Genomic DNA, 144,179 nt, shown 5'->3' on the forward strand with positions numbered 1-144,179 from the left:
TATCATATTGCAATGGACACTATTCAAACAAATGCACTGCTTGTAACAGGTGAGAGGATGCTACATTCAGCATTACAGCCAAACAGTGTGATGGATTAGGATTCAGAATAACACAACACAACAATATGCAGACCATCCTGTCTCTGAAATATTCCTTTTTTACATTATCATTTACCTGTACTAACTGACATAAATAATGTCAATAAAGTGTTTATAAGCATATAATTTTGTGTATGTAAATATATCACAATTGAATGAGTTACAACTGATTGAGTGCTTTTCCAAACATCAAATTGTTGCTGGCACTGCCTATTACTGCAATGTCAGTAAAGGTTCATAGGTGATTACTAGGCTTGCAAGCTCAATGGGCCTTTCTAAACCTGGCAATGCTTTCCAAATGTATCTGAAAAGTTTTGATGCCCTAGGGTTATTTTAAGGGGTATATTTAGGCTTGGGCATGAGTGGTCAAGCATTTATAGGCCGCCTCTGTGTAATAGAGACATAGGTGCCTGACCAGGAGTAAATTGTTACCCTTGAATTGGGTTAGAGAATATGTCTGCTTCAGGAAGTCTGCTCCAGAGAACGGGTAGTCTCTGAGACATACCTGTTCCTCCAACATGTCCCATTTATGTTACAGATGAGGTTAAGGTCCCTAGGTCAGATAATTCTGATGCTATTTGTTTTGCAGATGTACAACAGGGCCGTCAGAGTGGGATCAGAAGATGCTTTGTAGGCCATGCATAAATCACCTCTCAGCTGACTGCAGGAGTCCTAGTAATTGGTTAAGGCTTTGAGGTAGTTCTTGTAGGACATGGTGTTTACACCCTGTATTTATTGTGGCTGCCCCATTTTTCTTTATGCGCTTGGACAGGTACATACAGAAGGAGTCACAGTACTCAATAATAGGTCTGATGAGGGCCGAGTACACCAAAACAATATCATCCTTGGACCTAGATGCCATACCCCTGCTTATAAGTTATGCAACATAGAATCATTTCCTTACTTAGCCGCCACTAAATAACATTCTACACAACTGTGTTCCTAATTGGTCACTGCAATCCAATGACCAAAAACACCTGTCTGTCCTATCATATCTGCTGGGTATTGTCTGTATTCATACCATGTTGCTAATGCCTGAACTCTTTATCTCTATCCATGAGGTCGGGTCTACATCACTTTATTGAAGACCAAGTTTAGAGAACCACTATTTGTCGACTCAGTTAATCGAAAGCCAAATTCACCAAAGGATATTTTCAGCAATTTTTTTCCATGGGAAAGAAACTAGTTGCACCCCTACCAACTGTCACACCCCCCCAACTAAATATACCAACTCCAAGATTGCACTTCAGTGGGGAAAAAGGCAAATTCCCGATGATGAGAAATAGCAGTTTGTTAAATTGGGTCTTTGATAAAGTGATATACACCTCATCAGGTCAATATCTGTATATATTTGCTCAATTAATCTTGTCTGGACTTCAGGACTTAGTTCTTTTAAATCTACCCTCCTGCTCTGATGCCGGCTCTCAGGTTCTAGGGCAAAGGGCATTTTCCCTGACCAGGTATTATGCTGATCTTGCATCGTTTTGCTGACAAGCATTTATGTGTGTGCGTGTGATGAGTATACATACATATACGAATGCAGATACATATAATATATGTAAGTTTATATATATAAATGTGTATGTGTTTGTATGTAGACACATAAATTGTGAAGTAAATAAGCTATTACAATGGATTACAGTATTAAAGCTGCTATGCATTTTTTCTTAATTATTTTATTTATCTTATTTAATTAAGGAGGTAAGCACACTGATGTTGATGACATTTTCAGAGTCTACTGGGAATACAAAATTAAGGTAATTTTTCAGCAAGTAGAACATGCTGGACCATATTCAGTTATATAACTTACATTATTTTGAGCAGGTAAACGGACTTGTCATGTTTTTGAAACACTGATGTCAAGAAATTCACTTTAAAACACATAACAAGCATGGTTATGAGCAGAGAGACCACCTTTAATTTTTTGTAGTAAATGGAGTTTTGACTGCTTCTGGGAACTACAATAGTTAGAGAGAATAGTGTAGAATAGGAGTGTAGAAAAGGAGGCAGCTCTACTGAATTCTCCAATTATAGGCCAATAGCTATACTCTCTCCACTTGCAAAGATTATGGAAAAATGTATTCACAGACAATTCATGCACCACCTAATCCAAAATCGCCTTATGGCAGACACTCAGCATGGCTTCCGTCCTCATCACAGCACTACTTCAGCCCTCCTAGCCTTTACTAACACCATAAACCATAATCGCAACAATAATTATATATCCTCAGCCCTCTTTTTGGATCTTTCCAAGGCATTCGATATGGTTGATCACCAACTTTTAATCCACATCCTGCAAACATTCTGTCTAGATACTGGAGCCCTCCAATGGTTTAAATCCTACCTGAATGGACGACGGCAGGCTGTCCTCTGGCAGAACAAACTTTCTAACCTTCTACCTAACACCCTCGGAGTACCACAAGGCTCTATACTAGGGCCCTTGCTGTTCTCCATCTTCATTAACGACTTTTATACTGTCATCCCAAAAGTCAGCTGTATCCAATATGCTGATGACTCTACTCTGATTTGCTCAGCCACATCTCCAGTAGAGTTATGGTCAGCTACCCAGACCACCTTTAATACAATAGAAAACTGGCTTTCTGAACATCGTCTGATCCTAAATCCCAAAAAAACTAAAATGCTGTTATTTTCACCAACACATAGGTCTACCGCTTTCACCTTTACCATTAAATCAAATGATGACACAATAATCTCCCCTGACCCATCTACAAAACTATTAGGTGTCATCATAGACAATAAACTCAAATTTGACCTACATGTTAACCAAACTATCAAAACCATCAGTAAAAAACTAGGGTCACTTTACAGAATAAAAGCCTTCCTAACCCCTCCAGGTAAAATTGCCATAGCTCGCTCTCACCTTCTTTCAACCCTTCTGTATGCATCCCCTCTACTCTCGAATTTGAACAAGACTGTCCTTAACAAACTCTCAATTTGCTACAACCACATTGCCAGGTTTGCCACTGGGCTGCCTTTTAGGACACATCATTGCATCAATCTAAATCAGCTTGGTTGGCTTGAACTACCTAGCCTAATCCAGTATAACCAACTGATTATGGCCTATAAAATCCTCTATAATCCGGACAATACTCCTGCACTTAAAAATATTATCACCTCCTATAACAATCCTAGACCGCTTCGATCCTCTAACAAACTACTAATTCAGACTAGCAAATTTAATAACACAGCCGGTGATTCTCTCTTTGCAAACTCTGTAAGTAGATCCTGGAACTCACTTCCAGCTGATATTACCTTACTTTCCACCTTAGGTCAATTTAACACTAGACTCAAACAACATTTGTCACTTAACTTGCTATGTCAATGTATCAAGCCTGGCTAACTCGAATGTGTAAAAATCTGTTAACCAGTTTACTGTGTAATTTAATTTAATCCTGACTTGTGCTCAGGACTAACTTTAACCTGTGGAACTTGTTTAACTTGCTTACTTATGTAATCTCTGTAAATAATCTGTTTGTAATATGTAATGCTGGTATTATGTAATGCTGTATCTGCTTACCCTTGGAGCTTTTCTCCCTGGGCCTCTGCTGAAAATGGACATGCATCCAGTCGGACTATCCCGGTCAACAAATGTAAAATAAATAAATAAATAAAAATAAAATAGCTAATTGTTTAACACTTACCAAATGGAAAACAACCCCCACATATGAGTGAAAAGCTTTAAACATGTCAAATGCTTCATCCCAGGTTAGATGATGTTTTTAACATTTTAAAGCTTTATAGGCTTTACAGTGCTGTTCTGTGATGTTGCTGACTGCATGACAACAGAGGATGTTATGTGATCCTATCTCGCCTACATTCTGACTGATGGGTTCGGAGCCGATCCCTCGGCTCCGACTCGGCACGCTTATGCCAAAGAGCGAAGTCTCTTATTGGCTGAGCTTACTATATCCCAGGATGCACCACTACCAGTCCCCCAGATCTCGTTTGCCGCTAATCTGCGAAGACGTGGTCTCGAGCTGGCTGAGCTGAGTAGTAAATTTACTAACTTTTTTCTGTCAGAATTTTGCTGTTCTTGTCTTAAAAAGCTGTTTTAACGGCTATTCTTCACTTTGTGTGTGTTTGGAGTTTGTAAAAAGAACTTTGTTGTGTGATTGGGTTGAGTTTGGTTTGGGCCTCCTTCATCTTAGGGCCTTCGGTCATTCAACCTTACAGGGTTTCAAAGTACCCTTAGTATTTGGTGATGCTTTCTTTATCTAGCGATAACTGTAAACCTATTAGTAAACAGAAAGTAAGTGTATTTTTCTGTCAAGGTTACTGATTTTTTGCCATAATGTCTCAAAATCCTAGGCCTTGGGCTTTAAAAAATGCACCAAATGCAATTTCAAAATGTCTATCACAGGCGATCACTCGCTCTGTGTGTATTGTTTGGGTGCAAAACACTTACAGGAGTCATGCAGTGTATGTCACGCTTTTTCCTCAAGGGTCCTCCAGGAGAGGAAAAATAAACTGATTCTTAAAGGGTTAATAAAACCTTCCTTTGAAGAAGCCTTGGCATCCTCTCCTTCTCCGGCTAAAAAGAAAAAGGCGTCGGCTCCGACCAGTCCGTCGGATCCGACCGCCAAAAGACATAGGCGGGCTTCTCCTTCGGCTCCAAGGACTTGGGCCGAGGGCAACGGTCTGCCTCGATGCCACCAGTCTCGACTCCTATGGTTTCGGAGCCGATGGCTGGGGCATCGAGAGGCGGGTCACCTTCGTCGGCTCCACTGGTCTCGGAGCCGACAAGGGTTGCCCGCTCAGACACTTCCTCCTCGGCGCCGAAGTCCACCTCGGCACCGATGGAATCTAGTGTGGGTATTCCTTGGCGCCGATAGTCATCGGGTCTCCTCGGGCGGTCCCCTAGCCCTTTGGGGCCATTGGAGAGGCCATCTCGAACCCGTTCAGTATCCTCTCGGTCTTGAGGATGTCGGATTCAGATATAGACAGGGTGCTCCAAAGACTGTTCCAGTCCCCAGTCTTCCAAAATTTGTTTGGCTCCGACCCAGTTGGCCGAGCCGATAGCCCAGGCCCATCCGATTGCTATTCCTCCTCCCACCACTTCGGCTCCGTCGGAGCAGGTGCTGTTGGAGCCGGTGGAGATCTTAGGGTCGGCTCCGACCCTTACTCCAACCAGCCTTCGGGTCCGAGTTTGGTACACGGACTTCTTCGGCTGGACCCGGGGTGATGTTTGGGACCTATGCTTTCGGTTCGAGCCTCCCTCTCGGTGCTTGGCTGCGGGACTTCCGTCGGCTATCATGGCTCGGGGACGGACACTCCCAGGATTCTGGGGTCCGGCTTTCAGAGCTATGAGGAGTGCCTTGGCCAAGTCTTCTTGACCATCTCTCCGGCTTTACCGGCACCTTCCTGGGCGTGGAGACTGGGTCTTTGGCAGTTCCCCTGTCCGTAGGCAGCGGAGCCCCTGGGCCTGAGGTTACCCCCATTGGGGGTTCCCCTCCTCCTGAGGGTTCTTCGGAGTTGTCTTCGGAGGAACCCCAAGGAAGAGATCGTGCAAGAGGAAGCACGTGGACTCCCCCGAGTCTATTACATCAGACACTGATCTTGATGATGCAGAGGGGTCCCCGAAGTCGTCCTCGGATGATGTCTCATTTGCAGACATCTTAGAGATCCTCAAACAACGAGGCGGCTGGATATCCAAACCCCCCTCTGCTGATGAGTCAGTGCTCCTCAAGGCCTTTGGGGCTCAGCCCTCCGCCTCCTGGGTGTCTCCGCCCTTCGATGAGCTTCTGGATTTAGTTTGTCGAAGGGCGTGGGAACATCCAGATACCGTGGAACCAGTCCCTTCTCGTCCTAATAAATTTCCCGCTGTGAGCAAGAGGGAAAAACTTTATCTGCCGTAGGTGCCCGTTATTCCACTCCCTTTCGGCCTTATCCCAAGGCTAAAGGAGGGGGGAAGATGTGGTTCCGTAAATCACGTAAGTTTTTCCCCCAACAGCAGGAAGATTCCCCTTCCAGAGGCAGAGGACGGGGAAATTTTTCTGGGAGACGCCGTCCCAGAGGCGGCAGAGGGCCCCGCAATTCTGGAGACCGCGAGTCCTTTCGTGGCTCTTCAGCCTCCCACACATCATGAGGGATTGCCCGGCTGTGCTGCTCCGGAGCCAGTCGGGTGTCGTTGCCAAGCACCTAAAAGCCTGGGAGTCAATCACTCAGGACAGATGGGTGCCGGATCATTGCCGGAGGTTACACCATCCCATTCACATACTCACCCCACCGTCCAAAAATCCCGGACCCACCACCCCAGTCAAAGGGAAATTGCAGCCGCAGAAGCTTTAAAGCTGCTAGAAAAAGGAGTCATCCAACCGGTCCCCACAGACCAGATCGGATCCGGAAATTACTCCAGGTTCTTTTAGTGCCAAAAAGACAGGGGACCTGAGACCAATATTGGATCTCAGCAGACTGAACCAATCCGTCCACGAAATCCAAATTCGAATGGTCACGTTACAATCCATTCTCCCATTGTTGGAGAAGGATGTTTGGATGTGCTCCATAGACCTCAAGGACGCCTATTATCACATACCGATACATCAGGCGTCCAGGAGGTATCTGCGCTTCAGCCTGGGAGTCAGTCATTACCAATTTTGTGCACTGCCCTTTGGTCTCACCACAGCCCCCAGGGTGTTCACCAAGTGTTTGGCAGTAGTGACGGCTCATCTGAGAAGTCTTGGATTCCAAGTGTTTCCCTATCTGGACGACTGGCTCCTGACTGCCACCACCAGGCATCTACTAATGGACAACCTCAAAGCCACCATCTCCCTGGGTGCTACCCTGGGGATTACATTCAATTGGTCAAAGTCTGTCTTGCTGCCCTCTCAGCGCATAAGGTTCATAGGAGCAGAGATAGACTCAAAATTGATGCGCGTTTTTCTTCCTGCCGAAAGGATCCAAACTTTACAGGGCCAAGTTCAAGCTCTGATTTCAAAATCCAAAGCCCCAGCCAGGATGGTTCTACAAGTTTTAGGTTCAATGTCTGCCACAGTTCTTTTAGTTCCTCTGGCAAGATTGCACATGAGGATTCTTCAGTGGCTATTGTCAACTCAATGGTCCTTTCAGGACCTTCCCCTCAATCATCCCATCATGATTACAGAAACATGCAAACGGGACCTTCGCTAGTGGCTTCAGACATCCAATCTAAATCAAGGAAGTCCTTTTGTTATTCCCTCTCCAGTGGTCACCCTGACGACAGATGCCTCCCAGACAGGGTGGGGGGGGGCATTGTCTGGGCAGGTTAGTTCAGGGATCCTGGCTTCCAGACGAAACTCTTCTCCACATCAATGTATTGGAGATGAGGGCGGTACTTCTATCCCTACAGGCCTTACACAGCTTTCTCCCTCAGGGCATAATCGCCATCCACACAGACAACATGTCGGTGGTCTGGTACCTAAACAAGCAAGGAGGGACCAGATCTTACCCCCTGTGCAGAGAGGCCATGAGGGTGTGGGAATGGGCGGTAGCTACCAGCCGTTTCTTGGTAGCGACCCACATTCCGGGAAAATCGAATATACTGGCAGACAGATTAAGCAGGACAATTCTCTCTCCTCACGAGTGGTCCTTAAACAAAACAGTAGCAGATCAGGTTTTCCGGAGATGGGGGACACCGTGCTGCGACCTATTTGCAACTCCACTAAACACCAAGTGCAAAAGGTTCTTCTCCTTGACTCCACATCAAGGAGTACCAGCTATGGATGCTCTAGCACAACCTTGGCCAACAGGGCTACTTTATGCCTTTCCTCCGATTCCACTTCTCTCCAAAGTCATTCAAAAAGCTTCTCAATTGGGGTCCGCAATGATACTGATTGCCCCATACTGGCCTCGTCAGGTATGGTTTCCTTATCTGAAGAAACATGCGGTGGACGATCCGTGGACTTTAGACCTAATTCGGACCTGTTAATTCATCAGTCGGGACAACAGCACCAGTCCCTTCACTCCTTGAAGTTGACAGCTTGGTTCCTCCACTTCCGACTTTAGTCAGAAGTCACACATTAGACGTTATTCACATTTTATCTTCGGCCCACAAACCCACCACTAAGAAATTGTACCTCAGTAAGTGGAAGAGGTTTGCTATCTGGGCTCAACTCAGGGGCTTAGACCCTATCACTGCTCCTATCCCAGAGGTTTTGAAATTCTTAACATCCCTGTTTAATCAAGGATCTTCTGTCTCTACTATTAAAGTCCAACTAGCGGCTATTTCTAAATTTCACGAGTCCATGGATCCTCCATTGATGAGCAGCAGACTATGCAAAACTTTCATTAAAGGTGCGGGTCTGTTAAGACCCCCAGTTTTTCATCCTGCCCCTCCGTGGGATCTAGATTTAGTGCTTCGTGCATTGACATCTTCCCCTTTCGAACCGGCTGCTACATGTGAGTTAAAATATCTGTCTTGGAAAACTGCCTTTTTGGTTGCAATTACTTCTGCAAGAAGAGTTTCAGAGCTTCAAGCCCTGTCTATTAAACCACCGTACTTGATTTTCCACAAGGATAGAGTATCACTCAGGCCTAATCCATCCTTTGTCCCTAAGGTCTGTTCTAATCTCTGTCTCCAACAGTCTCTAGAGCTACCAGTTTTCTTCCCAAAATTCTCCAATGAAGCAGAATACACTCTCCATAAATTGGATGTTCACAGGCAATTGCGCTTCTATTTAGACAGGACTCAGCAACTTCGTAAGTCAGACCAGTTGTTTGTGTCCTTCTCAGACAATAAATTGGGTAAAACCATCACAAAAGCTACTATCTCCAAATGGATTAGAGATTGCATAACTCAGGCTTATTCTTCTTCGAATAAGCAACTTACAACATCTATCAAAGCTCACTCTACTAGAGCTATGGCTACTTCTATAGCTTTTCATTCCAAGCTCGCTATATCGGAGATTTGTGCTGCGGCTACTTGGTCCAATCCGCACACTTTCATTTCCCACTATAAATTGGATGTGGCATCTAAAGGACGAGCATCATTTGGTTCCACGGTACTCAGGAGTGTTTTCCAGTGAGCCACCCAGGATTCAGGTGCTAGGGACGCTGTCCCATCAGTCAGAATGTAGGCGAGATAGGATCACATAACATCTTTTAGTTATGTACTCACCATAACTTCAGATGTTTGGGATCCATCTCGCCTACATTCCTAATACCCACCCTCCTTCCCCCTGCCTTGGAGATCAGAAGAGATTGAACGGTTTTGAGTTCTACTGTTTTATCTTGTTTCATCTGACGATGTTATATAAGCAGTGCGTGCATGTGTGCATGTATGCGGACAAACTAGATCTGGGGGACTGGTAGTGGTGCATCCTGGGATATAGTAAGCTCAGCCAATAAGAGACTTCGCTCTTTGGCATAAGCGTGCCGAGTCGGAGCCGAGGGATCGGCTCCGAACCCATCAGTCAGAATGTAGGCGAGATGGATCCCAAACATCTGAAGTTATGGTGAGTACATAACTAAAAGTTATTAACAGTGAGGGGTGCTTAACAGAAGCTGGTTAAACACCTTTCAGAAAAAAAAGTGCTTAACCTGCATGCCTTTTCCATGCTTTTTGAGTATAATTGATGTGCTCTGTGCAGTGCATAAAAAAATTATAAAACATTTTGCACACAGAAGGGTAATTAATACTTTATGAGTTAACATAAGGAATTGTGTAGTTTAAGTTGCAGTCATTACTAATCAATTTTTATTGCAGACAGTTAGATGTTTAGAATGATGTTGTCATGCAAAACAAATAGAACACAGCAGATAATATATATTTACCTGTGAAAAACAGTTAGGACACAGCTAAAAAGAACATTCCAACCAGCCCTGCAAAACTATATGAGAGAACAGGGACATGAAGTGTCCAAAGTGATACAGATTAAAGGCCTGTGATAATTTCAAATAGTGAGGTATACCAGTGAGTGGAAAAGGCAGAATGTTGTCTTTTAATGTGGAAGTGGGCCTTTCTGTGGTGGTAATTCATAAGGGGAATAAATGGAGAATGAAAGAGAGGAATGTTTTTGTGCGCTTTTGCGTGATTTAGCGCAGAGTTGCCCATAGAGCACCATCGGGCAGCGCCGATTAAACAAGGTTAAACTATTTCTGGCTCCGTAAAGTCTGCTCTTCAATTTTTCCCTTAGAACTTCTCTACTTGCAATCTAAACAGTCTATTCTCTATCTCAAAAGCTCAGCACTTGCTCCTAAAGCATTTTTATATAGGTAAAGTACTTATATACTAAACAAAGTACTACATTAGCCTAGAATCCCCTTGAGTACCCATTTCCCTATAGGTCCCTTCTGACTCAGTTACACAGCAAACTTTTTCACTTTTTCTAGCATGTCGAAGGGTCAGTTGCTAGCATCCTCTCCTGTTCAGCTGGTGAATCTGGGCATCTTGAGGCAATGTTACAATTGCCTCATGTACACAGACAACCCACTCCTTCTCCCACAAAACACAAATACATGTGAGAGATGCAACTATATAGCCAAACTGAAGGCTAAGCTCTCTCAACTCAGGACTGGCAAGACCAGACAGGAGGAGAAGGAAACCACGCACACCACAAACCCAGTTTCACATAGAACTATCACAACTGCAAAACAAACACATAAACACACAAAGACATACTCGGAGGCACTGATCAAAAATCTACCAAAACTACAGAGGCCTCCAAAGCAGACACCCAAGCAACTGCCACCTCAAGACATAAGACATGCAACACATAGTTCTCAAAGTCAGTGTGCTAAACAGTCACAGCCCTTAAGGCCAAACACAATGCTAGACACACTTGTTATAGGTGACTCCATAGTCAGACACACTGACATCCCACTCACCAGACTGAACAAGGAAAAGATCACAGTAAGCTGCCTGTCGGGTGCTAGAATCCGCCACATAACACAAGTACTCAGGTCACTCCACAGCAAGTTCAAGTATGACTCAGTCATTGTCCATGCCGGTGTGAACGACCTGAGACGTACCTCCCTGGACTACATGAAAAGAGACATAGAGGAGCTCTCAGATTATGTAGCCCAGGCCGGTATGAACCTGACCCTGAGCAGTATCCTACCCTCACCAAGAATGATGCCACAATATAGAGACAAAATGATCAGCTTTAATAATTGGCTTAATTACTGGTGTCATTCTAAGGGGATCCAATGTCTGTCTGCCTGGGATGACATGCTTGACAAGCCACGCTGCTTCGCAAGGGACGGCTTGCACCTGTCACCACTGGGCTTCCGGATATTGGCAAAGGCTCTTGCCACCCCCATAGTGCCTTTTTTGGCAAGGCTCAAATGATAAACCTACCACCCTAGAAAACAAAAATGGAAAAAAACTAAGGGTAATACTGCTCAATGCCAGAAGTCTAAACCTCAAGATGCATGCCCTCGAAGCCCTCCTCAGTATGGAGAACATCGATGTCTGTGCTGTGACTGAAACCTGGTTCAAGGCTCCTGAGAGCACCCCAGCACTATCAGGTTATACCTCATATCATGCGTTCCGCCCCAAAATCTGGACCGAACCACAAAAGGAGGGAGTATCCATATTCATAAAGGATACCCACACCTCCAGGTTAGTGGCAACGCATCAAGCATCGGAGACCATCCAGGTGCAATTAACCATAGGTAAAACTGCCCTACAGTTTGTAGCATGCTACAGACCACCCTCTCAAACTCAGGAAACCCACACAGCCTTCCTGAAGACACTGGAGAGTATGAATGTCTCTCCAAACACCATCATATTGGGTGACTTCAGCTACCCAAACATAGACTGGGAACATTACTCAAGCCCCAACACCCTAGCCCAAAGGTTCCTGGAGTTCATAAACTCAAATGCTATGGAACAACTAGTCACCATTCCCACAAGAGGAGAAAATATACTAGACCTGATCATCACAAACATGGGGACAAAATGCTCCACACCGGAAGTATATCCCTCATTGGTGAGATCAGACCATAAATTAATCTCACTGGAGATCCACATCCCGCCCCCAACCCAAGCAAAAAAGACCACAGTGAAGAACTTCTCAAAAGCAAACTTCATACTTCTTAAGACTGGAGTGGTATCCTTAAAGGCCCTCGAGCCAGTGGAAACCACAACCCACACTGTTGAAACCCTTACAAATGCTTTCTACGAGCACCTCCAGGAATGTATGGATCAAGCAATCCCTAATAAAATCAAGACCCTTTCCACCAAAGGCAGGCGCCCGGTCTGGTGGACCCCAGCCATAAACAAACTCTACAACAAGAGGAGAAAGCTACTACATGACAGAGCAAAATCCCTAAAAGGGAAGGCATCTCTGATCAATACTAGCAAAAAACTACGATCACTCATAAAATCATCCAAGGCCAACTTTGAGAGAAAAATCGCTAAAGACACAAAAGACAATCATAAGGCCTTCTTTAGCTATGTTAGAAACCTGGGTGAAAACTCCCAGATATGCTCAGAATTAGTCCAAAATGATACAAAAATCACTGAACCCACAGACATTGCCAACATACTGGCAGACAGGTTCAGTGCAAATTTCTCCCCTCCCTCCCCCCCAAAAGGAGAAATATCTATCCCACCAGAGTCTAGCCTCCCAAACATCTCAGATGCCCAGGTCAGAGCTGCTCTCTCTAAAGCAAAAAACACAGCATCAATGGGACCGGACGGTGTCCCCAGCTGTGTGCTACACGAACTCAATGAGGAACTAAACCCACACATAAGACTGCTGTTTAATCTTAGCCTTACTACAGGATACGTACCCAAAGAATGGCGTACGGCAACTGTGGTCCCACTCCACAAAGGCGGTGCTTCTACGGACCCTGGAAATTACCGCCCCATAAGCTTGATGAGCCTTGTCTGCAAGGCTATGGAGAGGATCATAATGGAACTCATAAATAAAGACATTGGGGACCTACAGACACTGGATCCTACCCAATTTGGCTTTGTCAAGGGCAGATCCTGCCTCTTGAACTTGGTCGACTTTTTCGAAACAGTCACTAAGGCCATTGATGAGGGTAAGGCAGTTCACACAGCCTACCTTGACCTAGGAAAAGCGTTCGACACAATACCCCACTCGGGCATCATAGAAAAGCTCACCAGCTTAGATGTAAACCTATATGTCACAAGATGGATTGCAAACTGGCTCAAGGACAGAACCCACAGGGTTAGAGTTGCTGGTGCCATGTCAGACTCTAAGCCGGTCACGAGCGGTGTCCCACAGGGCACAGTCCTGGGCCCCCTCTTGTTCGGCATTTATTTTTCTGAAGTGCAGGTAAACATAGGGCGATTGTGGCTGACAAAATTTGCAGATGACTGCAAACTGGGCACTATAATTGACACTCCATCAGACACAGACATCCTCCAGAGAGGTCTCATAGAAATGGATAACTGGTGCCAGAGCCATGGCCTTAAGCTAAATGCCAAAAAATGTATAGTCATACCCTTTGGGAAAAACAAGGTAACCCCTAATTACCACATAGGTGGTAATCCATTAAACACGGAAGAAGTTATCAGGGACCTGGGGACCCAAGTTGACAGTAACCTCTCTTTTGACACTCACATTGCCAAAGTGGTTAGGAAGACCTTCTACATTGCCCACCTGATCATGAAGGGATTCACATCCAGATCAGGAGAGGTCATTGTACCCCTGTACTCTTCACTTATCAGACCAATGATTGAGTACAACGCCCCATTCGGAATGTACCTTACCCGACACCTGCAGCAGTTGGAAAGACCCCAAAAGTTCCTCACCAAAAGGATAAAGGGGCTCAAACATATGTCATACGCTGCCGGACTGAAGAAACTCCAGCTCTATTCAGTCGCATACCGTCTGCTCAGAGGTGATCTGTGCCTGACATACAAAGCCATATCCAACCCGGAATTAATGGACATGCTCCACCTCAAAAAATCCAAATCCACCAGAGCCATGAGAGCAAGAGACTTAAACCTCAACACGGATATAAATAGGACTTGCTGGAGGGACAGATTCATCACCCAGAGACTCCCTACACAATGGAACAGAATCCCAGTCCATGTGAGGCAGAGCCCCTCACTGACTCTGTTCAAGAGAAATCTTGACGAGTGGATGGAAGATCGTAGGTTTACCCCGGGAATCATCTCTGTGTCACTGCTGGACAGAGGCACAGCAAACTAATGGGTATAGTATTCTCATCCTAAGGGGTGGTGAAAGCCACACACACTCTGGCTAGGCTTATAAATGCCCTAGGGCAGATAGCCTAGTATGAACCTATGAACCTAATATATAAGATATCTGTAGTTGATCATTTTATGAGTCACTGAAAAATAAAGCATCATCAAATCAAAATTTGGTTAATATTAGCCCTCAGTGGACTTAAAATGTAAGTTGTTCACATCTCAAGATGTGTCAAGCATGGCGTAGCACTTGGAATGGGTCACATTTGAAATGAAAATGTGATATGGTGGACTACTTACTGATATACTTGAATTCCATGCCTAAGACGTGTCATTTATACATCAGCCATTGTATTTGACCTTCTCTTTCTGTCTGTGAAGCAGGAGTTCTGACTTAAAAGGAACACATTATTTAATTCATTCTAGAGGGACTCTCCATTTCTAGGGTAATGTTAACCTGATGGGTTATACAGAGAGCAATGAATTATATGCATATGAGAGTGCTTGTGGCGTTATGTTATCATTTACCTGAATGATGTGCCCTCCTGTCAAATGCAGTATGTTACTAAGGAGATGTGATCTGCTGTGACTCTTAGTGTGTCTCCTTGGTTTGACTGTAAAAAGACAGTTGTCTCTGAAAGATGCTTCTAATTTTCAGATATTCTGCAGAGGTTTCCTATCACTTGAGCATCAATTCATCTGAACTTCTATTTTATCTGACATTGCTAGCCAGTTATTTCACTTGCACTGTAGTGATCTCTGCTGTAATTAAATGCATTTAGAAGATATCTGTCAGCTTACAGGGAACATGTGCCTGTAACAGAGCATCTGGACAATGTTATTCTCAAATTAAATGTACAAAAATCATGCTAAATTGCTTTACTTTTCTCATATTAGTTAACATTTTCCCCATTTCTGTATCATTGCCCACCACCTGAGTTCCCCATGTTAAGCTTCGGTGTAATTGTGGAGTTTTTACTTATCTTTTTTTTCCCTTTTATCTTTGAAATATACACTTCTCTCACTGTCTTTTTCTTCCTTAATAAAAACTTTTATAAAATACCACTGAAAAAAGCAATATGTTTTCCCAGTCACTAATATCTGGCAGCAAACATTATTGCAGCAGCTGTCTTGACATTCCTGTATGAGACCTACTTCTATTTTTCCAGAAGTAACATAAAATTAATATCACTCTCAGACTACGTTGCCCTTGAAAATAAAGTAATATGTGGTTCTAACACTCTGTCTCAGTTGCATGACTGCTGTCTTCAGAGCTATGTGCGTACTGAAAACCTGAAAACAAAAACAGGACTCTTAAAGATTCTGACATTACTGTTAAATATCTTGCATTTCTGTACCACAGAAACGAAGTCCTGCCTCACTGTTCACGGCCCCTTCTCTTCTGAGGTTTGCATAAAAGCAATCTTCAATTGTATCAAATCTGAATAAAGTATTAATATTTTTTTTAAAACATATTAACTTATAGGATACTACATTTACTTGCAAATTAACCTACAGGACAATGCATAAAGATCTAGGTTCAGCAATACAATCACTAGATCAGGTGAAATACTTTTTGATTGCATGAGGAACCAGCTCAGGAAAGGTGAGCTACCCATCTATGTTTTACATAGAAAATTACTGCAAGTGTGCACTGGAAGTGATTCTGTCCTTCTGGAAGATTTCTCCCATCTTAATGTTTATGTGACAGTAGAGTTGGTATACGTAAGGTATAGGGGAGTGATTTTTTTTATTCACTGTGTTGATTTCTTGACTACTTGTGTTCAGTGAACATGTCATTGACACATTGCAACTCAATGAGTCATTGCGGAAGGACTTTTGTTGAAGAAACTGAATCCAAAACCTTTTTTTTTTTTTTTTTACAGCTGAACACTGTATGAAGGATAGATGAAATCAAACCCTGCACCATGGGCAAAGGAAGCAGATCATTAGCTCAGAGCTTTAGTCCTGTGGATTAACTGCCAGTGGTGGGAGGTTGGCAGAATGGCTAAGGTGTTTACCTTACAGACACAAGGTGCAGAGTTTGAGTCTCACATGGGTTAATTGCCTAAGCTTAAAATGTCCCACAAAGGCAGTTAGCCTAGTACTAATCTATAAGCCTAGGCAGTCCTCTGTATTTGCTGTCCTATATCACAGTTGCTTATTGAGGTGTTTCTTTCACTAACTTCTGTAATATATTACATTTTTTTCCATTTGATGTACTATTTATTATTCAGACCATGCCCAGTAAAACATGATTTATTCTTTTTCATGGAAGTGGCATGGAAATACATTTTTCTGGTCAGTAATATTGGTATGCTATCAAAAAAGAACAGGTACACAGATGTGTCCTGATACCAGTTGCATTTTAATTCACCTGTGTTCATCATATGTCTATTCCTGATGTTTGCTGTGGAAGTCATGTATTTAGTCAGATAGAGCACATGTAAGACCTGGTGTAGAAATTAATTTTAATGGGGAAACATTTTGTCCAGCATGGAGCTACCATAAACTCCTGGTTTTAAACATGTTAATAGAATTAAAGGACTCAAATGAGTCGGCAGTGAAGATAACAACCCAGAGCAACTAATACTTGTTATATTGCTATACATTACTACACTTTTACTTATCTTAAGGTTTCTAACATGGAGGAATATGTCTTGGTCTCCACTTCAAACTAGACTTGTTTTCAGGTTTGAAAGCATGGTATTTCTCTTCAATGTGGGCTGATGGAAGTCATGGTGGCTCTGAAATCAGTTGATTGATGTATCTGCCACTATTTAATATCTATATTATTTTTTCTGATAATTAGCATCATTGTGGCTTTGTGGCATAGTCTGTGTTCACTGCAGGATCTACATAGCTGAGCTTTGAGTATACCATCAGTTTGTGAATTCAAAAGTCCTGTTATGTAGTCCAGAAGAACTGACATCTAAGGATCATTGATGCAGCCCAGACAACATGGTTCATCTCAGAACAATAAGGCAAGCGCTGCAGACTTTACAATTTGTGCAGTGAGTTTTCTGGAGGCATTACTAATTGTGCATGTCCATACACTTTATATAATACCACTTAGTTCTTCAATTAGGGTTGAGTTCAATAAAGGTGGTATAGAACCATAAACCTGGAAACCTATATCTTGTGTTCTTTTGCACCTTATAGCATGTGAAAATGAGTTGAAGGAATTTTGACTGTGGCTGCTATGTTTACTAAAAGATCCATCCCACAACAATCTGTAGTATCATATGTATTGTCTTAGAGAGGGGTTATAGAATGGGTCTGAATGGAGAGGTGATAACTCATCAAGCAAAGGAGAGTAGAATTGAATTCATCCTCAAATCTTGGTGAGTACCTAAATGAGGTGGACCCTGTTTTTCACAAAATCTCACCATGATGACACTGATATATAGACTGTATTTTATATAGCATATATCATGGACAGAACGTCTGTTTAAAAAATAAAAAAAGCTAGCTGAGTGCACAAGACCCAGGAAAAAAAGGGACAATCCTGGTAGATGCACTGGTGGCAGGACTGGAAAAGAAATGACAGTATAGAATCCTCACGATGCAGGAACAGTCCTACAATGGGGTTAGGCCACTCAGGGTTGAGTTAAATAAAGGTTGTATAGAACCATAAACCTGGAAACCTATATCTTGTGTTTTTTTGCACCTTATAGCATGTGAAAATGAGTTGAAGGAATTTTGACTGTGGCTGCTATGTTTACTAAAAGATCCATCCCACAACAATCTGTAGTATCATATGTAAGGTGCAGGAACAGTCCTACAATGGGGCTAGGCCACGCCCAGGGGACGATGGCCCCCATTGTAGAAGGAAGTAGTAATCCACAAAAATCACAAAAACTGATAAGCCAAAAAAAGAGCCATAAAGACGATAGAGTGGACTATTGAGAAAGAAAAAAAAATTATGTATTGTTACTATTATGCAAGAAACCCAGAATTTCTATACAGACGATATACTAACTGTGAGCTTTGGCTGGCTAAGACCTGTATACTATCAATTGAACGCATAAGTGAAGCTAAGTAACTTTTATCTGCACTTTTATCAAATAATACACGATTTAAAGTAATTTGTTTGTGTTGCATTGAGGAATATCTAGCTGGAAGCTGTGACTCTGTTTTTCAGTAGGTTCCCATCCACCCTCCCTGTTTTTGTCTTGTTGTTGATCTTGGTGGCTTTGAAACTGCCCGCCTCTCTTGTAAATTTGCACTTGGATACTCCTCCTGGGCCCATCTCATTTGCTCACTCAAAAAAAAAAAAAAATGTATCTGCTTTTACTGTATTTGTGTTTCTTCCTACTTTATTTTGCTTTTGCGTCATCTTAAAAGTACTCAATTGTATTATTACTGCTTGGTGTAACTCACTCTAAGCTTTTTAGTTTAAGCACTTGGACTTCAGACCAGTTATTTTACATTAAGAAGGTTTGTGGTCTGCGCTGTAGTAGCAGGACAGGTAGCTTACATCCTTCTAAGTTGGAAACTGCTGATTGAGGGTTCAGTGTTTGTTATTCTAAAAGTGTATTAATTCTGGTTTAAGCACTTGGGCTTCAGGCCAGTTATTTTACATTAAGAGGGTTCGTGGACTGCACTCTTGTGGGAGGAGAGGCTGGACTCTGCCCTTCTGAGCTGGGAATTTCTGGTTAAAGGCTTATAGTGCCTGCATATTTGAACTGCTTCTTACTGAAATTGGTGCACCTTGTTTGCTGTAGCATAGACTAGATCCAGGCCTGCTGAATCTAGCTTTGTTTGTATAACTTGAACACTAATCCAGGCATTCTTTAAAGTACTCGATTGTATTTATTACTGCTTGGTAGTAACTTGATTAAAGTGTAGCTATCATTCTAAGTCTTTTGGATTAAGCACTTGGGCTCAGACCAGTTGTTTTACATTAGGAAGGTTTGTGGCCTGCACTGTGGTGGCAGGACAGGTAGCTTACATCCTTCTAAGTTAGGAACTGCTGATTGAGGGCTCAATGTCTATTATTCTACAAGTGTATTAGTTCTGGTTTAAGCACTTGGGCTTCAGGCCAGTTATTTTACGTTAAGAAGGTTTGTGGTCTGCACTCTTGTGGGAGGAGAGGCTGGACTCTGCCCTTCTGAGCTGGGAATTTCTGTTTAAAGGCTTATAGTGCCTGCATATTTGAACTGTTTCTTACTGAAATTGGTACACCTTGTTTGCTGTAGCATAGACTAGACCCAGGCCTGCTGAATCTAGCTTTGTTTGTATGCTTGTTTGTTTGTTATTTCCCTGAAAAGCTAATTCCACCTAAAACGCGGCTTTTCAGTGCTTCTGTGGATCCCTAGTGATATCTGCATTGCTAACTGTACTTATTTCCTTGTTTCACTTGAAAGAAAGTTACTGTTTGCCATATTTGCATTTAAGTTACCTGTAACACATTGCATTTAAGTTACCTGGCACTTGCTCAGTAAAGCAATTATATAAGTCAGCACTAAAAAATTAAAAGCACTACACCCTCACAAACTCCCCTTGAGTACCTTGTTCCCCATTGGCCCTTTTTTTCAATTATAAAGGAATTCCCAATACTATTCTAGCATGTCCAAAGGTCAGCTGTCAATCTCCTCTCCGGTTCAGCTGGTGAATCTGGGAATCTTGAGGCAATGTTACAACTGCCTCAGGTACACAGACAGCCCTCTCCTCCTCCCAACAAATTCCAACACATGTGAGAGATGCAACCATATAGCCAAACTGGAGGCTAAGCTCTCCCAACTCAGTAGCGACGTAACCAGTCAGGAGGGGAAGGAAACCACACTCAGTACAATTCCAGTCTCACATAGACCTACCACGACAGCAAACCAAACACATAAACACACAAAAACATACTCAGAGGCTCTAAATAAAATTCTGCCTAAGCAGCAGAGACCTCCAAAGCAGACACCCAAGCAACCGCTACCCCAAAACAAAACACGTGCAACACATAGCTCACAAAGCCAGTGTGCTGAACAGTCACAGCCCTTAAGGCTAAACAACACACCTGATACACTTGTAATAAGTGACTCTATCGTCAGGCACACTGACGTCCCGCTCACCAGGCTGAACAAGGAGAAGGTCACGGTGAGCTGCCTGTCGGGCACTAGGATCCGCCACATAACACAAGCACTCAGGTCACTTCAAGGCAAGTACAAATATGACTCCATCATTGTCCATGCTGGTGTGAATGACCTGAGACATACCTCCCTGGACTACATGAAAAGAGACATAGAGGAGCTCTCTGAGCATGTAGCCCAGGCCGGTATGACCTTGACCTTGAGTAGCATCTTACCCTCACCAAGAATGATGCCGCAATATGAAGACAAGATGATTAATTTCAACAATTGGCTTAAGTATTGGTGTCAATCAAAGGGGATCCAATGCCTGTCAGCCTGGGATGACATGCTCGACAAGCCACGATGCTTCGCTAGGGACGGCTTGCACCTGTCACCCCTGGGCTTTCGGATATTGGCAAAGGCTCTTGCTACCCCCATAGTGCCTTTTTTAGGCAAGGCTCAAAAGACAAACCCACCTCCATAGGTATCACAAGGGATAAGAAACTAAGAGTAATGCTACTCAATGCCAGAAGTCTTAACCTCAAGATGCACGCACTCGAAACTCTCCTTAGCATGGAGAACATTGATATCTGTGCAGTAACAGAAACCTGGTTCAAGGCTCCTGAGAGCACCCCAGCACTACCAGGTTATACCTCATACCATGCTTTTCGTCCCCAAAACTTGGACCGAACCACAAAAGGAGGGGGAGTATCAATATTTGTCAAAGATACCCACACTTCCAGGTTGGTGGCACAGCACGAAGCATCAGAGACTATCCATGTGCAACTAACAGTGGGTAAAACTGCCTTCCAGTTTATAGCCTGCTACAGACCACCCATCCAAACCCAGGAACCCCACTCGGCCTTCCTGAGAACACTTTAAAATATGAAGGTCTCTCCAAACACCATTATATTGGGCGACTTCAACTACCCAAACATAGACTGGGAGCATTACTCTAGCTCCAATACCCTAGCTCAAAGGTTCCTAGAATTTATAAACTCAAATGCTATGGAACAACTTGTTACCACTCCCACAAGAGGGGAAAACATACTGGACCTGATCATCACCAACATGGGGACTCTATGCTCCAGACCAGAAGTGTATCCCTCACTGGTAAGATCAGACCATAAACTAATCTCACTGGATATTCACATCCCGACCCCACCCCCTGCCCAGAAAACCACAGTGAAAAACTTCTCTAAAGCAAATTTCACACTCCTCAAAACCGAGGTGGAATCCTTCAAAGCCCCCGGGCCTGTGGAAAATACGGCCCAGACCACAGAATCCTTTATAAACACATTCTATGAACACCTTCAGGAATGCATGGATCATGCAATCCCAAATAAAACCAAGACCCAATCCTCCAAAGGCAGACATCCTGTCTGGTGGACCCCAGCCATAAACAAACTATACAATAGAAGGAGGAAGCTTCTACTTGATAGAGCAAAATCCCAAAAAGGGAAGGCATCTCTGATCAGTGTTAGCAAAAAACTACGGGCACTCATAAAATCGTCTAAGGCCAGCTTCGACAGAAAAATTGCACAGGACACTAAGGATAATCACAAGGCTTTCTTTAGTTATGTTAGGAACCTGGGTGGAAATTCCCAGATATGCTCAGAATTAGTCCAAAATGACAAAATATACACCAAACCCACAGACATTGCCAACATCCTAGGTGACAAGTTCAGCGCAAACTTCTCCCCCCCCTCCCCACCAAAAGGGCAAATATCTATCCCAGCAGAGTGCTGCCTCCCTGACATCTCAGATGCTCAGGTAAGAGCTACCCTCTCCAAAGCAAAAAACACCGCATCAATGGGACCAGACGGTGTCCCAGCTGCGTCCTACATGAACTCCAAGAAGAGCTAAACCCAATCATAAAACTACTGTTCAATCTCAGCCTTACCACAGGATATGTACCCAAAGAGTGGCATACAGCAACAGTGGTCCCTCTCCACAAAGGTGGTGCCTCAACGGATCCTGGAAACTATCGCCCCATAAGCCTGACTAGCATAGCTATAGAAAGGATCATCATGGACCTCATAAATAAAGATATTGGGGACCTACAGACACTGGATCCTACCCAGTTCGGCTTTGTTAAGGGCAGATCCTGCCTCTTAAACCTGGTCAATTTCTTTGAAACAGTCACCAAGGCCATTGACGAGGGGAAGGTGGTCCACACAGCCTACCTGGACCTCGCAAATGCCTTCGATACAATACCCCACTAGGGCATTATAGATAAGCTCACCAGCTTAAATATAAACCCCTATGTCACTAGATGGGTTGCAAACTGGCTCAAGGACAGAGCCCACATGGTTAGAATTGCTGGAGCCATGTCAGACTCCAAACCAGTTATAAGTGGCGTCCCACAAGGCTCAGTTCTGGGACCTCTCTTCTTTGGTATATATTTCTCGGACGTACAGGCCAACACGGAAGGATTGTGGCTGACCAAGTTCACAGATGACTGCAAACTGGGCGCCATAATCGACTCTCCAGCTGACACAAGCATCCTCCAAAAGGGCCTCATAGAAACAGACAACTGGTGCCAGAGCCACGGCCTCAAGCTAAACGCCAAAAAGTGTATAGTCATCCCCTTTGGCAAAAACAAAGTGCCCACAAATTACCACATAGGTGGTAATCCATTAAGTATGGAAGAACTAATTAGGGACCTGGGGACCCAAGTTGATAGCAATCTCTCATTTGACAACCACGTGGCCAAAGTGGTTAGAAAACCATTTTATATAGCCCACCTAATCATGAAGGGATTCACATCTAGATCAGGGGAGGTCATCGTGCCTCTTTACTCATCCCTCATCAGGCCCATAATTGAGTACAATGCCCCTTTTGGGATGTACCTTACCAGACACCTGCAGCAACTGGAAAGTCCCCAAAAGTACCTCACCAAGAGGATCAAAGGGCTCAAACAGATGCCATATGCTGCCCGGTTAAAGAAACTCCAGCTCTACTCAGTGGCATACCGCCTGCTCAGAGGCGATCTGTGCCTGATGTATAAAGCCATGTCCAATCCAGAATTAATGGACATGTTGCACCTCAGAAAATCCAAATCCCATCGAGCTACGTGCTCGAGAGACTTGAACCTCAGCACTGAAATAAATAGGACATGCTGGAGGACAGATTCATAACCCAGAGGATCCCTTCACTCTGGAATAAAATCCCAGTCCAGGTTAGGCAGAGTCCCTCATTGACTCTCTTCAAGAGGAATCTTGATGAGTGGATGGGGGATTGTAGGTTTACCCCGGGTATCACTTCTGTGTTACTGTTAGACAGAGGCACAGTATACTAAACTCGAAAAAGGGCATAGCAAAATTAATTTAAAATGGGTGGCGAAAGCCAAACACACTCTGGCTAGGCTTATAAATGCCCTAGGGCAGATAGCCTAGTATGAACCTATGAACCTATGAACCTATGAATAGAGAAATTAGAGGAAAGAAAAATATTTCCACAAGAAAACCTGTCAGAAGCTTGAAATAAAAAATTGTGTTCATTAATACAACAGATTTATGAAACACATTATATAGGCCAGGAAACCTTCAGCCATTTGGAAAAAAAGAAAGGAATAAGGAAGTATAAAAATATAAAGAACAAAATATAGGGACTTTTGAATGGTACCAAAAAGAAATATGGACATGGGAAAGAAAAAGAGATCTGATATGGTGCAATACTTATGGAAACTTTTACAACACAAAAAATAAGAAAACAAAGAGGAACATTAGAAAAGAGGATTAGTAATGCAGAAGTTAAAGAAATAGACACTGAAGTTATGGATTACCTGTAAAGTGAAGGTTTCTGTGTAGAAAATCTAACTCTGTTATCACAGTATGATAGAGCAAATTAAGGACAAACCAGTGGAGCAGGAAACATCTAATTGGTTGCGATATGAAGATACTTTGGAGCCTCACATAGGAAAGCAGAGACTTTCAGTGTCTGTAGGTCCCCAATATCTTTATTTATGAGGTCCATGATGATCCTTTCTATAGCTTTGCAGACCAAGCTAGTTGCATAGTAACTGAAGGAACAGGAAACTGTGACAATTCTGATGCAGTCAATGTTGTGGAATGATAGGCCAGTGAGATCACATATGAAAAAGCAACAGATGACACAGGATGAAACTGAAGTGAATGTGGCAGAGGAAAATTCTCTGGAACCTTCTACAGAATGCTGTCAGGAAATGGAGAACAAACAGTGTACCTTCAGTCTAGCAGAAAATGAATTAAGAGAAGAGTTGCTTGATGTAATAGATATGGGCAGACATATTAAGATCAATGAAAGAAATAGACGACAGAAAGTCAATAAAACCCCAAAAGTTAGAAGTTTGATAAAACAATGAATACGGTAATTAGGACTGTTCATAAATATCCATGTGATATAACAGAACTAAATAGGATATATTACTCTGCATCTAAATTAATAACAGATAAAGTCTTACCACAAAAACACAGGGTAGCAAGGGAAAGCAAGGGGAGAAATTAAATGCCATAATGGAAGTATCAAATAGAGAAAACTATAAAGCAATTAAGACAAGAAATGTAACTGTTAAAAAGAGTATAGAAGAAGGAATGGATCAACAAAAAAACTCAGAAAGCTAAATGTGATAAAAGCAATGTGCATTACCAGACAGATCAGGTTCTATCATGCACTATCACAAATAATAAATTAAAAATATCAGCACAGGCAGGAAAACCCCAACAAGTTAAAAGTTTGATAAAACAAATGAACACAGTAATTGGGACTGTTCATAGAGATTCATACGATATAACAGAAGCAAATAGGATATATTATTGTGCAGCTAAATTAATAACAGATAAAGTCTTATCACAAAAACACAGGGAAGGAAGGGGAGAAATCAAATGCCATCATGGAAGTATCAAATAGAGTCTGTTTGGAGTCTGCATGTCCTCCCCGCGGTTGGGTGGGCATTCGAAAGGCATGCGTAAATGGGCGTGCCTTAGTTGAAGGTTGAACATTGAGCTGGCACTTTGGCCTTCGTGAAAATCTACTGCCAATCATTAGCAAACCGGAGTTCCGCTGTGGTGACCCCTAACTGGGAAAAGCCGAAAGACAACAACAACAACTTAGATATGTTACCAATACATGTAACTCCATACGAAATGCAGAAGGAGTCAATACTGAGCACATTGTGGGTGCTACAAAGGGCACTTCTGGCTATGATTAAAGTTTAAAACAATACTAATTTCAAGAACTTTAATCATACTTTGACTTAGGAATGAGGTCCATTCCCATCATGGTAATAGAAACCAAAAAGACTTGGAGAAATTAAAGAAAAAAAAAAGTTGATGGAATACCCTGGTCTACTTGAAGTTGAGTGAAATCCTACTATGCAGATGTTCTAAGCTGACATTAAAGCTTGCAGTTGTGACATAGCTTGATACTCAAATGGCAACATTTGAAGCTGGACTGTCACATTAAGAAGCAGTGAGCATCCCTACCACATTTTTTGTGCTACCTAGTCACTCAGAAAGATTATACTATTATTACTTTGTTGTAAAGTTTATGAAGCCCTCTCAGTATTTAAAGCTGTAAGAAAATTAGTATTAAAACTAAAATTAGGCTGAAAAAGGTATGAGTTATGTCTGTGTTGTCTGTTCACTCAGAATGATGTACACTTAGTGTAGGCTTTATTGAGTCCTGGGATGTATTTTAAGCTTAGAATATAACTGGTATGTGTTGCACCCATCCTTTCATGTCAACACTATGGCTGGATTTTTTTCCTTGATTATATTAGTTTTAATGTACAAATCCAATGTGTAGCCACTGGCCAAACCCAAATATTTATTTTTGCTGCCCTCCCACCTCTGATGTTTCTTACTTGTGTATCAATAGATGGAAGAGAGGTGTACATGTCTGATGACTAACTGTCATACCTAGACACCACATGGAAATACTTCATGTGAAGACACAAAATGCTAAGTATTCTTGTTTTGCATAAAGTGGCAAAACCAAGAAAGATTCCTGCATGTGAATTAGTAAAGGTGAAAACATGGAATAAGGCAAGAAGTAAGAAGCACTATTTACCATTATAGATTTAGTTCAAATCAGGACATGGAGTTTTAAGTCAGAAACTATATAATTAAGTGGCAATAAGTGTAATTTTGTACACATTAAAATTTTTCATACTGTGATTATATAATAATTTACATTCTGGGCAAGAGTAATTTGTTTCTGCAATGCATGCTGGTCTACATTCAGTAAACATTCTACCCCACTGCTTTTCACATTGTACTAATTATAATACATCTAGCTGATAAATGCTGCCATTCAGCAACTGCTTGCGTTCCAGGAAAAAAGAAATCTTAATGTACTTCTGAAATTGTTAATTAATCCATTATGACCAGTGTGAATCAACCTGCACAGACAATGATCTATTGCAAATTCTAATCTATCAAGATCAGAGTAGTATGATTTTTATATTGCATTTTATTTTCTAGGTGTTTTTTCTGTCTCCATGCATGCCAGCCATCAAAATTCTGCCAGGGCTGCTCATTTACTCTAAGTGAAGTGAGAGCTCCATCGCCAAATCATTCCCCTCTGAAGTGAGAACCACTGGAACCCATTTGTTCCTCTGCCTGGTCTGTGACACAGCTGTCAACCAGACAGCCTTGAGTGGACTTTTTACATAAGTCCATAATTCTGCCCTCTTGATTATGATGTAGGCACCTGCATCACGATGGTAGCTACCACTGCTCTACCCTCAAGAATTCACATGCTCTCACATATATCCTGCAACAGCTGCCAGCATCCTGGCTTTTACAGCCATGCTCAGATCCTTCTCAACATCCATGATGATGCTTTTTATGGTAACTGGCCTCATTTTACTCCTACTGCAGCATATTGGAATAGAGAAAGAGACAATAAATCCTTCCCATGAACAGGCGTACCAATAAAAACACAGTTTTCTGACCCCCACCCACCCAGATCTTCCAATGCTCACAATGTCAGTAGAATCTGATGCACAATGGGGGCTTTATCCTGCTATCCCACAGACATGGGTGATTTTTCCTTTATTTGATATTCTTCCCATTAATGTTGCTCAACCTTAGCATAGCTAAAGTCACTGGAAAAGTGTTCATTATTTAAGCAATAACCCACGCCTGGGTGTGGGTAATGCTGGATTTACCCACGGTTGGTGTGGTTTGGTCAAGAGGGTGAAGCCCGAGTGGCCAAACAAAGACAACCGTGGGTAAATCCAGCATTACCCACACCCAGAAGTGGTTATTATTATCTAATGACATTATTTAAGAAATAAAATACTTACTTTTCTTAAATAATGGCATTGTATAATGCCTCCTTGCTGCCCTTCCGCAGCTGTCCAGTATTCTGCGGCAGTTCTGATGTACTGCACATGCGTATGGTTACACAGTACATCAGAACTATGTGTGTGGAAACAACAGATAAAGGAAGATCTCCATTGCTTTTAAAAACGTGTCTCGCTATGTTAAAAGAGTTTAACATAGCAAGATAGCTTTAAAAAAAGCAACAGAGATTTTCCTTTCTCCTTTGCTTTTTTTAAAGCTGTTTCGCTATGTTAAATGAGTTTAACATAGCAAGACAGCTTTCGAAAAAGCAACAGAGAAAGGAAGATCTCCTTTACTTTTTTTTAAGATATCTCGCTATGTTAAACTCATTTAACATAGCGAGATAACAGCAACAGAGCTCTTCCGTTCTCCATTGCTGTCCAAAAAACAAAAGACTTATACTAATGGAAAAAGTCTGGGCAACCGGACATGTTTCCATTAGTATAAGTCTTTGATTTACAACATGCATGCTGACCAATCAGTGTGCACGTTTTGGAATATTAATGGGGGGTCGTTGCATAATTAAGCAATAACCCATGCCTGGGTGTGGGTAATGCTGGATTTACCCACGGTTGGTGTGGTTGGGTCATGAGGGCGAAGCCCGAGTGGCCAGACAAAGACAACAGTGGGTAAATCCAACATTACCCACACCCAGAAGTGGGTTATTGCTATTATACAATGACATTATTTAAGAAAAAAAAATACTTACTTTTCCTAAATCCTTATACTAATGGAAAAAGTCTGGGCAACCGGACATGTTTCCATTAGTATAAGTCTTTGATTTACAACATGCATGCTGACCAATCAGTGTGCACGTTTTGGAATATTAATGGGGGGTCGTTGCATAATTAAGCAATAACCCATGCCTGGGTGTGGGTAATGCTGGATTTACCCAGGGTTGGTGTGGTTGGGTCATGAGGGCGAAGCCCGAGTGGCCAAACAAAGACAACAGTGGGTAAATCCAACATTACCCACACCCAGAAGTGGGTTATTGCTATTATACAATGACATTATTTAAGAAAAAAAAATACTTACTTTTCCTAAATAATGGCATTGTATAATGCCTCCGTGCTGCCCTTCCGTAGCTGCCTGGTATTCTGCGGCAGTTCTTTTGTACTGCGCATGCATACGCTTACGCAGTACATCAGAGCTGTGGGTGTAAGCAATAGAGAAAGCAAGATCTCCGCTGCTTCTTAGAGACTGTCTCGCTATGCTAAAGGAGTTTAACATAGTGAGACAGCTTTAAAAAAAGCAACGGAGATCTTCCTTTCTCTGTTGCTTTTTTTAAGCTGTCTCGCTATGTTAAACTCCTTTAACATAGCGAGTCAGTTTCTAAAAAGCAACAGAGATCTTGCGTTCTCCATTGCTGTAAAAAAAAAAAAAGACTTGTACTAAAGGAAAAATTCCGGGCGACCGGATCTTTTTCCATTAGTATAAGTCTAATTTACAACGTGCATGCTGACCAATCAGTGTGCACGTTTTGGAATATTAATGGGGGGGGGGGGTCATTGTATAATTGTCATTTTGCAAGTTTTTCTTTTCCTTTTCTCCTAGCCTCTCAAAAATCGTCAGCATGTTTTTTCCACTTTTAAAGTGTATTCTACCTTAAGCATCTTTGGGATAATTTAATTCCTCCTTCTAGTCCTTCTTTTAAATATTTTTGATTGTCTCCTTGGTTCTAATCTTAGCACTGTAAGTATTTCAGGATGCAGACCATTTTCCCTGTTTTAGTCATTTACCACTTGCATGGCATTTACTTACAAAAACATAAAATGAATGAGTCAATGTGAGAAAAAAACTTATTTTATTAGGAGATCAGTAAGGTTGGACTGAAGGAGAGACAATTATGCATAAAAGAGCATTGGATGTTAGATTCATGAGCCTCTGACTAATGTTATTTATAGTGCACATCCAGAAACATTCACTGTCCAACAATGCAAGAATAATGCACATCTATGTGTACTCCTTTGCAAATCTTCAGAAAGCAGCCGATCTTTTGGACCAGGGAGTTAATAGGCATGTTTTGGTGTATGTTTTGAGCAGTTTGTGTTTCAAGTGTGTGTATATGTGTGTGTGTGTGTGTGTGTGTATAATGGAGTACACTTTCAACTTGTCACATGGAACTAGTCACCAAGTTTTCCTTTGTCTTGCAGTGGATGCAAACAGTGCATTCCTCTGACAGTGGCATTTTATTTGCATGTTATTTATAATTCCATAACCATATTTTTTCTTAGCAAGGTACTTGTCAAATACAAATAAACCTTTATTGTAGAATATAAATTGAGATGCACATACTATTGTGTTTGTATATGGTTTGTAAATGATTTCATTTGTGTTTACAAACATATTTACATTTGATTACAGGGAACACTAAACTGGGTGAAAAATATATTCAGGCAAGGCTTTCTTAGATTTTTATTTGATATAATAATAAAAGACAGGTAAACCAGGCAAGTGGAAATCAAAGCAACTTTCTCATGTATCCAACTGGTATTGCTGAGTAAGTGAATAAGATATAGGTATAATAATGCTATTTACCTATCACTTTTTATAATTTTTAATTCACTTCCGTTTATACTTCCATATTTAAAACTGTATGTATGTGAGTCGAGCCTGAAAAAATGCCCTATTGAGATCAGTTAACAAATTATTAATAACTTAACAAATAAATAATTAATAACATATTAACAAATATACATAAATAAATTAAAATATATAATCTTCCAACTAAACATTGCAACAATTTCCAATGTGTTACTATTATTATTATTATAATAATAATATGGTTTGCAACTAAAATACTTTACTGCAGTAATTTCAGATGGACAGAGAAATTAAATACACATTCTGTCAAAGTACTTACCATTTTCCCAAACATTTAGAAATGTTTTTTGCCTTTTTTACACATTTGTGCAACTTCTCAGTAAACCGTTTCACTTTGGCGTTGACATGATTTCTCTATTAAGTATTGTTCTTAGCTGCGTAGCACTTAACCAAGAAAGCAATGATTTAGTTTAATATTGCCTTCGGTCTCTTTTGTTGGTAAAATACTGAAAATAGCATGTGACCGTCCATATAATATGTGCTAAAATAATCTTGCATTTTAGTAGGTTATCAGAAATCTTTATCAGAAGTGACTCATACTTTTTAACTTCTAGAACATCTGTCTACCTGAGCTGACTTATACACTGTGCAACAAGAGAAAATACTGCATGAGAAAAGTGCTAACATACCTGGCACCTTATGGGAATTATATCAATTTGTGTATGAACGAATTTGGTAAATGATAAGTGTACAAGCAAAGTATCATACTGATGAGCAATATGGTAATCTGTTTTCTTTCATGAACATCTCTTCACAATATTAAGAAATGTAATATTTAGATAATGTATAATGTATCTGACTTGGATATTTTATTATATAGGAACACACTGTACTTAACATTTGGTTGAGTAATTACCCATGACAAACTTTCTTATCCAAAACAGAAACAAACTCTGAACTGTATACTTTATTGTTAGGTTGTAGACTCATAACCTATTATGAACTTCAAATTATATCACCTCCAGCGTTTCCAAGAATTCATACTGATTTAGACTGCTGAGTATAGTTTTAATTTGAAGATCGTTCCTTTTAGTTAACTAACAGAGGAATGTTTGGGCTATCTTCAGACTTGATTACAGGTATCAAAAACTTAATGGAATTAGTAAATCAATCTAAGCAATTTCAAGTATGTCAGCCTTTATTTAAAAATCCAAATATAAAATTGCTAATAATATGCGGAACTTTGTTGTTATTAGTAATGCAATTTTACTTGATTTTATGGTTGATAAGACATTTGCCCTGGTCTCCTTCAAAAAACACACCTCACCAAATGCAATTTGATGACCTTTATTAAACTTTTATAAATATAACTTTATTGAACAATATTTAAATTTGTTGATCACAGCATGAACAGGGTAGTGTAACCTTGCAAACAGTAACCAAATAAGCAGCATCCTCACCTCTGCTTCCTTACTTTTACTTATCAAGCAGCATACCCTGACTCACTTTCATTCCCCAACTCATTGAATTAAGCATCCAACATCAAAGGGGAACAGAAGATAGACAAACATGCCCCTCTTCTCCACCTAAACACCAAACTTATATAAAATAACCACACAATCTTCAATGTTCCTAAAAGGGAGAGGGAGTTCAGGTAGTAAGTTCACACCAAAATCTGATCCCTTACCCAGTAACACTCACACAAAACCAGTTAAGCCCCTCCTTTCACTTACCTCATTTCCTCTCATCCCTCCTACTTTCCCAATTTAACCTTTTCATCCCTACCACTCTAACTTTCTTCCACTACCATCTTAACCCCCAATACTATTCCTACCCGACAATCACCTGAAGATGTTCCTTGATAAATTGGTTTGTTCCCAAACCTCATTTGTATTAACATAATTAATGCACATGTATTATGCTCTTTCAGACCAAGTTACTTATATAATTATTCCCATGATGGTATTATCTAAGGTTTTATTAGTTGCAATTTTAAAAGTTTTGATCAATGGAAATAAAATATGCAGTGAAATGTTAATGATTTCTGTGGAGAGGTGATCCAGAAACAAGTGTTTGATAGACTTACATATAATGAAAATTAAGCATACATTATTAATCAGTTAATGAACATGCATGCCAATTATAAGCCTAATTAAAAAAATATTCATAAATAGACTAAGAGATTAGGCATAAAGAGTATGAATCAAGTTTAGTTTATCTCACCAAGTAGACTTAAAGATGAGATTCAAACACAAAAAAAACCAAAACAAAACAAAACAAACAAAAAAATGGAAATGCATATATAGTAGGCAAGCAGGGTGGGCCTAAAACAATAATTACTAGTATATATCATTGAGTTCAGCATTATTATCATATAATGCACGCAGATAAAAACTGGGCTAATTTAAAGGGCATATATCTTCACAAGCATAATTTTAATCATGTATGATAACAGTGTTTAGCTGTAAACAGACATTTTTAAGTAACTCCACTGTAACATCTATCTATACTGAAGACAGTCTTTCTGTCATTTTTTTTAGTACATATGTTGTAGATTTTTTTTTCTTCCCTACATCTTCTGGTCAATTGCCCACAGTGCCCCATGTCCATTGTTGGCTCTACTAATCTACCCCTGGACTAACACCAATATTTTTGCTGGGGTCAGCACAGAACCTAAAGGTATCCTGGAGGTGTCATTATGTTTATCCATCATCCACTTTTTTGTCTTAATTATGACCTACACTGGTTACTGTCTCCTCCCATTTGCAGTGACTGTTATATGTTGGTGGGGTGGCAATATAGTTAGACCATGTGGTGTTTCATCTCACCTCCATGGCAAATGGAGTGCCCACCACCATTTCCCCTCTTTGGACCATGCCCGTCATTGTGACATCCCCAGTCTCCACTAGCAATCATCACAGGGGACACTCATGTAAATACACTCATCCTTTTCTGCCTCCCCATCGGTCACTAATCAAACCCAGGACAGCTGGATCATACACCACAAAGGCCTTATGTTGAAGAAGTCTGATCTAGCATGAATGAAATGTGTTCTAGAACTTACCAAGATAGAGAAGCAGGAATAACTAAATATATTTCTGGATTTAAGCATTAGTAGGGCAAGTCTCTGAACTATCCTAAGGCCACAGTATGGTTTCTTATCATTTCAGAATACAAGTTAGTGGTAATGAAGAACTTTATTTGTTTACGGATAATGTTTGATTGAATTATGGGTCAGGTTTGGCTGAAATAAAGCCATTTCAAATTTAAGATTGAGGGACAGTGGTGCCCAATCTGCACATCTAGCAGTCCTATTATATTCTGGTTTGTGGAGAAGGAGAAACTGACTGAAAGTTAGTTATGTATAATGGAAATTTCTTTCAACTGAACTTTTAACTGATGTTTTATGTTTAATATACATATACAATACTTTTTTATTATTTAATATTTATTATTAATGGTTTTAACATTCAAGGTTTCAAGGAAACATCTTTTTTAATTTTAATTGGGTAGTTAGATTATAATGGCAAGTAAAACATTTATTGTACTATCAAGATGGTTCTCCTCCATTCACTAAACATATAAATGGGCGTGTGTTTTTAAACTTTTAAATGGTTAAATGAACTATTGGTTGATTGATTTACAATTTAAATATTACTATATAAATAAGTGATTTGATTGTATGGCATTTTATCTGAGGAAGTCTATGTAAGAAGACGAAAACGCTGTGGTTAAATTTTAACGCGTTTATGTTTTAAACTGCATGTGGATTTTGTCCAAATAAAGTGGATTTTAATACAGTTGGTCTCAGATGGTAACTGGATTCCTTACTTTGCTTTTTGCACCTTGGTTTATGCTTTTGGTTGGTTTATGTGCAAATACCACCTTCAATTTGATTGTTGCATACTCGTGGAAGAAGATGGATTCGTGTTTGCCATCCGAAGTAAGGGGGTTGGACGAAACAGGTCAAACTCGTAAACTCATTGGTCAACTTTCAGAATTGATTGACCTGTTGACCCCCCTTACACAATCTCTATTAATTACGGCTAAGCGTCAAAGAACCAGAAATGTTGTTCATTCAGAGGAGGACGAACAAGCGAGGGAGCTTATGGGCGTCCAGAAAGACATCGGCGAACCTCAGGAGTTCTATGGTCCTACCTTTGATCCAGGGAACACACCGACCATATTTCGGAGAGCGGGTTATGAAAACAACCAAAACAATGGTAATGAAACTGTTGGAAAGGGACAGCGAAAAACGGACTCTAAAGCTCATTCCTCAGGTACTGTGCATTTCAACAATACCAGTAACGTTAAAGAAATTAAGGACTGGTTATATACCAAATACTCCTTTAAAACTAAAATGAATGTGAACAAACAGGATGGGACAGGTGTATCCTACCATTCCAAACTTGACAGTTTGTATAAAATGTTGTACAAATATAGAACTTATACCATTGAAAATGAATACCTGAAAGAATGTATTTTAAGGGAAATTGTACCAAAGGGCCTGCGGGTCTACAAATTTCCAAACAATGTGGAATATGATTCTGATTTTTACAAGGAATTGATTGAACTTTTTAACAAGTGTGGGGTGGATATGTTACGCTTGATGGTTAGAGAGAATGTAAAATGTCAGGAATTGATGCAAAAAGAAATAGAACAATTAGATCAACAGATTAAGTCTGATTTAATTTTTAGTATTGAGGAAGACAAAGCTAAATATTTTAATATGAGGGAAGAGATAGATAAAAAAAGTAATGAGTTAGTCAGTAGGAAAATGAATAAATTAGAAAGGGACCTTAGGGACTATGATAACAAAAACTGTTACCCCAAGCCTAGGTTTTCACCCCAAAAACACCCAGGACACAATCAGGTATTTTCCTTTGGAGAAAAGGAAAACAATACCGAAGAAATTTCCTATGGTGATTGCGATGAATAAGAAAGGGAGTATCCACTCCTGCGTAGGTCGGAGAGACTAAACAACAAAAGGGGGCAACAGAATATAAATTTTCAGATGAGAGGGGGGAGAAGGGGGAGGGGGAGGGGGAGGTATTAAATGAACACCCTCCAGCCCACCCTCCTGATAGTCAGATTCTGGTTGATGGAATTAAGAACATATACAATAATTTCACCATATACAATTTTAGTAGTACAATATTAAAGAAAGAATTATTTTCCTTGCTTTCAAAAGGTTTTAAATATATTCCCCATTATAAAGGTGATGTCACCAGGAGTCTGCTGGACATTAAGACGTTTTTAAGAAAAGTTAATTTAAATATTATATTACCTAAAAACCAAGACCCACCCACTAATGATCTAAAACGAAAAAGTGTGTTCAATCCCCCATTACATCCCCAATTGAGAAACCTAGAAAAAGTTCTAGAAACAGAAATAAAAAAAAAACAAAATAATATGTTTTTTAAGGGGAACCTTAACAAGGATGAGAAAGAAATTTTGATGCAATTGAAAGGGGATAAAAATCTAAGGGTGATGAAACCTGATAAGGGTGGGGGAGTGGTTTTAATGGAGAACATTTTATATGAAAGTAAAATGTATACTATATTATGTGATGACTTGAAATATTCTAGGGTTTCAATAAATGAGATTAATATTGCTTACAATAAAATAGATCTAAGTTTGAAAGAAATATTATTTGAAGGATTAATAGACAACAATACATTTCATTTTTTGAAGGTAGAGAAACCCACATTACCAGCTATTTTTGGAATACCCAAAATTCACAAATGTGAATGGGACCCACCTCTTAGACCGATTGTGGCAGCAGAGGGGTCCAAAACGCATAGTTTGGCTAAATATGTGGATCATAAACTTAAAAAACTTTGGGTTAACAAAAATACAATACTAAGAGACTCCTGGGATCTATTAAGGGAAATAACGGACGATTTGTACCAAGATAATCTAATGTTCATAACCATAGACATTGTTGATCTATTTTCATCTATTCCCTATAAAGAAGGACTAGAAATGTTGGAAGATATAGTATATGAAGACATTACACTGTCACAAAATGAGAAATTAACATATCTATGGCTAATGGACCTAATTTTAAAGAATAATTTTATCTTCTTTAATGGAGAGTTTTATAAACAAATACAGGGGGTAGCGATGGGAGCAGCCTGTGCTCCCACCTACGCCAACCTGGTCCTTATGAAATGGGAGGAAAAATATATATTTAATTTGGATTTTAAGGATTGTTGGAATTTATACCGTAGGTTTTTGGATGATATAGTCATTTTTTGGACCGCAGGTATAGAAAGATTTGATAAATTCATGGCCTACTTAAATAATACAACAACATTTTTGAAGTTTACCTATAATATTTCTGAAAATAAACTTTTGTATTTGGATATAGAAATATATAAAACAGGGACACAATTTGAAAGTAAAATATACAGAAAAACTACTTTTTGTAATTCCTACCTGTACTACGACAGTTCCCACCCACCACATTGTAAGAAGAATATTGTCAAATGACAATTCGTGAGGGGAAGTAGAATGACTAGTGCAGAAAATGATTTTTACAATGAATGTGAGCTACTTCAAAAAATGTTTTTGGAGAGGGGGTACCCACCTGATTTTATAGTGGGGGTAAGAGAAGAAGTAGTCAATGGAAGATCAAACAAGTTTAAACCTATTAAGAGTAATAGGGAAAATGTAGCTTTGGAAAAACAAGTTGAGCAAAGCAAAAAATATGAGCAGGCCCTAGTTTTAGAATATAATGGGGTAAACAAATTTGTAAAGCAGATTTTTTTAAAAGAATGGGAAAGATTTGTTTCAATTACTGATTTAGAAAATCTTAAAGACATACCACAAAAGATTATCTACAAAAATTCCAAAAGTATTAAGAACATTTTGGAAGATAAAAAAGGAGGGAGCACCAAAAACAAAGTAAAAGTGGGCACCTACAAGTGTGGTCGGTGCAAACAATGTAAATATATCCTTGGTGTGGAAAAATATTTCTTAGAGAGTAGAAGCAGATGGATAACCAGTGGTGAATATTTTAATTGTGAAACTAAAGGTATTATTTATCTGGCCATTTGCAAAATATGTACCTCTTTTTATGTGGGTAAATCCGAAAGGAAGTTGAAAAAGAGGATTTATGAACACATCTATGAAATATCAATTGGTAAAGAAACTAATGCATTATTCAAACATACCAAGCAATGTAAAAGTGCTACTTTTGGTTTTTTGGTGTTAGAAAATGTTAAACACAATATTAGAGGTGGTCCATGGGAAGATACCCTAGAATATAGGGAATTGTGGTGGCAAGTGACATTACAGGCAGACTATACACCAGGTCTGAATGATTTTGTATCCATTAAGCCATTGCTAAAATTAAGAGCAGCTAAACTTTGAAGTAATTTTTAAAATTGGCCACTAGATGGCAATGGATGCTGTCCTAAAACCTTATGTATAATGGAAATTTCTTTCAACTGAACTTTTAACTGATGTTTTATGTTTAATATACATGTACAATACTTTTTTTATTATTTAATATTTATTATTAATGGTTTTAACATTCAAGGTTTCAAGGAAACATCTTTTTTAATTTTAATTGGGTAGTTAGATTATAATGGCAAGTTAAACATTTATTGTACTATCAAGATGGTTCTCCTCCATTCACTAAACATATAAATGGGCGTGTGTTTTTAAACTTTTAAATGGTTAAATGAACTATTGGTTGATTGATTTACAATTTAAATATTACTATATAAATAAGTGATTTGATTGTATGGCATTTTATCTGAGGAAGTCTATGTAAGAAGACGAAAACGCTGTGGTTAAATTTTAACGCGTTTATGTTTTAAACTGCATGTGGATTTTGTCCAAATAAAGTGGATTTTAATACAGTTGGTCTCGGATGGTAACTGGATTCCTTACTTTGCTTTTTGCATCAGTACAATTAATGTCATTCTGTTGTAGCTCAGAGCAGATCTGAGCATTGCCATTTATATTCTTGACATAGTTATAGAATGTCTTGCGATTGTCTTTGGAATCTTTGGCAATTTTATTTTTGTAACTAGCTTTGGAGGATTTTATGAAAGATCTCAGCTTCTTACTGAGGCTGGTAGGGGAGTTTTTTGCATCCTGGGATTTTCATCTTTTCTGCAACAGTTTCTTCCTTTTATTGTAAAGTTTGTTTATGGCAGGGGACCAACCAATTGGCTTCCTTTTTTGGAGGAGAACATCTTGGTTCTATTTTGGATAGCATGATTCATGCATGAGTGGATGTGCTCGTACAGTGCCTTAGTGTAGGATTCAGCAGTCGAACTTCCAGTTCCTGTCTGTATGGGTGTCATGACGTTTGTCACCTCTGACTTGAGTAGCATGGAGCTGGCTTTGGAAAAGTTTTTTTACAGAGGTTTCTTAAAAAGGGAGTGGGGGAGGGATGTGGCTGTCAAGGGTGATTAGCTTATGGTCCGACCTGACCAACAAGGGGGTGACCATAGGTGTGGTGCATCAATTTCCCATGTTGGTAATAACCAGGTCTAGGATATTTGAGCCCCTGGTGGGACTATGGATTAGTTGATCCAGGGCACTGGAATTTATGAATTCCAAGAACCGATGGGCAAAGGTGTTGGTACACGTGTAATTTTCCCAGTTAATGGCAGGATAGTCGAAATCACCCAGTATTAGGGTGTTTGGTTGTATCTTAATATTTTCCACTATGTTTAGAAAGGTGTAGTGAGAATCTTGGGGCATGGTGGGGGATCTGTAGCAAGGTACAATTTGGATTGCAGTCTTAGCTAGTGTTAGTTGCACCTGGAGAATTTCAGATGCATTGTGTTGGGCAACTAGCCTGGTGGTGTGAATATCCTTGGTGAATATGGGCACTGCTCCACCTTTAGTGTTTCGGTCCTGGTTTGGTGGCTGAAAAGTTTCAGTTATCATGGGATATAAAAACGTATGAACACGCAATAAACTGAAAAGTGGAACTCAAACCAAAAGCTGTAGATGGAATGAAGGAGCGAACACAATTCTTTAGTACTTTCATTCAAATTTATTCTTCATGAACTTCTTCAGAAAAAAGAAACATTCTGTTGTAGCTCAGTGCAGATCTGAGCATTGCCATTTAGATTCTTGACATAGCTACAGAATGCCTTGTGATTATCTTTGGAATCTTTGGCAATTTTATTTTCGTAACTAGCTTTGGAGGATTTTATGAGGGATCTCAGCTTCTTACTGAGGCTTGTAAGGGTTTTTTTTAGCATCCTGGGATTTTCATCTTTTCTGCAACAGTTTCTTCCTTTTGTTGTAAAGTTTGTTTATGGCAGGGGGCCACCAGACTGGCTTTCTTATTTTGCAGGAGAGCATCTTGGTTCTATTTTGGATGGCATGATTCATGCATGAGTGGATGTGCTCGTACAGTGCCTTAGTGTAGGATTCAGCAGTCGAACTTTCAGTTCCCGTCTGCATGGGTGTCATGAAGTTTGTCGCTTCTGACTTGAGTAGCATGAAGTTGGCTTTGGAGAAGTTTTTTACAGAGGTTTCCTTACTGGGGGTGGGGGAGGGATGTGGATGTCAAGGGTGATTAGCTTATGGTCAGACCTGACCAACGAGATGGTGACCATAGGTGTGGAGCATTGATTTCCCATGTTGGTAATGACCAGGTCTAGGATATTTGAGCCCCTGGTGGGACTATGGATTAGTTGATCCAGGGCATTGGAATTTATGAATTCCAAGAACCATTGGACAAAGGTATTGGTACACAAGTAGTTTTCCCAGTTAATGGCATGGTAGTTGAAATCACCCAGTATTAGGGTGTTTGGTTGTATCTTAATATTTTCCAGTATGTTTAGAAAGGTGTAGTGAGATTCTTGGGGCATGGTGGGGGATCTGTAGCAAGCTACAATTTGGATTGCAGTCTTAGCTAGTGTTATTTGCACCTGGAGAATTTCAGACACATTGTGCTGGGCAACTAGCCTGGTGGTGTGAATATCCTTGGTGAATATGGACACTCCTCTACCTTTAGTGTTTCGGTCCTGGTTTGGTGGCCAAAAAGTGTCAATTATCATAGGATATGTTGTATATAGTTTCAAACATATTAATACCTAGGTGAGAAAGTTTTTATCATGTGGTACATGTCTTTCTAGAAGTGTAGTAAAGACCTCATGTAGGCAGGAAGAACATTCATCTTGTTACAAAACAACCTGATAAAGCTGAGCATCCATGTTATATGGTGCAAAAAATGAAGAAATATTTTTGTAAGTGAGAGCTCACAAGTTTAATATCATAAAAGTATAATTTGTAGTTAGAAAAAGTGCATAATTGAAAGAACCAGAAATTCTCTAAATGCAAGGGCATTCTGAAAAAAATAGAAGCTTTAGTTAAAGAAATTAAATTTGTTCCTCACTGAGAGCAGAAATGTCAAGAAGCCTAAAAAGGGACTGTGTGCCACAGTTCTGCATGTTACTGGAAAAGAAGAAAGTATTTCATATTTTTACCTTTTAGACAGATCAAAAGTACAAAATAGCAGCAATTTGACAGAAGTTAATGAATTATATTAAAACTCAACTTGCCATTTACTAACCATTTGCTTTGTTGTGAGGTACAACGTCTTGCACAGACTATAGATATTTATGTTACCATGCAAAGAATCAAGGTAACTGTGAACTTGGTGATGGCTGTAATTCATTAATAAGGAAAGTAATCTGTGGCATACAAAGTAAATAAATAAGAGGCAGGTTATTTACATAGAAACATACGCTATCTTATCAAAGACGTGGATGTATGCAAAGTGAGTCAAAATATAAGTACACTACTAAAATAATTAACTGCAGAAGGGGAAGTGTATAAGATAAACTTGTGAGCAAGTAAAAAGGCAAAGGTGGGAAACAGGGTGAGATTGCATTAACACTGTTTTAACAGCAGTGACAAGAAAGAGACTTATGGTACACAGAAGTATGATGCAGTTGAAATTCATGTCTCCTGTACTAGACATGATGGTATGCATAAAAAAGAGGTGATGTGTGTTTAATCATTTTTTTTTTTTAGATATGATGATAGAAAGACTCTTTTTGCAAAGATGAGTAAAATAAAAGTCAGGTATTTTTAAAATGCTATGCAAGTTGTTAAACACAGCCATTTCTTGTAAATGTTTCCTCCTAGCAAGCTTATTTAGCATAGAAGCCTACAGCAGGATCTTTTTTTCCTACACTTTTTATTACTTATTTGTTGTATATTCCTTAACCGATCGTATTTTTTGTATTCAGAATAACACCACTCTTTGCCCTGACTTGCTTTGGAATTCCCGGTGCTAATCCCATGCTGCAAAATCCTTCTTTATTATGCAATAATACCCCCTATATAACAGCCCTCATTGTGTAGTGATGCCCCTTGTGACAATATGAGGTATTGCCCGCAACACAAGGAGAAGTAGGGCAGTGGATGTGTAACATATGTCAGCACAGCTAGCTGGAATTTAGTAAAGAATTATATGTTATTTGAATATCAAACTGATTTGTACAGATGCTTATGCTGATAATCGATTTGTAAAGTTGCTTGTGTTAAAAATGTACCAATAGTGGTTTCTGACTGTATTGCAACTGAATTGAACAGGTGGATTATATCCTATGTAGGAGGGTCAGTCTGAAGGAGATTGGAGACTGTAAAGTGGTGGCAGGGGAAAGTGTAGTTAAGCAGCATAGAATGGTGGTCTGTAGGATGACATTGGTGATCAAGAAGAGGAGGAGGAGTGTGAAAGCAGTGCCAAGGATTAAATGGTGGAAGTTAAAAAAGGGTGATTGTGAAGTGGAGTTTACGGAAGAGTTAAGACAGGCACTGGAGAGTTACCGAATAGCTGGGTAACTACAGCAGAACTAGTAAGGGAGACTGCTAGAAAGGTGCTTGGTGTGACATCTGGACAGAGGAAGGAGGACAAGGAGACCTGGTGGTGGAATGACGAAGTACAGGAGAGTATACAGAGGAAGAGGCTGGCAAAGAAGAAGTGGGATTGTCAAAGAGATGAAGAAAGTAGACATGAGTATAAGGAGATGAGGCGCATGGCAAAGAGAGAGGTGGCGAAAGCTAAGGATAAGGTGTATGGAGAGTTGTATGAGAGATTGGACACTAAAGAGGGAGAAAAGGACCTGTACCGATTGGCTAGACAGAGGGACAGAGCTGGGAAAGATGTGCAGCAAGTAAGGGTGATAAAGGTTAGTGAGGGAAAGGTACTCACAAGAGAGGAGAGTGTGTTGAGTAGATGGAAAGAGTACTTTGAGGGGCTGATGAAAGAAGAGAATGAGAGAGTGAGAAGGTTGGATGATGTGGGGATAGTGAATCAGGAAGTGAAACAGATTAGCAAGGAGGAAGTAAGGACAGCTATGAAGAGGATGAAGAATGGAAAGGCTGTTGGCCCAGATGACATCCCAATGGAAGCATGAAGGTGCTTAGGAGAAATGGCAGTGGAATTTTTAACTAGACTGTTAAATGAAATTTTGGAAAGTCAGAGGATGCCTGAGGAGTGGAGAAAAAGTGTTTTGGTACCTATCTTTAAGAATAAGGGTGATGTGCAGAGCTGCTGTAACTACAGAGGGATAAAATTGATCAGTCACAGCTTGAAGTTATGGGAGAGAGTAGTAGAAGCTGGTTAAGAAGGGAGGTGATGATTAGTGATCAGCAGTATGGTTTCATGCCAGGAAAGAGCACTACAGATGCAATGTTTGCTCTGAGAGTGTTATTGGAGAAATACAGAGAAGGTCAGAAGGAGTTGCATTGTGTCTTTGTAGACTTGGAGAAAGCATATGACAGGGTGCCTAGAGAAGAGTTGTGGTATTGTATGAGGAAGTTGGGAGTGACAGAGAAGTACGGAAGAGTGGTACAAGATATGTACGAGGGTAGTGTGACAGTGGTGAGGACTGCAGCGGGAGTGACAGATCCATTTAAGGTGGAGGTGGGATTACATCAAGGATCAGCTCTGAGTCCTTTCTTATTTGCAGTGGTGATGGACAGGTTGACGGATGAGATCAGACAGGAGGCCCCATGGACTATGATGTTTGCAGATGACATTGTGATCTGTAGTGAGAGTAGGAATCAGGTTGAGGAGACTCTGGAGAGGTGGAGATATGCTCTAGAGAGCAGAGTAATGAAGGCCAGCAAGGCTAAGACAGAATATATGTGTGTAAATGAGAGGGAGGGTAGAGCAATGGTGAGGATGCAGGGAGTAGAGTTGGTAAAGGTGGACGAGTTTAAGTACTTGGGATCAACAGTTCAGAGTAATGGTGAATGCGGAAGAGAGGTGAAGAAGAGAGTACAGGCAGGGTGGAATGGGTGGAGAAGAGTGTCAGGAGTGATTTGTGACACACGTTTACCAGTAAGAGTGAAAGGGAAGGTCTACAAGAGGGTAGTGAGACCAGCTATGTTATATGGGTTGGAGACAGTGGCATTGACAAAAAGGCAGGAGTCAGGGCTGGATGTGGCAGAGTTAAAGATGTTAAGATTTGCACTCAGTGTGACCAGGATGGATGGGATTAGCAATCAGTAAATTAGAGGGTCAGCTCATGTTGGACAGTTTGGAGACAAACAAGAGAGACAAGATTGCGTTGGTTTGGACATGTGCTGAGGAGGGATGATGGATATATTGGGAAAAAGATGCTAAGGATGGAGCTGCCAGGTAAGAGGAAAAGAGGAAGGCCTAAGATAAGGTTTATGGACAAGGTGAGAGAGGACATGCAGGCAGTTGGTGTGACAGAGCAAGATGCAGAGGATAGGAAGAAATGGAAAGAGATGATCCACTGTGGCGACCCCTAACGGGAAAAGCCGAAAGATGATATATATATATATATATATATATATATATATATATATATATATATATATGAGTGTGTGTATTAACAGAGGATACTGCAAGAGTAGATGTTAAGCTGAGCTCCAGCTAACTCTGGAAAATACTAAGAAATTAAATTAGTGGGCCTAGGACATAAAGATGTTATCTCACAATTTTGAAAGCAGACAGAAATGCAATGTCTGTAATAAGCATGGCTTGTTAGTCTCTGTAGGAGGAGTAGACGTTTGTAATTGTTTTATAATTTCCAGAAGCTGTACCAGATCTGAGCAATACTCTTGTGTGTATATTATTCACATGTAGGTGCTAAATCTTGGCAGTTTCTAACAATTGGGGGTTGCATGGGAACCAACAGTCAGATGACCAGATGCATGTGATGTCATTAGCCTCAACAAACAAATTAGATCACTAGTGAAAACCTCCAAAGCCAATTATGCATTAAAACTAGTCTCCGAAAGAAAGGGAAACCACAAAGCCTTTTTCAGTTATGTCAGGAACCTCCATGGCAAAGCCCAGGTTTGTTCTGAATTTGTACTTAATAGTATCACTTACACTAATCTTGTTGACTTAGCCTGTTAGCAGATAGGTTGAACGCAAACTTCACCCGCTGTCCCCCCCCAAAGGCCCTTTCAACATCCCCAGTACTTATCCTGCATCTCACATCTCCGTAGATCAAGTGTTAAAGGCACTATCCAAGCAAAGAACAAAGCTTCCATGGGACCTGATAGTATCCCAGACTGTATTCTGCACCATCCTCAGCAAGAACTGGTTTTGCCATTGAGCATCCTATTCACACAAAGCCTAAGTACAGGCTTCATTCCAGCAGAGTTGACAACTGCCATTGCCATCCACTTGCACAAAGGTGGTGCCATTACTGACCCTGGAAACTATCGCCCCATTAGCTTGACAAGTCTGATCTGTAAAGCCATGGAGCATATTATTATGGATCTCAAACAAGGACATAGGCAATCTCCAAGCACTTGAACCTACCCAGTTTGGATTTGTAAAGGGGAGATCTTGCCTGTTGAACCTGGTTGACTTCTTTGCCACCAAGGTCCTGGATGAGGGAAAGTCAGTACATACAGCTTATCTTGACTTGACCAAGGCCTTTGACACAATCCTCCGTTTGGGCATCATTGAAAAGCTAACACAACTTGGCGTAAATCCTTATCTCATCAGGTGGGTGGCCAATTGGCTCATTGACAAGACCCTCAAGGTCAAAATAGGCATCTCCACCTCTGATAGCGGACCTGTCACTAGTGGAGCTGTCCTGGGACCCCTACTATTTGACATCTACTTCTCAGAGGTCCAGACAAAGACAAAAGGCCTGTGGCTTACCAAGTTTGCGGAAGACTGTAAGTTGGATGCTGTCATTGACTCCCCAAATAATGTTAACATACTGCAAGAGGGTCTTACAGCAACTAATGACTGGTGCCAAAGTCATTGCCTCAAGCTAAATGCAAAAAAAAATGTATCATCATACCATTCAGCAGAAACACATCCCCTACTGATTACCACATCAACGGCAACCCCCTAAACATACAACCTGTGGTGAGAGACTGGGGTACTCAGGTTGATAACAATATCACATTCAACCATCATGTAACGTCAGTGGTCAGAAAAGCCTTTTACTTGGTTCATCTCATAAATAAAGGATTGCATCCAGAAAAAAGGAGGTTATTACCTCTCTATACTCCTCTCTCATTAGACCAGTAATTGAGTATATCATCCCATTTGGTATGTACCTCTCCAAACATCTGTACCAACTAGAAAGGCCACAGAAATACCTCACAAAGAGAATCCATGGCCTCCATTATCTGTCCTATGAGGACAGGCTTAAACCACTATCCTTCTACTCGGTATCATACAGATTGCTCAGTGGTGATCTGTGTCTTGCCTACAAGGCAATCTTGGACCCTGCCCTACTAGAGTTGCTTCATATCCGTAAGTCTAACTCCTCGCGCATTACTAGCTTGAAAGGCTTGAATCTAATATGCGACATCAACAAAACCTGCTGGAAAGACAGGTTTGTCTCCCAGAGGATACCCCTTCTCTGGATTAGACTTCCCATACATGTCAAACAGAGTACCTCACTGACCTCTTCAAGCACACTTGATGATTGGATGGGAAACCACAAATTTGTCCCAGGGGTTCCACCTGTGTCCCTCATTGACAGGGGCAACAAGTGCTGACTGAGGCTTTTTTTTTGGGATAAACTCTTGGCTAGGCTTGCAAGGGCCCCAGGGCCGTTAGCCTAGTAACCTCCTATGATCCTATGACTCTGTACAGAAATAATGTTTTAATATTAGGTGAGAAAGAAGTCTCAGGGCAATCTGCATTTTGGAACTTGACATAGAAGGATCCCTGCCCTACTTCATCTTGCCTTACTCTATTAAGTAAGTAGGAAAAGTAATTCTCTAGATCAGTCAGGAAAATATAGCGAGAATAGTTAAGTATTGTTTTTCTGTAAATTTGTGAATCTTTTCAGCGGTGTTATTTTTAATATTTCCTGTGATTGAAACTCTGGTGTTTACTATAAATAGATATTTCATATTTTTGTGTTCTTTTATTATTTATTATTAAATGTATTTAAATTGTTCATTGTGGCTGGTCCTTTGGAGAATATTTTAACCTTTGAGAGTACATAAATCTATTGGTGACATTGTGGCTACTCCTGAAGCCTGGCTGTTTGGTCAGCATTACCATTTCTATTAATATTAATTTCACTCAGTATAACTGGGTACCCTTGCAAGAGCCTTAGATAGCGGGCTCTGTAGTGTCTGATGGCAGTGATAACTACCTTATAGTGTGGGCAGAAGGGGGCACAATGGATAAATATGTGCCAGAATTTCCCAGGTGTGTGTGTGTGTGTGTGTGTGTGTGTGTGTGTGTGTGTGTGTGTGTGTGTGCTACTTAGAGCAGGGACACAAAGCAATGGTTTCACAGAGAGAGTGTTGGACGACTTGAGTTGGACACTCAGCTGAGGACTTTATCCTGTAGCTGTGCTAGTGAGGAGGCTTACTGGGTTCCTGGAGGGAGACAGATGTAAAGAAATCCAGAACCTGGCTGACTGTATTCCTTTTGTGCTCTAAAGGGGAATTGTGTTTGATGCAGAGAGGACTGCATTTGAAAATACTGAGTGTATCCATTTGTATTCCAAGTGGACATCCCTCTGTAGTGTCAGTGGTGAGAATTCAGGCTCCTTGATTACTGGCCCAGAGTGGGGATGTCACATATTGGTGGCAGTGGTGGGATATTAATTGAATTTTTGTAGCCTGTAGGCACTTGTGACCATAGGTGTGTCCTCTCCGCATCCATAAGTTAAACATTCAGAGTTTCATTTCACAACAGTTTATTTATTTTTTGTTAGTTTAGTTTAATCAGGGAAAGCAGGCAAAGATATCAGTAGAGGATTATAACAAGCTGACAAAGAACCAGTTGGCCGAGGTGTGTGAAGCCAACGCACTGGTGTATTCCAACCTGACTAAAGAGGAAATGATTTTAGCCTTAATAATAGCTCAGACCAGCAATCAGGAGGATAACCAGTCTGGTGATGGGAATTTGCAGCCCCCAGAAACAGGACAGTTCACCTATTCCTCACAGGACTTAAAACCCCATCTGGAGTTAAAGAGACTTGAACTGGAGGTGAAATGTTTGGAATTAGAATCAGCAGAGAGACTGTGGCATTTGGAGGCTAAAGAAAATGCAAAGTGACTCTTTGCCAGCATCATGGACGTAATGGAAAAGGGAATAACTGAACCCGAGAAGCAATAAAGGTCAATACATTTCTTCAATAATTTACAGAGGGTGATAATTTTGGTATTTTTATACATATATTTGAAAGAGTATATAAACAGTATAATGTTGACCAAGGGCTTTGGGTATGGTTCCTGACCCCTTTACTCCACGGTAAAGCTGTAACTACTGTTTCAAAATTGTCTGATATTGATTGTTTAAACTATGAAAAAGTAAAGAAATGTTTACTTGAAAGCTTTACGTTAACACCTGAAGCTTACAAAAAAAAAGTTTTGTGAACATAGACACAAGGCAGTTGAAAGTGTGTGTGATTATATTGCTGAGTTAAGCATTTATTTTTATAGGTGGGTGAGTGGGTACCAGGACATCACTTTTGAAGGACTGGCAGACCTTTTTTTGAGGGAGTAAGCCCTTAGCACTTTACCTGAGGACATGAGAATCTGGATGCCAGACCGAGAGTGTAACTCTGCAGGTGAGCTGGAGAAAAAAAAGGGGGTCCCTCCTTATCTAGGAGGGCATCACTGCACAGGAAAGTGAATCAAATTGCTCTACATGGCTGTAAGGGAACCCATGATGGGCAGCCTAAACTACCCCAGCAGAGTCCACCAGTAACAAAGGAAGCCACTAGTTCATGTACACGGCCAGGACCAAGGGTTAAATATTTTAAATGTAACCAGTGGGGACATATATCATGCAGATGTCCATGGAGGCAAGGTGGGGAATAAAAGGAGGGGGAGCCAGCAAGTGGGAATAACAGTATGCCAGTGGTAAGCTGTCTGGAGGCAACAGGGGTACCAAACTATAAGAGTTTATATCTTATCTTAGTGGATGGAAAACAGACCACTGCTAAGAGGGACACATCCTCTGGCATAACCATTGTAAAGCCTGCACTGGTTAAACAGGAGCAGTACTTGCTTGGGCAGTCCACTCCAGTTTGATTTTTAGGAGGGACCCCATTCCAAATGCCTTTGGCCAGGTTTCACCTTGACTGGGAGGATGGAAAAGGAAGCAAGTGAGTAGGTGTGTTTGAGGATATCCCTGCAGATGTCCTGATACAGAATGATTTTGATAATGCAGTACATTGTGTGCATGCAGTTACATGCAGTCATGCTTGGAGACAGGCATGTGGGTCTGGTAGCCTGGAGGAGACCCAGACAGACACCAGTCCTGAGGTCAGGGCTGGTGAGGTGGCTATTTCAGGGAGGGAGCTACCCTGTAGCAGTAAGCCTGAAACTGAGCATAGCTGCTGGTAGGTACTAATGTTCCCTTGGACAGAGTGACTGCAAGGGCAGAGGTGAGTGGTAGTACCTAGGCTGACAGTGAGGCACTGCTGTCAGAAGATATTAGACTTCCTGTGGAAGGGGATCTGGGAAGAGTCACAAAAGTAGAACTGTGACAGGCTGAACTCTCAGACCCTACATTACAAGGCATGAGGGATGTAGCTAAGGAAGCACCTGACTGTCAAGGAAAGAGTGAATCTGTATACTGGAACAAAGGGTTATTGTATAGAGAGTGGACCCCTGAGGGAGGGCTAGAGGTTGTGGTAATACAGCAGCTGGTAGTGCCTAGAGCCTACATCTGGAAGCTCTAGCCATAGCCCATGACATTCCTTTTGTAGGTCATATGGGCATAAAGCATACCAATAGACATACCATGCAGAACTTTTATTGGCCTGGGATTGCAAGAAATGTAATAGGTTACTGGTACTGCAGGACCTGAGAGCAGTGCCAAAAAGTAAGCAAGGCAGGAGACAAGGTCAGAGCTCCTTTGATGGCTTTGTCTGTGACTGAGGAGCCATTTCAGAGGGTGGTTATGGATATTGTGGAGCCTCTGAGTACCCAAAGTTCCACAAAGAAGAAGTATATCCAGGCATTAGTAGATTATGCTACTAGATTCCCTGAAGTGGTGGCTTTGTCTACCATTGAGGCAGAGAAGGTGGCAAATGTTTTGTTACCGACTTTCAGCAGGGTGGGTTTCCAGAGAGAAATACTGACTAATAGAGGCGGTAACTTCATGTCAGCCCTGCCAGCTTGTCTGTGGAAATGCTGTGGGGTGAAGCACCTAAAGACCACCTTCTACCATCCCAACATTAATGGTCTTGTGGAGAGGTTAAACTCTAAACTGCAGACCATGCTACAGGCATTTGCAGACCAGTTTAAGAGAGAGCTGGACAAATATTTGCCCTATCTGCTGTTTGCTTACAGAGAGGTACCCCAGCAATTCACAGTTTTTTCACCCTTTGAGTTGGTGTATGTGCATAGGGTGAGGGAGCCTTTAGATTTGATTTGTGATTAGTGGGAGAGTGAGTGTGAATCCCACAAGGAGTCTTTTGTGGCATATGTCCTACACCTCAGGACAAGGCTTAGGGATCTCATGGGCTTGGCCTAGGAAAACCTGTCAGGAGCCCAACAGCAGAAAAAGGTCTGGTATGACAGGAATGCTCAAGACAGTATGCTGTGGGACAGTAGGTGATGATTCTCATTCCTGTCAGACTCAGTAAGCTGCAGGCAGCTTGGCAGGGGCCTTTCAAAGTAGTAAGAAAGGCCAGAGATTTTTAACTACATGGTAGAACTGCTTGGCAGGAGGCAGGCACACAAATTGTACCATGCTAACATGATGAAACCTTACCATGATAGGGAGGCTGTTGTGCTAAGTATTTTCAGTGGGAGGCAGGAGGAGTCTGAGGGGGATCTATGGCTACAGCGAGCCAGCCAGCAAAATGCCAAGTTACTGTGGTGGAGCCTAGGATTGTAGGGATATGTCATGACAGTGCAGCACTGTAGTGGGATCAGCAATGCCAGTGCAGATGGGTTCTCAAGACAGGGCATGAGTTAATATATTCCCAAACAAGCTCATTCCTCTCAAGCAACATTTCTCAAGGTTCAGTTAAAAATTAGATCGGGTGTTCAAAGGGGGGAGAGAGATGCGATAACGTGAGGTAATACCAGCTATGCAAGGAGAAGTAGGGCAGTGGATGTGTGACATATGCCAGTACAGCTAGCTGGAATTTAGTAAACAATTATATGTTATTTGAATATCAAACTGAGTTGTACAGATGCTTGTGTTGAAAATGGATTTGTAAAGTTGCTTGTGTTAAAATGTAAGAACAGTGGGTCCTGATTGTATTGTAACTGAATTAAATATAAATATATATATATATATATATATATATATATATATATATATATATATATATATATATATATATATATATATATGTTAACAGAGGATACTGGAAGAGAAGTGGTTAAGCTCAGCTCCAGCTAACTTTGGGAAATAGTAAGAAATGAAATTACTGGGCCTAGGACATAAATATGTTTTCTCACAGTTTTGAATGAAGCCAGAGACACAATGCATGTAAGAAGTATGGTTTGTTAGTCTGTGTAGGAAGAGTAGAAGTTTGTAATTGCTTTGTGACTTCCAGAAGCTGTACCAGATCTGAGCTATGCACTTGTGTGTGTATTATTGACATGTAGGTGCTAAGTCCTGGCAGTTTCTAGCAATAGGGGTTTGCATGGGAACCAGACGTCAGATGACCAGATGCATATGATGTCATTCTGTACAGAAATAAGGTTTTAATATTAGGTGATACAGAAGTCTCAGGTAAGTCTGTTTCTTGGAACCTGAAACAGAAGGTTCCCTGTCCTACTTCATCTTGCCTTGCTCAATTAAGTAAGTAGGAACAGTAATTATCTAGATCAGTCAGGAAAATATAATGAGAATAGTTAACTATTGTTTTTCTGTAACTCTGTCAATCTTTCCAGCTGTGTTATTTTTAATATTTCCTGTGATTGAAACCCTGGTGTTTACTGTAAATAGATATTTTGTTTTTTCTTGTTCTTTTATTATTTATTATTCAATGCATTTACACTTCTCACTGTGGCTTGACATTTCGAGAATATTTTAACCTTTGAGAGTACTTATATCTATTGGTGACACTGTGGCCACTCCTGAAGCCTGGATGTTTGGTCAACACTACCATTTGTATTAATATTAATTTCACTCAGTATAATTGGATACCCTTGCAAGAGCCTTAGGTAGCTGGCTTTGCAGTGTCTGGTGGTAGTGATAACTACCTTATAATGTGGGCAGAAGGGGGCACAATGGGTAAATATGTGCCAGCCTTTCACAGCTGTGTGTGTGTGTGTGTGTGTGTGTGTGTGTGTGTGTGTGTGTGTAAAATCAAATCTCACAGTGTTTGCATCAGCTACTTGGAGCAGGGACACAAAGCACTGGTTTCACAGAGAGGCTGCTGGAGGACTTGGCTTGGACACTTAGCTGAGGGCTTAACCCTACTGGTGTGCTAGTGGGAGGTCTTACTGAGGCCTTGAAGGGAGATAGATATAAAGAAATCCAGACCCCGAGCTGCCTGTGTTCCCTGTGTGCTCTTACGGGAATGGTGCATGATGCAGAGAGATCTGCATCTGGAAATACTGAGTGTACCCATTTGTATTCCAAGTGAATGTCCCTCTCCAGTGTCAGTGGTGAGGATTCAGGCTCCTTGATTACTCACCCAGAGTGAGGCCATCACACCTCTAACTTTACCAACTTCCAGGGTACATTATCTTGATCTGATCTCCCATGCAGTTCTCTAGGAAAAAATATTTAGCATCTCTGTATTTTGCCTAATCAAGACTATATCTGTCACATTATCCTGTTTTGTATTAATATTAGCACACTGGATGTACCCCCGTTGTTGCAGTATAAGAGAGGTCCTTGATTATCATGTTTAGTTGAAATAAATGTGCCCGACTGTGACATTCCCAGCCTCCACCAATAATCATCATGTATTTGATCTTACATATGGCATGTTAAGGTCCCCAGCTGTCATAATTCTGTCACTGATTACTATCTTGACAATACAGGAATACTAAATTGCAGGGACTTAATCTTTCACCATACCATTTGTTCATGGACAGAAGTTTGAAAAGCAAATTACCTATTTTCTCATTGTTACACTTTGTCAAAATCACTACATCTTAAAAAAATGCAGCAAAAAATCAGCAGAGACATACGAGAAAAACTCCAGAAAACAACATGAGTTGAAGGTAGAAAACAAAATAAAAACACAAAAGCCAAATAAAGCAAGTATTATTGAATCACGTGTCTAAAAACATATCACCTGCCAGTTCCTAACAAGATGTGAACATAGTTCAAAATAAAAATAGCAGTATAACTAGAACCCAGGAAGAGGGACAGAGCAAGACATCAGGTAACCTTTTATTAGACCTTTAGTAATTGCAGACACCTAATACATGCTGATCTAAGAACTAGCAGGGACATTTTGCATATATTAGAAACAGGGGGGAGGGACTGAACAAAAGATGCATCAAATTACAGTAAAATACAATTGCCCTTTTGCTAGACAAAACAAAGAAAATAAAACTAGTACTATTAAGCACAAAGTTAAGGTTTTAGAACTGATAAAAGACCAAAAACAACTGAACTATTGTTACACATACTTGATTCTTTTAGAGAATTGAAAAAAAATCACAATAAAGAACAAACTCAGTCCATTAGTTCACAGACAAATACAGTACAGACAATGAGAATGTATTACTTTTAGAAAGAATAACTGCCGAAAGCATTTCAATCATTGTATAACAGCAGTAATATATGGTTAAAGTATGAGTTATGGTTTGATATACACTTCGTCTATATATGATCACTCAGGTTTCACTCTTGTAACCAGAAGCCAACAGACATGGGTGTGTCACATTATAACCCCCTCGCTAACCACATAGCAATGCTATAACAAGATGTTTACATTTTACCATCTACTGGAAAGTCACCAGTATCCACATAAGCATATCTGAAAAGGGAATAAGTACATCACTATTGTTAGTATTCCTTGAAATCATTAAGTTGGAATAAAGTTATTTCTGAAAAACAAATTTTAGTAATATTTTTAAGAAGATATTCAAGATGTTGCCTCTTAGAAAGGCAATTTAACTGGTATTTTATAATTTCCTGTAATGGAAACTGGGAGGAAGTAGCATTCATTGGCTCCATTTGAAGTGAAATAATATTTGAGATAATACATATCAAATTTAGTTTGAGAAGAATATATTACTTTCTGACTGAATCATAGTCTTACATGCAATAAAAGAGATGCCTCTTTACAATGAAACCTAGAAAGTGCTCTCTTAATATTTTAGTCTTTTATTGGACAGAGACAAACTCAAATACTGTCAAAGAAAATATTAAGTGGGAGAATATGCATTTAAAATTTTGCTTTTCCTAGTAAAGCTAGCTAGACTGAAAAATATTTCTTTAAACTTTCTACTCTTAATTGCAATAGTTATATGTGTATGTGTGTGTGTGTGTGCGCGCATGCGTGTGTGTGTGCGTGTACATGTGTGTGAGAGACAGGCAAAAATAAAACATAAGAATTTAATAGCTTCTATAATTGGTGCATCATCCTTATAATAGGGATTGTAGTGAAAAAAATCAAGCAAGATAATTTTATTATTCATTTACCTTATCAAATTATCAGATTTCATAAGAATATGAGCATTAGAGATGCTGCTGTTTAACATGTTTCAGATATTTTGAATAAATGCTCACATCTGTAATAAATATAATAGAAGGAATGATTAATCTTTTTTACATATTAACTAATCAGATAAGCTCACGGGACCCAAGTTGATAGCAATCTCTCCTTTGACAACCACATTGCCAAAGTGGTTAGAAAGACCTTCTACATAGCCCACCTCATCATGAAAGGATTCACATCTAGATCAAGAGAGGTAATCGTGCCCCTTTATTCATCCCTCATCAGGCCCATCATAGAATACAATGCCCCTTCTGGTATGTACCTTACCCGACACCTGCAGCAATTAGAAAGACCCCAAAAGTACCTCACCAAGAGGATCAAGGGACTCAAGCAGATGCCACATGCTGCTCGGTTAAAAAAACTCCAGCTCTACTCAGTTGCATACCGCCTACTTCGAGGCGATCTATGCTTGACATATAAAGGTATGTCCAATCCAGAATTAATGGACATGCTCCACCTCAGTAAATCTAAATCCCTTAGAGCCACACGCTCGAGGGACTTGAACCTCAGCACAGAAATAAATAGAACTTGCTGGAGGGACAGATTCATAACCCAGAGGCTCCCTTCACTCTGGAATAGAATTCCAATTCATGTTAGGCAGAGCACCTCACTGAATCTCTTCAAGAAGAATCTTGATGAGTGGATGGGGGATCATAGGTTTGTCCCGGGGATTACTTCCTTGTCACTATTAGACAGAGGCACAGTAAACTAAACCTTAAAAAGGGCACAGTATACTCAAATCAAGGAGTAGCGTAAGCCAAACAAAATCGGGCTAGGCTTGTAATTGCCCCAGGGCAGATAGCCTAGTATGAACCTATGAACCTATGACACAGCTTTCACTTTTGGGAGTGCTGTCTGGCTAAATGACTTGCTTAGAGTCCCACAGGAGGCAATTACAAGTGGAAGGAATCTAACCCTTGACTACAGGAAGCAGACTGTAAATAACCCAAAATTTTAATACTCTGCACTAACTGTCTAAACAAAACTATCACTTTCTTGGACAATATAGTTTCAATAGTACAATGTGTTGTGTCCTGAAGAGTAGATATCCCTGGTTTATTTATTTATTTTTTATTTTTATTTATTTATTTTATTTAACATTTGTTAACCGGGAATGTCCGACTAGGTTCCACAGAGCCTGTTTTCAGCAGAGGCCCGGGGAGAAATGCTCCAGATGCATGTCTTTGGAATTTTAATTCTTTAATAATAATAATAATAATTTTAATTCTTTAATAATTTCAATTTTTAATTTGGTTTATATCTGTAATTATCTCAACAGAAAAGGGTAGAATTTGTTATGCTGAGAATAGCTACAATGTTTGTATACACAGGTTGTCAAATGCATGTGTAAGGGGAGAAAATGTATACTGCTTCTGAACTTGAACGAGAAAGATCATGTTTTATGTAGCAGAATGATTTTGTCACTTTGTGATTTTAGTGAGGAGGAAAAATTTATGAATATTATTGTCAAGAAATATCAAACAGAATGAATGGCATGTTGGCTGTCTTTCCCATACTTTGTATCCAAATTTATGTTGCAAAAATATATTGTAAAGTTTAAGAAAGAGTCTCTCATATAATATTTTAGCTAGTATTGTGTGATAGATGTTTAAAATATAAAGTGGGTGATGATAAGGAACTATATTTCCCTGCTTTTTGCTTGCTTCGTGGAATCTAAAAAATATATTTGAATTAATATTGGGCTGAGTAGCTGCAAAAGGTATGGAAATAACTGTGAAGACAGTGCTTCGTAAAATTCTACTATATGTGTGTGCTAGGCCTAGAGCACTTTATTTCTTTAGCTAATGCAGTAATATGGTTAATTCACAAAATTCCAACAGGGTTCTGTGGTAATGATGAAACTCCTTAAAGGTAAATTATTTAGCCATGAGTCATTTACAATAATAGTCGCTATTAAGTTATTATTATTATATATTTCTGTAAAATAATTTTGAATTAAATTTATTAGTCATTCATTGCAGGACTTCCTAACTTATATTTACAAAGTGTAATTAAGATTACAGGTCTAGCAATTGTTTAGAAACAGTTTATTACTATTTATCCATTTGATACGCTTAGTAATAATTGTCATTTTTCTGTGTTGTTCTCTTTATGGTTTTTGCCATTGCGCTGATTGCATTATTCACTGCATTACTCCATGTAAGTACTTTACCACTGTAGTCTGTGCGTTGCACTTTTCATTGTTCTCAGGTTGGAATGGAAAAAAATCATAGGACCAGCCCCCTTACCCAGTAATCAAAATAATGAACAAATTAGTACAGAAATGTATGAATGAATGAACAAACAAATAAATAAATACATAAAATGTTTAAGCATCTGGCATATTTCACATTTATCAGTTTGTAGGTTCATAGGTTCATAGGAAGTTGCTAGGTTAATGACCGTAGAGCCCTTACAAGCCTAGCCATATTTATCCCATGTTGACCCAATTGCCGGTAGTTAGGTGAATGAAGGTCACAGAGATAAGAGTGTATGATAGTTAATACTGACTTCCTCTATCCAGGATGGACATGGGCATCAAGGTCATCCATCCATTGATCAAGTTGTGTTTGAAGAGGGTCAGGGAGGGGCTCTGTTTCACTTGAAATGAAAGCTTGTTCAGGAGAAGTGGCTGTCTCTGGGAGATGCATGTATCTCTCCATTATGCCCTGTTCATGTCAGAGGCTAGGTTAAGATCCCTGGAGTGAGAGACCCTCCTGCACTTTGATTTATGAATGTATAGCATTTCCATCAGGGCCAGGTCAGAGATTGCCCTGTAAGCCAAGCACAGGTCACCGCTTAGGAACCTGTAGGAGACAAAATACAGTGACAGGGCCATCAGGCTTTCCATGTAGGAAATGTTTTGTGTACCCTGCAATTTATTGGTGAGAAACCTCTGTGGTCTCTCCAATTGTTGCATGTGTCTGGTGAGGTACATACAAAAGGGAGCATTGTACTTAATTATTGGTCTGATGAGGGCCAAGTATAATGGAATTATAACAGCATTAGATCTAGATGTGATGCTTTTACTTAGAAGATGTGTCACATAGAAGGATTTCCTTACTACTGTGGATACATGGATGTCAAAGTTCAGACTGCTATCAACCCGAGTACCTAGCTCAGGTACCACTGGGTCTACACTTGGGGGGGGGGGATGCTGTCTATAATGTAATTAACCATGATGTCAGCTTTCCCAAAGGGAATAATAATGCATTTGAAATCAGTCATTTGTCTGCATTAACTCTGTCTGCAGTATATTAACATTATTGAAGGAGTCAATAATTGCTCCGAGTTTGCAATCATCAGTGAACTTGGTCAGCCACAGGCCGAATTCTGAATAGTAAGTGACTTATCACAGAACCATGCGGTATGCCACTGGTGACTGGTCTTTTTCTAGAGGTGATGTCACCCACGTTGACAGTATGTGTCCTGTAGGTGAGCCATTTGGCTACCCATCTCATAATGTAGGGGTTAATTCTCAATTGGGAGAATTACTCTAGAACACCTGAATGAGGGATTGTGTCAAATGCCTTGACTAGGTCAAGATAGGTGGTATGCACTGTCTTTCCCTCATTCAAGGCCTTGGTGACTTTCTTGAAGAAGTCAACCACATTTAACAGGCATAATCTACCTTTATCAAATCTGAACTGGGTTGGGTCCAGAGTTTGGAGATTACTTATGTCCTTGTTAATAAGGTCCGGAATGATTCTTTCCATGGCCTTGCAGATTAGTCTAGTCAAGCTTATGGGCCTATAATTTCCAGGGTTAGTTGATGGTCCCCTTTGTGCAGAAGGATTACTGTTGCTGTCCTCCATTCCACCAGAACATAAACAGTTTGCAGGCTGTGTCTAAACAGGGATTCAAGTGGGTCTGATAGGTCATGTTTTAAGTTGTTTAAAAGGCAACCTGGTATGTTGATTGGTCCCATTGATACCATGTTTTTGGCCTTGGAAAGCACAGAGATGACCTGCTGTCTTGAGATATAGCCTGAAGAATGGTGGCAGGTATACTTTGGGGATGACTGGAAGAGACAGGGGAGTGAAGTTTGTTCCAAATCTGTCAACTAGCAGGTTGACCATTATGTCCGGTTTAGTATGGGTGGTGGCATCCACAAGCTGTTCAATGCATAGCTGGGTATTCCCTTTTAGATTATGGATGTAGAATATCTTGTGATTAGTCTTATCTAGGGAGGCTATTTTTGCTTTGCAGTTAACTATGGAGTTCAGTTTATATGAGGAGACTTCTGGAATATAACTGAGAATTTCACAGCAGTATATCAAATGTGGCTATCAGTGCAATACAATCCATATCCATTTAGTTACAGACAAAAGGAAATGTTTTCTTCTGTACCAATTATTTTCTTGGTGTGTGTGTGCGTGTGTGTGTGTGTGTGTGTGTGTGTGTGTGTGTGTGTGTGTGTGTGTGTGTGTGTGTGTGTGTGTGTGTGTGTGTGAGAGAGAGTGCCTTCTTTATTATGCAGGTGAAATGTTTGGAGTAAAAGAGTCTTTGTCAAACCACAAAAAACAGAAAGGGAGAGCACAGGATTTAGGCATTGCGTTTACTTTGCAAACAATCAGCTAGGATGTTTTCAGATAATATTTTATTTCACTTATTATTTCTGTACAGTTGTTAACTAGTAATGTCCAACTATGAAGTCCCTATTTTCAATGGAGGCTCATAGAGAAAAGCTCCAGAAACATTTGAGTATATGAATATAATACATAACAAAAACAACTCTGAAATGAAACAGCATTACATTATAATTCTGAACAGTGTAAGAACAGGCAATAATATACATTGTGTGTACATACTGTACACTAAATCGATAAGTATTGGTTATAAAGTTTGTTGAAAGCAGGAGAACAATGCACAACAACTATTGCTTTTCCCAGGAAGAATAAACATCTGCATGACATTAATGTCTAATATGGGTGCTGCAGAGAGTTCCCAAAATGTCCAAAGAACAAATATGAACATGGCTGATACAGCTAGAGTGATCTAGAAGTACTAAAAAGAAAATACTCTTAGTAAACTACTACAATATGCAATTTCAAAACAATATGCTATCGGCAATTTGCACGTTGATACACTGTTAATAATTATTCCTGGAACAATTTTCATAAACTAATTAATAGCATAGTGGCAGTCTCATTACACTGCTAAATTTTTTTCCAAAAAGCTATTTTTTTTATTTATGTGTTTTAAAACATGCATTGGCTTGATCCTAAATGTGGTCGTCATCCTCTCTTCTTGGTATATGTACTAGCTGTCGTTCAGAAGTCTTAAATACTTTGTATCACACTACTGAAGTGTTAGCCTAATGAGGACATCTGAGTGTGTATTGGAGTTTATGAGTAAACATCAGATAATTTAGGCATAGGTACTAATAAAACTCCAACTGTCTGTGAGTATGAAGGGCTAATTTAAAGCTTGAGTAAACTTACAATAGGATAGCTAGACTTGGTGCAGGACATCACTGTACACTTTGCCACTGTACTAAATATGTATGATGTCAAGAGAGCTGGCCAGTATTGTTCAGTAGAGCATATGCTGTTTGATCTGGAGGAAAGATCAGGTAGTAACTGACGTATCATGTAAGCTAAGGAGTCCAGAATTTGCAGGGAACCTGGAAGATTATATGTTGTAGAGGAAAACAGGATGTGGACTAAAGAATGCTGACCAGATCAAGTAGGAATTCTTGAGATAGGTGACAGGTAAACAACACAGCAGCTTGTTCTGACCTTCAATGGAGATAGATCTGACCCTTTGGTGCCTTCAGTGGTAGCCCATCCTACAAATGTACCCAAGACTTCAGTTAATGTACATATTTATTAACAGATACACAGCACTACAGTCACCGTATCATTTTTTCCCTTGACTCTGTGTATGGAAACACAGATGAAGAGTAATGGATACTGAAGAGATGTGCTGTTTGTGAGGCATGCATGCATTCTGACAAGTCTCACAGACCTACAGTGTAAACAAAATAAATTTAGCAGCCATTTGTAGCAATTAGTCCAGGGCCAAGGAAACATGCACAATATTTCACGTAATACACACTGTGTACAGTTATGAGTTAAGCAATGCAGATTTAATGTGTGAACAAGAGGCAATTAAAATTCAAGGGGTGTCTACCAGGTTAATTCTCAGAGAATAAGAACTTGTCCAAAAAGATCTCCTTTCTATTTATACATCACCTAGAGCTTTTAGCCAATTCTTTCAAACTGACTCTGTTTGGGTTGTAATTTGTATGAGACAGCTATGTTAATATTTATATTAGTATACATGTACACCAGTTCAATTAAATATAATTTCATCTGCAACCTAATAATAAGCATTTTGACCAGTGTTTACAGACTTGTATACCTAATGTCAGAACACTGATTTTCATGTACAGTATTAATCATAAATACAACAAATTTCTTTTCCTGCAGAATCATTCTTGCACTTAACCTGGTGTATGGTTCTAATCTTCCTAATGCTATTTTATGTTTTATGCTATACTGAAGTTGAAGCAGACACTGCTGCTAAAATGTAGATGTTACTTTTCCATTAATTAGCATGTTGTTCCAAGGATCTAGCATGTGACAAAGCAAAGGTGACACCACAATACTACATCACTTTTAAGATATGCTGGAATACTGCAGTTAACAAATACAAAGGGTGCAGACAACAGCTAGACTTTGTGTTCTCCAGTCATGCACTAGAAGGCTTCAGAGAAATTTGTCTCCAAAGACTAAATGAGTATGGCATGCCTAATAATAATAAGTTAAAAATCCCTGTTCCAGTTGACCAAAAGCTTCACTGGAGTAAAGGATTTCACAGGTGGGGCATATGAAAAGGTTTTAGCTGTGGACTTGCATGAAAAAAACACAAAGCCACTCTAGACAGTTGGAAGCAAGAGAAATGTGCAGCAGACCTTTAGTCTCACATGCAGTATGACATAAGGTGGATTTTATTCACACTCTAGACGATTGTTGACACAGCAGTGCAGCATTGGTGCCTACTGCACTTCTGAGTGTGTTGTCTTTTGGATGGGAGTTTAATCTGAGGCCCCATCTGCTTGAGTGGGTGGTACCTCAGGTGAATATAAAAAATCCCACAGCACCTATCGAAAAGAGGATTGGTCCTTCATTTAACACAACATAATACTTTATTTACATATTAACATATTTACAAAACGTACATATTTACAGGCACATGTATACACATTTCTATTGTTAATATTAAACATTTCACAGCCTTATCATTACCCTTTCTTAATTGATCACCTCTCCATCATCCACAACTATAACGTGATTTTTCACATTATATCTGACAAAATCAATTTTCCATTAAACAAAATTTCATTCAGCCTTTCATTCTAAATAACCTATATTATGTAGAATGAATTCTTATCTATTCTTTTTGCGTATTCTTTATTTTTATTCTTTTAATATCCATACTTAATCATGTTTGTATTGATATTGTTTATGTCATTAATATTCTCAAAAAAAGTTCTTCACATAATTTTTCCAGAGTTTCTCCAGTCTTTTACATTTCAAAAGTACATGCTCCATTGTCTCTTCCTCCCCACAAAATAAAGACAGTCTTTCAACTTTCCTGTCTGGTAACTTATTTCTTGCCAGTCTCCATAGGAAATCCTGATACTCTGTGCTCTGTTACCCCACTTTTCCTTAGTTTAATGGCTTTAATCACTTCCTCTGTTAATTTTCACATGGATTTTTCATAGTAATATTGTTTCACCACATTATCTCTTTCTTTGTATCATCAATTGTTATTTACCTTGTTAGCATTTCTTTCTTGATAATTTTTAATTTCTTCATTTACATATTCTTTTTCTCTTTTTCTTATTTCATCGTCTCACAGAACCTTTTTGCATTTATATGTAAACATTGTCATTATTATAGGTTCATAGGTTCATACTAGGCTATCTGCCCTAGGGCATTTATAAGCCTATCCAGAGTGTGTTTGGCTTTCACCACCCATTTTAAATTAATTTTGCTATGCCCTTTTTCGAGGTTAGTATACTGTGCCTCTGTCTAACAGTGACACAGAAGTGATACCCGGGATAAACATACGATCTCCTATCCACTCATCAAGATTCCTCTTGAAGAGAGTCAATGAGGGACTCTGCCTAACCTGGATTGTCTTCCTTTACCCACTTTAATATCATATACAAGTTTAAAGAAGCACAATAAACAACTAGAGTTAGTAACCCAAATTCTCCCTTCATCCTCAATTATATACAATAAGTAAAGCAAAAATCCTACAGTTACCTGGAAGGGCTGTGGGAGCCAGTCACGTCTTGGATTAAACGAATCCCTGCGGAACCCTTTTATTTTGAGCAGTTCTAGTTACTGATGCCATGTTAGTTTCCATGGTGATGCAAAGGCATTCTTCTTGTCTGGCTGCTAGGGAGCAAAGTTACTTGCTACAGAATTTTCCAGGAGGTTAGGCTTGGTCAAAAAAAGAAAAAAAAACCTGGAGGCAATTCATTCCTGATCAGTCCTTTATTCATTGCAGTTAGGCAGATGAGCGCTTCTGAGACAGTGTTCAACTGAGCTGAAATTTATCATGAACAATGTAAGGCAGCCTGCCTTAGGCAGGCAGTAATCTGAACTATGCCCAGTAGGCATGCCTCAGTTATGGGAGGGGCTGAAGGGTGTACCTTTTGGGAGTATAGGACTGCCCTTCCTCCTTAACCCTTAAGGTGCTGGTATTATGCACAAAATACATAAATACATAAAGAAAATCATGCCTTGTTTTATTAAACCTATCAGACCTAGTAGATTTGGCCATTATTATTAAGTATGAATCGTTTATAAGACTTAAGCAGTAGAATATAATATTCATCAGTTTTTCAGTCCATCTGGATACTTGGAATATCTAATGAAGGCATAATATGCATATTAACAAACACATTTGTCAAAATTTCAAAAATGTACATTCTCTTTCAACAAATAATTAAGTTGTCAAAGCATCATGTTTTTTATGAGGCCCACAGTTAATGTTAAAATGCGCTTTAGCTACAGAGGTGCTTCATCAGCTATGCCTATCTGGATAAGAGGGTATATTCCAGAAGATGAAAGCAAACCCATCCAAAAGCAAAATAAAAATTAAAAAGCAAAAAAATAAAAAAACAAATACTTAGGAACAAAACATTATATTGGAGGTGGTCTTTTAAGTCTACCAAAATGGCATTCTAATGCTGTATCTGGGTTGCATTTGCTATGTCCATGAATGTATCTATCTAGTTGTTAAAATGCCTGGCCGTGACAACATTTAAATTGTAGGTGCCCAGTGCCAAGATTGAAGTGGGAGGGCTATTGGGACAGAGATACAACAAGTCAGCTGTGTCTTATAAGTAAGTTGTTTAACGTTAGATGGTAGAAATGGGTCCAAATATAACCCTTTGACAAGAAGACTACTTTTGCTTTACCATGGACGCTAACATGGCACCGGTAACTAGGACTACTCAAAAGAAAAGGGTTCCACAGAGATACTTTTAATCTAAGACTTGACTAGCTCCCACAGCCCTTACAGGTAACTGTAGGTCAGGGATACTTTTAATCCAAGACATGACCCCCCCCCCCTCCCATGGCCCTTACAGGTAACTGTAGGAAGTTTTGCTTTACTTATCTACTGTTACCTCCTCTGCCTACAAGCAAGGAGGGTGCCAGCATGTCAGTTATTAACATCCTTATGAGAGCATGGTATCTTGGCTTATTACTCATATACAACACATTTCTTTGCACTAGATTTAATCATGGACCACATATAAAAGAAAACTCCAATTGCACAATTTCCTTTCTGTATTTTACTGGGATCTGTAAACATTGGAGAAGTGGTGCAGGGGTTAATGTTGTTGCCTCACAGTAAGAGGTCCACTGGTTTGATTCTTGTCTGGGGTATCCACCTTCAGTATTTTATCCAAATGTTCCTTCTCCCTTGTAAATAATACCTCCGCCTAAATAGTAATGCCTTAATTTTTTTCTCAAATTGTTTTTGTATTTCATTTTTATGTTATAATACTCTCTTGTATCATTCATTAAATTTTCTAATACATTTTTTTATAATTTCCCCATACTTCACTTTTTACATCATCCTGTTACTGAAAAAACACTATTTATCCTTCTTTTTATATTTAATTCACCACTCAGACAAGTGTTTATAGAAGTCCTTAATGGTTATATGATCCTTCCATAACTACAATACTTCTACCCCATAATTTCATATTTATTCTTTGTATTCCCTTTCCTGTTTTAATACACTTACCTCCATCCATCTTGCTAAATGTTTTGAAAATCCCATCACAATTGTATCACCATCTGCTAGCTGTAGCCTTCTGATAATAATACATATTCAGTTTCAAATCAAAGTGCCCCTTTCTATAAGTTCATTAACTTTTGTACCACATAGCTTTACTTTTACACCTTCCCCTTAAATCACAAAGTCACCTAAAATTATAATTTTCATGTTAACCTCCATTTAGTCTAATACTTGATGAATAGTTTCTTTCCTTGTTTCCTTGCTAGCTGTATATGCATGTGATGCTATAATTCTATAAGCATGTTCTCTCCATCTCACATTTACGACAGCTAACCTTCCCACCCTTACCAATGTTACACCTAATATTTTCACTGTGTTTTACACAGCACAGCCACTCCAGAACAACTTTCACTTCCTTAATTCCATATTGTATTTTAACCCTATGATTTTTCTGTTTGCAGTCTTTCTTTACTTGTCAGGAATCTTATATCTTCTAATATAATCACATCCATATCACATTTAGCGGTTCCCATTCAGAAGCCTGAAACATCATAAGCCTGAAAATCAAAATCCTGAAACCAAAAGCCTGAAAATTCAGAATCCTGAAAACTCAAAATCCTGAAAGCCCAAAATCCTGAAAGCCCAAAATCCTGAAACTCAAAATCCTGAAAACACAAAATAGACATACTGATGTCATTGTGGCTTTACTATTGTTAGCCCTGTGGTGTTAGGTCATGCGTTGGGGTCAGAGGTAAGTGTGCGGCTGGTTTTATTTTAGGGTTAGGGGCGGTTTAAGTGAGTTAGGGTTAGGGCGCAGGTTAGGCATGTATGCAATAGTGACAAATATTGGGGTTAGGGGTGGTTTAAGTGAGTTAGGGTTAGGGCGCGGGTCAGGTGAGTGTGCGATAGTGACGGACCTTAGGGTTAGGGTTAGGGTCAGGGTCAGTTGGTAGATATTAGTGTCTTTATAGTGACATATTAGCATTATTTGTGTTTTCAGGATTTTGAGTTTCAGGATTTTGGTCTTTCAGGATTTTGGGCTTTCAGGATTTTGAGTTTTCAGGATTCTGAATTTTCAGGCTTTTGGTTTCAGGATTTTGATTTTCAGGCTTATGATGTTTCAGGCTTCTGAATGGGAACCCATTTAGCACATCATTCAAGTACCACTATCCTTCTTAGATTATTAACGATACTTGCTACATTTATTGAAAGTACTCTAAAATTGTTGCTTTACATTTTTTTAAGTTTAAGGGAAATATTTTTATGTATATTTTTTTTCTTTTAGCTATCGCCTTTTTGAATATATTTTCTGGGTTTATGTACAAATAATCCTTTATTCACAGAATCAGATTTTTCGCTGGCTTTAACTTTAAAATGAATTCTTAGTGTTAATCCCTTCTCCTGACATTTGTTCCTGAATGCAAACTTTCTCCTTCTTTCACCCCCTGCATTTTCATCTTCTTCTTCTTCTTCTCCACTTAGTTCACCTTTTTCCTCAGCTGCTTGTTGTCCTTCCTTGTGTATGTTTTCTTCCCTCTCCCATTCTTTTCCATTATTAACTGCTTGCTCTTGACAGTCCATCCAAAAGTGACCCATTTTTACACAACCTGCATTCAGGCACACACCGTCCTGCTTGTCCCCTCTTCCCACACTGTTCACATTGTAGCTGTTTTGGTCCTCTCTGACCTCATGTTTACCTGCCTACAGTACCCAATGTCCACACTGAGTCTTCCAGCTACTCTACAACCCCCCTGGACTTACTCCATTTTCACTAGGGCTGGCTAAAGCTGTACTTCCATCTGGGAGATATTTTTTTATGACCCACCCAAGCCATAAAGCAAACCTGGGTCAGCTGGGCCATAGTCACGGCTTTATCTGCCTATGCTACTGGAGTGGCTTAGTTACATTGTGTCTTGTCACAATCATTACTTAAATGAGAGAAGTCCCCACAAAAGAAACATGATTTAGGGTGACCAGTTTATCTTAATGTCTGCCTATGTCTAGCCCACAAAATAACATTTGGCAAGTTTTTCACCATTTTTTTTTCACATTTCAAAACAGCTTCCTTTCTCCACCTTCCATTCCATAAGGTTCTGTCATCTCTAACCTTTACAGTGATATCCACAATTTAACACACACCCTGTATGCTTTTTGTAACACCTTCCACTTCATTTTTTTTCTAATCTGCAAAGTAACATTTTTTTTAACATTTAAGTTACTACCAGAAAAATACTTGTTTTATGGATAAATGAGGTTTGGTAACAAACCAAGTTGTCCTGGGACATCTTCAGTAGGGGTCAGGCTGATATATTAATGGAAGTTAAGTGGGTGGGGGAAGTGAAAGGGTTAAATGGAGGGAGGGATGATTGGGAGGAAATGAGATAAGGGTGGACAGGGGCTTAAGGGGTTTAGACAAGTGTAGCCGGGTAAGTAATCACATTTTGGCGTGAACTTGCTAAGGCAAGCCACGTCCAAGACGACCTGTGGGTGTGATGGGGTAGGTAGGCCCGGGTCATTGTGATTAGGGGTAGAGTTGGTAAGTAGCTACGATCGGTGTGTGGTGGAGGTGGATGGCAGGTTGCTGGGTTAGTATTGCATTATTTTGGCTATATTTACCAGGGTTGTTTATGTATGTGTGTTACTTTGGTGGGGGAAGTCATTGGTGGAGCCTTTTTTGTATAAAGTTGGTTGTTTGTGTTGTGTTATGAAACTGGTTGCTCGGGTTTGGGGTTGCGAGGTTAAAGGTGTGCGATGTTATGATTTATATCAGCCCTCCATCTTGGGAATAATGGGTCACTGTATTTAGCATCTTGCTGTACATACTCTCCATCACCAACATTCACGTGGTTGGTTTGAAATGCCTGGTACTCCGGCTTAGACAATTTTGGGAGAGGACTTGAACTGTCATGGTGCCAGCATGTTCATGGTTAGATTCATTGGTGGTTAGTGTTTCGCAGGTGGGGTAGAGCTGATGTTTCTTTGTTCAGGGTTGTGGAGGAGGGGAGGGAGACACATGCGTAATAGTATGCTCGATTCAGCCATTAAAGTTAGTGTGTCAGATAGGGGATATATCGTTGTGGGGGTATATAATTTTTAAAGTTTGCTAATGCAACCCCTTATTCTGGCTTCATTCTAAGGCTGTCTGTTCATGGCATGTGTTTTGTATCAGCTGCAGTTGTTCCCAGACTAGTAAGGTAGGTAGTTGTTCATGGCTGTGTAGGAATAGCTACAGCTGCATAACCGTTGTATTGGAGGTTTGCTGAATTTTGAAGGGAGGTGCTTGTTGTAATGGGGGTGGCTGGCTTGCTGAGTGGCTTGAGAGGAGCCAGTGGTTTGTGTGAAGTCAGGACGCTGGATTTGATTGGTGCCAGGGCAGGGGCTCTTTCAGTTCTGTTTGATTTTGGCTTGTGCTGGCTCAGAGGGTGTCCTCGGTGGCCACAGGATGATGGTGTTGCGACCCTGGTGGCTGTGTGCTGTTGAGTTTCTCTGTTTTAGGTGACCACCAGGTTGTTTTGCTGGCCTGGATGTGAAGTTCACATTAGTCAGTTATGGCGCATGTGCTGTGGGCAGTGATGGGGTGAGGGGGAGGCTTGTGATTATTGCGGTCACCTCCTCGTGGGGGATCAAATTAAACTTGTTTGTTCTGTTTTCTTACTGTGCTTATGATATTGGAATGGGTCGAGGCATCGGAAGTACGAATCTGCTACAGGTGGGGTACATTGGCAGTAACAAGGTAATTTTGTGCTGGTTCAGACTTCATGGCTTTCCAAGTATGCTTGCTATCAAGAACCTGTTTGCTAACAGTTGGTGCCTTGCACTTTTTCTTCACAGGACTCCCTACAAACATTTAGCTTTGTAGTTTGAGCTATTTGTGTTACTGTTAGGGAAATTATGGGTTTCCTGGATTTGATCACAGTGAACTACATAGAAGGTAGAGCAGTAGAGTACTTCATGCCATTGTCAAGGGATGTAATAATCAAGGCAGGACTGTTACAATCCTTACTTGGCTTAAGACTATTAAGGTAAGGGTTTTCTTGCATGTGTCAATGTTTTTTCAAGCTTCAGTGGCACATCCCTGTAATGTGTTATTTGTTATACTAGCTGTGGCATGGGGTTTCGAGCTTGCAATGGGCCTCTCTTTTCAGGATCGCTGATTCATAGGTGTCACGTACTATACTTATTGAAGTTATCGCAGTCCTCACTAGGTATTTAGGGTTATTCTGTTTAGGAATTATTTTTTGTAGGTGTTGTGTTATGCCCTGACTTCCAAGGATTTTCCTTTTGCTAAGTGCAAAAGGAGGGGGGGGGAGTACAAATTGTCCGGATTATTCCCTCAGTGTGCTCTGTTGTCAGCATTGACTGACACTTCAGGGGGAAAGCAGGCTAGCTGTTGGGGGGGTGAGGGGGTTAACAAAAAAAAAAAAACCTGTCCCTTTGGGCCTCGGTCCTAATTTTATTGGGTTTCTTCTGATTCTTTCATAGAGTTTGAAGGGGTTTATTCATTAGCGTATCTGTTCTGCTTTCAGTCATGCCATTCAGGAGCAGTAATTTATTCAGCTTGGCTGTAGGTTGCCTACTTGGAATGGGGTTTCGCTGGCCGAGCTGTCCAGTCTCAGTGTCCATCAGGGGAAAGAAGAAGGGGAGTGAACAGGGGGAGAAAAAAAAAAACAGTCGCATATCTCTTAATTCTACAGATTTCGCAGAGTGTCCAGATTTTGCCTCATATTTTGGGTCTTTTCCTCATAATATTTGTAGTTTGCTGGTAAGTCACTGAGGATTTCAAGTACTAATGACAGGCATTGGGATTTCAAACTTCAGTCCCTTAAAAAATGAGTGTTAACACAAATTCTGTTATTCTGGTGACGTTTGAGGTTTATTAGAGCAATAGTACAATCTGTCCCTAATTTGGACACAGACAAGCCTGGGGGAGGGTACACTTTTTGAGTCCTTGCATAGGAGCGCCTATCGGTATCACACGTATAGATGATAATCCAACATCATTCTGCGTGTTATGCTAGATGAAGTGTAAGGTACTTCCAGCAGCAATTCCAGTGCAGTAGGGAAATACATTTCTATTTTGCTGTTAGTTAATTTTCAACATGTTGATCTTAACCAGGGTAAAAGAATCAGTAGGTTACTACGCTGCCATGACCAACAGGTGTAACAATGCTGTACCATAGTATTCCAATGGAAACAGTAGGTGTGATTCATGTCTTCAGTGGACTTTAAGGGGGATGACAGATGCTTAGGTCTGTTTTAGATCATGCTGCAAACCCTTTAATTCCTCATATTTTAAGAGCTAGACAGATGATTTTACAATATAAGTTAGCTTGGCTTATACAGGGCGCTGATCTAAAATATAAGCACTATAGAATCCTGTCAACTCATCAGTGAAGGATTTAACAGAACAATTTAATTTTCATTATGGCTGTTATATGTGCTGCATTGCAAACTATCTTAAAGAAGCATACCCGGGTATGTCATTCAGTACTCCGTTTCTGTCTCTCAAGCATATCCCTTGCCATTCCTGATTTCTTAATCACTTGTAAAGCTAGTGAATTTTGAGGAAGGTGGTGAATTACACTCAATAAATAAGAGTTATAGGCTCCTTTACTTCGGTAAGTGTATATTAATTCATATGCTCTGATTTTGCCGATGTCCCAAGTTGATAGCACTAACATTTTAAAGGTGTCCCTGAGTTTGGAAGGTTACCCAGGTTGTGGATATTGCTAGTTCCCTTCATGACTGAGGGTTAGTTTAACATATTCGACTAGTAGTTAAATGTATCTGGGGTTTTGCTAGGATCATTGGAAGCATAGCTTCAGTTATGGCTGCTTTGTCATAGATGTGAGTGGCGGTGGTACATTCCTTCCTGTGTTGGCAGGATAGGTTGTCCTTGAAGATGTCTTGGAATGGGGGTTATGTATTTTGGATGATTTACATGTCTTTTTTTCTTGCAGATGGGGTCTTGGAATGCTGCGATTGTAATTTGGAATAGGTGGGTATAAGATGGAGTCTTTTTGTTACATATTAGAAGGTTTCACTTTTCTCCTTTTCATTGTAGATGGTGGTGTGCCAAGTACCAGTGGTGGCGATACACTGTGAATTCATGATGCAGTGAGAAGCGAAGAGGCAACACATGGGGAGCTCAAGGTGGCAGCTGCTATTGACAGAAACTGCTGAAGGGCAGAAGGCATAATGCGGTGGCTTGAAAAGGGTATCTGAAAGATGGGGATCTTGGAATGTGGCTGCTGAATTTGGAATAGGTGGGTATAAGGTGCAGCCCTTTTTCTTTACATTTTAGAGGATTTACTTTTCCCCTTTTCTTTGTAGATAGTGGTGATGGTACCGGTGGTGGCGCTACACAGTGAGTTCGCAGATGATGGAAGCAGGGCGAGCGAAGAGTGGTGGATGGAGTGGTGCACAAGGTGGTCACTGGTAATTCCCTTGTTGTGTCAAGATAGGGTGCTGTGATCAAGTAGCGGGGGAGCTGATTATTGCATTGGAATGTGGGGCAAGTTAGGTAGAGGGAGGTAGGTAGGAGGCTAGGGTGAAACTGGTGAGGATGGATTATGGGGTGTGGGGATCCCACAGGAGGAGTAGAGTCACAACATTCATAGGAGCACATTATTAGGCAAAAATAATTATCATTATTAGGCTAAAGCCCCATTGCTCTTGCAAGCCAGTTGACTTCAACACCCTGCTTTCAGGTGGTTGGACTCTTGGGGGTTTTAGTTACTCATCCAGTTGTTTAAACTGCATCTTGGGGGGAAGGGCCAAAGACAAGCTGTTCTTTGACAGGAGGCCTGAGGGGTTCCTAACATGTGGTTGGGGTGATACATTTGTCCTTTGAGTAGGTAGGGTGATTGCCATTTGGTAATGAGGGCACTTGTGGTGTTTAGGGTTGGGCACGTAGATTAGTTCATTGTTGGGCTTAGGTGAGTTTTCAGGAACTATGTTAAGGGGTTCTGGTTCTGGATCTTAGTGTTAGGGCATTAAGGTTTTGGAGTTAGTCAGTTTGCTGGGCTAGTGTGAGATGCTGTAGTTGACAGGGTCCTGGGTTCGAGACTTGTTAAGGGTTTTCTTTGCCAGGGTGCAGAATTGTGTTAAAGGGGTTATAGTTTCTGTGGCACTTGTTATAGCTATAGATTGTCATTCCAGAAAAGTCAAGCCATGGTTAGTGGCTTGAGGGAAGTGGACTAAAGGGAATGTATTCTCTTGGAGTAGAGGTTTTGGTGGTACAGTGGGGTCATGGATAATCCTACTTTATTTGGTTTCATCAAGGTGCATTCCAGTGCTAGTAGGTTAAGGTGTGGGGTTGATGATGGGGTTCTGAGGTACTTTACAGATGATTGTACACCGAATGATGTTTGGCTTAACCCTTCCCTTTATGGGAGGTCGTTGGTTGGACAATTTGGGTAGAAGGGAGGGGGGACAGCCTGGTCAGGCTGGTTGGTGGAGAAGAGGGACAGGCTTACCTTCTTCTGTTCCCCCTCTGGTGTGTGGAGGTTTATTCCAAGGATTTGTGGAAAGAAATGAGCAGCTGGAGGAAGTTTGCTGAATAGGTAAGCAAATGGAGGTAAGTTAGAAATGATGACTGGTAAGCTAAAAGCCACTCAGCAAACCGTAAAAACTGGTTTAAACAATTTATTGACATAAAGTAAAATAAAATAAAAAAGAAAACGACCATCCAATTTAAATAACTTTCCAAGATATACAACTGAGTACTAAGCGCTTTCACCCTGTCTCCTTTAGGGCATCATCAGAGTACTGAATGAATAAGGTATAGCCCATCCCTGATATACTACTGCAACAATTGAATAATTAATTAACTGATTGTAATTCAGCAAACATAGCGCTTGAAAAAAACCAACAGTGACAATACTGTATACAACATAAAATTGCAACTGTACAGTCATCTTTAAAATTAATTTAAAAGTTAATTTAAAATGAATTTAAAAACTTCCAATAATTAGTGCAATAAATAAGTGAGTAAATGGGAAATGTATAAAAACAGTACGTTTATAAATATACTTAGAGTAAATATACAATGTTGTTGTAATAAAATCATGTAATATATGTATTCTTTGAAATATAGCGTAAAAGTGTCAATAACTAATAATTTACACTCTATTTGGATGTTAGAGTATTATATTGTAAAAATTGTATAGCCTTGAGTAATTGATAATGTAAAATATACATAATATATAAATTAGATTATTGTACAAATAATTAATGTTATATTATATGAAATATTGTGAATATATAGTAAATGTTTAATATTTAATAAATTACATAATAATTTGAGTCTGAATAAAAATTTATATAAAATGTGATTTAAGTTTCAGCACACTAGAGATTGACACGTGTTCATTAATGCCCGGCCGGTTACAAGCATTAAGTCTGAGTTGCCATTTTACTTTATGTCAATAAATTGTTTAAACCAGTTTTTACGGTTTGCTGAGTGGCTTTTAGCTTACCAGTCAAATGGAGGTAAGGATGCTGCTTATTTGGTTGGTAATTTGGTAATTTGATGAATGGTTTATTAAGCATGCAAAGGTTTGGACGCTGCTTACTGGGCAGGATTAGCAGGTACACTGTCCTGATTAACATTACAAGGAGGTTTATAAGTAAAGTAAGCGGGCAAAGGTATGAATGCTGCTTACTGGGAAGGATGAGCAGATATGCTGTCCTGATTAACATTACAAGGATGTTTATGCTGTGTTTAGAATCAACTATATTATGTCCAGTTATAAATAAATTGCTAATCAAAGTTATAGAAGTTTAATAAAGGTCAGCAAATGTTATTCGGTGTGATGTGTTTATTGAAGGGGACCGGGACAAATGTCTATCTCTTTGTTACACAGTTCCAGAAATGTCTTTATCAGTCCATCAGTTTCAAATGTTGTCACGTGTCTGTCCTTTTATCTATAAAAGACAAACTTTCTCGAGTTATAAACACCAGAACAATTACCCAACTATCCCATACATAACACCTGTGTAACACAGTGTTACTTTTCTTCTTATTCACACAGTTGGCCTTATTTTCTTTTTAAAAACAGTTTTACTTGCACTTTATTGCTGCTTTCCTTTTTTGCCTATAGTTACTGCTACATACATTTTAACTACTGCTGTTTCTGCTGCAACAAAACCAGACTCCTTCTCAGATTGTTATAGCTTTCATATTTTACCTTGAGTCACTCCTGCATAAGTTTTAACTGCTGCATTCTCTGCTGCCACATTACCTGGTTCATTCTCCACATTACCATTCTCTGCACCTCTGAAAATGTTATCTGTCATCTCACCACTTGAAACAGCAGAACTGTCAACTGGATAATCCTGCTGGATTATTTTCAACAGAACATCATCTTCAGGCTCTCTTGATGCTAGTTCTTTTATCTGCACCACTACAATGGACTCGCTTATTTCATTTTCCATTGAGACAACTAAAGACTGCTCATCTGTGTCATCCACCACACTGGAATCTTTATCTGCATTCTGATATTCCATATCAAACACCTTTTTCTCCAGTTCTCACTTTCCACCTCCAAACTCTCCATAGTCTTTTTCTCCTCTTCCATGCTGCTGCTTCCTTCCTAATGTAGGAGCCCTCCAGTGCCAACCAAACAGCAGTGGAAATTCTCTGTTGCCCTGTCCAAATTTTCCCTAATAGTATACATACCACCTTAGGCCTCCACTGAAAAGAGGCCACCAGCCTCATGGAAAAAGATAAATAAATAAAACATATTTTCTGAAAACATCTGGAATGGTATCACTCCATTTCATATACTGCAGTTAAAATGTAGTAATTAACATTTACATAATGTTATTATAATTATTAACATAATCAACTTCAGTAATTAACATGCCATTCCAAGGATCTCTCAGGTGACAAAGCAAAGATGGCGGTTTAATAGCACATCATTTTTGACAGTGCTTTGAGAATATTTTACAGAACCCTGTTTAATGACTTATAAAGGCAGTGACATAGTACTGTTAATAGTTTAGCACTTATTTAATATTAATGAGTTTCAAAAATTCACTTTGAAATGATAGATTAAGGAAGCTTAACGAATTAATAGTTTACAATCTATTAGTATTTGACAGTACGTTTTAAACATCATTTTGAAATGATACTTTAATAAACTTACTTCAACAGCTGTCCCTGCAATTGATCCTATTTACTTATCTTCTTGACAATGACAAGTGCTGCAGGGCCTCAAAACATCTTGCAAGTGAGACTTTAGTCTGATGCATCCATATCAGTCCAAAATAAGCATTATGTCAAGTTTATACCTAAACCCATATGGTTGAACTACCACATCAACAATCTGTGTAATAAAAAGAAGGAGCTCCTGGCTGTCATTAAAATACTTTTATATCTTCATTGCAAAAGGGACTTAAACATGGTAAGTAAGTCTAAAACTTACTATTAGGAAATGTCAGGACAGCTATGAAATTAGGCTTGCACCTAACTGAGAAGATAACCATAAGGCCTTCTTCAGCTGTATTAGGAAGATTACAAGGTGTGTGTGTGTTTTAATGTACCTTAAACTGTTTCAGGTTCAAAGTCTCTGTTTTATCTGATAATTATGCATGGATACAGTCTGGGAGATTGAGCAGGTAACCAAGCAGCCATCACAGATTTGTGAACGTTAGGAAATGAGCAGGAAAAATAATTCATCTGCAGAATTCAGACAATACACAACATAACTCGATTATTCTGGCTTGGTGTTATAGACTCCCTAGCCCTTCAGCCCAGACAGGACACCTTGATGACTTAGCTAATGCAGCTAGTATTTATATGCTGATTTTTGCTTGGAGTTGGGGAAAAATGCATTAATATTACCAATGTATTAGGTTTTATTAAATGCACTAGAACTTGTTGCATACTGTTTGATTTTTCCTCCATCAAGAGTAAATATATAAAGATTTATGACACGCACGTAGCCTGAAGAATGCATTTAATTTCTTTGTATTGAAACCCACCCATTGCTGATCAGCCACTGGTCAGTTTAGATGAATGCTCTTTGATGTTTAAATGGAGTACTAATATAGCACTCTTGGCCAACTGTGTTCTGGATTATAGTATGATCACCACAGGATACCCACTTATTTTTCACAAATTCAAAATAAAAAGTATCTTTTATCTTTTGGCTAGGATGGCAGATTTCCGCAATTAATTCTTTAGAAGGGGGTAGTCAGGCAGTCTCTGAATTATTTGGTGTAACTAACAGCATCTAGTTTCAGAAAGTTGTTGTAGGATTAACCTGGGGTTAACCATATCAAAAGATTTTTACAGATCAACACATATGACTTCATTACGCAGGCAACCACTAGTATTGGTCAGGATGTAGCATGAGGAGAACATATTTTATTTGATTAAAAATCAGTTTATATAACAATAATACTGGGTTTGGAATACCAGTTGTGATATGCTTCTTGTATTCAGGGTATTTGTGACTGCCTGGAACATCCTGGATTTTCATTTAGGCACTTTTACCTTAAAAAATACAAAAAGAGAATTCAGAACTAGGTTGCTGATCAGATTTTGTCACATTAGTTTCTAAATTAAACATGTACTTGGCCAGGAAATCTAAACTATTGCATAGGTTTAGGGCTGCTAGGATTGAGGAATAGTGACCTTTGACAGGAGAATGTATCTCATATAAGAATTCATAGATTTATAAATTATGCTTTCATTCTAAGTGTAAAGTAGGAAGTTTGCTTATTTCTTTAGTTTTAATAGTTTTTGTAAGTATAGTTTTAGTTGCTCCTGACGACATTTTACTATGACCATAAGTCACATCTGCTCCTTAGCAAAATTTCCAGTGGCATGCATTATTAAAGTGCTTGTCCCTTATGTGACTTCTTTAGGATTGATCAAAGGCCCTTATTAATTCACTGGTGAAATCAGCTTTCAAGTTATAATGATCTTTGCTGACTGCACCCTGTGGGACATTTTTGTTTTTGTATTTTAGATCATGCATATATACATTAGCAGAAGACAGGCACAGAGCTGTTAATACCTTCAGGTGTAGTGCATAAGTCTGATGCTTCGTTGCTAGGTATTCAAGGTGTAGGATTTATTTAACATGAGTAATCTGTAACTTTCATGGTGGTAAGCTACTATCGATGTGCATTAGTGTCCCTTGAGAGCAGATCAAGCCTGCTCAGATTGATATCTCCTGTGTGTAGTTTCCTTATTCATATAGTCATTAATCCAATTTAATATATGCATAAATTAAATTAAACTAATTTTGGTGGTGTAGTAGATGCAGCCAAGTATAAGCAGCTTGGTGTTAGTGATGGTGTGGTCACCACAGTGCATCACAGTGCATAGTCTTTCATGAGAAGGAGGAGTTACAGCTTAAGGCTCAGACGGTTTCTAATAAAATTGTGCAATCCTTTCATAGAACATATTTAATAAGACCCATATGAAAACAATATAACTGTCCTGTGACATCTCAAGGCCTACTTTAAATCACACTTGTAAAGATCTGCCTAGGAATGAGATCCTGATATTTAGTTTGTATGCTCCTTTCTTTACTGCTCAAGATTCTTATTCCATATAGGATGGTTTGAGTTAAACAGCCTTAGTAAGAAAGTCTCGAATATCAGTGTTTGAAACACTCGGCCCTGTCTTTACTGAGAAAGGATATGTTTTTGACCAACGGCAAACAACTGAGCAGTCTGTCGTGGTAGATGGAGACCAGATAGTCTAGTCCTTCTGATAGTTTAAGCAGCTCAGAAATGCTGCAAAGGTACAAACAACTTCTTGCATAGTAGTTGATCAGCATGGACATTTTTCTGTGTGTACACATAACAGGACCTAACTTACAACTTATTATATATTATTCCTGCCATGTAGGCAAACTTGTTTGAGGCAGAGAACAAGATAGAAGCTACCTCATTTGCTTTTTCCTGTTAAATACATATTGTGACACCCATGCCCTGGCCCAGTAATCGAGGAGCCTAAATCCTCACCACTAACACCAGTGAGGGGCATCTCATATAGGAGGAAAGGATAAGAAATACACACAGTAAAGTGCAATTTCCCTTAAGAGCACACAGAGATCACAGTCAGTCCGGGGCTGGCTGCTCCCTTGCTCTCCAGGTCTCCAATAAGACTCCACACTGGCACAGCTATAGGATCCAGATCTCAGCCTAGTGGGCAAGTTAAAACCTCCAGCACCCTCTCTGTCCAGCCAGTGCTTCATGTCCCTGCCCAAGTAGCTGACACATACACTTTGAGATAGGAGTTTATGCAACCACACAGACACTCCTGGGGAAGGCTGGCACAGGTTCTCCAGCTGTGCCCCTTTTTCCCAGACTATATGGTAGTACCACTTGCCACCACCCACTAATATTTATCAGCTACTCAAAGGCCCTTAAAAGGGTGTCCAGTTATTAATGTGCAATATTATTATCCAATTGGTAGTGTAACTAAATAGTCAAGGCTTATTAGAGTGACTTGGTACACTAATCACTATAAATATGCAATGTACTCTAGAGCTTAAATTATCTCTACACAAAACAGCCACAGTTGAAAGGTTTAAAAATATTTAATAATAAATAATAAAAACACAAGACAATCCTTCTTACTACACAGTGCTAGTCAAGAGTTCAGAGATCACAGAGAAATACTTAAAATAATTCAGTAGTACAGTTCTGACATCACAGAAAAGCACTTAGTCTAATATTTCTAGTTTCTAGCTATTTCTAAGAGAAAACACAAGTCTATGACAACTTACATGTAGAGCAAGACAGTGCTGTGAGTCGGATGGTCAAGACAAAAATGCTTAATGCCCTCTGAGTCTCTCTGTTTTAAAACCACATTCCTCGTTCCCGTTACATCATTCTTCACACATCTCTGGGCTCCCAGGCTAACAGAAACTACATTTACATTCTGAACATCTCCTTGTGTTATCTTGCAGTAGGTCAGAAAGCAGAGCAATAAAAATACATTTGCATGTTTAAATCTAGCAATTTAACTCTTAGTTAAAACAATAGAAACAAATGTCTTCATCTAGACAGGCCAGAGCTGACTTTAGATCAAGGGGTCACAACATGTTTTACGTGGTCAGTAGAGAGCACTGTTGTTTCATTTTTTTCAGTTCCACATCTAACAGCAGTTTTTTCCATTTAAGACAACAAGCCTGTGTCTTACATTAATACTTACAAATGATGGAATTATCTATAAAATTCTATCTGGCTAGGCTGGCAGCCTTCACACATATGATACAGTAAGCTATATTGTTTCCTCTCTTCATATTTTTATTTTTAACTTCTGCAGTTCTGACACTGAGAGTGAGTAATCTTCAGCTATGAAAAGGTAATGGCTGTAATATGGAGATGAAGTATAAAAGTAATTTTTTTTAGGAGAAATCATATTCAGTAAAGTCCATTAAAATGTGTGACTGGCAATCTGCTGTTCAGTGATGTTTTTTTCTCTTGCAAAATAGCCCAAGGGATTTCAATGCTGAGCTCTTGGGCAAAAGGCAATTATACAGTAAAAAGGCCTCTCTGCCTGGAATGTAACCCAGAGGGCATCCTGCCTACATATTCATAGCATCACAGAATGCTAACTTCTGCCAGATGGACTCTGTGCCCTTAGGACTTGCATCTGTAGCCATACAGGAGCACAGATCTAAACAGCTGAAAAATGTGTAGCATACTGCCTCCCACCAAACTCACACACACCTGTCAATGAGAGGTATGAAGGCCTGCCCCATTTTACAGACACCGATGTCATTTTGTAATCAGAGGGCACAGAGGCAACTGTAAAACACATCAGTCACAACAAAGACTTGAATGTTTTTAAACAGATGAAAACAAGCTTTTGCTGCCATAACCAGAAAGGAAATCAGTAAAAATGTTCACGCCTGCATACACAACAGAGGTAAAGAATGCTAGGTTTGCAAAGTAAGACAGCTATAAATATTTCATCTTTACTACCTAGAATGTTGGATGGCCTGTGCTTAATATCCTGAGATTGCTGTACATAATGGCTTGCATAATTCCTGAACAAATAAACGTATTTCTTGCTTAGTTCTCATTTTGCATAAGAAGAAAATGAAAAGATGTCAAGTAGGAAAACTTATGCCTCTGCCTCCAAAGAGAATACATATCAACGAGAAAATTAACTGAATTTCTTCTAAGAATTTAATAATCAGGCTGTAAGTTTCTGCAAAGAGATCAATACAAAATTATCCTATGCAAAAGCATATTACACATGTTGTCTTTCAAAACTGGGACTGTTTACTTAAGTGCAGTGCATGCAGTATATCAACCTGCTCGCAGCTAACCCAGGGCTGGGAACACCCCAGGTTTGATAAGAAACAGCTGGCACTCAGACAGCTGAACATCTGGAAGAATACTAGTCTCTCCTCTATTTTCTTCATGAGGTTATGTCTTACTCAAAATACAACAGATTTCCAGTGAATGCCAATTGTGGTTGCATTCATGGGCACAAGTTCAAAAGTTGCTACAAAGTGGTTTTATGCTTCATATACAAATAAATGAATGTTTGTTGTTAGCCCAGTGGGTGCTGTTCTGTGGATGGGTTTAGTTGGCTGTGCGCAGTCAAATAACTTTGTCCTGATTAATAACAATTTAGCATATTAGCATTTTCTTCTAACTATATAGCCCAAATATTGATATTTAACTTAACACACCTCCTGGGGGAAGGAAAGATATTCTTTTAATACGCTATGCTGAGAACAGTCTATGGCAACAGTAAGGCAAAAGGTAGTGAGAATTGTGATTACTAGCTAGACAGAGACAGGTTAGTTTGACGGAAAAGTAGCCATAATAGAAAAGAGACAGAAATTGCCATTGCCAGGCAGTAATAGTCTTTGTGTGTTATACACCCCTAAATTCTGCATCCCTAGTATATTTCTGTTTTATATACATATGGCAAGAACATACAGATAAGAATAAAATCATATCACAGTAGCTCCCTGAAAAAATGTGCATATACCTGATCATGGTATGTAGTGCTTCCCACAGAACTGTTAGTTTTGATTACTCCCCTGAAAAAGGACATTATTCATATATCTGCTGGAATTTCTATGTAATGTTTCGATACTCATCTATGAAGAGTTTGATCATGCATATATTAAATGTATTACAGTAACAGTGTAGCAAATGTACTGGCTTTTAGAAAGAAAGAAAGCTCTATGTTGGGAGTTGGCATAATGGTTACAGTATTTAAGTATAAGGTTTTGATTCTCACTTTTGGGGAGGGTTTGGCATTCTGGTTAAGGTCTTTACCTCACAGGTTCAGGCTACAGAGCCTGATTTTGACATCTTGTTACTGACTAGGCTTGTAATAGTCTGCAGATTGATAGCTTAGTATGTACCTATGAACCTACGAATTAGTCTGACAAATATGTAAAAAACATTTCCAATAGAATATCTGTCCTGTTTATGGATGTCTGAAGTTGGTTCCTTTGTTGCTCGTTGAACAGTATCCACAGTTGTAAGTCTCATTCAATTAATTGATACTACGTTTTTACAACTTGCCTTTTCTAGTGGCCTCTCTGTTGCAGATAACATTTTGTGTTTGACCCATTATGTCTCTAATTCTGGTATCTAGAGTATGCACTGACCAATAATTATAAAGAATGTTCAAGATTTTACCAAATTCAGAACCATATCTAAAAATAATACTGTACCTCACATTTTCTGTTCTTAGTTTACCAGACTATCAATGGGGGAGGATCTTAAGACTTCCTATCATAATATCTTAACCTGGTGAAAAGTTTCCCACACAGTTACATAATGGCATCCCTTATCAATAAACCTAGTTAATATTTCTTTTGCATATGCATACCAACTACTATCTTCTTATATATTTCCTTGTATTCTTTAAAGTTGCACTTTTGGAATACCTTTCTTGATATAATACAGATGTGCCCTACTGAAATAAGGAAGCTTATATTTTTATAATGTTTTTCTCAAAATCGGTGCCTCTTTATAGATTCCTCCTTATGATATGCACCCACATCCAAGAAAGACAGACTGAACTTGTTAACTGTAATTTAGGAAGGGATGTAATTCCACTTCATTAGCATGTCCCATAAGATAGTCAATATTAAATAAGTTATATTCTTCCATAAAATAAATACATTTGCATATACTGGGGTTACTGTGGCATCTATTACATCACTTTTTAATTGTAAATAATATTTGCTGTTGAACTCAATCTGCATTTGAATACAGTTTTGAGTAGTGCTAAAACAGCTTATATTCTGATAGTATTCGAGTCAATCATTTTGAGCCAATATTCAAAGGACTAAATAACTTTTTCATTGTCAAATGGTTTTATATAACAGTTTAATATCTGCTATTATTAGAATATCTTCATTTTTGCAAAGCAACTTCTCAAGCATTTCTAAAAACTTACTACTATCCTGAAGTCAAGCCTTGCAATGTGCCAACAATATTTTAATAAAGAATTCAGTAACACAAAAACCCATTTAGTAAGTAAGCAGGTACACAGAACATGGTGGCCCATTTAATACTCATCAAAAACTTGTATTCCTCTTCAGTATCTTAATGGAATCTAACCTTTTGAATTCATTCAAAAAATTATGCACTTTCCTGCACAGTAACTCCCTATACTTTAAATAAACTTTCTGATACATATCTCCTTATCATACAGCAACCATTGCACGCTACTGATGTAATCACCACAAACTAAAAACACAATATGCTTTTCTTTACCAGTGTTGGTTATATATAAAACTACTGTCTCACCTCTGGTTAAATTATCATATAAACTACTTTAAACTGGGTTACATTTGTACTACAAGAATAAACAAATATTTATTTATTTATTTATTTTACATTTGTGTACCGGGATAGTCTGACTGGATATTTGTCCATTTTCAGCGGAGGCCTGGGGAGAAAAGCTCCAAGATAATAATACACGTTGAACATTTAGTAAATGCTAGCTTCAAGAAATTTATAGTCATAAGCAATGCCAGCATTTAGCACATATAGTATTAACTTATTATAAAACACTTTACAAAGCATAACATTATTTTCAAAGTTATATAAACATAACATTACATTCAGGTTTAAGACACAATGAGCAGCAGTTATACAACTGACCCTTCCTGAAATGGTGTGCTAGAAAAAAGTTAGAAGTAGTTGAAGGTAAGGCACCTAAGTAATAGAGAGAGGTCACTAGTCGGGGTTAGTGCAAGGACATAACCAATGAATTTGAGTATTGCTTGAGTTTGTTTTTGAATCAAGTTAGTGAGGGTTCTAGGGTCAAGTCAGCTGGGAGTCTGTTCCATGTTTTTCCAACAGAGTTGGCAAACAGAGAGTCCCCAGCTGAGTATTTGGATTTGTATGTTTGAACTAGGAGTCTAGTGGATGATTGCAGTGGCCAGGTGCTTGTGTAGGGGCTGATAATATTTTTTTAGTGCAGGTGTGTTTTTTGGTTGGTAAATGACTTCATGTGCCACTATTTTCTGGTTGAACTGCAGTAGGCTAGGCAGTTCAAGCCATCCTAGGCAATTTAGGTTGTGAGAGTGGTGTGTCCAGTAGGCTGTGCCAGAAGCAAATCTGACAATGTGGTTATAAAAGGATGATAGTTTATTAAGATCTGTTTTGTTTAAGTTGGAGAATAGAGGTGAGGCATAGAGAAGAGTCAATAGTAGATGGGAACAGGCAATTGCAGTTCTAGCAAGTGGGGTAAGGAAAGGTTTGATTCTGTAAAAAGAGCCAAGTTTTTTATTAATGGTTTTGATAGTTTGATTGATATGCGCATCAAATTTCAGGTTGTTATCAACTATGACACCCAGTAGCTTAGTTTGGGCTTCTGGGCAGATGATAGTGCCATTGTTAGTGGTTATATTGCAGGATGGCAGGGGGGTCCAGCTTGTGGGGGAGAAGAGGAGCAGCTTAGTTTTGTTGGGGTTTAGGATTAGATGTTGATTGGACAGCCATTTTTCCACTGTATTGAAGGTATTTTGGGTTAATGTGAATAAAGCAGCTGGTGAGGTGTTAGAACAAATCAAGGTGGAGTCATCCACATATTGAATGCAGGTAGCATCTGGGATCACTGAATGAAGGTCATTGATAAAGATGGAGAAAAGTAGGGGTCCTAGTATTGAGCCCTGGGGGACAGCTAATGTGAGGGGTAGGTGAGATGATAACTTGTCCTGCCATAGGGACTGCCTGTTGCCTGCCCTGCAGGTAGGATTGAAACCATTGGAGTGCATGGTTGTTTTAGGAGATGGCCTAATATAACATAGTAGGTTTTCTCAATTATATATTTATATATTTAAGGATAATTTTGTCTGTGAAATGGCAATTTCAGATTAATATTTCTAATAGATATTTTTAGAACAAAAATCACATCTGAAATGTACTTTGTATTTGAGGTAGAAAAATATATCCAATTATTAAGTAATTATGGTTAAATTGCACCCAAAATGCATTATGAAATTTTAATGACTAAATTATTGCTGGCTGCTGAGGCATGCTCAGACACGTGTTTTTTGGAAAGCTCATTTAAAGATGAGTATTTACCTGCTGTTTGCCTTTTACTAGTTAAAGCATCAGCCTAGTCACAGAATAAACTAGCAGTCTCTTCATTCTTCTTTTGAGGCTCCATGATGGATATTCATTTGTAATACAGTTATTTTACACTCCCGTTCCCCCTGTCTGTTTTGTTGGAACAACAGCATCCCTTACTAGTCGTATCCATTTCACCCTCAAGCCCACTGCTATAAGCCTGAGTGGTTAAAACATCTGCCATATGACAATCCATTTACTAATGCTACTCGGTATCTTTTCCTGAGTTTTTGTTTTCCAAGTGAAGACTACATCCTGTCTGCATGCTCAGCAGTCTCTTTCATATTTGTAGAATTTCTGAGAATAATATTTTCAGCATATTATTAATAGTTTTATTGTCTTTTTTATAAATAGAGTACTCCCTTTAACACTATATGAAGACAAACAATCTTTTGAGTTCTTTAAATATATGCTATAGTTCAGCCTCCACACCATCATCAAGGATTAAATGTAAATTTTCTAGACCCATCTTCTGAAATCTGATGAAAATTCATGGCTTTGATGACCCTAAGCATTGTGTTTGTAAAGGCAGCACTTTCTGGAGACCCTCTCTTTTCTCTTACGCTGCTGTACACACTGTTTTGGATTTTATCCACTCCACTCCATTGACACATTCCTTCCCACTGTGACTAAAACATACAACTCCACAGGAAATTCAATCCCCACTATGTTCCAAAATCTGGGTCTTCATTCTATTAACAGAGGGCAACATGCCAACATACAGTGGTTAAAAACCCTACTCAAAGCCCATTTCTCCAACATTTGGATGTGCTCTTCTTCCCTTGTCTAGAGTCACCACTTCCTTCAAACAGACAGTTCTCCTTCAGCAATCTCATCTTGTTTACTGCTATCAACCTGCCTTTCCCCTACTTCTGCAGCCTTATTTGCAGACCTTTCAACAAACCCTTTCAAAACAGCTTATCACTCCAAACTGTATTCCAATTCTTTCCGCATGACATACTCCTTAAATGAATCTAATATCAGGTCACACAGACAGCTTCTGACTCCATTAATAAAATAAAATGGAGAAAAAAAAATAAAATTGTAGAATGAAGGAGTCTGGCTGACCCTGGTTAGAGAAATGAAGGAGCTGATTATGGGCTAATAAGGAAGCAACTGGCAAGGTGTGCAAATGATAGCAAAGGAAAAGATATGAGCCTAAATAAACCTTTCAAGCAGCTGTTAAGATGATGCCATACTAGAACCCCTTTATCTCTGCTTTCCACCTCCTTCACCACAGGCTGCTTGCACTTACAGTATCTCACATTTTTGGGGGTTCCTACTCAAAGGGACAAGTTAGACAGGTGAGAATTGGATGGTACGGGAACATTTTAGAAGTGCACCAAAGTTTGGCAGTTGGTCAACAGACAGAAAAAAGAGAGAAACAAAAGCAACTAGTTTCATGCAAAAACCCACCATAGCAAATGACAGTTATTCAGAACACTACAGACCAGATAAATGTAATAAGCATTAATGGATCATTAAAAAAGAAACTAGGAAAATGGAGTAGCAGGCTTTTTGATACCTTCAAGTGTCAGGTCAAAGATCTGGAAAGACATTTTAGCATGTGTTCTTTTTTAAAAAGACACATTAAGTAGCTTATCTTTTTTAGCGCACAGAGGCACTTATTGTGCAGAATCAGAAATAAATGAAACTTTGATTGTCTTTTTGGCTTTTCCCGGTTAGGGGTCGCCACAGCGGAACTCCAGTCCGCTAATGATTGGCAGTCGATTTTTATGGTGCCGAGTTGCCAGCCCGACACCCATCCTTCAGTGAAGGCATGCCCATTCACGCATGTCTTTCGGAGACCACTCGACCATGGGAGGACATGAGACTCCACACAGAAGGCACTCCAGCCGAGAATTGAACATTAAATGAAACAAACAATGAGAATTCAAATCTCATCACGAAACGAGATGCACTGTCATTTTTTTAGTTCAGAGATTCACACATTCACATTTGCAATAGTCAAAAATTAAACAGCAAAGGAAACCTATATTTTGTTGTGTAATCAGAAGAACGTCTTAGAAGTGCACAGTGCACTCAGAAACAAAACATCCAAACATGCTACAGTCATCAGGAGACATTTGCCTTTTGTTATATTCTGTAAATTGCTTAATTAAAATGCAATAAAAAGTTTTTAAAAAACTTAAACAGCAAATACTATGCACATTGTAGGCCTTTTCTATCCCACCTAACAACAACTATGAAAGGGATAAAAATAAACAAACAAAAAAAATGTTAATTCTAGGACATAATCCCATCATGCATTCCAGCATCACAGAACACATCAACGCCATGGTAACCATAACCATGGGCATATTAATAAAAGCATGCAGACAGCAAGTTCAGATGTTTTGACACTCATACTCATATGGGGATTTCTGAACACTATGTCAAGGGCAAACAATTCTGATGATGACCTCACTACGCATATAACAGGTACATCACACATAAAAGACACATAGTACCTAGCATCACATAAAAATGAGAATGACAGAAACTGGACTGAATCAATGTACAGTTTCACACTACACTCTTGCTTTAATTCTTACCAGCTATACTGCTAACAAACTAGCTACTGAAAACATGTTGCATTTTCAATCAGCATTTAGAAAAAATATATACTATATTTGATAGAAAATCCAGTGTGTGAAAATGACCAGGAATTTATTTTCTCTACCTAGTAACCACAAAGACACAAATGGTTGTGTTTTTATAGAAACTGCAGGAAGGTCACATGTACACAGGTAGGGGGCAGACAAGCATAATATTGGAAAACTGATTAACTCTAAGTGTTGTTCATCAAAAATACAGGCAGCAGGCGAGCACATGCTGGTCTTTGCCTGACCAACTACATTTTAGCAAAGAAATTCAATTTGCAACAGGAATGTATCTGCTGTAAGACAGCTTTTAGAGGGCAGTGATTTATTTCTGCTACATGCACAGAATAACTAGTCCCACTTCACTGAGGCAATGCTTTCAAAGTTCAACCATGTTTTGAAGTAAGACAGGAAGACTAACATAGATAATGTTTTAAGGTGTAGCTGATGAGTATAAAATAACAACAACTGCATAGCAGCAACAAACTGGTATGGCCATGCACACTGCAATCTATATGTATCCACTTGGCCACTTCTGCTTTTGGTCAGTTATTTTTTAACATACTTCACAAATAAAGGTATAACATTTTAGTCAGTTTGATAAGTGTGTGCCTCTCTGTAGTTTCCACGTGAGCAGTAAGGAATCGCAGTATATTTTCACTTCAAAAAATAAAATTAAAATTTAATCAAAATCATTTTACATTGCAATGAGTGATGAGATGGGAAAGTGAAAGTGAGAAAAGCACAGAAGGTGGTGTTACAAAGCAGGTGAGACTGATCCAACTCCTCAGTTGTAGACGATGTTAGTAGTGTTTCTTATAGTGGTACTTTCTTAAGGCATCAGAATGGTCAGCAACTATTGCAATGAATTTGAATTGCTTTGGAAAGCATTTATCAACTAAACTTGCTTGCTGCTGGAGCATTTTAGCTAGAGTTCCAAATGCCCAGCATTTCAGTATAGCCTTACTAACAGTTATGAGCAATAGTTCAGTGACAGACAAGTCTTTAATTTTATTTATGTATTTATTATTTTTGTGACTAGGCAGGTTCAACTGGTTGATCCAGCTAGCTATCATAGGTAGTTATTCTAGGCACATAGTAGGCTGACGACCACAAGGACCATTTTAAGTCTAGCCAGGCAACCCAAATGCGAGCCACAAATTTGGTCTATATAGGGACACAGGCACCTGAGTCAGGGTGGATTTCTTATTACCCATTAACTGGTCTAAGTTGCGTTTAGAAATAGGAAGGAACTCTGCTTCACATAGATGGGGATCCTGTTCCACAGAATGGGAATTCTCTGAGAAACATATCCGTCTCTCCAATATGTCCTATTTATGTTGCACGCAAATTTTAGGTCTTTTAATCTAGTAGTTCTGATGCTGTTTGTTTTGCAGGTTCATCAAAACAGGGTACAATGATGCCCTGTATACCAGGCAATGATCACCTCTGAGAAGTCTGTATGATTCTGAGTAAAAAGACAGAGATTTGAAGTGATCAGAGAAGGCCATTGTGTTTACATCCTTTATTCTTTTTGTAAGGAACCTTTGTGGATGTTCTAGTTGCTGCATATGCCTGGTCAGGTGCATAGTGAAGGGAGCATTATACTCTTTAATTTGATGGGTCTGATGAGGGCCAAATACAGTGGTATGATGACATCTCTTGACATAGACTCATTTTCAGTAAAACCAGGGAAAAAAGCTGAACAGCAGAGGAGTTGTTCTTACAATGTAATATACTAATAAATCATAGTACAAATGCATACAGTAGATATAGGAGAGATGCAATGAGAATATAGTCTAAACACATCAAATTTAGTTGCATTTATGTCAATTCAATACACATAATTATATTTAGATGCTAATCCCTTTATGTCCAATAAAATTAAACCCATTTACTACTAAATAGAATATTCCCTATCATCAAAAATCTAATAAACAAAGCAAATAACTGTTCATCTCTAGCCAGCATTATATAACCATACAACACACCCAGAAGCTTGCTGTCTTCAGACAAAGACCTTCTACACATGTTCTCCCTCTTTTGAAAAATATTATGCAAAATTAGAAATTAGAGAGAATACATGTATGGTATTCATGTTAATTTCTGGTATTTGGTTTTGTCAGTGGCTGACCACATAGTTAACCAGAATATGATGACCGTTATCAAGCAAACCTGGTACATTCTTGGCATAAGTGTAGGTGAACTTGATAATAATGCTTTTATTCTGTGTGGTAGGGAGTATTCACAGTGTGACAGGTAAGCCATATTACTGATCTCTAGATCACCTGGGAATGGATCTTAATGGATCCTTTTTAGCCTTGACCAAGGTAACTGTTAATAAGAAATACATGAAATGAAGTTAATATATAAGCATAGAATCTTTGTAAACATAATCTTTCCTGTTGGCATATGTGTGTGTGTGTGTGTGTCTCACACAGACACACACACACACACACACACACACACACACACACACACACACACACACACACATACAATCTATCGCATGTTTGTGTGTGTTACTTATAAAAATTCAGTAAATGTTATTTAGAATAAAAGATATGCAGGGTACATTTACATGGTATATGCCAAACTTAACACAATATTAATCAGCTGTAGTGATCTGTATTACTGACACTCATTCAACACATTTATACCAAGTTAATTCTCAGATGTACTTTCAAGACATAGTGGAAACTGACAGGTCAATGCCGTTCAAACATCTACCAGCAATTTGTTTCAAATGGTATGTCAGGAACCAAGATGTCTGTATCCTGTACATGTGAGAAAGAAAACCCCCAAACAGAAAGGACTGCACCACAGACATAGAATCAGTATCAGACAGGCTGAGTGGCTCACTTTGCTCAAGGAAGTGTTTCTTTGCCTTAATGGATTGCTGACTTGTTTCCAGCACTTGGGAATGCCAGCCCACAGCCAGGCTTGGGAATGCGATATGTTAGAGGAATGCATGGTGCGTTACCATGTGATCAGCACTGCTCAGAAATAGCAGAGATACTGGGGGTGGTAAAGAAAGCAAGAGACAAAGCAGACATAACAGCTGAGGAAATAGTTATTTAATAACTTTATTCTGCATTGCTGTTGACATTGGGTAGGTGCCGAATGTTTGAGTGTGTTTTTTTACATTGGGAAAAATAAAACGAGGAGATAAACAAATAACGAAAGCTGAATGTGCCCACAACTTTGGTGATATGATGTGCTTTGTACTGAGGGTTTGGCTACAATGTGTGCTATGACATCAAGACAATTGATGGCAGTGAAATTGTAATTAGCAAAGTGGGAGAACATCTCACTGTATGTGAGGATTACAAGCATGTGAATAATGAATCTATGCAGTGCAGAGATTGTAAGACAGCTTTGGACACTTTCTCCTCTATTACAGTGAATGAAACAGAGGAGTAGAAAAAATGTGGACATATAGAATACAGCATTGCATGTATTTCAGAATGTGAATTTGACCTAGAGTGGACATCCAAAGATACCCCAAGGTTACCCACTTCAACCAAGCATGGGGGGTGATACCATTGCACACTGCAGAAGCACAAAGAAATTAGCAATCGAGTGTAATCACTGGAAATGATCATCTGATGCTCTTATACTGAAATTCCAGAAAGGTTACTTCATTGCAGCACATGGAATGTACTGGCTTCAGTCTGAAACTGGGAAATATATAACTCTGATATGCACTTCTCTGATATTGAAGCGGTGGATAAAACTATTGTGCTCTAATCTTGCAGAAGAGCATATGCAGCTGCCACCACAAAGCAGCAGTGAGAACCTAAACAGCTTTAAAAGCTGCAAAACACTTTGCAGTGCTGCTAAGAAAAAGGTAGAGCAAAGTGTTTACTGGAGTTTAAAACTGTTAGTCCAGCAGAGGGCTGTTTAGCTTCTGGCTACTGCCTGTGTGGCGGAGCACCTCTAAGTGTTTTAGGCATTTCAAAGTTGTAAATGAGTAAAACACATCATGGCCCTACACTTTATTCTAAAACTAATAATGCGTGAGAGCAGCTTCACTCATCTGATAAGGTGAGTTCTTCAAGATTCATGTCTGGAACACACAACTTGCTTATGATCAGAGACCCAGTCATAATCCTCTGTTTTTTTCACTCTTGTTTTATAAACATGTTTCAGTATCATTAAATGGACACAATTGTGTGCATTACAGCACAGTATATTTCCACAGTCAGAAATGTATGAAAGCAAATGCTGGCAAAACATTGTATAGGTTCATAGGTAGGTACTAGGCTATTTGCCCGAAGGCATTTATAAGCCTAGCCAGAAAGTGTTGGCTTTTCCCACCCCCTTAGATTAGTTCCCTGTGCCTCTTTCTAGCAGAGCCACTGAAGTGATCCCCGGGGTAAACTTTCTGTTTCCCATCCACTTGTCACGGTTTCTCTTGAAGAATGTTAGCAAGGAGCTCTGCCTAATGTAGATTGGAATCTTGTTCCAAAGCATGGGAAGTCTTTGGGACAGGAATCTATCCCTCCAGCATGTCCTATTTATTGTTGTGGTGAGGTTTAGATCCCTAGAGCGTGTGGCTTGAGGGGATAAGGTTTTCTTTAGGTGGAGCATGTCCATCAATTCTGGGTTGGACATGGCCTTGTATGTCAGGCAGAGATCACTTCTGAGTAGGCGGTATGCAACCAAGCTGGAGTTTTTTCAGTCGAGCTGCATAGGGCATCTGTTTGAGGCCAGTGATCCTCTTGGTGAGGTACTTCTGTGGTCTTTCCAGCTATTGCAGGTGTCTTGTAAGGTACATCCCAAATGGGGTGTTGTACTCTATGATGGGTCTGATGAGTGATGAGTAGAGGGGCACAATGACCTCTTTTGATCTGGATGCAAACCCTTTTGTGATTAGGTGGGCCACATAGAAGGAACTTCTAACCACTTTGGCAATGTGATTATCAAAGTTTCGGTATTATTTTATTTCTGAGAGTACAGTCCAAAAAAAATCAAGTGATTACTTGTTGAACAATTAATAATGATGACAAATCGATTCCTAAAAATTTATGAACTACAAAAATTGAATATTTGTACAACACTCCAGTGCACTAAATAAAAGCTAAAATTATGAACCCTATTGCTTATATTTTATACATCGATGCTGGAAGGTTGCAACACTGCAAAGCCAAATGATGTTTAGAAATCAAAATCTACAATTACTGTGTATAAATAGTTATATGCAAACTAGCATACTGTAGAACCAAAAAAGGCTTCAAGAGACCATCACAGCAATGGCACGAAGGAATCATCAGAAGCAATAAATTAAGGTAAAGAACACAAACATTTTGTATTATTTTGGCCTCTTATTGGGCACATATAATATCACCTGACATTTTAAGAGAAAATGTATTGCTGTGCCCACATTTAAATTAAAAAGTTTGTTTTTATTTACAATGAAAGTGTAGGTGGCACAAACAGAACAAAAATAGACCTGGTGCAGAGATGCCGGGACCTGAAACATTAGCTAGTGTTTTGTCTACAATGCTTGTGAATCAGAGTAACAGATGTATTTACTAGTCAGAATAATCTGCACCCATTTCCTTTATGCCACTCGCCAGCCGTCTTGATGTGTCAGTAACTGCAAAATCTTTATTCTTCACTGTTGTAATGAAGAAATAAGGGATGAATATTCTAGAAATTTTTAGGCTTTAGGTATCCAGACTGTTTCACAGCAAACTCCCTTCAAAACACAAATGAGTAATTTGCTGCACTCTACAGAAATTAGGCCCCTGCCAAAAAAGACACTCACACACACACACACACGCACACACACACACACACACACACACACACACACACACACACACACACACTTGAAATAATGAAAAGTTAGGTTTGGGAACAAACCAATTTGTCCAAGTACATCTCTGGGTGAGGGTCAGGTAGTAGTAATGGGAGTTAAAATGGTAATGGAAGAAAGTTAGCGTGGTAGGGATGGAAGGGTGAAATTGGGAAAGTAGGAGGGTTGACAGGAAATGAAGTAAGTGAAAGGAGGGGCTTAACTGGTTTTGTGGGAGTGTAACTGGGTAAAGGATCAGATTTGGCATGAACTTGTTGGATTGCAGGCTTACGTCCATGATGACCAGGTGGAACTTTGTTGTCAGGTAGGCCTTGGATTAATAGTAGTGGGCAGGAGAAGGTGAGTAATGGTTACATTTCTGTTGGCCTCTTTTTCTGTTGTCCTTTTTCTTCTTGGTACCGAGGGACGTGGCTGAGTCTGCAGGGAGTTTAGGTATTTTAATATTGTTGTATGGGTAGTTAGGAGTGAGGCAGGATAATCTGAGATGTGTTGAGGACTGTGTTATGGTTATGGTTGTTGGTAATTGGTCAGGCTTGTAACTATAGGCATGTGGTGAACTTGGCCTGTATGTCACAGAGCTGGAGTGTGGAGTTTTGTGGTTAATATAAGGAATGTAGGTTCATTGGTAGGTTTTCATGGTTATTTCTTTGGTGGTGTAGTTATCCCAGCTTTGCCAATCAGCTAAGTAGCAGAACCAGGTGTACAAACCATGTGAGATTTACATTTCAGGTGCATTTACAGGTTGCAAGGCACAAATGAATAACCGTTGATCGCCGGGCATGCATGGTGTAAGTTTAAGGATTCCTGAAAAAAAAATCTAGAGGATTGTTATTGTTGGGTCCTGACTTTCTCTTCCATCCAGAATACCTTTACTGAGCTTTAATCATATCTTGCAATCCACTCCTAATATGGTCCAGGGTATGCCTGGTGGTTGTTCGTGTTGTTTTCTTTCAGTCTCAGATATGGTTTTTGCATACACTGACTTGGGGATTTGTAGGATTGCTTATTTATTTGCACTTTTGCATTTATTAATAAGGTACATGTATCAAGTACTTTTTTATTGTGGCTAATGTTTAGGGAGACAGACAGGTAGCTAAAGTTCGGCAGGGACCATCGACAATGATCTTGTCGTGCTTTATTTTAGGTAATCGGTTTTGTGATTTTCATTATGACTGCAAAGTTGTACCCACTGCATCCTCTGTTTCATCTACAAGGTCACAGTTCAGCTCTTTATCCATAGCTCTGTGTTGCATTCTGTTTCGTCTACAAGGTCACAGTTCAGCTCTTTACCCATAGTTCTGTGTTGCATCGTTGATTTGTAATTTTGTTTAGTGTTGACATTCGGTGTGACATTTACTGACACTTATCAAAGTAGGAACATGTGATATTGCTGGGTCTGTAGGATTAGACATCAGTACAGCCATGGTATATGCTGTATACTGTTAGGGAATTGAAACACTCTAATTCATGGCTTTCAAGTCCCTTTTTGTTGTTGAATGAAGCGAGAGTCATTTGGTTATTTGGCTGTTACTTAATTTGCTTCACTTGTTTCTCTGTCTTTAAAAAGTGTGCCAGTTGGTTGTTGTAGCTTTGGCGAGGTTGTTAAGGAGCACTGGAAGTTGGCCCAGAAGGGTTGCAGCACAAATCTCTAGGGTACGCATTGTCATCCTCTTACTGTAGCACCAAATAAACTGTCAGTGCAGACTTATTTTAGTTTTATTTTATAAATGTCTTGGTGGTGCTGCGGTAGCATTGTCGCCTCACAGCAAGACGTTGTCCCGTTCGATTCTCAGCTAGAGCATCTTTTGTGTGGAGGCATGCATGAATGGGCGTGCCTTCGTTGAAGGTTGTGCGTCAGGGCTGGTAACTCGGCACGTAAAAATCCACTACCAAACATTAGCGGACTGGAGTTCCGCTGTGGCGACCCCTAACCGAAATAACCCTAATAAGCCGAAAGACACAACAACAACTTGGTAGTCTTATTGTGGATGTTAGGCTGGAGAGGTATTAATGCCTGCAGTGCTTAAAATGCTGATACTTTAATTTGTTGTGTTAGCACATGGTAAGCACAACTTTTCCTTCTCCCATATAACCTGATCTGTACTCAGCTGCATATAAATAAATGCATTTTCATTATAAGGAAGGAGGGGGGGGGGTTCATGTTTACGTGTGGTCTTGTGTTGGGAGCCTGTCACAGTTTGAGCTCCGTGAATCTCGCAATTGTTCATATTTTTGCAGAAGGTCCACGTTTTGGTCAGTTTGTCATAAAATGGTAGTGTCCTGCAAATCACTAACAAATTGCTGAGGACCAAAGTCAGGATAACGGCAAACAGGCATACCACTCAACTGTCCAGATTTTGCAGAATGTCCAGATTTTTGCCTCATATTTTTGGTTTGTTCCTCATACAGTCTGTGGTTTTCTGGCAAATCGCTGAAGAGTGAAGTCATTAAATAATAACATGCATTTGAGTTTTGGACTTTGTATCCTTTGAAAAATGCATAGTATCACAGGTAATGATACATTGTTAAGTGCTCATTTAGGCATGTCAGAGTTGGTGAAGTGTGAGAGTATTGCGGGGAAAGGTGAGAATGAGGTATGTCAGGGGCAGGGAGAGTCAGGTTTAGGTTTGATTCTGGGGAGTTTGGGGTCATCCACAGATGGGGTGGAGTCAAAACAGCAAGAGGTTGGGTCGGACCTTGGGATCTGGCTGGGTGATTGCTTAGCTAAGCAGGCCCTGGCTAAAGGGAGGGGGGAGTATTTTGACCCTTCATATGACAATTTTTGTTAAATGGAAAGATCTGGAAGGGGAGTAGCAGATATTTTGAATTAATTGATGTGGATGGGGTTCAACGTCTGATGAACTCAAAAAATGCAAGCTGTGGAGACTTTTGGTGGCTTCAGCGGCATTGCGGGCAGAGAAGAATAGGTAGACTGTGGCCAAGGACATGGGGCAACTGGGTTTTAGGCTTCATTTATTACATGGTGGTTTGGTTGGAGAAGAATACTGCCTTGGGCTTACTACTATTGGCTTATTTTTTCAAGGTCTGTGAGGCACAGCATCGGTGGGTGGGGAATGATTGGTTGCAGTACAACCAGAGATTTTGAAAGTGGAAGGCTGGGGATCAGTCTCTGCATTGGGATGTGAGACATCTTGACATTTGGCTAACCACTGTGGTAGTTAGCTTTAGAGCTGTTAACAGGGGAGTTAAGTTAGGGGGATAAGGATGGGGGTATAATGGGCTGTAATGTGGGGTGCTGCCCGTGGGTGGCATCTAGGTTTTCACACATCTGTTCAAAGTGTGCGGTTATGCATTCAGCAGTGGAGGTGGCAGACAGACAGGCATGTTGGTTAATTTGAGTTTGCAGCAGTCTGAATCGGGTCGGTTACCATCATCATTTCCTGGATTTCTGGGTAGTTGTGGTAGAAGGAATTTTTTTGGGGAGGAAGAAGAGGGGTGTCCTTTCATGGGTCAAAGGGAAGACTGGGGGATACATTTGCCCATTAACATACAAGTAATGCATCAGCTGCTCATGCAATTTCTGATTCAGCAGTTGTGGGCAAATTAATAGATGGGTTTTCTGAGGGATATTCTATTAAAGCAAGGGTGGGAGTATAAGGGTCACTTTGTAGAAATCTGCTTTTCATAGGATTATAGGATCATAGGAGGTTACTAGGCTATTGGCCCTGAGGCCCTTATAAGCCTAGCCAAGAGTTTAGCCCATGTTTAGACAAGTCAGCACCCAAAGCCCCTGTCTAGCAGGGACACAGGTGAAATCCTAGGGGTGTATTTTCTGTTTCCCATCCAGTTATCCAGGTTACGCTTAAAAAGGGATAATGAAGTACTCTGCTTGATGTGGAGAGGAAGTCTATTCCACAGCTGTGGGAATCTCTGGGACACAAATCTGTCCCACCAAGTCCTATTGATATCACAGACCAGGTTGAGATCACGCTAACAAGTTGCTCGAGTGGAGCTTAACTTGTGGATATGCAGCAGTCCCATCAAGGCGACGTCTGAGATTGCTTTATATGCTAAACAGAGGTCACCCCTGAGGAGTCTGTATGAAACTGAGTAGAGGATAGGGCCTTTAACCTATCTGTGTAGGGTAGGTGTTTGAGGCCCTGGATTCTCCTGGTGAGTAACCTCTGTGGTCTTTCCAGCTGCTGCATGTGCTTTGCGAGGTGCATGCCAAAGGGGGCATTGTACTCAATAATTGGCCTTATAAGGGAAGAATACAGGGATGTTATGACCTTTTTGTCCCTAGATGAGATATCCTTACTTATGAGGTGGGCCATTTAGAAAGCTTTACGTACAATGGAAGCAACATGGTGGTCAAAAGTCAGGTTGCTATCAACCTGGGTGCTCAAATCCCTCACTACTGATTGTGTACTTGGCACTTGTGGAGGAAGGAAGGGATATGGGAAGGTTTGGTGGAGTAGGAATGGTGGATGGGTAGGTTGTTGAGTCCATTTGATATTCTTCCCTTTAACAGCTTTAAGGTTTTTCCATTGGGGTTGCTTCCTTAGAAGGTGGCAGTGAATTTCATTTGAGTCACCATTTGTCTGATCCTAAGGGGAATTCTGTGAATAATTTTATCTCAGAAGATGATGCAAAAGTCAGTTATGCATCTTTGGATGATGCAGTTCAATGTACATGTCATTTGGGAGTTTATGGAGCCATGGTTGGTAAAGGTAGATATTGAATCTATTTTTCATTTATTACCGGTTTTGGGAATAGTAGTTGGGTTTAACTTTTACTATGACAAGGTTATGCCAATAGGATGCTCATGGCCTGTGTTCCTTTGAGAGGTTTAACACTGCTCTCCATTGGATTTGGCAATAGCGAGTGGGCAGCTAGAAGGTGATATGTTAGCTAGATGGGAAAGTATATGGTAGGGCATTGCCAGATCCTGGTAACTTTTGTGAAGATTGACTGATGACCATTGGCAAGATAGGTTTTGAAGGGATTAGTGCTGGTAAATGGAGATTCATTGGACTAAACTTTATGGATGACATTCACTTCATGGATGTATTATAGATCTTTTAGGGTTTTTTTTTTTTTTTTTTGCTTCCATGCTTACTCAGTTTTGCAGATCTAAAACAAAGAAGGGAAGGGCAGGTAGATAGTATTGGGAAAGGACAGGAATGATTGGTTTTGTCTGGTGGGTTGGGCTAAGAGGTTGCTGCGGTCTCATGTTGGCAGTCCTCATTACATTGGCTGATCGGTAGGGGGCAAGGAGATGACATGTAATCAGTTTGTATATATGAAGAGGAGATCTTTTTGGTGTTGGTTTTCTGAGAGTGAGGTTTTCCACTCATTCTTTGCGCATTGGAAGGGTATTGGAGATAGCAAGGGAAGGCAGATTTATTGAAGTCATTAAGAGGGTGGATTGTTGGCCATTAAATGTTTTCTTGTTTTATATTAGATAATTGGGTATGGTGACTGACTTTGTATTAAATAATTTTCTAGGAAAGAATATCTTATTTTGGTTATTGTTATATCCATTGGGCAGCAAAAGGGGGCTGCAGTTAGGCTGGATAGCCAGCAAATGGGCCAGCATTGTTTTGGGTGGCACTGGACTCCTTACAATCCTGGTGGTACATTTACCAGGTAATGATTTAGGAATAATGCTGAAGCTACAGTGGGTAGTTATGATAAGTGACAATCTGTTTATTTTAAAAAGCCTATACTCAGGTATGTGCATTGTGTGGTCAGAGGTAGTACCATGATTATTTTGGTTTTGGAGAGGGGTCATTACATTGTTAATTTTAGGCTTGTTAGGCAACTGGCTGCTTTGGGTGTTTATATGATAGGGTATCAGGATGCTGATGAGAGGGATTCAGTTTGGTTCAGAGAGGATGGAGTACACCTGAATAATTTTGGTGGGACCTCTTTGATGTGCAGTTAGGTTTGTTATGGAGGGTTTGCTGAAAGTTTTGTAGTGAATGAGGAGGGAACAGCCAGTATCTGGCTGGTTGGCAGAGAAGAGGGGCAAGCTTTTTTCCCTCTTTTGTTCCTCCCTCAGGTGTTGGATGTTTTATTTAATGAGTTGGAGAATGAAAGTAAGTGATGGGACCCTGCTGGATAAGTAAAAGTAAGTGATTGGAGGTGAGGACACTGCTTGCTTGGTTAGTGTGAGCAATGTTACACTGCCCTAGTAAATGGTTGTATGGATGTTCATGCTGTGATGAATAAATTAAAATATTGTTCAATAAAGTTATGTTTATGGAAGTTTAATAAAGGTCATCAAATGTCATTTGGTGTGGTGTGTTTATTGAAGGGGACTGGGACAAATGAAGTTTGGGAAAAAATAATTTGTCCAGGGACATCTTTGGGTGAGGGTCAGGTAAAAATAGTAATGTGAATTAAGATGCTAGTGGAAGAAACATAGTGTGGTAGGGATGGAAGGGTTAAATTGGGAAAGTGGGAAGGTTGAGAGGAAAGTGAAAGGAGGGGCTTAACTGGTTTTTATGTGAGTGTAACTGGGTAAGGGATCAGATTTTGGCTTGAACTTGCTACCCGCCCTCCCTCAGTCTTTTAGGTACATTGGGTATTGTGTGGTTATTTTTATAGATTTGATGTTTATGCAGAGAAGAGGGGTAGGTTTGTCCTTCTTCTCTTCCCCCTCTGGGGTTGGATGTTTAATTCAATGAGTTGGGGAATGAAAGTGAATGATGGGATACTGCTTGATTAGTAAAAGTAAGTGAGTGGAGGTGAGGACACTGCTCATTTGGTTAGTGTTAACGAGGTTGCACTGTCCTAGTAAATGGTTATATGGATGTTCATGCTGTGATCAATAAATTAAAATATTATTCAATACAATTATGTTTATGGAACTTTAATAAAGGTCATCAAATGTCATTTGGTATGGAGTGTTTATTGACGGCGACCGTGACAAATGGGCTTAGTATCTTAACTTTTGTGACTGCCTTAAGGTCAGATACACGTTGACTGCTATTCTGCTTATGTGCATATATTCTGATATCACATGAAAATAAAATTAAATATGCTTTACATACACATAATTCCAACAAAGCAAGATGTTGGCCACATGGTTTTGAAAAACATTGTATTAGGTGCTATAAGGTTCGATTTTGTTTCTATTACTGGGAATATGCGAGAGGGAAATTGTATCTTGTATAAAGCATGGAGGAAGACGAACAGAACCTTAGCATTTGACCTACATTTGGCATAGTTTTGTAACCTTTTCAATCTGAAGTGGAAAAAAGACAATCCTATTTCTTGTTGCCTCTCCTCTCACAAGTCCCATAAGAAATATAGCAGTGGACTTTTCCAATTTACAGAACTCGGAGTTCAGTTGTAAAGTATCTGTCTTACTTGGATACTTGGTTACTTTGAACAGCACTCTAAAACACCACTGATCAGTTTTATTCAGGCTACATATACACACAATTGCAATGAAACATAAAGCTCAGAGTGGGTGCCTGTTGAAATACAGACTTGAAATTGCAATCATCAGAAGAAAAGAACCAAAACTGTGTATATATGAGAATATATACTGAGTCTGAGATTGTAGTATGTCAGAGTATCCCCAAACTCAGTGTTACAGAGAGCTCGGAGGTTATATGCATGCATAACTAGCAGGCTATGGGGATATGCAGAGAGTGAAACTCCGCTGCAGAAAATGCTATGGAGTCATGTTAAGTTTCAGAATTTTGTTTTTCTTTGAACAGCAGTTTATTGATTTATATTTTAAATGACAGGAGCGTAAGATCAGACCTTGTACTTGAAATGAACTCACAAACAAGGCACATTATGTGGTAAGCCAACTGAAACATTCTGGTGCATACAACCACCCCATACCTAGAATATTGTGGTAGGCACAGACACATTGAAACATTCCAGTGCATACTACTACCCCATACCTAGAATATTGTAGTAGGCACATTGAAACATTCCAGTGCATACTACTACCCCATACCTAGAATATTGTGGAAGGCACATTGAAACATTCCAGTTCATACTACTACCTCATACCTACAATACTGTGTAAGGCACATTGAAACATTCCAGTGCATACTACTACCCCATACCTAGAATATTGTGGAAGGCACATTGAAACATTCCAGTGCATACTACTACCCCATACCTAGAATATTGTAGTACGCACACTGAAACATTCCAGTGGATACTACTACCCCATACCTAGAATACTGTGGAAGGCACATTGAAACATTCCAGTGCATACTACTACTCCATACCTAGAATATTGTAGTACGCACACTGAACATTCCAGTGCATACTACCACCCTATACCTAAAATATCGTGGTAGGCACATTGAAACACTCCAGTGCATACTACTACCCCATACCTAGAATATTGTGGTAGGCACACTGAAACATTCCAGTGCATACTACTACCCCATACCCAGAATATTGTGGTAGACACATTGAAACATTCCAGTGCATACTACTACCTCATACCTAGAATATTGTAGTAGGCACACTGAAACATTCCAGTGCATACTACTACCCCATACCTAGAATATCATTGTAGGTACATTGAAACATTCCAGTGCATACTACTACCCCATACCTAGAATATTGTGGTAGGCACACTGAAACATTCCAGTGCATACTACTACCCCATACCTAGAATATTGTGGTAGGCACATTGAAACATTCCAGTGCATACTACTACCCCATACCTAGAATATCATTGTAGGCACATTGAAACATTCCAGTGCATACTACTACCCCATACCTAGAATATCATTGTAGGCACATTGAAACATTCCAGTGCATACTGCTACCCCATACCTAAAATATTGTGGTAGGCACATTGAAACATTCCAGTGCATACTACTACCCCATACCTAGAATATCATTTTAGGCACATTGAAACATTCCAGTGCATACTACTACCCCATACCTAGAATATTGTGGTAGGCACATTGAAACATTCCAGTGCATACTACTACCCCATACCTAGAATATTGTGGAAGGCACATTGAAACATTCCAGTGCATACTACTACCCCATACCTAGAATATTGTGGAAGGCACATTGAAACATTCCAGTGCATACTACTACCCCATACCTAGAATATAATTGTTGGCACATTGAAACATTCCAGTGCATACTACTACCCCATACCTAGAATATTGTGGAAGGCACATTGAAACATTCCAGTGCATACTACTACCCCATACCTAGAATATTGTGGAAGGCACATTGAAACATTCCAGTGCATACTACTACCCCATACCTAGAATATCATTGTAGGCACATTGAAACATTCCAGTGCATATTACTACCCCATACCTAGAATATTGTGGTAGGCACACTGAAACATTCCACTGCATACTACTACCCCATACCTAGAATATTGTGGTAGGCACATTGAAACATTCCAGTGCATACTACTACCCCATACCTAGAATATCATTGTAGGCACATTGAAACATTCCAGTGCATACTACTACCCCATACCTAGAATATTGTGGAAGGCACATTGAAACATTCCAGTGCATACTACTACCCCATACCTAGAATATTGTGGTAATGTATTATTGCTTGCAAGAGATCTAAAGTCCTATTGCCAGTGCACTCTGTTCCTGTTTTGCATTCTTTTTTTCATTCATTAACTTATAAAGAAGTTTTTTAAACAACAAGCTTAATGCATGTCTTTGGAACATGTTAGCAGTGAATATTGCTAAACTATAGATGCAACCTTCAGAATGATTAAAGATAGATAAGTGACATAAATAGCATGTGAATCAACATCTGCAGGTTTATCACTCTTGCCCTTAAAAGGAACACCACTTTTCTGTTTTAGCTAACACAGAATGGCTGCCTGTGTAACTGAGATCCAAACTATTTTTATTCTGTTTAATCCCCAAAGTTCTTCAACAAAATTCCTTTCCTTTCCTTTCTTTTCCATTCCTTGCCTTGCTATTCCTTTCCTTTCCTTTCCCATTCATTTCCTTTCCTTTCCTTTCCTTGCCTTGCTATTCCTTTCCTTTTCCATTCATTTCCTTTCCTTTCCTTTCCTTGCCTTGCCTTGCTATTCCTTTCCTTTCCTTTTCCATTCATTTCCTTTCCTTTCCTTGCCTTGCCTTGCCGTGCTATTCCTTTCCTTTCCTTTTCCATTCATTTCCTTTCCTTTCCTTTCCATTCCTTGCCTTGCTATTCCTTTCCTTTCCTTTTCCATTCATTTCCTTTCCTTTCTTTTCCTTTCCATTCCTTGCCCTGCCCTGACAGGTGACTCTCTCTTCATACATCAAACTGCAACCTCAGAGCCATTCTACATTCTGGTCCTGCATTACCTACCCTAAAGAACAAACTCCGTTGCACTTATTACAACTTCTCTCTGCTAGCCATGCAGCACACATTTTCCACAAAAATCTGTGGACAAAATCTATCAGTTTATATCCTTATAGAGCACACAGTACTGTGGTTACACCCTGAATTTGGGAAAAAGACAACACTAATACAAGTGAAAAAAAATCTGCAGTTAGTCCGGCAGTTAAACTAAAAACAATAGAAACTTACACACACACACACACACACACACTGCACAAATGACAATGGACAAAATCTGTTTTATTTATCAATTTAGTACAACATTGTTAAGTTTCATTTTTATGTAAGAAATGTTCTTAACAAAGTTTTGGCAGGTACCTTTCTGTGCCATTAAGCTAACGCCTCACACCAGACCATAGCAGTAGCCAGTAAAGAACAGCTTCCAAAACATTTTCACTACTTTAAAGCTGTTATTTACCTTGCTGCCACAAAATAAAAAAGAAAAACAATATGATAAAATGAAGTGTCTAACAGGTTTTAAAGTCATTTATCAGATTTACTCTTTAGTTTTGCCCAGTATGTGTTTGGCTATACTTATTGGTTTGTGCTTTTCAAAGCTGTAAAATACTTCATGCTGCAACATTTTTTTGAAACTTTTAGTACACAGAGCAAATAAAACTGCCCGAAATTAGTCCATTATGATTGGTGTACTATTGCAGTAAGTAAACATAAACAAATAAGTAAATGATCATGTCTGTTTGCTCATGAGTATTTATTAGGAGATTCAGTTCTTGACCCCTCGGTTTACTGTGCTCTTAAGATGGACTTTTTGACATCCCTGTCTTGAACACATAATAACTTGGCTGTGACTGGGGACAGAATCATAATTTTCTAGATGTGCATCCAGAGAACACCACTGTCTTTCACTGGAAAAAGTGAATTAGTTACCCAGCATAGTTTGAGCCACTCTTTTAATAACTACACAAACCTTTAAACTACTAAAGCAATGACAATATCCCCAGATGGCACAAAAGCTCTCAACTACAAACCATCACTACACCTTTAGGTGCACTGAACAACAAGTCCTTAACTTTAGTAGCCTGTTTTAGATGCTATATTACTTGCAAACTTATACCTGTATTTTGTTTCATCACTTCATAATCTTGTCATCTATCTATTCTCGTTCTACCCAAATTACTTTATACTCAGCACTTTCTACTGTACTCTTTACTTAACTTATGTTGTACTTAACATATTGTACTTATAAACTGATAAGATAATTTATTCTCCTTTTTTTCTTACAATTTAGGCCACTTTGTATTTTTATTTACTGACCGGGGTGTGCATGTCTGTTGGACACCTATCCTATACCATTCGGTAGATATTGTAACTCAATATGTATGTCACTTAGCCTCTTGTTAGTAACCTAGCTGCCAACTTCCACTTAAATTACTTATAAGCATATATTATAAGCTTAAGAGGTTGAAAGGACTGAAGACTAAATTGTATTTACTATTTATACTGTATTTTAATAATGATATCTTGTGTTTGTAATGTATATAACTATACAATGTGAGCTATGTTTCTAGTATGTTACAAAGCTGGATACTTACTGTTCATTGCTTGCAAACATTACCTTGTTTTGCCTTTGGCCAGGGTCAAGACTGGAAGATGTCCTGGAATCAGCCCACCTATCTGGTTAAAAAATTAAAAAAAATAAAATACTTCTGATGTACTTCAGGTGGGAAGGTTCTTAGCAAACTTACACCTGCAAACTGAAGTACCATGCTATATAGTAATAGAAGTTAAGTAGACTTGTTAACCTTCAAGAAGAGTTTTGGAGTACTTAACTGAATTCTACCAATGTTAGTGTTCCACAGAAAATTAAAATTGCAACTACTGTTTTTTCTATCAGTTTATTGTTGCTGATTTATTTATGCTTGAAATTTCTTATTTACGTAAGATATTATAAAATAGATGCATGTATTCATGTTTCTGTAATTAATTGCCTGCTACTCATTTGAAACAACTTTTTGTATATAAATTGCATTATTATCTATGTGTATCTAGCTTGCATCACTGCTGTAAAGGGTCATTGGACAGTAATTATGACAAGAATGGAGTCATTACAGAAACGATAATCTATACATTGCTGATTTAATACAAAAGATGGAGATTATTCATAGTGCGTACATTACAGCACCGTGATGTCATCACTGAGAGTGCTCTGGAGTTGTAGTAGACAAACCAGGACACTGCATAGTATTAGACAAACCAGGACAGTATGACGGTACTAGGATTAGATACCCCATCAGAAGCACTTCTTATCCATTGAACTCATAGCAAAACTTGGAGAAACGTATGTTTAGGATAAATGTAGATCATTACCATACAGAAGTATTGCAAGTGAAGGTTTAAGTAGAGAGAAGTTGCAGAGGTTCCAGTGGGTAATACAAACTGGTAGGTAATACATTAGAGGAGAGGGAGAGAGAGAGAGGGCAAGACAGAGATAGAGACAGAGAGTGACTAGCAGAAATCAGATTGCACACTGGCAGTATGGGGTGAGTAGAGAATGCACTGAGCAGAGAGGAAGGAAGACAAGGGATGGGGACATGTAGGAAGAAAAATAAACAGGAGTAATAATGAACAAAGTGATGTGCTGGCAGTATACAAATTTATGGTTACTTTCAAGTGAAGGTATCACATGGCCATTAACTCAAAAACAGCATTACTTGGGGGTTAGCAGTTGGCTTCTAATTGGATATGTAAAGCGAGAAACTGAGACTTTAATTCAAGCTTTAAAGGGCAGCAAATTCCATCATTTTGTGGAACAGTACTAAAGGATCGTTAAACATTTGTTGAATGTAGGTTTACTTAGCATGTACTTATCTGCATAAATGAATGATTACAGGGGATAACACAGATGGGAAATACAGTTACGTACGAGCAGCCATTTTAGAGTAACATGTATGTAGTGCATGCAGCACAGAGATTATGCACTGTAATAAGTGAAAAGGTGCCTTTCTAGACTGTTAACTACCTCTCAGCACTGTCAAGCATTGGTTTCATGGGAGACCATTAACATTGCTCAAGCACTGGTTTCATGAGAGACCATTAACATTGTGCAGGCACTGGATTCATGGGAGACCATTAACATTGTTCAGGCACTGGTTTCATGGGAGACCATTAACATTGTTCAGGCACTGGTTTCATGGGAGACCATTAACATTGTGCAGGTACTGGTTTCATGGTTGACCATTAACATTGTTCAAGCACTGGTTTCATGGGAGACCATTAACACTGTGCAGGCACCGGTATCATGGCAGACCATTAACATTGTGCAGGCACTGGTTTCGTGGTTAACCATTAACATTGATCAGGCCCTGGTTTCATGGGAGACCATTGATATTGTGCAGGTACTGGTTTCATGGGAGACTATTAAGACTGATCAGGCACTGGTTTCATGGAAGACCATTAACATTATGCAGGCACTGATTTCATGGTTGACCATTAACACTGTTCAAGCACTGGTTTCATGGGAGACCATTAACATTGTTCAGGCACTGGTATCATGGGAAACCATTAACATTGATTAGGCACTGGTTTCATGGGAGATCATTAACATTGTGTACGCACTGGTTTCATTGGAGACCATTAACACTGATCAGACACTGGTTTCATGGTTGACCATTAACACTGTTCAAGCACTGGTTTCATGGGAGACCATTAACATTGTTCAGGCACTGGTATCATGGGAGACCATTAACACTGATCAGGCACTGGTTTCATGGGAGACCATTAACACTGATCAGGCACTGGTTTCATGGGAGACCATTAAAATTGTTCAAACACTGGTTTCATGGGAGACCATTAACATTGTGCAGGCACTGGTTTCATGGGAGACCATTAACATTGTACAGGTACTGGTTTCATGGTTGACCATTAACATTGATCAGGCACTGGTTTCATGGGAGACCATTAACATTGTTCAGGCACTGGTTTCATGTAAGACCATTAACATTGTGCAGGCACTGGTTTCATGGGAGACCATTAACATTGTTCAAGCACTGGTTTCATGGAAGACCATTAACATTGATTAGGCAATGGTTTCATGGGAGAGCATTAACATTTTCCAGGCACTGGTTTCATGGGAGACCATTAACATTGTACAGGCACTGGTTTCATGGGAGATCATTAACATTGATTAGGCACTGGTTTCATGGGAGAGCATTAACATTTTTCAGGCACTGGTTTCATGGGAGACCATTAACATTGTTCAGGCACTGGTTTCATGGGAGACCATTAACATTGATCAGGCACTGTTTTCATAGGATACCATTAACACTGTTCAAGCACTGGTTTCATGGGAGACCATTAACATTGTGCAGGCACTGGTTTTATGGTTGACCATTAACATTGTTCAATCACTGGTTTCATGGGAGACCATTAACATTGTTCAGACACTTGTTTCATGGGAGACCATTAACACTGATCAGGCCCTGGTTTCATGGGAGACCATTAACATTGCTCAAGCACTGGTTTCATGGGAGACCATTAACACTGATCAGGCACTGGTTTCATGGGAGACCATTAACATTGTTCAAGCACTGGTTTCATGGGAGACCATTAACATTGATCAGGCACTGGTTTCATGGGAGACCATTAACATTGTGCAAGCACTGGTTTCATGGGAGACCATTGACATTGTTCAAGCACTGGTTTCATGGGAGACCATTAACATTGTTCAATCACTGGTTTCATGGGAGACCATTAACATTGTTCAAGCACTGGTTTCATGGGAGACCATTAACATTATTCAGGCACTGGTTTCATGGGAGATCATTAACATTGTTCAAGCACTGGTTATCATGGGAGACCATTAACATTGTTCAAGCACTGGTTTCATGGGAGACCATTAACATTGTTCAAGCACTGGTTTCATGGGAGACCATTAACATTATTCAGGCACTGGTTTCATGGGAGACCATTAACATTGTTCAAGCACTGGTTTCATGGAAGACCATTAACATTGTTCAGTGACTAAAACAGAAGAGTGGTAGGAAGCCGTTAAACACTTTATCTGACTTTTTAAGACTAAATCAAAAGTTTAGCCATTTGAATTATTTACTGACTTTTCACTGTCCTTTGGTGGTTGCTCTGTTTGGCAGTAGTGACAGTTTTGCAAACTTTAAAATACCTAGCCTATTTAAACATTTTTACATTAGACTCCCTCTTATCCAGTCTCACTGGGACTGGACCGTAAGCTGGGTAAATGAATGGTTGGTTAATCAGAAAAAACATACAAAATAGCATTTATAGGTTATAGATCAGCTAGAATAATATTATTTGTTAGTATGCATTTTTCTAATAAATATGAAGTCTAAAACTCAAACGTCTGTCATTATTTAGCTCAGAGGAGATGGAAGCATTGTTCTTCTTTGTTCTCTTTTGCTAGCGCTATGGCACAAATTTAATAGCCAGTTAAGGAGAGGCTGGATAAGAGGGAGTCACCTCTAGTACATTGGAGAAGATTAAGCTTCATTCACTACAAAGATTTATGACTGGGTTTCTTCGAACATAACCATGGATATCAAAATTCAATTCACAAGCTTCAACCTTGAGGTGGATTATTGACATCCATATCTTGAAAACATAACATTCTTGTTATGATCAGAAATCTGATCATAATCTTCTGTTACAAACAGATGAAAATTCTATTATTCTAGTTGAAAGTCTAGACAGTTTTCACACATATGTACAGTTCATTTTAAGTTTTCATTTTTTTTTCCAGGGGTGAGGCAGTTGCTAATATCATTTTCAATATAAGAGATTTCTGTTAATTTCTGAATGAGTAACATTACTGAATGGTGTACTGTTTTACTGAGAAAGAAGTAACTTCTTGACTATTTTATTGAAATATAATAATGTATTTTACTGAAAATGGGTCCTCAGATAATCATTTTGAGCACAAAATAAAATGAATAAGTCATTTAAAACAAAGCAGCTCAAAACTCAAGCTTACAAAATCTCCAAGCTGTTAAGAATAACAATATATATCCAGAGCTGCAGTCATACTTCCCTCATAAAGGGGGCTTTGCCCCTTGTTTTTCTAGCTGACTTCTACTGTACCTTCAGCATCATGACTACCTTGGAGAAAGAAATGAAAAGTTAAATCCACTGTCAGCTTCTTTCACTCAACAAAACACTATAACTACCGAAGCAGAGGCTAGTAAAATACTTTATAACATAGTATATGTATTGGTAAGACCACTACATATTAACTGATTTTTCCTTATAACTTCCATTCAATGTTTGACTTAGTCTGCTACAAACTATTCATCATTTACTCTTTTTTTTCTTTCTTTTAGCTTTATTTTTATTTAGTCTTCATTTCTCATGTAAATCATACTTGGTAAACTGTTTGCAAGTCACAAGTATGCATCTACCATATGCACATCTTTAAGTGTATCATGCAAGAAAGTTTTTTCTTTTTTTCAGTTATTTCTAAAAAAAAAATCACTTCTCACTGTAAGCAGTTTTGTATTTATTTTATTCCCTTCACTAAGGCATATCAGTCAGCTGCATTCAGATGGGATTTAGTTGGTGCTATAAAGTGTAAATACCTGAACCACTCAGGATTGCAAACTAAGTTCACAAAGGACATGCTGAGCATTGTCATTCTCTGGTTCTGCTGTAGACAGCAGTCAAGTCTTATCCAATCTTGATAATTATACAGTACAATTGTTATGTACTTCTGGGGCTGCACTGCTCAACACACGCAGCTTGCAACCCTAGCAAATACAAGCTGCTATTCTTGAATTTAGAACAAGTGCAACATTCTGACATTAATCTTTTATGTCTTTGAATGGCTATGAGTATCCTTCTGTAACACTTTTTCCCCATTTTTATACATATTTTTCTTTTTCTATTGGACTTTGAAAAAACAAATGAATCAGTGCCCTGTATTTACTAGAAAATGATTTACATCTTCTCTTGGGAACTACTGTTTCAGACAAACATTCTTAATCCCATTAGTATTTTGCCATGCTTGAAAGACAAATGTGCTGCTTTTTGAAGCTAAATTTTTTAACTTCTTCATATTTTAGCATTTTGACCTGACCATAATCCCAGGTCAGATGTATGCTTCTTGTATAATCTTTCTCATCTAATTCACTGATTTCTTATTTTACCTACTAGTGAAAACATCTTTTCTCATTTTACCTACTAGTGAAAAATTGTTGTGTGAATATTATCCATAAGACAGCACTTCCCTATACAAATCAGATATCCAGATTTCTCTTTCTGGAAATATATTTTTTCTCTGAATAATTCTTTTTCCAAAGCTGCTTTAGTTAATCCTGTTGGATTGTTGGCCATTCTTTCCTGCCAAAGACTGTTAATACAAAATTCAAACAGTTGCAGGCTGTTCTCTGCACTCAGTGACTAGTATTACGCATTTCAAGCATTCACTATGCTGTTTATGGAGTCAGATTGTCCTTCCTATTACTTATCAGATATTTGCACCAAGTATTTTAAATATTTACTTTAGTTTAGTTATTAGGAGCTTTGTTAGAAAAAGTGCAGGAGAGTGACACAATGCAGTACATGTGCACACACACACACACACACACACACACACACACGCACACACGCACACACACACACACACACACACACACACACACACACACACACACACACACACACACACACACACACACACACACACACATAAAACATATTATTTTGAAATTTCATTTATATGGATTTGTTTGGTCAACACTTGCCAGAGGCTACAGAAGAGGTTGGTTGGGAATGCTAAATATCCATTATTACCTTTGAAAAGATTGTTATAGTAACAACTAAATGCATGCATTATAGTGTAAACTAATATGTAATGCTTAATAAGGTAACCTTTGGAAATAATCAGGACTTGGAATGCAGAATCCCTTAATGTGAAGGTTAAATGACTGAAACCCTGGCTGAGATTGACATTTCTTAGAATGTTCCATTTTCTCTGTGGTATGGCAGTCTTAGAGTTGCTAGATAAGTTTATGGTTGCAGGGGGATTACCTACATCAGAGGATAAAGGAGCCTGCCTCCTGAAAAAAAATCATTATTGAGTTTCTTAATAGCATATGTATTCTTTAGGCTAAAGTTTTCAAGATATGCATGTATCTGATCAGAAATTTGCTTTTCAAGTTGCTGGAAGCTGAGCTACTGTCCTATGTTTTCAGTATTCTTCACTTGTAATTGTTTTTTGTAAACTGTAATGCTTACCACAGGTACAAAAATTCGGGATAACACATACTGATGATGAATAATAAAAATGGTTAAAGAAGCCCGTGATCTCAAAATCGGTATAAATGTTAAAATATATTTGTCTATTTCAACATGACATTCAAAGCTGCAAGCACAGCATTGAGGTATTGTGTCATTATTGTCAGCAGTATAGGAACTTCAAAGATACAGATTAGTTTTATTAAATAGTATAGAACAATTATTAAGTGTTGGTAAAGCAGAAGCACACAGTTCAATAAAAAAAATATACTTCATACAGAAAAGCAATGCAGTCAAGATCTGGACAGTCGATCAGCAGTCTATACAGTCATTTGAAGCCAACATTAGGCAAAGCAGTGCATCAGGTCTGGTTTAATTTTTTTTTTTTACATTAAGAAAGCTAATGTGTTATTAAAATATTATAGAACTAGAGAAGTTAGCATAAAACTGCATTTATGGTAAGAAATGTGAAATAAACTGACAGTACTCAGAGAAGGGTATAGACTAAAAAGACTTTAGTTTTGATTAAACATTTTTAAATAGATCTATTAGCGGAAGCAATTCACAGAAATGTGTTGCATTTGCATATGTATGTAACCCAAGTTTTTATCATAGAAAAAGGAGCAATACAAAGATGTCAAATACTAATGTACAATGTATATTGTTATAATGATCTGTTAAAGAATCCCATATTTGAAGGCTGTTATACATATTAGGAGAGTCATGGTTACAAATGTATAAATGAGGAACATTAAAAGAGTGGAGTGTTTCTTCATCCTGGGAAAGTGTTTTGAAAGGACACTATAAATTTCAACTAGCAGTTGGCTAGAGATATAAATGTGCCAGATGTTGAAGAATACAACCTTGCATATATTCTTAGTACACATGGTGAATGCTCGGGGAGCTTCACAGGTTACATTTGCTTTGAAAGACCAAGTAAAGACATTGTCTTAAGTTGTTGCAACCTGCTCTAATCTGGAATTTCTCTGATTTTATTTGTTAAAATATCTAAATACATGCATACTGTAATAAGTAAAATAAAACTAGCTGGATACACATGGCACGTAACTCTTTATTTAGAAAAAAAATTTGAGCACTTTCGCAGAGTCCTCTCTGCTTCATCAGACAAATTATAGCAGTTAAAACTTCATTTAAGTAGTGATGCATCATGGTGTCAACCAATCAATTCCATGTTAAAATCAATACACCAAATAATAATACTTAATATATAAAAATATACATATATATATATATATATATATATATATATATATATATATATATATATATATAAACATAGAGGCTGTATAGAATGTGGGGTACATTTCTAAAATGTTCTAGTTACAATATTAAAAGCTATATAAAAAGCATAAAAAATACTAAATAACTAGAGCATCAGTGCTTCAAGGCTCTGTTTCTAAGAAATGGTCTTAAAGAAACCTTGGAGTTTAGGCCAGGTGGTCTGTCTGCTTGGAACTTAATAATCCATTCTTGTTCCAAAGCTTCAGTATTGTTAGTAATATTTCCATCTCTTTTATTTCTATTGACAGTATGGAGAACCAGGAACTTAAAAGTGTGTGTGTGTTCCCTTCTTGCATCACATGCATTGCTAATGCATTGCTTTCTTTTTGGTTTCTAATATCTCTCATATGTTCTAAAATTCTGTCCTTCAATAGTCGATTCGTTTTACCTATATGATAGGCAGGACATTTCGTGCAGAAACTAAAGTATAATATATGTGCAGTGTGAGAGTCAGCATAGAAGTGTGTATCAATAGAGAAACCTATGATAGGGTGTTTATACTGTCCCCCACCAAAAATGAATGGGCACGCTGTGCATCTCCTGCAGGCAAACGTGCCCATCCTATCAGACTTTACATACTTTGGCTCATTTATCTTTTTGTAGCATAATTGTCTTTTAAGGGACTTATTATTTTTAAAGGAGAAGGATGGTGTTTCTCCTATTATTCCATCGAGTACTTTCACACTCGATAGGATATCCCAGTTGTTTCTGACTAGGTCACAAATTATATTAATGTTACTAGCAAAAGTCCGTGGTACTCGCAGCATATTATTCTCTACATTTCTTGCCATGCCTGAAGTTATTATAGTATTCACATTTTCCATGGATAAAACATTTGCATGTCTTCTTCTAGCATTATAATAAAGTGGGCATTTCCCTTCCCTTTCTTTCCATGCTAAATCAATCTGCCACTCAATATCTTTCATTTTGTATCCCCTTTCACTAAATTCATGCTTAAGAAGGGTCAGTGCTTCACATAAAGTTGCATCATCATTGAGTAGTCGCATACAACGAACTATCTGTCCTTTAAAAACATTTGCTTTTGTAAAACCAGGATGCATACTACTGTTATGTAAAACATTATTTTTCCTGATAGGCTTCCTATACAATGAAGTAGAAATTAGCTCAGGGGGGTCTCTTTTAACTTTCACATCTAACAAGTCAATCTCTTTGTCAGAATACTTAAAGGTAAATTTTAAGAATGGAGTAAAAGTGTTAATATACTCCAAGAATTGTTTAAGATGAAACTCATCATCATGCCACAGCAAAAAAATATCATCCACAAAGCGTTTATACCAAATAATAGATTTAGCAAAAACATTTCCTGTGAGGATGTTATCAGTTTCCCACTGCACCAGAGATAGGTTGGAGTAGCTATTTGCACAAGCTGTGCCCATAGCCACGCCAACATTCTGTATGAAATAACTATCTCCAAACATAAATATGTTGTTTTCTAGGACTATCTCCAATAATGCACAAATTAGTCTTATCTTATTGCCTTCAGTACCTCTCCTGACAAGTACGAGGACTCTGCGAAAGCGCTCACATTTTTTTCTAAATAAAGAGTTACAATAAAAAGTGTGTATCCAGTGAGTTTTATTTTATTTTACTTATTGCTTCTTCTTTATTATCACTGGTTACTTCATCCAGGGTCGAGGACTTTATTTCTGTATTTTACATGCATACTGTAAGTCTAAAAATCAGTTGTAAGAAATCAAGAAAAAAAAAAAAAACAGTGAGGAGTGTTTTACAAACATATATATTACAATATTGAAAGAATGTGTTATGAATATGTTGGTGTTAATGACCTGAGACGTACCTCCCTGGACTACATGAAAGGAGACATGGAGGAGCTCTCTGATCTTGTAGCCTAGGCCGGTATGACCCTAGCCCTGAGTAGCATCCTGCCATCACCCAGAATGACACCACAGTACAAGGACAAAATGATTGACTTTAACAATTGGCTAAGCTTCTGGTGTCATTCTAAGGGAATCCAGTATCTGTCTTCCTGGGATGACATGATCGACAGACCACGCTGCTTTGCCAGAGATGGCCTGCACCTGTCGCCCTTGGGATTCCGGATACTGGCAAAGGCTCTTGCCACCCCTATAGTGCCTTTTTTAGGCAAGGTTCAAATGACAAATTCACCACCGTAACAGGTACAAGCAAGCAAAATCTGGAGTAATGCTACTCAATGCTAGAAGTCTAAACCTCAAAATGCACTCACTCGAGGCACTCCTTAAAATGGAGAACATTGACATCTGTGCAGTGACAGAGACCTGGTTCAAAGCTCCAGAGAGCACCCCTGCATTACCAGGCTATAATTCATACCACACCTTTCGGCCACCAAACCCGGACCGAAACACTAAAGGTGGAGGCGTGTCTATATTCATTAAGGATATCCACACCTCCAAGCTAGTTGCTCAGCATAATGCAACCGAGATTATCTAAGTTCAACTAACTCTGGGCAAAACCGCAATCCAGATTGTAGCTTGCTACAGACCCCCCACCATGCCCCAGGATTCCCACTCCTCTTTTCTTGACACACTGGAAAATATTAAGGTACAACCCAACACTCTAATAATGGATGATTTCAACTACCCTACCATTAACTGGGAAAACTACTCATGTACCAAATCTTTTGCTCAACGTTTTCTGGAAATCATCAATTCCAACGCTTTGGATCAACTTATCCACACCCCCACCAGAGGCAGCAATATCCTAGACCTGGTCATCACCAACCTGGGTGACTGGTGTTCCACACCAGAGGTCAGCTCCTCGTTGGTCAGATCCGACCACAAGCTAATCACCCTAGACATCCACATCCCACTCCCACCCCCCATTAGGAAAACAACTGTAAAAAATTTCTCCAAAGCCAACTTCATGCTTCTTAAGACAGAAGTGGCAAACTTCATGACACCCATGCAGATGGACAATAGAGGTACGACTGCTGAATCCTACACAAATGCACTTTATAAGCACTTACACAAGTGCATGGATCATGCTATCCCTAACAGAACCAAGATGCTATCCTCCAAAAAAAGGAAGCCAATCTGGTGGTCTTCTGCCATAAACAAACTCTACAACAGAAGAAAGAAACTGTTGCAAAAACAAGTAAAATCCCATGATTGGAGGAAATCCCTGGTCAGCCTCAGTAAGAAGCTGAGATCCCTCATAAAATCCTCCAAAGCTAGTTATGAAAACAAAATTGCCACTGACTCTAAAGACAACCACAAAGCATTCTATAGCTATGTTAAAAATCTCAATGGCAACACTCAGATCTGCTCTGAGTTACAGCACAATGACACTAAATATACAGAACCAACTGATACTGCCAACATCCTGGCAGATAGGTTCAGTGCTAACTTTACCCCCCCTCTCACCCCCTAAAGGGCCCATCTTTATACTAGAAGAATGCAAAGTTCCTGCAATCATGGCTGCACAGGTAAAAACTTCACTCTCCAAAGCCAAGAACACAGCATCCATGGGACCTGACAACATCCCAGGCTGCCTTCTACATGAACTACAGAATGAATTGACATCCCACCTAAGTACCATGTTCAATCATAGCCTCCCCCTCAGGCTTTGTGCCCATTGAATGGTGCACCGTGGCAGTTATCCCACTCCACAAAGGGGGGGGGCACAACAGACCTGGGGAACAATCGCCCCATTAGCCCGACGAGCCTCGTCTGCAAGGCCATGGAACGTATCATCATGGAACTCATAAACAAAGACATTGGAGATCTCCAAACCCTGGACCCCACACAGTTTGGGTTTGTAAAAGGCAGATCATGTCTCCTAAACCTGATAGACTTCTTTGAAGTAGTCACCAAGGCCATGGATGAGGGTAAGGTGGTTCAAACAGCCATTCTAGATCTTGCCAAGGCATTCAACACCATCCCCCACTTTGGAATTATAGATAAACTCACTAAACTAGGTATAAATCCCTATGTCACAAGATGAGTTGCCAACTGACTTACTGAAAGAACCCACACTGTGAAAGTAGCAGACTCCAAATCAGACTTCAGACCAGTGACAAGTGGAGTACCACAGGGTTCAGTCCTGGGTCCTCTCCTGTTTGGTATCTACTTCTCTGAAGTACAGGCTAACACAGAAGGTCTTTGGCTAACTAAATTCACAGATGACTGCAAACTAGGAGCCATAATTGAAACTCCTAACAATGTGGACATCCTACAAAAAGGCCTCACTGAGACAGATGCCTGGTGTCAAAGACATGGTCTCAAGCTCAATGCCAAAAAGTGCATTGTCATCCCCTTTGGTAAAAATTCTGTACCCATGAACTACCACATAGGCAGTAGTGTACTTAACACCGAAAGTGTGATAAGAGACCTTGGGACACAGGTGGACAGTAGTCTCTCCTTTGATAATCACATCGCCAAAGTGGTCAGGAAATCCTTCTACGTGGCACACCTCATCACAAAAGGTTTCTCATCCAGAAAAAAGAGGTCATTGTTCCCCTCTACTCATCACTCATTAGACCCATTATAGAGTACAACACCCCTTTTGGTATGTACCTCACAAGACATCTACAACAACTGGAAAGGCTGCAAAAATACCTCACAAAGAGGATTACTGGCCTCAAACAGATGCCTTACGCAGACCGTCTCAAAAAACTCCAGCTTTACTCTGTCGCATATCGCCTACTCAGAGGCGATCTCTGCCTAACATACAAAGCTATGTCAAACCCAGAGCTGTTGGACATGCTCCACTTAAAGAAATCCCAATACCTCTGAGCTACACGCTCTAGGGACCTAAACCTTGTCACCACAATAAACAGAACATGCGGGAGGGATAGATTCCTGTCCTAGAGACTTCCCATACTCTGGAACAGACTACCTATCTATGTCAAACAGAGCTCCTCATTAGCACTCTTCAAGAAAAATCTTGATGATTGGATGGGTAATAGGAAATTCACCCCGGGGATTACTTCTGTGGTTCTGCTTGACAGGGGCACAGGAAAATAATTTTCTTGGGTGGCAAAAGCCAGGATACATTTTTGGCTAGGCTTGTATAGGCCCTAGGGCCAATAGCCTAGTACCTACCTATGAACCTATGAAAAGCTGGGCACCATAAAAGGAACTTTTTCAAAGACACAGGCAAACAGCAATGTACATCCAAACGTTTCCAAATGTATCTCAGTTCCATATGCAAATACAAATGTAGGAGTTAAACTGGACCTTGCAACAAGTAACATATTAATCATGTAGAGCTGTTAGACCAGGGTGTACCCAGTGTTCCTTCAGTGAAACCAGATTACCCTGTTAATGTTTGCAATGACCAAAAGTTGGTATTAAAAAAGTATTATGCTCAGTAGCTAATCTCCAGCTTGGAAGACTTGCGTTGGGTGTTAGCTGGAGCTAAACAGCTTTAAAAGTAATATGAGTTATGCTTAGTACCAAAGTATGTTACATGAACATTAAAATAATGTAGCAATTAACACTCAAAGAAGTTTGTCAATCCATAACAGATTTCCTTTTGGAGTCTCATTTGTGCTTGCCATATTTTAAACCACTGAAAGAATATTGTATGGTATTGAAAATGGTACATCTTAGCTGGATGATATGTTTGCTAGCCAATGGAAAATAAAACCGGTATCTGAATATAATCATATCATTTGATAAGCATATTAAGCATGCTAGGGTATATCTAAACAGAGCTAAATGCAAATTGTTGGAAAATAAATTACATTTCTGGATTGTAAAATAAATACCATGTATTGAGTCACAAATAAGTGTGAACCATTCAGTAATAATCACCAGTACTGAAGAATGAAAAAAATAGATTTTTGTTTATATTTATTAATTTAGACTATTTTAAGTCATTTTTTTAAGTCTGTCAAATGTGTTGGCTCTGTTGTATATGGTACCATGTAGAGATGTAAGAAGGCATTAGAGTCATGTTTAGGAGAGTCTTTTGATATTTTAAATAAACGAGTTAATCTTCTGATATGGTGTATTACCATGGCAATAAACTATTAACACTGTGATGAACTGAATTTCTTCATGGTGCTGGTGCTATGTTTTTGTGGAAAAGGCCATGTGGATCACATAAACTGATTGGTTTTATAACCAGGATCATAAACCCTGCAACAATATATTGCATTTAGTTAAATAAGACTTTATAGTCTTTTTGCAGAATGAAAGTTTTAGAACGAGATGTATGGTCACAAATGAACCATTCAAACAGATCATAAATTCTTCTTTTCTTGTTTAATGTGATGGAAGATGTACTACAAATGGTATTTTTAAGAATTTTGATATTGCCCATACTGCTGAGGGCATAGTAGCATGAAACAGTTTGTGTTCAGAACAGAAATTCTGATACTGCAGCTGGTTTAAACATGTTACTACTCATATGGACTAATAATTTTGTTCGTGTAGAACAAAAGTGATGATGCTGGTTGATTTGATTATTGCTCCTGTTGCACCTTTACGAATGAAGTCAACAACAAGATCGAGGGCCATATTTGTGGTATCAGAATTCATTATGAGAGACAGTGTAGACTACATACAGCTTATTGCAGACCCTTCATATCTAGAAACATTAAATTATATTAACAACATGTCTTGACATATCAATATCCTGAGTTATTATCCAAGTGCTAGCTTAACTAGTGAGCTTGCTGTATTTATATAACTGACACCTTAACATCACTCACATAAAAGGTGGATTCAGGAACTGATTAGGTAATATTTGCTTATATTTTATATTGGTGCTGCTACTGCTTTACAGCATTAGTGAGAAGATATGAGAAAAAGGGTATACTTACAAGTGCTGACGGGAAATTCCCAGAGAATCAGTTGTCTGAAGTATAAAGTGTTGTTTTTCATAGGAAATAAATGCTAGTGTGACATCTAAGTGCATACTTGACAGTAGTTCTAAGTTTGATTTGATTCAACCATGTAGCCAAAATATATACATACATATATGTATGTATAATGTGTATATATATATATATATATATATATATATATATATATATATATATATATATATACTGTTTAGTTTGTTTTGGGAACTATTTTCTGTTACTTTTGATGCTTGGAGTTTTGCCAGCAAACATTTCATAGTACAACCATGTATCAAATAATTTTCTGGTCATTGCAGAGGATTACTTAGGGAGTTTGCATATAAGTACAATGCCAGATTTGGAAACAATGCTTGAAAACTTTAAAGACAAGTTTCAGTATTCAAGAAATACCATTAATTATCATATTGGATAATGTTGCTGTTCCGTAAACTAAAGAATTCACATAGAGGAATGGAATTTTTTATATTACATCTTCTTACATTCTTTGAACAATCAGCACAGGGAAAGAATACGTGAAAAAGGTGATAGATATTTCTCTTGAAACGAGTAACAAGAATATTCCCTAATTCTTCCTTCCTTGGAGGTGTGGAAATGTGTGATCTTATTTCCAACAATTGCATTCTGAACTTTTTGACAACCCAAATGATATCCTCACAGTTCAAACAAATGTTACTATTTCCAGAACATAGTGGTTACTAGTATGTTTAAATTAACAACTGCTCAGCTCAAACTAATCTTTCCAGGTATTACATTCATTCGATTCTAGGTCTTATAAGTTACATTACAGACAGTAAATAGTTTTGTTTTGCAAACAGCTTACAGCATCTCTTTATCCAGACTTGCTACACTCGTACTGTCAGCAGGATTTTCTTCATGCAGTTGTGAGCTTTTGTGTAAGGCTTAGCAGTTCTGTCTGCATAACTTGATTGTAAAAGTATTTAAGGAAATAGAAAATTATGAAAAATAAAAAAAAAATTGCATATGAACAGCATCTCATATGCAAATAATGGAATCACTAAAGTATATCTGTCTTTATCACAAAACAACTTTATTAGCTAGAGTGGTGCTGCTTAATCTGATTACTAAAGTAAAAAAGGATCTGTGCAGCATTTTTCAAACAACTTGACAAACAGTGACATGACTAAAACACCAGGGTGCTGGCAAAGAGCAGGAAAGGAAAAATGCTCTAGTATGTTCCTTTTTAGAGAGGCTGCTATCCTTTTCGCAACATGTTGTTCTTGCTACATAAGTGTGAAACTAACTTGTGTAGAGAAAGGACTGGGGACATCTTTAAGCTAAAGAAAGTGAATTGAACAGCTGTGTCACAGCTTCCAGTGGAGTTGCCACATTGGTACAGATAAAATATATGTTCTGCAGTACAGAATTATAAGCAGATGTCTTGTTGCTGGTTAGGATGTACTCCTGGCTAAAGGTCAGTATTCTGACAAACTCAATAATGTGGCAAGACTATTGTGTTGGGGACTGTGAAAATACTGTAACATACAGGTAAAAACAAACCGAAGGTCACAGTAAAAAGAGAAAACTTTAAAACTATTTGTTCGTAAGTGCTTTCATCCATCCACATTAAACGAACTTCATCAGACCGGGAGGAATCATGAGGGAACTCTCTTGCATAATTCCTACCTTACCCTTTAAATATTATGCCAGATTGTATAAAAACTATGATAATATTGACTTATTGTTTTTTTCTCAGGAAAGAAGTGTTATTTTAAATGGAGAATCTGGTACTCAACATATTGATACTGTATTTTAACAGATAATTAATTGAAATGGTTATTCTGAGAGATGAATAGAATAATTACAAATCTGAACAACCAGTGATGCAGAAATATAAAGGATGGCCAGATAATCCAAGTAAAGGAAAAAATGGAAATAATCGAGATGGAGAAAAGTAATCAAATATCTAGTAAAACTCTGCTGGGGGGCACATGGTCATCCAGTGATTGCTTGACCATCCATATTTAACTTCAAATAGAATCAATCAAAATTAGAGTTCTAGATCTCTAGATTTCAGATGTGGGGAAGAAAAGAATGCATCCTCTCATGAGAAAATTTCACATTAGATTCATTTGCACAGATAATTAGCACACACTAACAACAAAAATACATTATAGAACACAGATGTAGGTACTTTTCCGTTATCGAGGCAACATTTTGCAACACACTTCTGAACACATCTTCCGATTTCTCAAAGGCCTTTCTCCCCAAGCTCACTTCACAATTAATACATTGACTGTTTTGAGTTCTATTAACAGTTCAGATGAAATCCTGATACATGAAAGGACAAAAGCACTTCAATGTGCTATTAAATGTTGCGGCGAAATAAAGACGGCGAAGTCACGCTACTGTCAACCTAATTACATGTTCACATTGTCAAAAGATGTCTGGATTTTCCCAAGCCCTTTCTCCACATTGTCAGTTCATCCTTTCCTCACATTCATACATCTGTCTCTGTTTGATTATTTCAAAAACTCCACAGTTACAAGTGTCTGAATGTAATCATCTTAAAAAGTCCCATATTTTATTTTCCAGATGCCCTCTTGTCACAAACAGCTCCACATGTAATATCTGCCGTGTTATGCCGAACTAGAAATAAACTGTGCATACTTTTCAGCAAACTGGCAGATGTGATTTTAAAAAGACCCAGTGTACATACCTAAGGAACCATTCTACGAAGATAAATGAAAATTACGCTAGAAAAGCCAGTGTAGTCCATTCGGCTTATAATATTGCTCAGTCTGAGGTGCTTACTGCATTTTTTTTTGTTCTCTTTAAAAGTCATCTCATTTGTGTACATTCTATGGGACAGATGTTACACTCTGAATATAGCTGCAACCTAGTCACCACTCCGACAACAACAGCACCTACTGGCATGATCGATCTTACATAGAGCAAGCCTCAAAACTGTGTGAATGGAATATTTAAAAAAAATACAGACTTTTCAAAACCATGTACAAACAGAGCTTGTTTTAAGTTCTCTTGCCCATCTATTATTTTGCTGTGGTTAATGAAAAGTGTATGGTTTATTAGGTCCCATTTTGATTCATATTTACGCAGTACATCATCGACATTTAGCCCAAAATATTATAAGCAACACTCAGTTCACATCAACCGAACATTTTGACCGCTACCGGAGAAGTGTGTTGAGAAGTGTTGCCCTGATAACGGAAAATTACCTAGATGTATATATAATTTAACTGGTGGTCACCATATTAAGTATAATATATGGTATTTACAGATATACTAAAATTACATGCATCTAAAAACATTTTATGTATAAAGTCACAATGAAGTTTTAGTACACAACAAATTAGGTATTTATATGCATCTCTCTCTCTCTCTCTCTCTCTCTATATATATATATATATATATATATATGTATATACATATATGTGTGTGTGAGTGTGTGTGTGTGTGTGTGTGTGTGTGTGTGTGTGTGTGTGTGTCTGTGTGCGTGTGTGTGTCTGTGTGCGTGCGTGCGTCTGTGTGCATGTGTGTGTGTGTGTGTGTGTGTGTGTGTGTGTGTGTGATTGTGGCTCATTTGATCTAAAGCTGATTTGAGTTAAAAAAAAAAATAGTGGTTCATTTGATCAAAAACCTATTTGATATAAACTACAAACATTGAAAATCATGTCACTAAAATGTTACATAGACTAAATATATTGCCAAAAGCATTTTCTGTAGGGAGGGGCAGGCCCCTCCCCATCTCCAGCCTTAAATAAACTTTAAATAAACTATCTCCACAGCTGTACAACCATGGCGCAAAGAGAATGCTCCTTACTCACTAAATCACTGCTAGCACACATACACAAACTTCAGGTCATCGAAGTACAACTTAATGGTGGTCATTAGCAAGGGACTAATACACTTGTTTGCATTATAACTCCTATTATCCAAAATCAGACCAACAGTCATTTTCAATAAGCAAACATAGTTTTCAGTCAAATATGATTAAGTCATTTGTGATTTTGATCAAGTGGGATTTAAATCAAATGAACCACTGTTTTTTTATTTTTTTTTATTTTAGATTAAATGGATTGTAACTGTATATACAAACACACACACACACACACACACACACACACACACACACACACACACACACACACACACACACACACACACACAGACCCACACACACACACACACACACACACACACACACACACACACACATGGGTTCCTAACTATCCATTGAGAAGTCAACTTCTCAAAGTGAAAAAAAAAACAAATACGGCTCATCGTAAATAAGCTGATCAAATGTACCTGTTTTTTCAGTACAATATGATGGCATAGAGTTGTTCAGAGAATTTATCCTCTACCAGTGTAAATTGAATAGTGTATCTATATATATATATATATATATATATATATATATATATATATATATATATATATATATATATATATATATATATATATATATATATATATATATATATAGCTATAGATATAGATATAGATACATACATATAATGAATGCTGACAATATTGATGTACAAAACATTGCCATCAAAATGTCAAAACACATAACATTTACATGTACTGTTCATGCTCAGGGGATTATCCCAGAGCAGGCTAAACCAGCAACAAATATTTTTGTAGGCGGGCAAGACTCCATGGAACCCAATACCCCTTTCTAATTATATATACTGAATTCAGGACTGCACTAGTTCCTGGGGAAAAAGGAATATTATACACATGTTGATCATCTGTTTCTGTTGACTAAGCAGCCATCAACTTATATAATATATATATATATATATATATATATATATATATATATATATATATCTGTACTGCGGTGGTGGTGCTGCGGTAGCATTGTCGCCTCACAGTAAGACGTTGTCCTGTTCGATTCTCAGCTAAAGCGTCTTCTGTGTGGAGACATGCATGAATGGGTGGACCTTCGTTGAAGGTTGTACGTCAGGGCTGGCAACTCGGTACATAAAAATCTACTGACAATCATTAGCGGACCGGAGTTCCGCTGTGGCGACCCCTAACCGGGAAACGCCGAAGGATACAACAACAACAAATATATATATATATATATATATATATATATATATATATATAGAGAGAGAGAGAGAGAGAGAGAGAGATACAGCACACACATGCACACACACACACACACACACTCACATATATATGTATCTACATATATACTGCAATAGAAGTGGTATGAAAAACAAGTGAAGAAAAGTCATGGGCATTCAAAAACCATATATGTGAAACACTTATATATCCTTAAATGGTTATTTGCATATATCCCATGGGCCTTCACTACAGGAGGTTTAAGGTATTAAACAGGAAGGCTTTTGCTTAGCTGGGTCTTTCTTACATTTTTACTGAATAGTTATGACTTTTTTCTTTTGGTTTAGTTGTTAAGATATCTTTCAGGTACTCTATCAGTTATGGACCTCAGGCTTGATTTTATGCTCTGTTTTTGTGTTATTTATTTATTTATTTATTTATTGATTTATGCTGTATTGATTAGACCAACAACAGCAAAAAAGGCTACAACAAGGTATGTCTATAGCAATTTGACTTTAAAGACTAAGAAAATTAAAATTTGTGGCCACGTGCAGGCACATAGCTGGAAAACGAATATGTCCTTAATAGGTCATTTGCATTTATCCCATGCACCTCCACTTTTTGCTTGCTCAGTTCTTTCTTTCCAGTTAACATAAAAAGGAATGCAGAAATAAATGGATGCATGGAATGTGTTGAGGTCTAGTTTGGTTAATACATGAATAATTTGTACTGTGAGTAACTATATTAATAAATAAGAGAGGTACTCCTTAGCCTACAAGCATAACTACTCTCCAACAGAGATGTGACCCAGTTAGGCCACATAGTTTATTACACTACTTACTTGATAAGCCACACATCCAGATTGAATAACCAAATGTTTTCCCCATATCCCATTAAAAAAAACCCTGATTTATCTCTGTTGTGTTTCCATGAATTACTCCTGCTATATTTTCTGGGAGCTGTTTCAGGCAACCCATTCTGTGAAATGTGCTTCGCTGTATCTCCTGAGAGTCGCTACTTGTATCTTCAAATGTGCTGTTCTACTCTCGGTTCTTTTCTTCCATCATGCTACCCAGTTAGATTCCTTGGCAAAATGAGCAGATGGTGCATTTTTAGCTAGTTATTATTTTATTTTTATCTATTTTCCTTTTGATAAGAATAAACTTATTTTCTAAAGGGTGGACTTGTACGTATAGTTTGCTGTTGGGGGTGTAAGTGCATGGATTTGATATAGTTAGTGTGCAAAGTTGCATTTTGTTTGCATTGTAATGATATGGAAATACAATTATTAGTTCCACTTTTAAATGAAATTTATTGTTTTAAATTAGGAAGTATGGGTTTTAGATAGACTGGGGTCGTAGTCTCCTGCTGGAGTATGCAATATGTAAAGTTAGTTTTTTACATTGTAATGAATGGGAAATGCAGTCTGTGTTTGAATTTTTTTAACAAATATAAACCATATTAAAGGTAGATTAGGATTTTGATTATTTAAGGGTTTAAGGGTGGTGTTTTGGGGTGTCAGAATCCCTTTTGTGTATGTAGTGTGTAAACATTTATTTTACATGTGACTGAGTAGGTAGATGAGTATTTTAAACAGAACTTCCTATGTATGTGATTTATGAGGTGCAGAATATAAATTCCAGCTGATTATCTGAGCAAAGCAGCAGCTTATCCAAATAAAACGAAACACAAAGAGCATGCACAAACAAAGTCCAAACAAAACCTGGCTTAGGTGGCTGCACAGTAAAACTACAATTTATTGTTTGGACTTAGCTTATCTAAATAAACAGATTGAGGTATGAGTAATAAATATTTAAGATAAATAAGTACATACAGAAATAAATGATTTGACACTGCAGAGAACAGGTTTATTTATTAATTAATTCAGTCACACAGCCATCCATCTATCCATTTGCTAACTAGCTAAGTGAAGTGGTCCAGGCAGTCTTTTCAGTGACAGCCTGGGCTCACACTGTTGGGAATATTACAAAGTTTTGCAACAAGACATTGGAGCAGACATTAACTTGTGTAAACTGAGAACACCATTATTTTATAAGTCAGCTAATGCAATCATGTATGTAAAAAAAAGATAAACTTGGATCAGTGAGAAAAACAATAGAAATAATACAAAAAGTGGATTGTAAAGGGAAAGGCCTGCTCTCTGATTGTTGAGCTTTTTAAGATAGCTGTGTTAAAGTGACAATATAGAAACATTTAGATATCTGACTGGAAATCCTAGCTGAATATAAAATCCTCACAGCTGTCAGCTTCACTCTGAGATAGCCAAAGGTACTTAAAGTAACAAGGTTTTATTCTGAAATGTATCTAACAGTCATGTTTCACGTAATAACAAAGAACAACAGTTCTGCATTCAGAAATGTTCTAATAAAATTCACAGCTATATGAATTAAGGACAAACTTTAAGAATAACAAATAGGGTTCAACAAAGAGAATAGACAGAGGTGACAAAAGTATTGTGGCACATATTAGTACTGTAATACTGATTTAAATCTGGATGAGTTTGAGCTTGATGTGGCAGAGTTAAAGATGCTAAGATTTGCACTGGGTGTGATGACGGTGGACAAGATTAGGAATACGTATATTAGAAGTTCAGCCCAGGTTGGAAGGTTTGGAGACAAAGCCAGAGAGGCAAGATTACGTTGGTTTGGACATGTGCTGAGGAGGGATGCTGAGTTTATTGGGAAAAAGATGCTAAGGATGAAGCTACCAGGTAACAGGAAAAGAGGAAGGCCTACGATAGGGTTTATGGATGTGGTGAGAGAAGACATGCAGGTGGTTGGTGTGGTTGGTGTGACAGAGCAAGATGCAGAGGACAGGAAGAAATGGAAACAGTTGATCTACTGTGGTGACCCCTAATGGGAACAGCCGAAAGAAGATGATGATGATATCTCCCAAAGTTTAATTTAGAGTAGTATCTGAGGTCTGGGATTTAGTGTAAAATTACTGGAATTATAAAGTGAAAAGGTCAGCAAGAGTGAATAAATTGTAAATTGTTTTGTTGACCTTCTCCCCGGGCCTCCTCTGAAAAGGTGTCTTGGATGGTCCAGTTGGACTTCCCCAATAAACCAATGCAACTAATTAAATAAACAACCAGTTTGCACACAGGTTTATGTAATGTTTTTTCATATAGATTTATATAGATTTGTATATTGATATTGTTTTGTAGTTGTCTTGCTTTTTTGAATGTTTGCAAATATTTTATTTGTGTGTGTCACATGATTTTGGCTGCAGTCATGTGATAATTGACTCTTATTTAAAGTGAATTGTTTTATTGTATGGTTGTATTAGTATTGAAGAAGGGTCATAACCCGAAAGCTTTGCTATTTCATAAAGGTGTTTTTTTCTCAATGGTTGGTGTGTTATTGAACTTTATCGATTTACAGCAGTTTTTGTTTTCTGGCTTATCTGAACATAAGCCAGTCCTCCTTGCAACTCAGAAGAAGTTCTACATCTTGTCAATAACTACAGTTTTTTTATCTAGACAAGGATGGCATCTAATTTGATTAATTTTATTACCATATTACTAAATTCTTTTTTGTTTGAGTTAAATGATGAGGGAGATATTTTGTATGTGACTGTGTGTGTGTGTGTGTGTGTGTGTGTGTGTGTGTGTGTGTGTGTGTGTGTGTGTGTGTGTGCATGTGTGGGTGTGTGCACGTGAATGGCTTGGAATATGATTTTTTTTTGGTTTGCAATTAACCTTTTCTATTAATGATTACTTTAGCCATGTTTTTGAATGCTGAGGTTTGTGTTATAGGTTCATAGTTCATAGGTTAGTACTAAGCTAACTGCCCTTGCGAGCCATTTTAAGTATATCCAATTATCCCTTGTGAGACTCAAACCCTGGACCTTGTGTTTGTAAGGTAAACACCTTAGCCATTAAGCCACCCTTCCAAATTATTGGCAATGTAATTATATTTTATCCTTAGATTGGATTGATAAGGCATTCTTTTGGGGGAATGGCAGCTGTGGGCTTGCCAGTGGGTGGTTGCCTCATGGCTTAACCCCCTTGTCTCTCCCCATTACACTTTGGCCTCTGATAAGATTGACAGATTGGAATAACCAAAGAGACCTGAATGGCAATTTGCTGGGTCTATGTTAAATCAGTGAATGCTTAAAAAAGCAAACACTGATTTATCGACCATCTTTAAACGAAAGCTTAAAATCCAAGGGAAAAAATTGCTGTTCCACAAAAAAAAACAAAAAAAAAAACTTCCAAACATTTTCCTGGGAAAAGAAATTCACTTAAAGAGGGTTGATAAATCAGCATTTGCTTTTTTAAGCATTCACTGATTTAATATAGACCCAATTTGCACAGGGTATAAGAGGTAATGCCTGATTTGATGGATAATATGACCTGTACATGGGGAATTGGGACTCTAGCTGGTAGCTGGAACAGGCTTTGTAACAGCAACCTTCTGGCGCAGATTCTTCATGGATATCTCTAGTCAATTTTTATATGTATTTGCTTGCTGCTTTTTATTTGTCTTTGGAGTCTATTATTAATAAAATGGTCACTTATGCAACATTGGTGTCCTTATTGACTGTATTGACTGCAGACGACAATCAGATATAGCAAGAGAATGCCCAAGCACAGAATTCTGCTGAATCCCATACAGAAAGGATTTAAACTCTGAAAACACTAATGAGTTTGCACCTGGCATGATGAGTCAAGTAATTAACTGATTAAACTGGTAGAACCCTTACCTACTGACCCTGAAACTGTAAAGGGATACTCTGTCACAACGTGTTACAAAATGACATTGAAAGATACATAATACTTAATATTTCTAATTTATTTATGTGCAGCGGGACAGTGTGGAAATTAAAGAATAAATTCAAATTTGCGTGCTGTTTTTTAATTAAAGTTTCTACGTTTCATGCCCGGATGAAGGTGATGTTTACTGTGTAGAACAACTGGTGTACTTATGGTGGACTGTCACGTTGGATTCTGATTACCGTGGATTCAGTGGGCAGACTGTTACTAACAAAGACTGCTAACATCCTTTAGTTGCTTGGCAAGTATGCAGAAATAAAGCAGCACTGCTGATTGTGCAACAGCTGGCCTGATGTATTAAAGCCCGTTTTATAAACAAGGTTACTACTAAGGATAGCAGCCATCTCATTATCCACGTGCAGCCTTGTCACACTGCATAGCAGTGTTGTGGTACTGTGTGGGATAGCTATGGCTGTATGCATTATCTTGAATCATTATCTTTGTAAAACAATGTAGATGACATTAAAACAGGTTTAATGGGGCATCAGATCAATGAATTTTGTATTCTAGATATATTGCTGCACGGTTCCCACTAATTTAAAAGAGATTTTATATGATAGTAGTAAATGCAATTTCTGCAGTTACTTACTGACCCAATTGATTTATGTGAATAATTTGAAACATGAGTGTAGTAAGGAGGATTTTTTTTTGCCTGTGTAAAATAAAATCAAGACTTTGGATGAACCTTTTTTGCCAAGATGCCACTTAATTTGCTAGCAAATATTTGCCTTTCCTAAACTGAAATTCATTTTCTATGAAGTGTTCACTACAGAATTAGAACATTAATTTATTACCCAGCATATGCAGGGATATCTTTGTGTTCAAAATTAATTACTGCCTATTTCTTAAAACCCAGTCCATGGCTGCAGGAAATAATCTCTACTGATATTTCTGACTACCTGGTACTGAGCATACATCAGTTAAAACAATGTTGTCTTTTTTGTAGCAATATGTACCCTTTTTTAATGTATGTGTTTAAATAGGGTCATTTTATTCGCATGTGGAGTGCAAAATGTTGTAACCTTAAAAATCAATGGTGGACTGCAAAATGTTGCAACCTTAAAAATCAATGGTGTATGGCTAGCTAAATCAAGAATTACAACAGCATCATAATTATTTTGGTACATAAAATTATAGGCAACCAGTTCTGAAATAAGTTGCCACTGAACTGTTCAAAGAAGAGATCTTACTGTTGGAACAGTACCAGGTATGTCATTACTTTTGTAGTAACACAGAATCATGGCAGCAACTACAACTGACTAAGAAAGATTTATGACTGCCCATGTCACAAAAGAAAAGGCTAGTAACACAACAATAAATCTACTTTATTAAATGACCTTCCTTTGTTTGACAGATCTTTTTTTAATTTCCTGTTAGCCTGTCCATTCCTTATCTGGGACTTCCTTGAACTTCCTACATTACCCAATTTCACAGTAGCACAAGGTTATTATTGGCATCTCACAGTTAGTATACACTAATGGTTAGATGAATGCAGTAAGATCTTGTTGGCACTAGCTTTAATTATTATTAGCATGTCCTGTTTTGGTCTTTATTAGTGTTATAGTTGTGCCCTGTGAGGTCAGTCACTTTGAGGTCAGGAAAGCGGTGTCATGTACACTGTTATTCCATGCACAGGAAGAGATGTAGTACCATCATGAAAACGGTATACTCCATCTTTGATATTTGAATTCTGTTGTCCACTGCCTTGTAGTGCAGTTTCAACAGTACAGTGTTTCTTTGAATAACTAACCCTATAAGCTCCAGATAATCAGGCAGCAGCTGCAGCTTAGGGATGTCAGAAGACAATCTCATCTAATTGTGTTTTGTCGGAATGACAGTGCATCGTATAGTCTCTTTCTGCTATCTGCTGATTTCTTTCTGGTACTGCAGAAAGTACAGGATTCTTACCATATCATAGAACAGTTACCTAGGAAAGCAAGTAATAAATCATCGGTTTACCTTTATAAAGGCAATACACAGTCAGGTGAACAGCAAGTGTTCGAAAGGTTGTTTACAAATTTGCAAATGACAAAAGAAAAAATGTTTGAATGTGCAATGAGCAAATGCGCAGTGACATTCGTTCATTGTACATTCGACATTGTGGGGCGGATTGCACTATAGTGGGGATCGGGAAATGGTTCCTTTCCCGACTGTAGTGCGATCTCAGAGATAGAATAATAAAGTAGGGGGGTGTGGAGGGAGCAGTCCCCCACATGGGGGTGCAGGGTGGCTGGCCCCCCTGCTTTATACTTCTGTTTTTTTTTTTTTTTTTTTGTTCGACATTAATGTTCGAAAACAGTGAATCTGCTTTTCGATTTGCTGTTTTTCGAACATTAACAACTGTCGATGTTTTCACTGTCATGGTTACAAGTCGCTCATATGAGCACTCGAGCCACTCTGATTCGAGTTTATGAAGGTAAACCTAAATCAGCATGAAGATGAAATGTTATAAACCTTATACAAACGATAGCTGTAAAGCACTTGTTAGCAAATGCTGCTAAGACAAAAATCATGCTAATTATGTTTGTTTTATGCAATATATTATATGTAAATGCAGAAGCAACAAGACTAAATCCTGTGGTTTTATTACATAGAAACTGTTTCAGGCTAGATGTTCCATTTTTAATAGATATTTGCCCTGAATGGGAGGTGGATGTTTGGTCGGACATTAGACCAACAAATTACACAATGTTTCAAGACAAGATGGATGATATAAACTTTTGAAATGCCCCTCCATTTTCCTGAGATGGAGTGCCTTCAGATTTGTTACGTCTGTGTGGAGAGACACAGGTACCATTCCCCTCTCACAAACAGAAAAGCCAAACTATGTTTTTGATTTTGTCTGTCTTGTCTCAGGCAATAGAATAATTGGCTATTTTGCCACTTAAAACCATATGTTAAGTGAATAACTAGTAATTGAATGCAATATATATCTGCTGTGTGCCGAAGTTACCTTTCTTCCACAGCAGATAAGGCACTGCTCCCTCAGCCAGATGCACACTCATATGTTTTTTCACACACTCATTTCAATTGTTCTAGAACTGATACAAATGCTTGCTCTTTACCATTAAATTAATGTATTTGGTTAATAGCCTATAAAATATTATCAGGAAAATAAGCTCTTCTCTTTTTCGTGGCGTGCATTATTACTCCTTACCTGCATGAATGTGTGTCCAAACGTATGCATGCACATAGTGTAAAATTAATGACTGATCATGGTTCATCTTCTTGGTATGTCCTGCAGTCAACACAGTTTGGCAAGAATGGAAAGCAAGATGCAGGCAAGTGTAATCTTATTGTTTACTGGCCATTCTGATTAGGCACTGTAATCCTATTAAGAGCATTTGATTTCTCTGTAAACATCCTTTTAAGGTTCCTAGGAGTCATTAGACTCCAGCTGGATTACATGAATTGTCAGTTGTTGATTCAGACCTAGGGAATTACTTACTTACAATAAATAAGATACTCTTTGGTAATTCTTGCTTTAGGAAAATGGCTAATCACATGCCAATTTAGCTAGACCCTTTTCTTTTAAACTATGTTGTTGTTGTGTCTTTCGGCTTTTCCCAGTTAGGGGTTGCCACAGCGGAACTCCGGTCTGCTAATGATTGGCAGTAGATGTTTACATGCCAAGATGCCAGCCCTCATGCACAACCTTCAATGAAGGTACGCCCGTTCATGCATGTCTCCACACAGAAGACGGCTTAGCTGAGAATCGAACTGGACAACGTCTCACTGTGAGGCGACAACGCTACCGCAGCACCACCACCGCAGTTTATATATATATATATATATATATATATATATATATATATATATATATATATATATATATATATATATATATATATATATATATGTGTGTGTGTGTGTGTGCGTGTGTGTGTGCGTGTATATTTACTGTGCTTTATATTTGTCTTATTTTTGTTTTATTGTTGACATTTGTAGATTTTATACGTTGCTTAATGTTGACTTTTGTGGCACAGTATCTTAGATCTGTGAAAGTTATAATGCAAATAAAATTTGATTTTACCTGATACTTAGTAATTTACAGCTGATCATTATCAAACAACAATTTTAGACTCTTTATAAGGCCAATTACTTTAATTTCACATAGAATGATAATACTGACAAAGAACAAGTTTACAACTGCAATTTCTTTTAGCACTTCAAGTAAATGATATATAGTTGAGGTGCGATACATCACAGCACTCCTATCAACAAGTATTTCTAAACTAATATGTACAAAAGTTACAAGGAAATATACTATGTCAAGTATTTAATTGAATATCTGACATACAGCATTTTTCACACAAATGTTTAATATTGTTTTAAACTATTATGTAATATTTTGCAAGACTAATATTCTCTAAAACATTTCTTCTTTTCTTTTGGTTGCTCCCGTTAGGGGTTGCCACAGCAGATCAACTGTTTCCATTTCTTCCTGTCCTCTGCAGCTTGCTCTGTCACACCACCCACCTGCATGTCCTCTCTCACCACATCCATAAACCTTATCTTAGGCCTCCCTCTTTTCCTGTTACCTGGCAGCTTCATCCTTAGCATCTTTTTCCCAGTACACTCTGCATCCCTCCTCAGCACATGTCCAAACCAACGTAATCTTGCCTCTCTGGCTTTGTCTCCAAACCTTCCAACCTGGGCTGACCCTCTAATATACTTATTCCTAATCCTGTCCATCCTCGTCACACCCAGTGCAAATCTTAACATCTTCAACTCTGCCACGTCAAGCTCTGACTCCTGCCTTTTTATCAGTGCCACTGTCTTCAACCCATATAACATAGCTGGTCTCACTACCCTCTTGTAGACCTTCCCTTTCACTCTTACTGGTACTCGTCTGTCACAAATCACTCCTGACACTCTTCTCCACCCACTCCATCCTGCCTGTACTGTCTTCTTCACCTCTCTTCCATGCTCACCATTACTCTGAACTGTTGATCTCAAGTATTTAAACTCATCCACCTTCACCACCTCTACTCCCTGCATCCTCACCATTCCTCTATCCTCCCTCTCATTCACACACACATATTCTGTCTTAGTCCTGCTGACCTTCATTCTAAAACACTGATACCTTCTTTTGTGTGGAATATTTGATAACAGAGGACTCACCAGGACATGAATGGAGCCTTGCATTTGGCACAACTTTCATATTTAGTCAAAACCATTGTTTACTCTGTAGTAATCCTGCCATGTAGGGAAATGTGCTTATACAGCTCCACCGTTATAATTAAATCAGTGAGGAAACAATCCAAATTTCTGTACTCTGAAGAGATCCGAGTTCCTGCAACTCACAAAAATTGTTTGCATATTCAAGTCTACATAAGTTAAAAACAAAATAGAGAAAGTACTTGTGATATGAGCAGAAGATATGTTCCCTTTCAAAATCATCTATAAAATAAGTGTCAGATACATTTTTATGAATTACAGAAAGTATTTGAACATTATGTTGCCTGTTATATAACAAATAAGAATGGTAATTAAATAATTAAACATGAAAAAAATGTAGTGTGTGCAGGATTGCTTCGGCAAAATCATAAGCAATATAATCTGATACAGATGTCCCTGACTGACTAAGTGAAGGAAAAGATTTAGGTGGCATTCCAGCGTGCAAGAACAGTGAGTCTGAATGCAGGAACTGGTTAGTTTCATAAATAAACATTAATGTGCTTCTCATCAGACAGTGAAATTAATTCACAAAGTTAGCTTCTGTGAGTGACCGCTCAGTAATAAAGAAGGTTTAGGCAACTGGCTGCATATGGAGTGCTGGAGCCATGGATCATTTGCAGTTTTTAAGAAGAAATGTTTCTCTCCTGGTGGACTTGGTGAGTCCTTATTCCCCCCAAGGCTGAGTATCTAACTGAAAGGTCATCCTTACATAGGTTCATCTTAAAAGTGAGTTACATAGGTCAAATAACAGTATTTTCTATCTTTTGGTAAAGTAATCTTTAGAAATTTAAAGACAACAAATTACACTGTAGTATGTTGAACCTGAAGTAAAATCACATAACTACCTACTAAATCAGTTGTCAAGTTTCAACTCAGAAAAATCTCAACTTGTAAAGTTCAACTGGTCAAAAACTCAACACAGTGAAAAACAAAGTAAAAGTTTTAGCAGGGGCAAGCCTTCTGTGTCCACCTTGTTGTCCTCTCACCCCCAAAATTTATATACACCAAATCTATGGTCAAGCAAATGTTAAGAAAAGAAAAAAATATTCTAAAACTAAGGTGGGATTTCTGTTGCTCACTTAGAAACCGTACTTTCAGTGACAACAGCAACTTGGTGAGTTAAATCCTCATCTAACTGGAACATGACGGATAAGGCACCGTTAACTGACTGGTATCTACTTAAATACAACCCTTGTTAATTATCAACTCAAATCAAAAATATGATTTTATCCATATTATAAGAAACATGCTAGAAATAATCTTAAAGCAAGAATGTAGCATAGGAATATGAGCATGAATATGCTTAAAACTGAAAATGCAAGAATATAAAATTATTTTTTAATAAAGGGGCTTGTTTTAATTAGCACGATGTAAACTAATTATAGGTATGTGGTTTCCTGACAAATGCAATTATCTTTGAGTCATCCTGCTTTGAATAAATTAAATGTACTGCAACTGGTTAAGTGACTGCTCATTAATTTTCTACATTTGCCCAGGAACTCAGGTAACAGTCATTTGTGGATTTTTTCCTCACTCAAATGTCGGGAGTGACAAGTGGTTGTCCCAGATAACTGAACTATCACACAGTTAAAGTCTGTCACTGCAAAGCATTCATGTCATAATCAAGTAAGAAGGAGAACACATGCAACACTTAATTTCAACAGGAACATAAAAGCACGCATCTTTCACATTTTTTCCTTTGAACAAAGTAGGCTAATTCTTGCCTAAGGTCTGAAAGGAAATTTAAGTAAATGCTTTTCACATTCTCCAACACTGAGATTTGCTTATTTCCTAAACGTGTTAGGTATATATGAGAGAAGAATCAGTTTTATTATTATTATTTATTTTATTATTACTATTATTGTTATATTATTGTTATTATGTTCCTTTTAATTTTAATAAAATGTATTAAAAAGAAAAGAAATAGCATTATTTTCATTGAAGAAACTTGTAAGGAAATGAACAAAACTACTTTATTTTTTCTGTTAAAAACAAAATGACAGTTAAGCTTCTTTTTACTTTCAGCTATGATATCTGATTGTCGTCTTAACCCTCAAAGACAGAGATAGTGTTTCAGTGATGTTCTTTGCTCCTGTACTGCTATACTAAGGTTTAAGGGCAGATTAGTAGTCTGGTTTGGGAAGTGCTACTGGTGGTATAACAGCAGGAAGAAGGTAATACATGGTGAAGCACTATAAGTGGTTTTAGTATGTGCTTCAGTTTACATGAATTAAAAGTTATAGCCAGACCATGTAGTTAGTTTACAAATTAGACTAGATGCTTGGTAAGACACCAAGAATACATGTTATTTTATGGTCTGTTTGCACAAACTACATACCACCACAAGGCTGTGACTGTTCACTTTTCAACTTGTACAACAATAGACTGCTTAAACAAGACATGTCCAGGCTGAAATTTTTAATTTTACAGCACACTTTGTACAAGCTATGATTGTCATTCAGATAACTGTTAAACTGAATCTGATGAAAAAAAGTACCTGGCCATATTAGTTGGAAGCATCCATTATTAATATGCTTACTTAATAAACAGGGGTCCAGGGAATTAAATAGTGTGGAAGAAATAGCCAGGGAATTGTTATGGCCAGGCTTGTATAGGCCCTAGAGCCGATAGCCTAGTACCAACCTATGAACCTATGAAGTATATTAAGATAGTTTATTTGTTATTTATTTGCTATTTGGTAACACGGAAGGTGAGATGGTCCAGAAATCCTTTCTAGCATTGACCCAGGTTCAGAGGCAACTAAAAGTGTAAGAAACTTCAGTTATACACTTCAAATATGATAGATTGGTAGGTTGACACACTTGCAAAACTTTAGAAAGTTCATATACAGTTATTAAATATTTCTACTAAACTAGCAGTTTTACCTTAAGCTTTATCAATTTGCATGGGTTGTAAAAAAAAAAAATAGAGAGAGACTTCAGAGATGGGCCTAGAGACTGAAAAGAGACTATAGGAGTAAGAAGAGTTTAATGCTAAAAACAATCGTTAATGTCATAGATTTATATAGTGATGAGTTCTGAGAGGACAGTTTCAATAACCAGTAAGTGTATACGCTGCACAACTCTGTGGGTCTTCGGGTAGTCCCTTCAAGCAGTGCTGCCCTCAAATGTTTCCAGAGGTTGTGTTGATGATGAAATCAGTCTGATTCTTGAAAGCTTCAGCCTACACCAAGTGGTTTGATTTCTAACCTTATCAAAGTTGTTTGCTGAAGAATGCATGTCTAATCACATGAATAATATAAAAGTATGTTAAGGAGTTTATTTACTTCTGAAAAGTAAATTTAGGCTCATTGTTTATTGGACTTCAGACCAGTTTTGAAATTTCACTCAGAAGGAACATTTGTGAGAAAACACATGATAACCAGTAGTCAAACATGAACATTTCCCAATGCTTTACTATTTGCTTTCTGGAGTTCACATTTCATGCAATTATTTTTGTTAGGTTTTCAAGGTTGTCAAATGGCAAGGAAGCTCAGTAATTAAGGTTTGACATTGTGATATTGATATGTCATTTACAATACTGCATGTCTGTACCATGGAAAATCCTCAAATGGTTGAAATCTTACATAACTGGCAAGATAACTAGTCTATAGAAATATATTATTCAGCGTTATGATTGTTGACCAGAGGGATGTCATTACTTTGGTCTTCTAGTATCCATCATTTGTTATGATTGACAGGCTTCCATTATAAGAAGTATTATCAAGATACGTCAAATGAATTCCAGGGTTGTGCAGATATTATTGTGCTTGCCTAGCATTACATCATATAATGTGATAAAGATCAGTCAATAATGAATCTTTGGTAATAGCTCTGGCTTCAGTTACCCTGCTTCCCACCTACATACTGTGGAGCTTTGAAAAAGCCACTTAATCATACCATTGCTTCTGCTTCTACTTGGAAATGTAGTACTTGTACTAACTGTTTTTTTGTGATAAATAAAATAAAATGCAGATGAAAGCATGGTCATGAATATAAAATACACATGACAGTCATCAATGAGCAGTTAAAGCATTGAATCAAAGCAAATAGAAACAATACTATCTCTTAAAGGAGAACCACACACAAAAACTGAAAAAATTATGTTTTTCGGCATATTTTGATCCTTTCTGTATTACTAATGTCTCTATATCAAATTAAGTGGTTATTATTATTTTCTGTTTTGTTATACTCCAAAACATCCTGAAAAGGGGCTGCCATGGGTTGCATGATTTTGATTTATAGTCATTATCTTCGCCTCCCTGATGTCATTTTAGGACAGATGTGAGGATCATTTATTGTGGTTTTCTCTATCTCTTTCTCCACAGCTTATAACAGTACTGAGACTTCTTAGTTTTGACTGTCAGCATCAATCTGCAATTTTAATTACTTTGTTTCTTTTGATTTTTATTAGTGGCCATTTCTGCTACAGCAGTTTAAAGAATATTTGAATGACAGGGTTGAAAATGTAGCTAAGTTAATTGTAATTTTTTTTCAAAGTAACAACTGTAGTTCAGTGCTGAAGTGTGAGAAATCTGACCCATGTGATAACTAGGTGTTACTTGGATTGATTTAGTTTGTATTTCATTCACAGATTTTAATATGGTAGCTAGCATTAGAGTCTTTGATATTAAGCTTCCTTCCCCAACTCACTAACTTTTCTCAACAAAACACTAAATTGAATGCAAAAATGCTCTAACAAATCACCAGAAGGAACATGCCCTTATACAGAAAATGCAGTGTAGAAAAAAATGCAAACTCAAATACTGATAGAAAATAAGGAGAGTAAGATGAAAATATTGTCTTTCTTTGTGGCACTCGGAGTTTGTTTAAAGGAAAACTCCACCCTCTCATACAGTTTAACTCAATCATTAGGGTTCCTTTCTCCCTACAATATGGTTCCAGCATTAAGTAGGTTCCAGAAACCTGCTTGTACTTCTTAAAACTTTTATTTCCTTGCATTGGAGTCAAAGGAAGGGAAAGCCCATCTACTTTTCTTTTAAAACTCAACTTCTCACATACTTTGCAGAGAAATTCATCTCCACCTGCATGACATATCATAGACACAGTTAAATATGTTGTTTACCCTGTCAGGTACTGCTGTCAATCTTAGATAGGCCATTAGTCCTGCTAATGTCAGGAACACAGCAGCTGATATAAAAAAGACAGAAAACTGTGGAATTGTTTCCACTGTTTTTATTGTAGAGGGAAGGAAAACTTAACACTCCCCTTTCATAGCAAAACAAAGCAATTAGATCAGTCAGGGGTTTAAAGGCAACTGTCAGTTCTTCTGACAAATTTATATAAGTAGCAACACAGTACTGAAATTCTAAACTTTAAATGTTATTTATAATCGTTTATGTGTGAAGATAACTTAAATGTAGTATCAAAGATTTCTGTGACAGACAAACACACACACACACACACACACACACACACACACACACACACACACACACACACACTATGTGTGTGTGTGTGTGCATACAATGAATTATGTATAATAAACAACATAGTATAGTTAAGCATTATTAATGTAAACATTCTAGTAAATGTTGCTGAATGATTTACTTGGTAAGTGTCACACATGCAATAATCTTGGTCAATGTCTTTATGTCAGTATTTTTTTCTTTTTATTGATAAGTTGTTGTATCTTTCGGCTTTTCCTGGTTAGGGGTCGCCACAGTGGAACTCCGGTCTGCTAATGATTGGCAGTAGATTTTTACGTACCGACTTGCCAGGCCTGACGCACAACCTTCAACGAAGGTACGCCCGTTCACGCATGTCTCCACACAGAAGATGCTTTAGCTGAGAATCGAACAGGACAATGACTTACTGTGAGGCAGCAATGCTACCGCAGCACCACCAGCCCAGATTTTGTATTGATAAGCGCATTTGTATTGATAAGTGCATTTAATAATTATTATTTTTGCCAGTGTAGCCTAAGTTCTGGCTGATAAGGGTCCTGGGACCAGTTCTCTTTCCTGGTTACCAAAGTGTAAATAAATATGAAATAAAAAAATGGAGGGGGAGCATGACAGAAATAATTGGGGAACTAGTAATGTACATTTTAAGTCAGCATCATTCATTGTTTGTCTTTTCGGCTTTTCCTGGTTAGGGGTCGCCACAGCGGAACTCCGGTCCGCTAATGATTGGCAGTAGATTTTTTATGGTGCTGAGTAGCCAGCCCGAGGCCCAACCTTCAGCGAAGGCACTCCCATTCACGCATGTCTTTTTGAGGCCACTCGACTGTGGGGAGGACATACAGACTCATTCATGAGAGAGGAAAATCCTCCCACTAAAGGCATTGGGAAGTAGCAGACAGACTAAGTTTAGAATCCTACTACTTGTCACTTGTAAATGTACAACAAGGATTATTTACTGCAGTGAGAGTTTTCACACCTCAGCATGAGTGTGTGGGGGAGGGTTTGTCAAACTTTTTAGGAGTACAAAAGATTCCTCTTACAAAAAACTGTTTTTATCTGCTTTCTTTTGCTGTAAGTAGTTAACAGCTATTTATAGCATAGAACAAGCTGTGGAAGACACATAAATGAGGCTCAGTCAGGTAAACACAGAAGCAGCTCTGTTACAGAAGGTGTCTTTAGGTGACAGTGCTTCACAGTCCTGCTATTATATTTTAATGGCATAAGAAAACAGCACTGCTTCCTTGTCTGGCATGAGTCATATAAAGAGGACTTGAAATGTACTCTGGGAAGAAGGAATGAAAGCAAGAAAATAAGATCACATTACCAAGGCAGGTCCCACCATCCACCATTTTGAAAGAAACACATAAAAATTGTAAAAGAAGCACTTGGAGTGATTCTGAGGCATAAAAATAGCTAAAAAACAATGATACAATGAAAAAATATGTTTTTTGAGTTCTAAGGTGGAGTTTTCCTTTAAAGGGAAAGACAGCCAATTATAAATAGATAAATAAACTAAGTGTGCTTTTTTTGCATCTGAATACTAAGGTTAAATGCCTTTTTCTTTTGAACAGATTCCAGGTTACACTTTACCAGAAGTGTGATGTTGACAATCTGTGATTGAAAAGGCACACTTAAGTGTCATTGTTTAAGAGCCATCATTTTCTTAAAGGAAGACTACACCCTCTCATACAGTTTAACTCAGTTGTTAGGGTTCTTTTCTCCCTACAATATGGTTCCAGCATTGTGTATATACCAGAAACCTGTTTGCAGTTTTTAAAACTTTTATTTACTTGCATTGGAGTCAAAGGAAGGGAAAGCTCACCTACTTTTTTTTAAGCTTAACTTCTCACATACTTTGCAAAGAAATTTGTCTCCACCTGCATGACATATCAAAGACACAGTTAAATCTGTAGTTTACCCTGTCAGGTACTGCTGTCAATCTTAGATGGGCAATTAATCCTGCTAATGTCAGGAACACAGCAGCTGATATAAAAAAAGACAGAAAGTTGTCGAATTGTTTCCACTGTTTTTATTAGAGAGGGGAGGAGAACTTAACACTCCCCTTTAACAGCAAAATAAAGCAATTAGATCAGTCATAAGCAACAACACAATATTAAAATTTTAAGCTTTAAATGTTTGTGTTAAGATAACTTAAGAGTAGTAGCAAAGATTACTGTGACATTTAAAGAAAAATTAGTAAATATTTTTTTCTTCTAAAGTATAAATGCAATTACCATTTACATGCCCCCCCCCACACACACACACATACACACACAGGCCAGAACTGCAGGTGGCAACCCTATCAACGAGCTGCACTGATACTGTTCATAAAAAAGGTCTTTTATGCTTTTTGTGACATCTTTCCAGAGGGGGATGCATATCCGGTACATGCAGATCCATTGTAAGAGATTCCCACTGACTTTGAGTGTGTGTGTGTGTGTGTGTGTGTGTGTGTGTGTGTGTGTGTGTGTGTGTGTGTGTGTGTGTGTGTGTGTGTGTGTGTGTGTGCATGCAATGAATTATTTATAATAAACATAGTACAGTTAAAGATTATTAATGTATACATTCTAGTAAATGTTGCTCAATGATTTACTTGGTCACTGTCACACATTGGCTATGTGTTCCACATGCAATCTTGGTCAATGTCTTTCTGTCAGTATTTTTTTTATTTGTATTGATAAGTGCATTTAATAACTGTTATTATCATTTCCAGTGTAGCTTATGTTGTGGCTGAAAAGGATCCTGGAACCAGTTCACTTTCCTGGTTACCAAAGTATAACTAAATATGAAATAGAAAAAAGAAGGGGGAACATGACAGAAATAATTGAGGAACTAGTAAAACACATTTTAAGTCTGCATCATTCATGAGAGAGAAAAATCCTCCCACTGAAGGCATTGGGAAATAGCAGACAGACTAAGTTTAGAGTCCTACTACTTGTCACTTGTAAATGTACAGCAAGGATTATTTACTGCAGTGAGAGTTTTCACACCTCAGCATGAGAGTATGGGGGAGGGTTTATCAAGTTTGTTAGGACTACAAAAGACTTCTCTTAAAAAAATGTTTTTTATCTGCTTTCTTTTGCTGTAAGTAGCTAACAGCTATTTATAGCATAGAACAAGCTCTGGCAGACAGATAAATGAGGCTCAGTCAGGAAAACAGAGAAGCAGCACTTTTATAGAAGATGTGTTTAGATGACAGTGTTTCACAGTCCCTTATGTCTGGCATGAGTCATATAAAGAGGACTTGAAATGTATTTTGGGTAGAAGGAAGGAAAGCAAGAAAATAAGATCACGTTACCAAGGAAGGCCCTACCATCTGGCATTTTGAGAGAAACACATTAAAATTGTAAAAGAAGCACTTGCAGTGATTTTAAGGCATTACAATAGCTCAAAAAGGTGGAGTTTTCCTTTAATGGCTCTGCAGTTGGAATAAATGATCTACTCTAATTATGATGTAAGAGATGGTGAGACAAACGCAGGAAAGAAATGTGTAGAGAAATAAGTTCAGACATAAAACAAGTGTAATAATTATTAAATGGTGCTTTTTCCTGTATGTGATGTGTAGTGTTGAATTATAGGGACTGAAAATCACCTTTTTAAAGAAAATACTTGACATTTGGGTGGAGTTCTCCTTTAACCATTGAAGGGGCTTCTTCAGTATTAGAGCTGATTACAATTTGGTAATAGTGTTTGACTGCTACAGTCATAATTATAACTACAGTTTTCCCTTTTGAGCTCATGTTGGTAGTGGGAAGTAAACTAAGAAGATACAGTTAGCTAGGGAGTTCCTTACAGACTTTTTTTCTCGTATACATTGCATACTGGCCTAGGTATAAAGATGCTTCTATATTTCGCAGCTATGCTAACCATTCTTTTTTCTGACTTTGGAAAATTCAGACTGGTTTCCATTTTCAGAACACTGTTATCTCCACTTTACCAGCTGAATTATAGAAATAACAAGTGATTCTACAACAAATTCTAAGCACTCAAACGAGTACCCCTATTGCACTGATCTGTTTTCAAGGCCTTCTGACTTATTATGTCTTCTATTTATGAATTTGGAGGCTAACCTGAGAGTAAACCCAAGGTCAACTATTACAGTCCTAAAAGAGAAGGCAAAGAATATAAAATAAATATAGTGAGAGAAACAGAGATAGAAAGACAGATGAGACAGAAAAAAAGCAAGAGAGAAATGGAGAGAAGAGAGGTGGAGTTAAAATATTTTATAGCAGATGGCACATAATAGATGATGTCTTAAGGTATTAGAGGACAATTTTTTTGGCCTTATCATCTATCCATGACCATCAGATTTCATTGCCTATCATCCCAGTCATTCCTGGCTTTCAGAGAATCCTGAACCAGAGTATCAGGACCATGAATGTCTACCAGCAGGGGTTATGAGATTTTAATATGCTCCTAACTTTATTCTTTGCTGACCAGTATGTATATTACAATGCCTACCTATATATAC

Source organism: Protopterus annectens, chromosome 1.part1 (assembly GCF_019279795.1).
Source record: "Protopterus annectens isolate FY-2018-M chromosome 1.part1, PAN1.0, whole genome shotgun sequence".
NCBI lineage: Eukaryota > Metazoa > Chordata > Ceratodontiformes > Protopteridae > Protopterus > Protopterus annectens.